Source organism: Hevea brasiliensis, chromosome 8 (assembly GCF_030052815.1).
Source record: "Hevea brasiliensis isolate MT/VB/25A 57/8 chromosome 8, ASM3005281v1, whole genome shotgun sequence".
Lineage (NCBI taxonomy): Eukaryota > Viridiplantae > Streptophyta > Magnoliopsida > Malpighiales > Euphorbiaceae > Hevea > Hevea brasiliensis.
Window position 1 is genome coordinate 98,626,915 of NC_079500.1, and position 109,962 is coordinate 98,736,876.

General features: G+C 36.3%; 5 protein-coding genes across 5 annotated transcripts; 3 read left to right on the forward strand and 2 right to left on the reverse strand.

Moving 5' to 3' along the window:
• Positions 1-1,887: 1,887 nt before the first annotated feature.
• Positions 1,888-9,473, reverse strand: LOC110664314 (LIM domain-containing protein WLIM2b). Its single transcript, XM_021823936.2, has 6 exons — positions 9,165-9,473; positions 8,546-8,743; positions 7,899-7,998; positions 7,766-7,800; positions 7,554-7,643; positions 1,888-2,348 (listed from the first exon to the last, which is right to left on the reverse strand). The coding sequence occupies exons 2-6, from the start codon at positions 8,678-8,680 to the stop codon at positions 2,139-2,141; spliced, it is 570 nt and encodes a 189-aa protein (XP_021679628.1). The 5' UTR covers positions 8,681-8,743; positions 9,165-9,473; the 3' UTR covers positions 1,888-2,138.
• A 2,516-nt stretch (positions 9,474-11,989) lies between these two features.
• On the reverse strand, positions 11,990-14,811 carry LOC110664315 (trihelix transcription factor GTL1). The gene is made up of 2 exons (XM_021823938.2): positions 13,958-14,811; positions 11,990-12,968 (listed from the first exon to the last, which is right to left on the reverse strand). Exons 1-2 carry the CDS (start codon positions 14,428-14,430, stop codon positions 12,206-12,208), a joined length of 1,236 nt encoding a protein of 411 aa, XP_021679630.2. The 5' UTR covers positions 14,431-14,811; the 3' UTR covers positions 11,990-12,205.
• A 22,756-nt stretch (positions 14,812-37,567) lies between these two features.
• Positions 37,568-43,152, forward strand: LOC110664299 (LRR receptor-like serine/threonine-protein kinase EFR). The gene is made up of 4 exons (XM_058150842.1): positions 37,568-37,590; positions 37,648-38,028; positions 38,466-38,782; positions 42,503-43,152. The coding sequence occupies exons 1-4, from the start codon at positions 37,568-37,570 to the stop codon at positions 43,150-43,152; spliced, it is 1,371 nt and encodes a 456-aa protein (XP_058006825.1).
• A 1,927-nt stretch (positions 43,153-45,079) lies between these two features.
• LOC110664300 (glucan endo-1,3-beta-glucosidase 2) lies at positions 45,080-46,570 on the forward strand. Its single transcript, XM_021823921.2, has one exon. The coding sequence runs from the start codon at positions 45,101-45,103 to the stop codon at positions 46,229-46,231; it is 1,131 nt and encodes a 376-aa protein (XP_021679613.1). The 5' UTR covers positions 45,080-45,100; the 3' UTR covers positions 46,232-46,570.
• A 3,218-nt stretch (positions 46,571-49,788) lies between these two features.
• LOC110664316 (L10-interacting MYB domain-containing protein) lies at positions 49,789-51,797 on the forward strand. The gene is made up of 4 exons (XM_021823939.2): positions 49,789-50,371; positions 50,494-50,737; positions 50,826-51,070; positions 51,161-51,797. The coding sequence occupies exons 1-4, from the start codon at positions 50,048-50,050 to the stop codon at positions 51,617-51,619; spliced, it is 1,272 nt and encodes a 423-aa protein (XP_021679631.2). The 5' UTR covers positions 49,789-50,047; the 3' UTR covers positions 51,620-51,797.
• Positions 51,798-109,962: the final 58,165 nt, after the last annotated feature.

Here is a 109,962-nt window from a genome sequence, read left to right on the forward strand (position 1 = left end):
TACTTTTTAAGTTTTCATTGGTTAATGATGTGCATGATAATAGATATTCCTAAAACCTGCTCACTAACAACTTGTTATACAGTGTTTATGATATATAAGGATGTTGATAATTAGTTCATCATTTTAATATGCCCTAACTAAAATCCACTTCTCTTAGGAATTCTCAATTTTTCAATGGGAGAACCCGCATGTATAATACTTAAAACAAAAATGACTAAAATAATTCCACCTCAACTGCAATTTTGAATGTGTTTGGTAGGAGATAAAAAAATCAAGGATTAAATGTTACCCTTGTAAAATTTAACTTTTAGAGAGTGTTTGATACGAAATTAACAAAGAATAATTATTACCCTTATAACTTTTAACCTCTCATTAATGTTGTTGATACTTAAAATAATCTTTGATTATGATAACAATTACCTCTTGTTAACCTCGTACCAAATATTCCCTTAGTATTAGTATTGTTAAAGAATAATTTGGATAACCAAAAAATATAAATTATCACAATTTTTTTTTATTTAGCTTGAATTAGGACATGAATTTGAGATATCACAATCTTGAAAATGACTCTACTATCACTAAAGCTGAATGATATATTTTCACAAATTTGGCATGAAAATGTTGTTTAGTGATCATAGTGCAAAAATACATGAAATTCAAGGCCAAGCTAATGTAATATAAATGTCTTTGGAACTCAAATCAACTGAGAAACTCTTTCATTACATAAATATAAAATGAATTATATATTTCAAAGAAAAAAAATGTATTATATATGAAATGTATGTATTTTACATTCAAAAGATGTGAAATGAGTTCTATATAAATGAATATAAATGCATCATGCGTCAAATGTATTTGTTTTGAGCTGAAATTTACAAACAAATAAAAAAAGAAAGTCTTTAAATCCAACTAAAGTTTGATGTTTTATTTCCAAATTCTTTATCTTTTGCAAACTTTCTTCATTTTTATCCCTATTTCCTTACTATCCTATCATGAGATATTGGAGTCTATTAAAACAATATCTTAAATCTCTACATACTATTGCCCAAGGCCATTTATTTCCCTACTATTGTGACTCTGTCTTCTGGCCAAGTAACAACTTCTCTGATACCATGTGGAGCGGAGGAATTAGTTAAAGGATGTGTCTGGAGCAGGAATGGAGCAATTAGTGAAAGGATGTGTATGGAGTACAAGCAAACGCTACATGTAAATTGGAATTCTTAAGTGATATGAAGTGGGGGAATTAGTGAAATGATGCATATGGAGCATAAGGTAAACAATGCATAGCAGGTAAAAAGTGATTCTCTTTCTATTTTTCTAAAATTTCTATGTTTTTGTCTCTCAAATTCTCTTGTTACTTCAATTCTTCTGTAAGTATCAAGAATAAACTCAGAAGAATACCAATTAACGTAAAGAAAATCACAAGTTCTCATCAATGAATTATGAATTTACAATGAATTTGATTGTAACTTAATAGAAAAGGACTAATGAGTTCTTGCATTCTCAGATGAGATTTAATTTTATACACGAGTTGATGTTGTTTGGCTTGGTTTTTTTATTTGTCTAATTTGTTTCTCGTCCCTTTCCTCTTGTTAGGACTAGCTTCTGAATTTGTTTAATTTTAGTTACGATATACCTACTTAAAATTGTTTCTAGTTCAGGCATGAATTTTGGCCATCTCATGTATGAAGGATCAACCTCTTACTACTAACACCCAGGCATGTTTGTGGATTACTAGGACTAGAACAGATGATTTCGGTTTCGGTTCATTAGTTAAGGAGACTGAAATCAAATAGCATAAGTCATTAATTTCGATTTAATTCAATTTGGATTAAATACAATAATTGAACACTTCACCATTCAAGCTTGTTGTAACAATCCAGAAACTGAAAATGAAGCAGCATTGGTAACTTCCACATTTGCAGAAAGTCCTCCACAGGTCATTTTACAATTGTGGGAATGTGTGTCCCATCCATCAATCAAACACAACAATATGCCCAATAAATTGAACTAAATGCCAAAAAGGAGGCAGAACAAAGTTTTGCCAATTCCTCATAATGCAAGTCGGATCCGAAGGAAAGCACACCGAAAAATAGTAAAGCCACACACGCATAGATATTAGATTGTTGACAAGGTATTCAGGCTTCAGGAACAGAAGCTGCTGCACGTTTCATTGATGCACACTTGATAAGATGATTGTAGCTTCCCTTCTCCTTGAAAAGTTGGGAGAAATGATGTTTGCAATACAAAACACCCTCAAGGGCTGCATAATTTGACGGGGATAAGGAACACCCACCATGAGAGCATTTGAAACATGACTTGTGATAGGCCTGGCTCTCCACTGTTACCTGTAGTTTTAGGTGGAACCAACCTTCATTATAATTACAAACTACATTTTTTTTTGGATGGCCTACAACCAGAAATCACTAAGAAAGACGAAGAAATAAATTTAAAACAAAAATATATGCCTTTCCATTTCATAAAAAGTTTACACCAGTTCACCAAAATAAGCATGTCCAATTCCATAAATATCTAACATTTGATTTTGATGCTTAGAGCACCATTCATGCCAGAAACATTTTTCCTCACAAAGAAGATTTAATTAACAAATAACATTTCTTCAAAAAAATAATTTTCTCTACCTATTTCAGGGAAACTTCAATTTTCAAAAATAAATGTCATTTTCTGAAATGCTCAAATTCATAGAGAGAGGACTTATAAGATTCTCAAAGAAATAATCCAACACTCCATCAATCACCACTACAAAATGCTATTGGCTGACATTAATTATTTTTGATAGCTTGTGCTAGCTGGAATTCACCATTTCTTGTGTAGTTTCTCTCTAATTCAAATAGATTAAAACCAAAAATAGAGTCCTTCTAAATCCAAAATTCTCATAGTACTCCTCGTTGAAGAAAGAAATTTTTAATTTTTGGAAACAGAAAGAATATTCGTTCTAGTCTAATTCAAATGCCAGAAATTAATTTACAGTTGGTTTTCATTATTACAAACAAATAATAGAAAATTATTCAGTTCTTTATAAATTTTATCCAAAGAAAATATTTTCTAGGACATTATTTCTCCTAAACCACCAACATTTAAAAAAAACAAATATGTATATATTATGTAGTTGCAGCCCAAATCTCAATTTACTTGATAGAAACAAAAACCCGGATAGGTACCTTCTTTATGTCCTTCAGAAAGTTAGTGGAAGCCCTCTAACCGAAGATCTAATAACAGAGTTATCTCTAATCCATTTCGCACAAGCCTCTTATAGATGGTAGTATGGTACAGCATAAAAAAAGATAAAGAGGGGACACTTTTATGAGATATTAATATATAAATCCATCTTGATAGCAGATTAATGCTTGTTTTATAGGAAACTATTTGGGAATCTGACAGATGAACCTGTTAATACTTGGCAAATGCCTATACAAAAGCTCATTGGTGAACTTTTTCCAAAAGCTTAGAGTTGGGACTGGGGAAGTAGATGAATGCTAGTAATAGAGGCAGCTGAAAATTTAACCCACAAGAAACCAAATGTCAAGCAACTTGAGAATTGAGGCAATCAAAGTCAAAGAAAAGTGCTCCTTAAAGGCTTCATGCAGGTGACTGCTGAATGCCTTCCAATAACATAAACTGAAAAAAAAAAAAAGAATTCCGAGATTCTTGCATGCACAATCATACTCAAATCAACTATGCTTTTATCTCAAAAATTTGGGGTCGCCTATATGGATTCGTTTTCTCCACTCTAAACGATTTTGAGTTAAATCCTCAGTAATGTGTAATGCTTCCAGGTCAAGTTGTACTATTCTCCTCCAAATCAATTTAGGTCTACCCCTTTTTTTCTTTCTATCCTCTAACCTAATGTGCTCTACTTGCTAACTGGAGCTTCCGTATGTCTACGCTTCACATGATCAAACCACCTCAATCTCTCTTCTCTCAACTTATCTTCAATTGGCACCACTCCTACCTTTTCTCTAATACTCTAATTATGGACTTTATCTAGTCTACTATGATCACTCATCCACCTTAACATTCTCATCTCTGCAACTCTTATCTTAGTCGCATACAACTTTTTCAGTGCCCAACACTCACTACCATATAACATAGCCTGTCGTATGACTGTACGGTAAAGTTTTCCTTTCAACTTATTGGGAATCTTACGATCACATAAAACTACCGTGGTACATCTCCACTTTAACCATCCGGCTTTAATCCTATGACTAACATCCTCCTCACATCCCACATCTGCTTGAATGACTGAGCCTAGATATTTAAAGTGATTACTTTGGGACAATACCACTCCATTCAAACTAACTACTTTCCTATCACCAGTTTGACCTTCACTGAACTTGCAATGCATGTATTCTGTTTTCGTTCTACTTAACTTAAAACCCTTTAACTCTAGAGTACTTCTCTAAAACTCCAGCTTTCTATTGACTCATTCTCGTGTTTCATCTATCAGAACAATATCATCCGCAAACATCATGCACCAAGGAATACTCTCTTGTATATGTTTCGTCAATTCATCTAAAACTAATGTAAAAAGGTAAGAGCTTATGGTTAATCCTTAGTGTAATCCAATTGAGATCGGAAAATCTTTTGTGTCTCCTCCCACTGTGCGCACAATAGTAGTTACTCTTTCATACATATCTTTCAACACTTGTATGTACCTAATAGATACCCTCTTTTGTTCTAACACATTCCATAAAACATCTCTTGGAACACTATCATAAGCCTTCTCCAAATCAATAAAAACCATGTGTAGATCTTTCTTCACATCTCTATATTTCTCCATCAAGTTTCTAATGAGAAAAATCGCTTCCATAGTTGAACGACCGTGCATGAAACCAAATTGATTGAGAGAGATAGAAGTATCATGACGTAGTCGATGCTCCACAGCTCTCTTCCACAACTTCATAGTATGGCTCATGAGTTTAATTCCCCTATAGTTTGAGCAACTCTGTATGTCTCCCTTATTTTTAAAAATAGGTACTAAGATACTCCTCTTCCATTCATCAGGCATTTTCTTTGAGTTTAGAATCTTATTAAATAATTTAGTTAACCATGACACTCCCATATCTCCCAAACACTTCCATATTTCAATTGGTATTTCATCGGGTCCACAGGCTTTGCCCACTTTCATTCTCTTAAGTACTTCATTGACTTCTAAAGATCTAATCCTTCTAGTATAATTTACATTCTTTTCTATTGTTCTATAATCTATATTCACGCTATTACCATTTTGACTATTATTAAAGAGATCATTAAAATAATTTCTCCATCTTTCTTTAATATTCTCATCTTTCACCAACACTTTTCCTTCTTTATCCTTAATGCACCTACCTTGATTGAGATCTTGACATTTCCTTTCTCTCCTCCTTGCTAATCTATAAATATCTTTCTCCCCTTCTTTAATTTCAAGTTTCTCATATAACTTTTCAAAGGCTTGTGCTCTTGCTTGACTAACTGCCTTTTTTGCCTCTTTCTTTGCTATCTTGTACTGTTCATATGCCTCATTACTATCACATTTAGGTAATTTCTTATACCATTCCCCTTTTCTCTTCACTGCCTTTTGTACTTCCTCATTCCACCACCATCTCTCTTTTGAGGGTGGTCCATATCCTTTAGACTCTCCAAGTACTTTTCTAGCTACTTCTCTAATCTTTGATGCCATCTGCATCCACATATCATTGGCCTCCATATCCAGCTTCCATACTTCGGACTCGAGAAGCTCATTTTTGAACTTCACTTGCTTTACTCCTTTGAACTTCCACCACTTTGTTCGAGCTACACTATTTCTTCTGACCTTACTTGAATTGTTCCTAAACTTGACATCCAAGACCACCAACCGATATTGACTTGTTAAAGCCTCTCCTGGAATGATCTTGCAATCCTTGTATAAAGTTCTATTTGTCTTCCTAATTAAGAGGAAGTCGATTTGGCTTCTATGTTGCCCACTTTTGAAAGTCACTAAATGTGACTCTCTTTTTATAAAATAAGTATTTGCTAGTATTAAGTCGTATGCCATAATAAAATCCAGGATGTTTTTCCCTCCTCATTTCGACTTCCAAAATCAAAACCTCCATGAACATTCTCATAACCTTGTCTATCAATTCCTACATGCCCATTCAAATCTCCACCAATGAAAACATTCTCTTCATTCGGTATGCTTTGTATTAAATCATCTATATCTTTCCAAAACCTTTGTTTACTCTCACTGTCTAGTCCTATTTGTGGGGCATAAGCACTAACTATATTTATTGTTTCTCCTTCTAGTACTAACTTTACTAGTATAATTTTATCTCCTACTCTTTTCACAACTATTACTACGTCTTTCAATGTCTTGTCTATGATTATGCCCTCTCCGTTCTTGTTTCTCTCCTTTCCGATAAACCACAGTTTGTACCCTGAATTACCCTATTCCTTACTTTACTCTCCTACCCATTTAGTCTCCTGAATGCAAGCAATATTCACCCTTCTCCTTTCCAAGGTATCCACAAGCTCCATTAATTTTCCTGTAAGTGATCCAACATTCCAAGTACTAACCCTGCATGCACAATCATAAAAAAAAAAAAGACTAATAGCATTCTTTTAGAATACCACACTGCAATTTTTTCTTTTGTGAATATATCATTCTGAAAAAGGGATCCCCAATGAACAAAGCTCCTTGCTTTGCAAGGGTTAGGGCAGGGTTGTCTTCTCCTCTAATTTTGTGCAAAAAGGCTGTTTCCACAACTCCAACATGTGACCAGAGGAGCAACCTGACTATTGTACTAAAATTCAATGCCCATTTTAGCAGAACTATAAGAAACTTTAAGGGATGCAGTTTATTTCATTTATGACTACATCTTTTAAAAAAGAATAACTGCACTATAGGAATCTCCCAGGAAAAAAGGACTGTAATATTAACACCCCACTATTAAAGGCAAAGCACAAAAGGAACATATGCTGAGAGGAGTGATCTATCAATAGTCAAGCAACTTAAACAGTCAGTTAAGGTCAAATTGGAATGGCCTTTTAATACATGGGAGATGCATATTTCCAGATCTTTTAAGCAAGTAAACATAACTTATGTTATTATTTGTAATTTGATTAGCCCTTAATCAATGGGTTTACATCATAAAGGATAGGCATATTTTTATTGTCATAAAGAGATGTATTATTCAATGCTGCTGTCATCTGAATCTGCTAAATCCATTTCTCCTCTCACCAAGTTAACAATATCATTATATATGATCAAATTCCCCTCATGCCAGAATTATGCATTAAGCTCTATGATCTTCATGCCTAGCTATGTATGTGTGTGTTGCCCCAATATTGTGACTTCTCAAATAAGACCTAATATTGTTGTCTCAAAATATTTATTCTTAGTTAGACCTCATTCATATTGACTTCATAAGCTAGAAATTCCAGGAAGGCCTCAATCAACCAAAGAAAACCTTAATGAGTCCAGCACTCAAGATCTCAAACTAGAGAAAAATTTCAGGCAACCATACACGCATGATATCACAGAAAATGACATTTTTTTAATCTTCATCAAATCATACCTTCTCAAGTGGATAAGCAGTTTTACCACAAGTAGCACACTTTTCTTGTGTCCCAGAAAACATGCTAGCAGCTTTACTAGGTGACCTTGTCTGAAATTAGAAAAAGCTATGGAGAATCAGAGATCAAGCAACATATCACAACCCCATATGCGGAAATGCACCAATCATAAACAAATATATAAATACATGTAGCGTTTGGGAGAAATGTTTACCAGTTCAGGAGTTAACTTCTCAGCCGACTTTGCAGCTGTTGAAAATGAAATTAATTGCAATTAAACATATTAAACCAAAATGATTTCAGCAATTGAATAAAAAATTTTAGCTTAGCAAGGATAAGAGACTTACGTGATTGAAAATTCTTGTTGAAGTTACCCGTCTCCTTGAACAGCTGCTCGAAGTGAGGCTTACAGTATAGTACACCTTCCATCGAGGAATAATTGCTCAGCTGAAAATATGAATCACATAATCTAATAAGCTCAAACACAGATATAGTATATATAAATCATTGGGCAAAATCTGGGTATATAATATGGACAGGTCCCTCTAATAAATTATGGATTCCAAAACTTGGGAAAATGCTATTAACTAAATGCTGGTAATGGGATTTGTCAATTGTAAACAATTCTTTCTGAAGCTAATCTCTAATAAAAATGGTTGATTTAGAAAGGCAAGAGAAAAGGAAATAAGAAGATCTAATCAGGAATCACCAGCATACTGTAAGGCATAAGCTAAGATCTTCAACAAACAAGGAAAAAGGGACATTAGATAATACCACCTGCTTTCACATAATCAGTGTTAATAGGTTGCTTGGTCAACTAGGTTCTAGTAGTATGTTAAACAACCAACCATACCACCATTGTAAATGACTGGGGGAAAGAAAAAAGGAAAAAGAAGAAGAAAAGAAAAATGACGAAGGTGATATGAACTATATTCACCATTGCATTAACAAAAGAGCAGAAAATAAGCTAAGACAAAGATTAAGATGTTAGTACCTTTAAAGTGCCTTTGCAGTGAAAGCACTTAAAGCAAGACTTATGATAAGGAACACCGTCCGCAGATAGAAGTTCCATGGGATATACAGTCTTCTCACAAGCCTTGCATTTCTGCTGGGTACCAGTAAAGGACATTGTAGCTGCTAAAGAATGTGTATATGTCTTAGATCTGACTGTTTTTTACGTCTCCAAGATTACCTATTAATGAAGAAAAAAAAATCCAGATCAGTTTTGCTAAAACATTTCTCTCTCAAACAATCTTCACTTTGCTAATAAATCAAATATAACAAGACCAAAAAACAATATTAGAAAGCTTTTGGATTTCGACTTGAAATTGACATCATACGAGACTCAGAGAAGGTAAAATATTCAATCTTTACTTTCTGGGTGTTATTAACAATGAAATATAAACCTCAAGACACAATTTTTACTACCGATCTGAGAACCCAAAAGAAGAATAAAGAAAAAGAAAATGCAAGAACTTAAATGAAAACAGCTCAGCTAAATCCCAAATAACTAATCTAATAAGAGGTAAAAACACACAAGCGAAAATGTGTTAAGATCTGGAACTAGAAAAAACAAGAAAATGGGATAAAAATCTCAATTGAAAAGAGCATACCTAAATGGAAGAAGAAGAAAACTTGGGCTGAAACAGTCGATCTGAGAGTCAAAGAAAGAGAAAGAGACCCGCAAAAGGAAGAAGAAATGGAATGAAAGTGAGAGAGTCAAAGAGGCATTAAGCTGTCTTTAAAGAAGGGAAAGAAAAAAAAAAAAAGAAAAAACGGAAGTACAAAGAAAGAGAGAGAGGGGAGCGGAGATTGAGCACTTTTTGCAGCCAAGGGATAGAGAGAAGTGGATGATGACACAGAGAAATATCAATTCTTCGGTGGAAGCAGTTGGGCTCCACATTTCATAACACAACCTCAACCAAAACTTCTATTTCCATGTGTTTGTCTGGTTCAACGAACTCGACTGATGGCATGGCGCGGCTTCTATTCTCCCTTGTTTCTGATAATTTTTACACCCTCATATTCACTTTTTTCAGATAATATTTTAGCTAATATGTAATTACAGCCTAACCTGCTAATATTAATCGCTTCCATAGCTATTAGTTATTTTATAAATAATTAATTATTAAATATTAATTATTAATAATTAATTATTTATATAATAATTTAAAATAAAAATATTTAATAAAAATAATTATTAAATTAATAATTAAATATAAAAATAGTGATATAATTTTATTAATTTTAAGTAAAATATTTTTTAAATTTTTAAATATTAGAAACAGTAAATGCTATAGCAAAGCTATTAGGGAATATGCCCTGCATTAAACGTTACAATTTAAGATCATATAATTGAATATTTAAGATAGGAAGCAATTATAATTAAAATTTTAAAATCAATTTAAAAAATTTTAAATTTTATCTATTTGTAGCTGTGAATTATAATTAAGAAAAAGTAGAAAAAAATTATAATTAATGTAATTTATTGAAGAGCAAAATTTTTTAAAGAATGTATCCTCACTTTTTAACCACTAAATTAATGAATATGTCAGATTTTGGCACCTTATTCTTTTTACTACCTCATTTAATCTTTAAAATGCATTTATACATTTTTATTAGAGTAATTCAAATATTATTAAGTTAAAACTAATCTAAAAAATTAAAATTCATGTGAAAATTTCATATATAATGAAAAATTAAAAAGAAAGTAATGCATAAAAAAAATAAAATCATTCAAATTAAAAGAGAAGTAAATTGTTTTATTTGTACACAATTGGTAAATTATAAAAATTAATTTTTAAAAAAAAATTATAAAAAGTAAATTTTCATCATTAGCCCCATATCAAAATGATAATTAGATTATTTTTTTATAAAAGTAATCCTTTATGGTTTCATTCTATAATTTTCTAACTAAAGAGAGAAAAAAATGAGATTAAATAAAAAAGATTTTAAAGTTTAAAAATTAAATTTGATATATTTTTTTTGTTTATATACAGTAAAAAAATTGAGAAAGTACGACTCAAATCTAAATATGTCAAGTGAGTTATATATCTTTAATTACTGAATTATACCAAATTAGACAAATATGATTTTAGAAAACTAATAACATTGTAAATTTGTATTAAAATATGAATATGATCATCTATAAATTGCATATATTGATGGTGCAAATCAATCCAAATAACAATATCAATTTTTTTTTTAAATATCATTAAAATAAGATGCAATTGCAAATTGAGAATATGTAATGTGGCAATTGCATGAGATTTTTCTTTATGAGAGATGAATAATACCAATAATAAAGTGAAGAATAAAGATTGAAAAGAACGGGCCAATGGAGGATCACTGAGTCTTCACCAATGCTTAAATTGCAAGCAAACAGAGCATCCATCCTCTTGAAGCCTATGATGGGGAAGAAAAGATGGAGCTCTTTATTACCTCAAACTAGAGGTCACCACCGTTAGGTTTGGAATCCAAATTCGTCTGATTTTAGGTCGAATCAAAATCAATTAAAATTAAATTAATTAAAATTAAATTAAAATTAATAAATTTAATTTCAGATTAAAATCTAACTAAATCGAAATTAAAATTATAACTAAAACTGGAACTAAAAATAAAATTGAATTGAAAAAGACCCTTAAATCCGATTTCAGTTATCATAATTATAAAATCAAATTTGTCAATCTGATTATGATTTTGACTCGAAACCGAGCCACATCCGGCATACCTCAAAGCTGGTAGAGATTTCAGCTAAGGCATCTACATCTAAGCTAAGTAGAAGAAATTTTCTATCTTTATCATGGCTGCTGGTGACATTGAAAGTGATTTTTTGGGCGTGGAGGATGGAGCTCCGTCTTTATTTGCTACATACCACCAAGTTAAGGTTCAAGTGATACATGGATGCCAGAATATATTGTTGCTTCATTGTGATTGCATCCTTAGGCAAAATTTATATATAGTAGTTTGATTAAACATTACTTGAGGAAATTAATAGAAACTGTAGATGACAGTATGCTCTCCAACAGAACTTTAATTCATGATATCATCTGAGTTAGGGGCGGCAAAAGGAAAAGATGAACAATTAGATAATGCTCAGAGGGCTATAAGTCCTGGATTATAGACTCTCAATGAGGCACCTATTCAAACCAGAATTCGTGGGGTGCAAAAAGTAACATACAATTGAGCAATTAAGCCTCAATTTCGAATCACTTACTCCAATCAATCCTTGATTAACTGCAATCAAACAATTCCTGATTTAAAGAATGCACAGAATTAGGATATAAAGAAATTGGGATGTGCTTATGTTACAGTGTATTAGGTTACAAGTTAAAATCCTAACACTCTCCACCCTTTAAAAAAGGATTTCCTACATACTCAAAATAAAAAAATAAAAAATAAAAAAAAAGGGGGAGGCAGCAGCAGAGATAAGGAACAATTTGTCAAAGAGAACCTTTCTATCCATCTTGTTAGGCTGACAAACAATTGGCATAGAACTCTTCCCATGCATAATCAAAATGCAAATACCAATGAATCAAGGAATTTCCATCCAAACATGATACAGATACCTTAATTGACTAAGAAGCACATCAAGGTAAAATCCAATCTTATAGATTTCGGGTGCTTAAACCAGTCCTGTAAGGTTTTTTAGCCCTTACCCCTGACTACTATTGGTCTCATTTTCAATGTTTGCATTTCCTGGATTAACAAATCCGCTTTTGTACAAAAGGTGCAATTCATGAAAATATGGGCAAGTCTTACTGTTTTCGTGCCGCTTCTTTCCCCCACTTTCCATTGATTTTCTGAAGTACTTGTTGATGTTTTCCCATTTCTCTTTACACTTCTTTGCAGTTCGGTTATAGCCCATATTGCACATTCCAACAGATATCTCATCCCAAATATTAGAGCATTTGGTGCCCATAGCTCGGAACTTCTGTTCCAAAGCAGTTCGTAGCATTATAAGGGCTTGTACTTCAGCCTCTGGCCATCTTCTATTACTTGGATCACACTTGAAATCATTTTGAATGGAAATACTGCTTGCATCTTTTTCTCCATGTTTCTCTGCATGTGAGGTGATTGCTGTTAAAGGTTGAGGGATTTCAATTTTATCGCCCATCACATTCTGAATAAGGGAAATGAGGGCTATGTTACGAGCATTCTCTTGGGCCCTTAGCTCTTCGTCCCTTCTCATCCTCTCTCTCTCCTGCTGTTTCCAAGCTTCTTCTCTTATCATTCTTTCCCTCTCTATCCTCTCCATCGTCTCTATCAACTGCTTATGCATCTGCTCTTGCTTCTCCATGACCTTTGATACCAAGTTTTCCAAAAAATCCTTAAGTTTTTCCCTAGTTCTTCTTTTTCTCTTCCGACTAACACATCCCTTAATGATGCCTGCTGATGAATCATCATCTGAAAATGAACTGAAACACAAAAGACTCCATTAATAAAGTTGGTTTGTTTGTGGTCTATAATTCACAAAATGAATTTCTTATAATGATGCCCTAATGTTTGGATTAAAGTAATGCTTTGATTCGTGCCATCACACAAATTACCAAACATTCTGTACTCTGCACCTATTAACTTCTTTGATTTTTCAACTAAATGACCCATAATTTAGCCCTTCATCAACTTTTCCTATCAAGTCCTTAAGCCATAGTCGTTTTCTATTTAAGCCCTTGAATTTTTTTCAATTCCATCTTATCAAGTCCTTATTTAAATGGTGTTAAATCAAAAATCTAATAGGATGAAGAAAAATTAAAAAAAATAAATCTAGGGTTCAATAGAAAATGATTTGGGTTTAAGGGCTCAATAGCAAAAGCCTTCAAAGTTCAGGGCTTAACTTATGGTTTTTTCCTACAACTTATTCTCAGAAAGGTTCCAACACACACACTGTACAGAAGTTACCATGAAATGCATGTAGAAACCATAGCAAACCATGAAATGCAGTGAGAATTCGATAAGGTGACCTAAAACATCCCATTAAAAATGGAGCAAACCATAACAGACAAACGTAAGTGTAATTATAATTGCAATCAAAATGGTTTATGAAAAATCCAAAATCAACACTGCCAAACAATCATTTTCAAGAGCTCCTTCTAAAATTGTTGTATTTGCACCATCAGAAAGCACTACAATAATTATCTTCTAACATTATGCTATCCTACAATTAATTGAAAATCTAGTGATTACATATTCATATTTTCCAGTCTTTGAAATTGATACATTAAATTATAATTTTCCATCTCCAAGCAGGAAATATCAACCCAACTAAATAAACATAGAAAGCAATAAAGCAGGCTAACGAATTCTAAACAAATAAAAACAAAAACACATATTCAAACTAATTAATTAATTTTCTTTATTCAAAGTGAATCATATCTTGGATATTCCCTAGAAAAGGAAAATTCACCTGGATTCAACCTCCAATAAACCTCTAACACCATTCGGGTGCTGATTCTCTCCACCCGCATCCGACCCAATTCCCGCCGAACTTTCCGCTACCAAACACGGAGCACCAGTAACCCCAAAGCCATTCAGCACCATCTCACTGGCCTCTGCTTTCACTGGCGGCTTGAAATACTCGCTATCCTCTCCACTAATCCCACACACCTGATCTGCCAAAAGCCCTAAATTCTCCAGTGTCCCGTCCAGCCCATCCACCAGCGGCAGATCGTTTGCCTGAGAACTCGACGGAGACCTACCGTTTGCCCTGATAGGACGGAGTTTCTGCGGCGGCAAGTTTTGACCGTCGATATCTGAAGAGTGAATCACGGCCATTGGATTGGAGATGAGAAGGTTTCCGGTTGCCTGGAAAGGAAATATGCGTTGGGCGAAGTCAGTAGTAGAGTTCGGAACTCGCCGGTCGCCGGTTAGCAGTTCCATTTCCTGGTATTATTTATTTTTTATTATTATTGTTTAAAAAAACAAAAAAAGGGAAGGAGATAAAGGTAACAGCTGCCTTGAGGGTTTTTTTTCAGATACAGGTGAAATGGCAGCTAGTAAATGGGGGAGTAAAATGGGTAAATGGGGCTCTATGAAATTACGATATTACCCTCTTGTTTCTCCATATTTATGAAATTATCCTTTGGATCATGATGTATAAGATATTGGGATCTAATTGGGCTGAAGTCGGGCCATTGAGTGGTTAAATCTGGACCTCTTATTGGGTCCGAATTGAATGGATCCGAAGATTTTAAAATATTTTTTAAAATGAAATTAATTTAAAAAAGAAATGTTAAATTGAGCTAATAAAAGAATTAAAATATAAACTCCAAATTTATTTTTTTTAATTTGACTTTTATTAAAATTAAAATTTTATAATTATCGAAATTACTAAATTAAAATTTTTGTAAGTTTGATCAAGTAGTATATGATTGTAGGAATTTACTTTTACAGGAGCTAGTTAGATTTTGGCTTTAATTCAGTGACACGCTAATTTAACAGCTCATTCTTTAGGTCACCTATTTTACATGATAATCTCACCTTTTTGTTTGAGCGTCTGAACTCTTTATATAATATTTTACTTTTATTTCAGATTTTTTCATTTAATATTTACAATGTTAATTTTAAGTCGAGTGTATTGGAAAAATCTGTGATTGGGCTTACTCTAATTTAAATTTCAACATGCATTTAAAAATCTTGGCCAGTAGGAATACTTTTGGATTGCTTAATGATTTATTATTGTGTGACACTCCCTTACTCAGTCTATAATGAAACCAAGAGGAGATGTTACATTCGGTACACAAAAGTTCCTATTTTTATGATATTATTTTTTTTTATTTTTTTACCAATTTATTTACATCATAATTTATCTGCTTTTGTTAAATGGAGAAACTATATGAATTTCTCCTAAATTTTAATAATTCACCTATTAAAATAATGTTTATAACCTATTAAATCCTCAGTTTTTATATCATTTCCATCACATAAAAATCATCAAATTTCATCAATATCCATGCTGCACCCAAGTTGCATATACATAAGAAATATATTTAATTTACAGTTTTATTACCCATCTCACGGGCTAAATTAAACTTACATCCTTATGGTTACAATCTCCAAAATAAAGTTACATAATATTTGTTACAACATAAGGTACACACACGTATGAGTAAAAATATATAATGAGGATGATGATGATACACCTACCAAAAAGTCTGAGATATGATGACTCTGAACCTTTCTGTAGATCCAATTTACCTCTTGTCAGCCTCTATCTACACTTTATCGATTATATCTGCGCAAGGAAACAAATCTTCGCGCTAAGCTAAATAGCTTAGTGGTGCACTATTAATTTAAAATAAAATAATTTTTTCTTATGCACGTTAACACATAATATACTCATAATATTCATACAAGAGTTTTTAAAAGTTTTAAAACAAATATATAATATCATGACATGAATATAGGTCAAGAAATCTATATTGGTTAATCATACCAATTTAAGAGGTTAAATGCACTTTATCATATCTTATTTGAAATCATTGTTTTTATGATCATGATTGGAAGCTTTACTCCAGTACCCATAGTAACCTATGACAGACGGTATATAGACTTGATAATGGGACTCGTGACACTGACCACTCGGTGATTATGATCAGTTTAGCATAGGCTTACATTCTCGATACTGACTATTCGGTGGCTCTGACCGGTATAACACTGACTTTCGTTTTCGGTATTGACCACTCGGTGGCTCTGACCGGTAGCATACCCATCTATCCAATCCTATACTCATTGTCTAGGCTTACTTGGCTTAACTTTCAAAATTACTATTAATTTAACATTTTTTTTTGTTCACATAATTTTCAAGATATGTGTGTCAACTTCCTCATGTCATTTCCATATTTGTATAGTCTTTGCCTTCAAGCATACTAAATACATATGCAATTTGCATTAATGAATAATATAGCAAAATCTTACTAATTCCTAAATGCATATGCAGTTTCCATCAGAAATTAGATTGAGTAAATGCAAGAATTAACTTATACTTTCTTCAAAAAAATTTTAGATTTATGTCTTAACTTTCATTTGGTTTTTGAATCACTTAATTCTGATTAATAGATCACAAGTTATGACTAAATAAGCAGGATCTGGTCATATTTGCCTTTTTCTTTTAGAATACATGGTAGTTTCTGGACAGGTCTTAGAACTCAATTTTAGTTAAGTTTTAATCATAATTTGTTAAATTGGTCTTCATAAAAGTTGTTCCTCTATGTCTTAACTTTCCAACAAGATAAGATTCGCCTTATTTGGAATTTTATACAAAGAGTTATGTCTAAATAAATAGGACATATTCAGATGCACTACTTTACTGATCATAGGACAGGTTGTAATTAGAATTTGTCATTTTGTTCTTCATGAAAGTTGTTTCTTTATGTCTTAGCATTTCAACAAATTAAGAATCACCTTATTTGGATTTTCTTAGGGTAAGTTATACCTAATTTACTCTAGACTGTTCAGAGTACACTACTCTAAGTTCTAAACTTTATAACTCAATTTCTAGCAATTATTCAAGGTATTTACACACAGAATTAGAGCAACTTATCTTTATGAAAGTTTTAGCATTATATCTTAACTTTAATTTGCCACAAGTTTCAAGTCATTTGGAATTATAACACTCAAGAAATGAACTTAAAAGTCTAGTCTGGTCAAATTCAGCCCGATTGCTTAACATATCTATTCACAAAGCATACTTCAACACAAACCAAGCAACATGATTCCAAAAAGACACTACATCATTTACACACACTAAACATCATTTTTCTATCTATAAATTAAATATTTACATTCAATTTAGCCAAAACCCCTAAATGGCATGAAAATCCTAAGCAACAAATTTTAAGAATAAATTAAGAGTGCACATACCAAAATTTAGCTTCTAATCTTTGCTTAGTTCTTCAATTTCACCTCTAATCAACTTTATTATTCTTCCCTTGTTCCTTATTAGCTTGGACCAAATTTCCTCCTTAAAGAAATTCAAGAAATTCTCATCACAAATCACATATATGCCATGATTATGACATGATAATATAAATTCATGCTTGCTAAGCTCTATTTTTCCTTACCTTAAACTTTTTTCCAATTTGATTACTTAGTAACCTTCCTCGATCCTTGAACTTTTTACTTTAACCCATTACTTAAGTGAATTTATATACCATATTCAATAGTTGATATGCTTGCAAAAATATAATGAATATAATCTATAAATTTGGGGCATTACATATTATTAGTGTAACATCCTCACTGTAGCAATTCCGTACATTCTACTGTTCTGGTTACCGGTGTTTGTCCGAACAGCTAGAATATCTGAAAAAATATTTAAACTAAAGTGAGGAACCATAATTAACTAAAATATTAATAAGAAAATTTAAGGAAAAATTTTAGAAATAAAATACAACTAAGTTAAATGAGCCGGTGCCCTAGCGATGGGTAACCTAGAGGGAAGTTGTGGTCTTTGCAACTAGAAGCCCTAAACTCAGGAGAAAATTCATAAAATAATTTTTGGGACTCCAGAGAAGAGTCATTGAGGGTTTTGTGGCATTAGAATGCCAAGAAAATGCTTAAAATTTTTTTTCAATCGGTACAGACAATTTTAGTTTGTTAAGCCAAATGGAAGGCATTTTGGTCATTTCGTCTTCAGAGATGATTTTTGGCCGACTTGTCCAGTTAAGTAAATAATTATTATGACAAAAAATATAAATAAATATTGCTAGAAATTAAATTGAAAATGAGTAGAGAAGAAAAGAAAAGAAAATGAAAAAAATGTCACATTGTGACATCACCATGAGGTCATTAAAAGTGCTCTTACCAATCACAATTGAACAAGCTATTAAAAATCAATTAAAAGGAGGTAAAATGAGGTAAAAAATGAACAAACACAATCTGCTTTCTTCCCCAAACCAAACTAGCCGAAAACCCCCTCTTCCATCCCAACCTCCATGGAAGCTTCATGTAAGCTTGAAACCACCCACCAAATCACCATGAAACCACTACTTTGCTTCACAAAAAAGTGATCTTGCATCTTGAACATCCTCTAGCTAGCAAAAAGAAGAAGGAAGAAAGAAGTTTTGGAGACTTGGAATAGTTAGCAAAAGAGGTTAGTATCCAAACTCTTACTACTTTTACTTGATTCATGCTTAATGCCATGAAATAAGTAGAAAATGTAAGAAAAACAAAGTAAAATTTATGTGTGTCCATCCCTATAATTTCAGCAGCCTAGGGGTGGTTAGGGTTTGATGAAATTACTTGAAACAAAGTGGTTATGAGCTGCCCTTGGCATGAAATGAGTGATTGAACATGTAAGAGTAAGTGAAATGCAAGTGTGATGCATGAATGGACCTTGAAAATGTGGACACTTGAACAACATTAGGGTTTGCTCTTGTAATAGTATGTTAACCTTGTAATGGTCAATTAGTGACCATTTGAATATGTGTAAGAAGGAATTGAAGTGAGTAAGGATGTTGGAGTTGAACTTAGGCATGCTGCCCTTGGTAACCTGCAGGACTGGTTATGAGTCCAGTAGGTTTGGACAGTCATAAATGGAGTTGTATAGGTCCAATTGGTGCAAGGCCAATTAGACATGAAATTAGACACATAATGACACAACTTTGGTGAAGAAACCCTACCCAGAAAATCAAACCAAATTGACCTAAAAATTGCCCTAATCCAGGTGACTTACATTCTGTCTGGGCAAAATGACCAAATGAATAGTGTTCATTCATTTGGTCATAACTCAGTGTAGAAAGGTCCAATTGACCTAAAATTTTACCAATAGATAGCTGAGATATAGACCTACAACTTTGATGAAGAAAACAAACCCAAATTTTAACCATAACATATTCAAAAACTGACTTGCAGTCAGTGTACAAAAATTGTAAAATGGGTTCTGCCCAGAAAATCTAGAAAATTTACAATCCGGCCAGTTATGGTGTTTAGGCCATAATTTGAGCTACAAAACTCCAAATGGAGTGATTCAAAAAAATAAATGTGACTAGACACAATAAGGAACAACTTTCATGAAGACAATTTTACCAAATTCCTAATGTATAAATGACCAATGGAATAGCAAACTTAATGCTTAAAATCTGAAAATTGTGAATAACTAACACTAAGCTTTGAAATGGTATTGGCAACCAATTCCAATAACTTTAGAATGCAAAATGTGGTATGTTGAGGATATTAGAACCAATATACCTATTGTCTATGAAAAAGTCAACATTTTAGTTGACTAATGAAATGAATAGTAACAATGAAACTTCAATTTCAAGAATTGTGTAATTTAAAAGTGTAACATGACCTAGTACACCTAGTAAGATTGGTTTTGATAGGTTGGCATGCCAATAGGGTTCAGTTAGCATTACTGCACATGGCATTATGCCATTCTGTAATTTTATGGCTTTTAGCCATTCTGAAATTATGGTGATACTTGGCCTTGTGCCTAATATTTATTACAGCTTATTAGTTGTTTTGTTGCACACTGGGAGATACATATGTGACCGATGGTGTGACGGCCCGAGGTACTTAATACCCAGTGCGGTTACTGCTTATCCAAATTACTATCCAAAGATAGGTTACTTGGGCAACCAAAAATGAAAATTGATAAATTTAATGAAATAATGAATATAATAAGTACCAAATAAATAAGACTACAAATAATTATCGAAAATTTATCTGCATGAGATATCAATACATTCACTGCATATTTATTTCCTTTTAGTTCTTTTTATTTTATTATTGGTACCACTAAGCATTATTGCTTAGCGCGTTGCTTTTTGCCACGCGTGGGTTCTGGAGAGACTGACAGAGAGCCTAGTAGACTACAGACTAGGTGAGACTGTCCACAGTTCTGCATAGTATCCGTGTCACCTCACAAACTTCAGTGCATTGATAAGGCACTAGGTCTCATTTTGGTATTTTGTAATTAAGCTTTTATTTTCTCATGTATAATTGAGACTTATGTAATATATTTTGGTATTAATGTAAATAGTTAAAATTTGTGTTTATAAATAAAAAATTAAGTATTTATTTATGATTTGTAAATGATAATCATGTGAAATGAATGAATGAGAAATAGAAGTATTGTTGAGAAATATTGAGACTTTGTTGATATAATGGAGTTTGGGAATGATTGAAAATGTATTGGAAGTGTTTTTCACAGGTTCCGAAGAGCTGTTTTCTCCATTTTTAGTCGGTACTCTGCCGGATTTTCTATAAAATTTGGGGAACCTCAAATAAATTTATAATTTCAATAAATGACTTAAATGAATTATATTTCATAAATTGCACTTTATAACCATTAGAAATAAATTAAGTAAAAATAAAAATGATTGAAATAAAATATGGTGTTCCGGTACACTGTGTGACATATCTTACTCGGCTATACTGTAGATGGGTAAGGGGTGTCACAATTAGTGTCATGTCTTTGTTCGGATATCCTCCTAGTTAGAATATGCAAATGATAACTATCATAGTTTCTTGCTAAAACAAGCTACAACATAAACTTATTAGCCTCTATAACAAACTTGGAGCTGAATATTCCAGAGAAATTGAGAATGGGGTATAAAAAGAAGGCTACATATTGTATTTATGTGTTTTCATATTCATTATTTATTATGCTTTCAGGCAATTAAGCAAATAAACGTTTATTGATTATATGCTTATGAAAGAATTGTATTTATAAAATTCTAGTCATACAAGATCAGCGCTCCTGCATTTTATTTTTAAAACCTCTTGATTGCTAGATCAAGTTTCCCTCTTTTCATGGCCGCCCATAGAGTTATACATGATTTTGGCTATTTTGAATTAAATTTAAGAATCGAATTAGAATTGAAAAGATCCAACATTGTAAAAATCGAACTTATATTTGATTTTAGTTCTTTATTAAAATCTAAATTAAATTAACTGAGAATTAAATTAGACCTAAATCAAATCAATCCAAATCGATAATTTTAAAAACTGAACCACATAAAAAATTTAACTATGCTTAGTTTAATTCTAGTTCTTTAAGAAAACCAAACCATACACCCCTAGCTGCCAGCAATAATTGTCTTGAATAAACCAAAAATCATTTCTTCCCATAATAGAAACTGGCTATATTTTTTAATCATGCAAGATTTTAGCATTGTTAATGATTTTCCATCCTGTTTAATCTCATAAAGTCATATTGTCACGACCCAAAATTTTGTGTCCTGACCGGCGCATAATTTAAGTATTCTTAAATCATGCAAGCTTTATCAAAGTATCTTGAATAAATATATTATCACTTACTAACCCCAAAAAATAGATAAAATTCAAATAAACAAAAACACTGAATAAACAACATAAATATAGCATAAGTAAACTATGAAGTCTCTACAGATTTCAAATAAAAACTTAAACTGTTCAATAAACTAAATTAATTATTTGCCTAAGAAAACATGAATTCGGGCATACCATGAGAACAAATCAAAGATTGTCCCTCTCTAGAAAATGGACTGAATATTTGGATCAACTATAGAATTATACTGATCTGAAATAGATAACAGACAGAGTGTCACACCTTACCCTTCTGTAAGGCATAACATGATCCCGTAGAATACCTAATGAACTACCGAACTTCACCTACCGATAACTCATTAAGTACCCTACAAGGGATTTTAAAACAATTTTCTTGTTTTTGATAAGTGGTGAGCATTTTCTAGTAAGTATTTAAAACATTTAATTAAAATTAAAACTAGTTAAAACTTTTGGCCTATTTTATTTTTTCGCAAATTTTATAAAAATTTTGACAGAGTTCCCTCTGTATTTTGAGAAAACAGTTCTTCAAATACCTATAAAAAAGCACTTCTAAAAATTTTTCTCAACAACTGCTTCAATTTCATACTCAATCTCAATCAATTTCTCAACATATTTATCAACTTTTAAATTTCAAATCCACTATCCAATGATCATCAAAATACTAGCAATCCATTTCATTCAAATTAAATAAAATAGCTCCATTCATATTTCATTAGAAACAAAACCATTTAGATACATCATTACAAAATTTACATTAAGAGAATTTCAAACTACAATATATATTACAACTTTATACAAATTTTATACAAACTGCTCAAGACCCATTTTTATATGTCCATACATTTATATGCAATATATACATCAAAAGAAATATTTAGAGTTAGGGTATAAATTATACCCGAAGACTTTAAGCTGATAGCTCCTCACACCTCAGTAGCTCAGTCTGCTGCTCCTCTAGTCTCTGTATCTGCGACAGCAATAGAAGCTATCGCTGAGTACTAGGACTCAGTGGTGCACAACATACTAAAATAATCTTTATGCAAAACTTAAATCACATTTATTCAAAAAAATTTGACTAAACATGTGCATTAAACACAAAACATGAATTATGAGATTTTAATGCAAACCAAGTTTATTTCAAAGTATCAAAACACATTTCATAAAACCCACAGTTAGATCATGCCATTCGAAACAAATAGAATCTCAATAGGCAGAGGCTAAAGAGAAATCACATCACAAGGCTAGCTAGCTCAAATATATGGATATCCATTCATATCCTCTTCTACTGGCACACCTCAACACTTCTCCAGAGAAGGAACCAAAATTCGAAACTAATTACCCCCACTAGTCATGCTAGTGAGGTGTTCAAATATATGGTCATGACACTGTGGTTTCAAAACTTATCTTAACAATTTGCTAAACATTGTCATTTCAATATACATAATAACTTTCAACAATTTAAATCAAAACATCATAAGAATGCCATAATTCAATATTTCACATTATTCAAAATAGTATGCAAAAGATGATTATAAAAAGTATACGTTGTGCACAAACCTCAAACGAGTCGCCTTTTGGCCTTGACTCGACTCCTCGGGTTCTGTCCCGGTATTTTTTTCCACTGAAATACATAATTTCACAGTGTTTCAGTACCATAACTTAGCATAAATCCAATAATAAATTTAACTTTACTTTTACCTAGCTCTAACGTGCTAAATTCGACGTTCTTGAAATTTTATATTTCGGATTACTATTCACTGCACTATTCAAGTCAAATTATTGACTTTCTAAGGCTTAATAGGTATGGAAATTCCAACTTTACCCACATACCACATTTTGGTCACCAAACTTGTTGGTTTTGGTCATTTTCTCAAAACTTAGGTTTTTTAGGCAAAATTGCCAAATTTTCAGTTTTGGTGTCCCTAATTATACTGTTTCATTGGTCAGTTTATTGTTAGAATTTAGCAAAACTTTCTTCACAGAAAATGTTCCCTATTGTCTTAAGTTTATTCTCCTTTTTGAATCACTCCAATTGGAGTTTTGTAGCTCAAGTTATACTCAAATTACTATTACTGTTCATACTGCAGAACTTGGTTCTGCAGATTTATTGATCCAATTTCGTTCAATAATTTGATCAAGTTAAGTCCATAATTTGGTCTAACTTTCTTCATATGAAATGTTATACTATGCCTTAGGTTTCCATCGGTTCAAGAATCACCTAAATCGGAGTTTTCGAGAGAGAGTTATAGCCATTGAAAATTTACTATTCAAATGGCAAATCTGCAGTCTGCAGATTCAGTGACCCAACTTTGCTCAGTAATTTGATTTGGTTAATGGCATAATTTGGGTTGGTGTTCTTCATGAAAGTTTTAGGTATATATCTCATCTAACCACTGGTAAAATTTCAGATGATTTTGACCTGCCTAGCTTGAGTTATGACTAAATGAACAAACACTATTCATTTAGTCAGTTTGTGCAGAGCAGCCTGCGATTTCTCAACTTCGGTCACTTTGTTCACTAGGTTTTAGTCACTTTTTGGGCAGGCTTCCTAAATGAAAATTGTGTCATTTAGTGCCTATTTTCATTCCCAATTGGTCCCATATCCATTGGACTTGTAAAATTTCATTTTTGGTCCCTCAAAGGAAATTTTGGTCATGCTGCCAGCACATAACCTTATCCAATCCGAATTGGCTTTTAATTCCAACACTTCTAACACACCTCATTTGGTCACAAATGACCATTTTCACTTCACATTAGGTCAAATATATCATTTACCAATTTCTCCAAAATTTTTTGCCTTAAAACCCTAGGTTTCAAACCCTAACCATACTAATTCATTGTAATTAACTAATTCAAAGCATATAAACACAATCTTTCAACTCATTCAAGCATTTTAACATGTTTAACTCAATCAAACTCATGCAAATCACTCTCCCCTCCCTGCTGGACAAATTTCAGTTTAGTCCCTCACACATTTTTTTTTTATTTTAAGTTTATTTTTATGCTCTTGATGCTAATTAAACTAAAAACTTGAAGTTTGCATTATTTACCTTGTTAGGTGTCTTTGAACTTTCACTTCCTCTCAATTTTCTTCAATTCTTTGATGACCAATCTTCCTCTCAAGTGATTAAATCAAGTTTTTGTGAAGCAAGAATGGGAGGATTTTGGGTTTAATGGTGGTTTCAAAGCTTGAAGCAAGCTTTAATGGAGGTTTACAATGGTGAGGGAGAAAGAAACCTAAATGGTGAGGAAGATGAGGCTTTTTACTTTTTTTTTTTTCTGTTCTTTTCTTTTGTCTTTTATCTCTTTAGGAAGACCAAAAATCTAAATAAATAAATTAATTAATTATATTCTTTATGGCATCATGCATGATGTCATGCATGATGGCATCACCTTTTAACTTTTCCATTCCCTTTTTTTTTTCTATTAGTTCTTTAATTTAATTCTCGATTCCGAAATTTTTTTTTTCCAATTTTATTTGACAGTTAGGTCAGGAGTCAGCTTTCGGGGTCAATTGACCAAATTGCCCCTCGCCAGTTCATCTCGGTTTGCAAATAATTTAACATTTCTTCCGGCTCCCTGACCTAATTATTTGACTGGCTTAACAGTTCTTTTTCGTGATTTTCTCTTTTCCACTGTGTTCATAAGGGTCCTAAGGACCGCAATGTCACATTTTACGGTTCGAAATTTGAGTTTAAAATGACTTTGCAGTCGTTCCCGAGAAGGTCACCCATCATTGTGACTCTCGGCTCGTTTAACTTCTTATGTTCTATTTTTCTTGTTTATACTTAACTAATTGGACATTACTAATTATTTGTGTTCATAGCTTCTCTAGTTGTCTTAAGTGTGGTTCTAATCTTCTTAATTATCTGAACCGACACCGGTCACCAGAACAGTAAAATATACCAGGCTATGCAAACGGGGGTGTTACAATTCTCCCCCCCTTAAATAAATTTTGTCTCGAAATTTTACCTGGTATCAATCTTTGAACAGCTGTGGGTGCTGTCTCCTCATGTCCTCCTCTCGTTCCCAAGTAGCCTCCTGGCCCGAATGATGGTTCCACAGTACTTTTACCAATGGTATCTGCTTGTTTCGTAGCTGCTTCACCTCATAAGCCAGAATCTCAATGGGTTGTTCTTCATAGGTGAGGTCTGGATTCACTTCAATTTCTTCTACTGGTAGTACATGAGATGGGTCTGATCGATACCTCCTCAACATAGACACATGGAAGACATTATGTATCTTCTCCAACTCTGGAGGTAGTGCCAAACGATAAGCCAAAGGACCCACTCTTTCCAGAACCTCATATGGCCCAATGAAATGAGGACTCAGTTTCCCCTTTCTGCCGAATCTCATAATTCTCTTCCAAGGAGAAACTTTGAGGAAAACTTTCTCACCCACTGCATACTCAATATCCCTTCTTTTCAAATCAATGTAGGACTTCTGATGGTCTGATGCGGTCTTAAGTCGATCTCGGATCACCCTGATTTTCTCTTCAGTTTGCTGAACAATTTCGGGTCCAATCATTTTTCTTTCACCCACGTCATCCCAACACAACGGGGTTCTACATTTTCTGCCATACAAAGCTTCATATGGAGGCATCCTAATGCTTGATTGGTAGCTGTTATTGTAAGAAAACTCAATCAAAGGCAAGTGTGTATCCAAACTGCCCTCAAACTCAATCACACAGGCCCGTAGCATGTCCTCCAAGATCTGAATTACCCTCTCAGACTGGCCATCTGTCTGTGAGTGGAATGCAATACCGAAGTTCAATATAGTTCCTAGGGCTCTCTGAAGACTACCCCAGAATCTAGAAGTGAACCTAGGATATCTGTCTGATATGATGGATACTGGCACTCCATGCAGTCTCACAATCTCATCAATGTACAACTTGGCCAATCTTTCTAAACTGTAGTCTATCCGACTGGCAGAAAATGAGCAGACTTGGTTAGTCTGTCAACAATGACCCATACTGCATCATGACTCTTCTGTGTCCTTGGAAGTCCCATCACAAAATCCATCGTTATTCTCTCCCATTTCCATTCTGGTACTGGTAGTGGATGTAACAACCCAGCGGGTACTTAATGCTCTGCCTTCACTTGCTGACAAGTTAGGCATTTGGATACAAACTCTGCCACATCTCTTTTCATACCAGTAATGCTCCTTTAGCCCCCTATACATTTTTGTGCCACCAGGGTGCATGGCAAAAGGAGACTCATGTGCTTCCTTCAAAATGATCTGCCTCAAATTAACATCATTAGGAACACATATTCTGCCCTGGTGTAGCAATAGACCATCATCTCTGATTGAGAATTCTGGTTTTTTGCCCTTTCGGACTTCTTCCAATAGCTTCTGATACTTCTGATCATTCTGAGCAGCCATTTTGATCTGATCAATCAACACTGACTGTACATGCCATGCAACTGCTGTCTGCCCATCATCATTAATCTCTAAGCTGGCATGCAATGATCTTAACTCATGTACCAAAGACAAAGGAGTAACCCGTAGACTTGCCATAGTCTTGCGACTTAAGGCATCAGCTACAACATTAGCTTTACCTGGCTGATAGTTTATCAGACAATCATAGTCTTTTATCAACTCTAACCATCTCCTCTGTCTTAAATTCAACTCTTTCTGAGTGCTCAAATACTTCAAACTCTTATGATCTGTGTAGATGTAACACTTTTCCCCATACAAATAATGTCTCCAGATCTTAAGAGCGAACACAATGGCTGCAAGCTCCAAGTCATGTGTTGGATAATTCCTCTCATACAGTTTTAGCTGGCGAGATGCATAGGCAATGACATTTCGATCTTGCATCAATACACAGCCTAACCCATTATGAGAAGCATCACTATAAACTGTATATTCTTTACCCAGAGTAGGTAAAGTCAGGACTGGAGCTTCAGTCAAACATTTCTTCAATTCATCAAAACTCTGTTGGCATTTATCCGTCCACTGAAATTTCACATCTTTTCTAAGCAGCTTGGTCATTGGAGATGCCAACATGGAGAATCCCTTCACAAATCTACGGTAGTTGTTAGTAGTATGCACTAGAGCATATCATTTAGTATGTATCTTGTACATATTTTTATTAATAAAAGGCATTTCCACTTTTCCGTTTACATAATATATTTATGTGCAATAGAAAAGGTCCATTGATATTTTGTTAGAAATATTATTCTTAAGTTGTTAAGAATATGAGTGACAATATTTCTAGCACAAAGTATCATAAATAGGTTCACAATCAAGGATACTTCATAATAAGGACATGACTTATCCAGAAAGATTGTATTCATGTTTATTCCCAAGTTATTTATATGAGATATAAATAAGATGGAATGGTGAGTCTCATGCCATATAACAAACATGATAGGCACTTATACATGATAAGTAGGCCGAACCAGTGACACTTATGACAAGCACATGGAGTTTACTCTTGTCAATGTTTTGTCATAAATCATATCAGTGCATATAATCTTTAGACACGAGATAGCACAGCTTATCTTGTATATAGGTAGTTTGAGTTTGATCTCGCTTTCATACTTGTACTAAATATGGGTATATGGGCATGTGTTAGCTCCTACTAGTTACATATGGAGGTAGGTGTTGATCAAGATGGAATCTGTTTCTCTAAGTAAATAGGGATAAAATCCTATGTTCATTTAATTGTTCTTGACGTTTTAAGTTCTGGCCAGACAGATAGATTTATTCGTAAAAGAGTTTCTGATGAGAAAATCTTTTTAATCAAGAACTGGAATTAAAAGATAACATAATATTCATAGCAAATGGAGTTTGACATAAACCATGACTCCAGCTTGAGTTGGGATTTTATAACAGAGAGATTCTAGTGCATGGTAACATATGATTATAAGTTCATTTAAGGTAAACCTTATTACTAATTGGGTGGCCATGGCATGCTATGCTAGGTGTTAACCATGGTCTATGAGGTTCATAAAATGATTTAGAGAAATCATTTATGGTAAGAAAGAGTTCTGATGATATTAAGAGTTGATATCATATCTCATTGCCAATTAGTGATGAGCCTAGTAAGTCACACACATACACAAGTTATCACTTAATTAAATATGATTTAATTAATTAATTAAAGAGTTTAATTGATTAATTAAATAGGTTTGATTTGCAATTAAATTGCAAAGTCCCTAGCATGACTTGAAACCAAATCTAGATTATTGGATGTATAATATAAGTTAAATTTATATTTAAAGTGTTTAAATATGAATTTAATTAATGAGAAATTAATTAATAGAGATTAATTAATTAATTTATATTTGATATAAATTAATTAGAAGAAGAAAAATAATTATTTTGGGTTAAGAACTCAAAATTAAGACACAGGGGCATTTTGGTCATTTTGCAGTGTGACACGTGGCACCATGAGATGGTGACACATGGCATAACACATAAGCTTGCCAAATGTTTTTTAATCATGTAAGATGATTAAAATCAAGATTAAATATAGGTTTGACACTTGGCACAATGTGATTGGGTCACTTAAACCTAGAGCTAATCAAAGGGTGACATGTGGCAAGGGTTTAATGTGTTAACCTAGCTATTTAAGTGTTGTTATGAGAAAATAAAATACAACCAGCAGCCACACTCCTTTGTCACGCCACTTTGAGGGTTTTTATCTCTTCTTCTTCATCTCTTATCAATTCAAAGAGATTAGCCATCAATCTCTTGAATTAAGAACACTAGGAATTGTTTCTAGTGTCCTGTTTACATCTTTAATCTCTTAAAAGGCAGAACTTGATTTTCTAATTAATAAAAAAAGCTTTAGAAGCTATTCAAGGGGTGCCATAGGTGTTCTTGGTGTGGACAAGCTAGAGGGAAAACATCTGGTGTCCTGAAGACGAATCTCAAAGGCGCAGACACGCTGCAGTGCATCAAGAGGTTAGTGTAATCGTTCTTGATTTAATCTAGGGTTCTAAAATTAATCTGATTAATTTTAAAATCTTAAATGGCAAATACAGATCCAAAAACATATTAAAAGAGTTTTAATATGTTGTTTATCATTGAAATCAAATAGATAAAAAATAAATCTTGCATGATGCATGTGACCCTAGGTGAAAATTTTTGAATTCAATGGTATAAACTTGTGTTTTTCACGCTTCCGTTCCTTCAGTAGTATCCAGCTAAACCCAAAAAACTACGAATTTCTGTGACATTTCTGGGTGGCCTCCAATTAAGGACAGCTTCAATATTACTTGGATCTACCTTAATGCCCTCTTCTGATACTACATGCCCCAAGAAAGATATCTCCTCTAGCCAAAATTCACACTTCAACAATTTGGCATATAGTTGTTTCTCCCTGAAAGTCTGCAGTGCAATCCGCAGATGTCTATCATGCTCTTCTGCATTCCTCGAATAGACCAATATATCATCAATGAATACCACAACAAACTGATCGAGGTATGGTCTGAAGATAGTGTTCATCAGATCCATAAAAGTAGCCGGAGCATTAGTTAACCCGAATGGCATAACCAAAAACTCATAATGGCCATAGCGGGTTCTGAAGGCAGTTTTAGGAATACTTTGCTCTTGTACTTTCAGCTGATAATAACCTGATCTCAGGTTAATTTTGGAGAACACAGCTACACCCCTCAACTGATCAAACAAGTCATCAATGCGAGGCAATGGATATCTATTCTTTATTGTCACCTTATTCAACTACCGATAATCAATACACAAGCAGAGAGTGCCATCTTTCTTCTTTACAAACAATACTGGCGCTCCCTAAGGTGACACACTAGGGCGGGTAAAGCCCTTGTCAAGCAATTCTTGCAACTGCACTTTCAACTCTTTTAATTCTGCTGGTGCCATTCTATATGGTGTTATGGAGATTGGGTCCACACCAGGCATAACATCAATTTCAAACTGCACCTCTCTTTCTAGAGGTAATCCTGGCAATTCATCAGGAAATACATCCGAAAAGTCACATACAGTAGGGATGTCCCTTAGTGCTGGACTCCCCACTTGGGTGTCTATCACATGTGCCAAGTATGCTTCACACCCCTTTCTGATCATCCTTCTAGCTAGTGCAGCCGAAATGATGTTTGATTGCAGTAAATGCCTCTCCCCATGTATTACCACATCACTGTACAAAGGAAGACCAAAAGTGACTATCTTTAGTCTACAGTCAATCATGGCGTAATGCCTGGCTAACCAATCCATGCCCAAGATGATATCATACTCTCTGAAGGGCATTTCAATCAAATCTGACAAAAAAACATGTCCTTGGATCACCAAAGGACAGTCCCTATAAATTCTGTTGACTCGGACCTCTTGTCCTAACGGACTAGTTACTAGCACTTCAAAACCCATTTGCACACATGGAACAGCAAGTGAACTGACTATGCTAGCACTAACATATGAATGGGTTGAACCCGGATCAAACAATACAAATACTTCTTGATCAGAGATAGAGAATGTACTAGCTATCACATCAGAAGTCTCAGCCTCTTCTCGCTGTCTCATTGTGTAGATTCTAGTTGAAGCACTTCCTTGTCCCGACCGACCAATTGTGCCCTGACTGCCTGAATCAGTGCCTCTACCTTTGCCTCTTCCTCTGCTAATTAATTGTGAACATCTAGGAGTAGGACTCTGAATAGATGCCTCAGCAGTAGTAGGAGCTGGACCATATCTCGAAGACGGAGCACTAGTGTAGTCTCTTGCTAAATGACCCTTGCCCCTCTGTAAGGCATAAAACATGTCACATCTTACCCCTCTATAAGGCATAACATGATCCCGTAGAATACCTAATGAACTACCGAACTTCACCTATCGATAACTCATTAAGTACCCTACAAGGGATTTTAAAATAATTTTCTTATTTTTGATAAATGGTGAGCATTTTCTAGTAAGTATTTAAAATATTTAATTAAAATTAAAACTAGTTAAAACTTTTGGCTTATTTTATTTTTCCGCAAATTTTATAAAATTTTTGACAAAGTTCCCTCTGTATTTTGAGAAAACAGTTCTTCAAATACCTGTAAAAAAGCACTTCTAAAAATTTTTCTCAACAACTGCTTCAATTTCATACTCAATCTCAATCAATTTCTCAACATATTTATCAACTTTCAAATTTCAAATCCACTATCCAATGATCATCAAAATACTAGCAATCCATTTTATTCAAATTAAATAAAATAGTTCCATTCATATTTCATTAGAAACAAAATAATTTAGATACATCATTACAAAATTTACATTAAGAGAATTTCAAACTACAATATATATTACAACTTTATACAAATTTTATACAAACTACTCAAGACCCATTTTTATATGTCCATATATTTATGTGCAATATATACGTCAAAAAAAATATTTATAGTTAGGGTATAAATTATACCCGAAGACTTTAAGCTGATAGCTCCTCACACCTCAAGAAATATCACGCTTCCTCTAGTCTCTGTATCTGCGATAGCAATAGAAGCTATCGCTGAGTACTAGGACTCAGTGGTGCACAACATACTAAAATAATCTTTATGCAAAACTTAAATTACATTTATTCAAAAAAATTTGACTAAACATGTGCATTAAACACAAAACATGAATTATGAGATTTTAATGCAAACCAAGTTTATTTCAAAGTATCAAAACACATTTCATAAAACCCACAGTTAGATCATGCCATTCGAAACAAATAGAATCTCAATAGGCAGAGGCTAAAGAGAAATCACATCACAAGGCTAGCTAACTCAAATATATGGATATCCATTCACATCCTCTTCTACTGGCACACCTCAACACTTCTCCAGAGAAGGAATCAAAATTCGAAACTAATTACCCCCACTAGTCATGCTAGTGAGGTGTTTAAATATATGGTCATGACACTATGGTTTCAAAACTTATCTTAACAATTTGCTAAACATTGTCATTTCAATATACATAATAACTTTCAACAATTTAAATCAAAACATCATAAGAATGCCATAATTCAATATTTCACATTATTCAAAATAGTATGCAAAAGATGATTATAAAAAGTATACGTTGTGCACAAACCTCAAACGAGTCGCCTGTTGGCCTTGACTCGACTCCTCGGGTTCTGTCCCGATATTTTTTTCCACTGAAACACACAATTTCACAGTGTTTCAGTACCATAACTTAGCATAAATCCAATAATAAATTTAACTTCACTTTTACCTAGCTCTAACGTGCTAAATTCGACGTTCTTGAAATTTTGTGTTTCGGGTTACTATTCACTGCACTATTCAAGTCAAATTATTGACTTTCTAAGGCTTAATAGGTATGGGAATTCCAACTTTACCCACATACCACATTTTGGTCACCAAACTTGTTGGTTTTGGTCATTTTCTCAAAACTTAGGTTTTTTAGGCAAAATTGCCAAATTTTCAGTTTTGGTGTCCCTAATTATACTATTTCATTGGTCAGTTTACTGTTAGAATTTGGCAAAATTTTCTTCATAGAAAATGTTCCCTATTGTCTTAAATTTATTCTCCTTTTTGAATCACTCCAATTGGAGTTTTGTAGCTCAAGTTATACTCAAATTACTATTACTGTTCATGCTGCAGAATTTGGTTCTGCAGATTTATTGATCCAATTTCGTTCAGCAATTTGATCAAGTTAAGTCCATAATTTGGTCTAACTTTCTTCATATGAAATGTTCTAATATGCCTTAGGTTTCCATAGGTTCAAGAATCACCTAAATTGGAGTTTTCTAGAGAGAGTTATAACCATTGAAACTTTACTGTTCAAATAGCAAATCTGCAGTCTGCAGATTCAGTGACCCAACTTTGCTCAGTAATTTGATTTGGTTAATGGCATAATTTGGGTTGGTGTTCTTCATGAAAGTTTTAGGTCTATATCTCATCTAACCACTGGTAAAATTTCAGGTCATTTTGACCTGCCTAGCTCGAGTTATGACCAAATGAACAAACACTGTTCATTTGGTCAGTTTGTGCAGGGCAGCCTGCGATTTCTCAACTTCGGTCACTTTGTTCACTAGGTTTTAGTCACTTTTTGGGCAGGCTTCCTAAATGAAAATTGTGTCATTTAGTGCCTATTTTCATCTCCAATTGGTCCCATATCCATTGGACTTGTAAAATTTCATTTTTGGTCCCTCAAAGGAAATTTTGGTCATGCTGCCAGCACATGACCTTATCCAATCCGAATTGGCTTTTAATTCCAACACTTCTAACACACCTCATTTGGTCACAAATGACCATTTTTCACTTCACATTAGGTCAAATATATCATTTACCAATTTCTCCAAAATTTTTTGCCTCAAAACCCTAGGTTTCAAACCCTAACCACACTAATTCATTGTAATTAACTAATTCAAAGCATATAAACACAATCTTTCAACTCATTCAAGTATTTTAACATGTTTAACTCAATCAAACTCATGCAAATCACTCTCCCCTCCCTGCTGGACGAATTTCAGTTTAGTCCCTCACACATTTTTTTTTTATTTTTAAGTTTATTTCTATGCTCTTGATGCTATACATACACTAATTAAACTAAAAACTTGAAGTTTGCATTACTTACCTTATTAGGTGTCTTTGAACTTTTACTTCCTCTCAATTTTCTTCAATTCTTTGATGACCAATCTTCCTCTCAAGTGATTAAATCAAGTTTTTGTGAAGCAAGAATGGAAGGATTTGGGGTTTAATGGTAGTTTCAAAGCTTGAAGCAAGCTTTAATGGAGGTTTACAATGGTGAGGGAGAGAGAAACGTAAATGGTGAGGAAGATGAGGCTTTTTACCTTTTTTCTTTCCTTTTCTTTTCTTTTGTCTTTTATCTCTTTAGGAAGACCAAAAATCTAAATAAATAAATTAATTAATTATATTCTTTATGGCATCATGCATGAGGTCATGCATGATGTCATCACCTTTTAACTTTTCCATTCTCTTCTTCTTTTTTTTTTTTCTATTAGTTCTTTAATTTAATTCTCGATTCCGAATTTTCTTTTCTCCGATTTTATTTGACAGTTAGGTTAGGAGTCAGCTTTCGGGGTCAATTGACCAAATTGCCCCTCGCCGGTTCATCCCGGTTTGCAAATAATTTAATATTTTTTCCGACTCCCTGACCTAATTATTTGACTGACTTAATAGTTCTTTTTCGTGATTTTCTCGTTTCCATTGTGTTCATAAGGGTCCTAAGGACCGCAACGTCACATTTTATGGTTCGAAATTTGAGTTTAAAATGACTTCGCAGTCGTTCACGAGAAGGTCACCCATCGTTGTGACTCTCGGCTCGTTTAACTTCTTATGTTCTATTTTTCTTGTTTATACTTAACTAATTGGATATTACTAATTATTTGTGTTTATAGCTTCTCTAGTTGTCTTAAGTGTGGTTCTAATCCTCTTAATTATCCGGACCGACACCGGTCAGCGAAACAGTAAAATATACCAGGCTATGCAAACGGGGGTGTTACACAGAGAAAATGTGGTTTGAGCTAACGCTCAGTGAATGATAATTACAGCACACAACGGAACGGAAACAGGCAGACGCTTGATTAATTTCACTATAAATTTTCTATTCAATAAAATCATGCTCATGCTATTAAAATCATTAATAAAATAATATCATAAAACATATATATAAAAGGAATTCATTCAATAAAATTTTATGGCACAGTACACCAAGGTGATGATACCCCTTATCCTTAAAGGCCAGATAGTAAGCGTGCTACCAGATATTAGATACCTTCCTCCTCCTTTACAGGTATCAATGCATATGCATATGATACTAATGCAAAACATAAATTGCAATGATGCATGACTCAACAATGCAACCTAATACCATGATAGTCCACATGGTGGGGCTAGATAACAAATACAGATACTGGGTACAAGTACCAATTTAAAACAGAAAATCAATTTGTACAAATCAATTAAAATCAATAAAAAAATTTCAGATAGCAAATAATAACTAATAGTATAATTCCAACAATTTATTTCAATAATTTCAGAGAGTTAATAAGATCAAATCAGTCTCAAATCAATTCAGTGTAACACATTGATAAATTTTATAGTCAGATATCAATCAATATAAAGACATTAAAGGCCTGTTTCCAGAATCTTAATGGCTTTAATGTAAAGATAATTGACAAAATCAAATTTTTAATCAAAATTAGAATAAAATTTAATAATAAAATAAAACTCTAGAAAATCACATGTAAAATAATTGTTAAAATATTGATTTAAAATTTCATTTAATAATAAATTTAATGTTAAAAAATTTTAAAAGGGACTAAAACGGTGCCACGTACTATAATTACCACTCACCTGAAACCTCTAAAACAATAGCTAGATTCAATAAAAGAGAGACAATTTCAGCTGACAGATTGAATATTTGAATCTCTTACATATCCAAAATATAGTAAAAATTCGATAAACTAAACTAATATGACAGACCCATTGAATATATTATATAAAAAAATTTTAATATAACAATAATATATAGATATATATTCTCGGTGAACGTGGATAACAGAAACAGACAAGGTGGATAAGGACACACACACACACACACACACACATATATTTATATATGTAAAAGAGAGGGAGAGGGCAGTTCATCTATATATATATATATATATATATATATATATATATATATATATATATATATATTTTTTTTTTTTTTTTTTTTTTTCCAGTCAGATGAAATAAGGAAACATACTAATCTGGTTATATGTATATATGTCCCATAATAATCATGATCAACCCAATTAAATATCAATGGTCAAAGAAAAAAAATGAATTTCTAGAGTAGTTGTAACAATTCAAGGAAAGAAAATAAAAATAAAATTTACCCATTATTGAAACAAAGAAAGGGAGTTTTTACCTTGAAAACAGAATCCAATGTGGTGAATAGAGAAGTAAGAATTTATGAGTTCTCTGCGCACATCATTTTATAAATTATATATATATATATATATATATATATATATATATATATATATATTCACACACACACATATACATATATAACAATAAATGAAAAATTATGAAATACCAGTTGAGAGTATTTGATAGAAAAAGAAGGTAATAAACGGGTTTTAAGAGCAAAATTTAGCAGAAAGAGATGATTAGGGTATATATATCTCAAGAGTTCTATTAGGTATAAAATGGGATAAGAGTTATTATTGAACTAAGTTGTTCAGATTACAGATATATATTTAATTTCGAAAATAATATATATATATATATATATATATATATATATATATATATATATATATATATATATATTATTTTCTATTGTGGGTGGAAATTTCTAGGTTGTTTTCATCCATCCACGCAATTATTTTCCTCATCTTATTATTTGGTTCATCAAAGGGCCCCAATTTCCTCTGTTTAGCAATTTTCTATTGTGGGTGGAAATGAAATAGATCAGCTAGCTTTGCTCAATTTCAAAGCCAAAATAACTGATGACCCTCTTGGGGTTATGCAGTCATGGAATGCTAGCACTCATTTTTGTTAGTGGCATGGTGTGAACTGTGACCTACAACAGTAATGAGTTGTCAGCTTGAACCTGAGTTCCTCAAAGCTTACAAGTTCCATATCACCTCACATTGGAAATTTGAGTTTTCTCATGGCATTGCACTTTCAAAACAATAGCCTCAGTCAAGAAATTCCTTCAAAAATCGATCGTTTACATATATTACAAAAATTGTTACTGTATAATAACTCCATTCGTGGCAGAATACCTGCCACTATCTGTTTGCTCTAACCTTACTTTTATTAATATGGCATGGAATCAGTTAGAAGGGTAAATTCCTCAAGAGCTTGGCTCTTTGTTTAAGCTCGCAGCCTTTGGCGCAAATAGTAACAATCTAACAGGAAGTATCCCTTCTTCTTTTGGTAACTTGTCATCTCTTGCCAAGCTTTATCTACATACTAATTCCTTGCTTGGAAGCATCCCTAATGGCCTCGGTAGATTGACAAATCTCATAGACATTTGGGTGGGTACTAATAGCTTATTTGGGGACATCCCTCTCTTATTCTTTGATCTCTCTTCTTTAATAAACTTTAATGTGGCAGTTAACCAAATTCATAGGGTTCTTCCATCTGACATAGGCATCACTCTTCCTAATATGCAACATTTTGCTATTTCTGCTAACCATTTTACTGGGACCATTCCAGTTTCAATATCTAATGCCTCCAAACTAGAAGAATTCCTAGTTTCGGATAATAAACTTACAGGGAGGTGCCTTATTTACAAAACCAGCATAGGCTTCAAGTATTAAGCATTGCTAATAATAATCTTGGAGGCGACTTGAACTTTCTGTGCTCCTTGACAAATGCCACCACCAATTTGTTTAATCTTGGGTATATATGTCAATAACTTTGTAGGGATTTTATGTGAATGCATAGGCAACTTCTCCACTCTTATAGTTTTAGCAGCCGATAACAATATGATATTTGGGTACATTCTAGCTAAGATTGGCAATCTTATTAACCTATAGCGACTCAAGTTGTGGAATAATTAACTCTCAGATAGTATCAACCCTGCTATTGGAAAGCTCCAATAGTTAGAGTACATGCAGTTAGATCTAAACAAATTATCAAGTGAAATCCTCGCTACTTTAGGTAACTTGAAGCTGTTAAACTTCCTATCTTAAAGTGCAATAATCTTCATGGTAGCGTTCCTTCAACTTTGCGTAATTGTCAAAACTTACAAATACTCAATCTCTCCACTAACAATCTCACTAGTGCCATACCCCCACAAGTTGTTGGCCTTGCAACCTTTATCTTTCTTGACTTATCTGATAATCATTTGATTGGTAATCTTCCTAGTAATATTGGGATTTTAAAAAACCTTGGCAAGTTTCATGTTCATGGGAATATGTTAAGTGGGGAAATTCCAAGCAGTTTTGGTAGTTGTGTAAGCCTGGAAATATTAGATGTGGGAAATAATTCCTTCCAAGGGTCTATTCCTTCATCATTGAGTTCATTGAGAGGTCTTCAAGCGATAGATTTTTCTCGCAACAATTTATTAGGCTAGATTCTAGAATTCTTGACTGTCACACCCTACCCCTCCGTAAGGCATAACATGATCCCGTAGTATACCTAATGAATTACCAACTTCGTCTACTGATAATCCATTAAATACACTATAAGGGATTTTAAAACTTTTCTTACTTCTTTTTATAGTGGTGAGTACTATTGATAGGTGTTAAAAATTTTCTTTTATTGAAGTGAAACTAAATAACACATTTGAAGTATTAATAATTTCTGTAAAAATTTTGACAGAGTGCCATCTATATTTTGAATAAAATAGTTCTTTAAAAACTTGTAAAAAACACTTAAAATATATAATTCCTCAATCCCAAACTTCAATAAATTTGTTCAACACAATAAATTTCTCAACATTATCAATTCAGTTCAACAATCAATTTTCTAGTGTTTCCAAAAGCTGAGATAAGATAAATATTCCACAATATTTTTATAAGCCAAAATAATTTATAATTTTAGTTTACAACTACTCAAGACCAAGTACAATATATACATATAGTGCACATACATTACAACAAAAACTATATAATATTGTATACTCGATATACCCGGCGAAATCTCAAAATATGGTACAAGCAGCCTACTCTGTTGCTCTGTCCGTCTGTCTACCTGCGACAGTAATGAAAAAGCTATCGCTGAGTAAAATTTACTTAGTGTTGCACAATAACAATTTAAAATGCGGTATGTAAAACTTTTATTGACAATTTACAATCCAAACAATTCACAATTTTTCAAAGCTCATATAATACAAATTTGATCAAATAATTGAATAACACAATTTTACCAATCAATAACACAATTTAGGTCATGACACAAAATTTTCCGAACATGCCGTGTGTACATCACGACAAGGCACACTCACCTCACTAATCGAAATCAATGAGGGAGGTAGCTAGATAATGAGTACTCATCCACACTCACCTCAGACTGGCCAGTCAAAGAGGGAGGAATATAATTACACTCATCCCATAAATAGAGGAGGAACATAGTAATATTGTCATGCCAAGTGTGAATTAAAACAATTCCAAATTAAAATATTTAAATATTTTATACAAACCGCAAATCATATTTTATCTCAAAATTTCCATTTGCAAAGTAGGCAACACAATAATTTCCAAATAAGATTTCTAAAGCCAAAACAATAAAAAATTATTCATAACTTATTTCTCCGAATAAATTTTATAGTAAAAGCAGTGAATATAAAAAGTATTGTGCACAGACCTCTGATATATGCCTCTTGGCTCTAACTCAGTGTTCCTTATACTTCTCAATATCCTTTTCAACTGAAACACATAATTTAAAATGTTTCAGTACTCAATGAATTTGTTTCTAATAATAAAATCCAATATTTAAATTTTCTTGGTACTATTCCCTTCAATTCATTTCATTAGTCAACCTATAATGTTGACCCTTGATGCACTCTAAATGAGTCAATTCTAATATTACCAATATGTCACATTTTATAGCCCTTTAGTGTTGGTAGATATTACCAATTTCATTTTCAAGTGTATTGCATTTTATTGCAATTTACCAAATTTCGGTGTACTATTTTGACCTAGTCGGACGACATAGTTTCCTCGATTTTCGGTCCAAACTACAAACTTGTAGGTCTATGTCTTATTGCACGCGGGGCAAAATTTCAAGTCATTCTGAGTTGTGTAGACCAAGATATGGTCAATTTACCAATGCTGGACATAATGCACTAAAATTGTAGGTTTAAGTCATTTTTAGGTCACTTTTGGTTCTGCCAGTTTTCGTACCTGAACTTGTGTAAGCTATTTGGCTTGGTTCTGGCTATTTCTGAGGTTTAGTGTTTTCATAAGAATTGTAGATCTATGTCTAAACTATTCATGATAAAAATTTCAGGTCAATTGGACTTGTTTTGAGTAAGTTATGGTCAAAAAACTAACTGCTGCCCAAATGGTCAATTTTCAGGCTTTCAAGTCACTAATCCAGACTTGGTCATTTTTCAAGTCACCATCTAGGCAGAATTTAGGTAGGCTTTCTTCATGAAAGTTGGCACATTTTGTGCCTACTTTCACCTCCAATTGGCCTCATACCAATTGGAGTCATACACTTAGGGTTATAGATCCATTTGCACATTGCCTTCTACACGCTTTCCAAACACCAAACCAATACACATTCACTAGCTACCTCCTCACTTCTCCATACCATTCTGCATTTGGCACTAACCAAAACCATTCAATTCTCTACATTATAGGTCAACTTGGACAGAATATAACCACTTCCAAAATACACCAAATGCAGTCACAATTCATAAGTTCAATCCCAACAATATATACACATAAATACGTCTAATTATCACACAAACTTCCATTATCAAATTACATACCTATCACTACTATTCCACACACATATATGCTGTCATTTTTTTGTATAATATTTCAACAACATTTCATGAATTTGAAGCTTATCAATTTCTATTTTGAGGCTGCCCAAAAATTACACATACACATCAACTTCCATTTTTACTTTTCAAGCTTACAAATCAAACTTTATACATGAAAACCAACTCCAATACATTTAAACACTTAATTTAACATCTCAACAACCATTTACATGCAAATACAAGCTGTACATGATGAAGTTCCATGGCAGCCAAAATGCCCCATCACCAACAATTCATCAAACCTCAAAAATTCTTCCATAATTCAACTACCCACAACCTTAGTTACACTTTTAATGAAACAAGAATTGAAAATAACCACTTATCTCTTTTGGACTTCTTCAAAACTCCACTAAAACTTATCTTTCTTGCTCCCTTATTGCTGCCCAAGGTGTGTAGGCAAAGATTAATGAAGGAAGTTCAAGAATTTAGCTTGAAATGAAGGTGATCTCAAGCTTGCATGGGTGGTTTCCATGGAGGAAAGTTGGGACACCATTTTCAGCCATGGGAGAGCTTGGTGAGGATGATGAAGTGAGTGGAAGATTCTGCCCTCATTTTAAGTATTAATGTATCCACTTAGTGCTCCACTAAACCTAGATTAATGATATTATAATCTAAGGTTTCAAAAATTGCAATTTTAACCTTAATTTCTCTTAATTTACATTTTATCTTTAATTCCCTTTTTCATTTGATTTTCCCAAATGTAATACCATTTATTTTTCATTGACATTTAGGTCAAAAGCCAACTCTAGGTGTCCAATGACCACAATGCCCCTATTCGGATTGTATTCTCAATTTTTCGGTAACACCGAGTTTTGTCATTTTCTCGATTTCTCGTTTTTCTTTATACTAATTAATTAATTAATTTTTCTTTGATATTTCTAATGACATTTATACTTCAATAAGTCTTTAATTATGTCTCAAAACTAAATTCCGAGGGTTTCCTGTAGTCCTGGGGTCGGCTATTGTCTGCGCCGTAACTTCCTCGTGCGGTCATCCATCGCTGTGGTGCTAGCTCGTTTAACTTAGTTTCATTTCATTGCCATTATTTTTCCTTTGTTTTTCTTGTATTTTCCTTTCTTGTATTTCATTATTTTATCTCTCCTCATTAACATTTAAATGTAATTCTAGGTATTCTAGCTATCCGGACAGACACTGGTCACCGGAACAGTAGAACGCACTACCGAACATAGGGGTGTTACATTAACAATCTTTGATTCACTTCTTCATTTGAACTTATCTTTCAATGATTTTGAAGGAATTGTGCCCACTGATGGAGTGTTCAAGAATTTGAGTGTTGTTCCAATCATGAGAAACACCAAGCGTTATGGGGGCATATCTAAGTTCCATTTACCTGCATGCAATTTCAAAAGGTCTACAAGTACGAGATCAGCTATTAAACTCAAAGCAATTATTGCTAGTTTTATGGAAGGGTTTCTTGGGGTAATTTTGGTTCTGACACTTCTATTTCTTTTGAGGTTGAGAAAGAAAAACCGTGCATTTGCTTCATTGACTCCCCAAAATACACTTTTCAATCTCTCTTATTGCGATCTCCATGAAGCAACCAATGGTTTCTCCTCTGCAAATTTAGTTGGTATTGGTAGCTTTGGGTCTGTATATAAGGGAATTTTTGGAGAAGATAGAGCACTTATCGTTGTTAAGGTGCTTAATCTCCAACATCATAAAGCCACTAAGAGCATCATAGCTGAATGTGAAGCCTTTAGAAATGTTAGACATCAAAATCTTGTAAAGGTGCTAATTGCATGCTCAAGCATCGATTATCAAGGCAATGATTTCAAGGCCCTAGTTTTTGAGTTCATGGTTAATGGGAGCTTAGAAGAACGGTTACATTCACCTGTTATAGAAGATGGCAATGAAGAGGCATCAAAGAGTTTAAATCTTCTTTAAAGGCTAAATATTGCCATTGATATTGCTTCTGCAATTGAGTATCTCCATCATGATTGTGAAACTCCAATAGCTCATTGTGATCTGAAACTAAGCAATATTCTTCTCAATGACGAATTACTTGGCCACATAAGTGATTTTGGGCTAGCAAAATTCCTATTACAAGACTTTCATGATGCTTCTACTGATCATCTGTCAAGTTCTAGTGGACTAAAAGGAACTATTACTTATGCTCCTCCAGGTTAGTATGTTTCTAATCTTCCCAAGTAGTTCATCCTAGTAGAATTCGACCTTTGCAAGTATCAAAATGATTGATACTATGTAACCAGAGTTTGCTAAGACTATACTTCATATGAAAACTATATATTACAGAGTATGGGCTAGGAAATGAGGTGTAAACAAATGGTGATGTGTATAGCTATGGCATTCTCTTGTAGGAGATGTTCACAGAAAAGAGACCTACAAATGACATATTTAAAGAGGGTTGGAGCCTTCACCAATTTTTTAACTCAGCTTTGCCAAGTGGAGTTGGTGATATTTCAGATCCAATCCTCTTTGAAGAAGGAAGAGTTGAACCTGGTACAAGTACAAATGAAACTCGTGATAGCAGTCCAATGAGCATAGAACCTAACAGAGTTATGGAATGCCTGATTTCAATACTCAGAATCAGAGTTACTTGTTCTTTTGAAGTTCCAAGCGAGCGGATGAACATTGGAAATGTTACTATAAAGCTATATTTTGTTAGAAATTAGCTTCTAGGTATGCATCAAAGACATTAATTCAAGAGATGCTAATCTTGCATATGTTCCAATGCCTTCACAAATAATCAGGATTATGCTCTAAGAAACACTTGAGCAGTAAGGTTTGAACAGTAAGGTTACATTTGGTAGAACGTAATGTAGTACAATATAATTAATTGTGTAATATAATCATAATTGTAATTTAATGTAGTGTAATGAAATTATTATTCCTCTGTTTGGTTACAAAATAAAAATATAAGTAGTGTAATATAATGATAATTTTTATTTTAATATTTAATTTATTTATAATATTAATAATAAGTGGTAATGATTGCATGATTGGTTGTCGAATGGTAGTAGTGGTTAAGTGGTGGTGGTGGTTTTGGTGGTGATAATGGTGGCAAGGTGAGATAGCAGCTAGATGATAGTAGAGGTGACAACAGTTAAGTAGTGACAACGGTAGGTCAAGTGATGATGATAGTGACGGTGGTGGTGATAGTTATGACACAATAGGAGTACTGATTGTAGTGTTAATGGTGGCCAATTAGTGATAATGTGATAGCATTAACAATAAATAAAAAAAAATCAAACAAATAATCATAATTGTATTTATTTTTATATATAATGACAATTACATTATTTTAAGTATAATTAATTAAATTACATAATTATGTTAAATTTTTTTATATTATAAAATAACATAATCAAATGTGTAATGTAATTACGATTATATTATAACTTTAATTATACCATGTCAAATATAGCCTATTGCTTTATATGCATTGTTGGTTTGACTTTTGTAAAAAATAAAGAGAAATTATAATTTTTTCGTTATTGTTAAACTAAAACCCTATATTTTAAAATTTTTATAATTAAACATTAATTTATCTTAATTTAATAAATAAATGTTATACAATCTCAAATTATTAATTAATTAAAGATAATAATTTTATTATCTCACAGTTACAATACAACTGTTTCGCAACTCTAGCCTTACTAATAACGCCTTCGGCCCAAACTAACGGTAAGCCTTATGCGCAGCACCACCTCCGGCCTACGCTAACGCCGTCCATCTCAAATCCTGCTGACGTGGCCATCCTTCGAATTCTCCCGCCAACCCAACCTCAGAGAGGACCCACCTAAAACCTCCTCCCTCAAATGACAAAACCACACCTCCACTTCTCTCTCTCTCTCTTGCTCGAGAAGAAACTATGAGAACTCTCGTTTTCTTCCTCCTTCTATGCCTCCTATCCTTCTCTTTCGTTCCCGTAATTGCATTGCCTTCCTCTTCCTCCACCGCAATAGGCGTCACCTACATCTCTCCCTTCTCTCCCGCCACGCCATCTCCGACGCCCGATCGCATCGCAGCCGCTGTCTCCGCGCTCCACTTCCGCTACGTCCGCCTCCCAAACCCCGACGCCAATCTAATCCGTTCCTTCTCTTTTACTAACACCTCTCTTTTTCTATCCATCCCAAACACTTTCATCATTCCTCTTGCCTCCAACCGCTCCCTCGCGCTCCGCTGGCTGTACGGACACGTTCTTCCTTTCTTCCCTCGTTCGAAGATCTCTCTTATCTCTGTCGGCGACGACGCTGTTTCGTCGGACCTTGCGCCGTTCCTCATGCCGGCAATCAGGAACATATACCAGGCACTCCACGACCTTGGGATTAATAAAATCTCTGTTTCCACTACATTCTCTTTCATCAACGCCATCGCGACGTCGTTTCCACCGTCCTCTGCGATGTTCCAAGAACCGCTCGGTGACCTAGTTATAAAGCCTTTGCTTCAGTTCTTGGAGGATAGCAATTCGTCTTTCTTGGTGAAAATTTATCCGTACAATATGTACAGGATAAACTCTGAGATTCCTATAGGGTTTACATTGTTTCAAGAGCATCCTTTCAATTTCAGGGATGATCTGATGACAGGAGTCAGATACCGGAATCTCTTTGACATGATGGTGGATGCGGTGATTACGTCCATGGCGGTGGCTGGCCACCAGAATATTCCGGTCGTTGTTGCTGAGACTGGGTGGCCGAGCTCTGGTGGGGAATATGGCGAGATTGACGCGACTCCGGCTTATGCGGAGACGTATATCAAGGGTTTGGTTGCGCACTTGAGGTCTGGTTTGGGTACTCCTTTGAGGAAAGAAGGTGTAGCAGAGACTTACATTTTTGAGTTGGCTGATAAGGAAGTGAAGCAGGGGACTCGAAATTGGGGTATTCTCTATGCAAACATGACCAAGAAGTACAATATTGAGTTCTCTGGCAATGGCAGGACTGGTGTTGCAGTAGTGTTTTTAGTAGCCATTAGCTTCTGGGTGGTTGGTTTCTTACAGTATTAGCACATCTGGGTGCTGGATAAATGATAATTGGCATTTAACCCTTCTCTGATGGATTCGGATTTGAGTGAAATTTTGGTTAGTGACTGCTGGCAGTTTTGATATTGTAATTTCTGAATTCTTTGGTGATGATAGTGCTATGTGAAGAATTGGAATTGGATTACCACATGTAAGATGCACATTGTGTTTTAGGAGAAGAAATTATGACTTTTTGTAAACAGATATTGTATCAGTTGTGTTACCTATAGGTTCTCTTCTTTACTGTAATGTACATCTCCAATTTGAGGTGAATGAAGTTGACCTCTCTCAAGGTACATTTTTTGTTAGTGTTCTCTCTTTCTGTTATTTACCTTCAATTATCCATTTGATGCCCAATACATGGTGCTATTATGCTTGTGGTTACATGTATGCCTTTAAGCCTGACATACTTTGATTTTAGTCGTGGAGCTTTAATTTGGTTAGAAAAGATGGAAATTTGGGTAAGCAGTTCATCTTAGAAATTAGACGGTAATTTGCAGTTGTAACTTTTCGGAGATGGCTAACGGGTCGAATATTTTTCATTATTCATCCGATTCAAATTAAAAATATATTAAATAAATTGAAATAATTTAATTAAATTTTAAAAATTTTAAAAAGTGAAAAAAAAAACTATAATTTTTATTCCAATTCTTTAAACCTTGAATTAGAATTGTTAGAAATGTTGATTTCGATCCAGTCCTTTAGTTACCCTTAAATTCAAGTAGTATATGATTAAGTTTAAACTTTCAAAAGCTTTTCTGCCTCCGTTTTTGGGTATTTAACCCTTTTTCTTGCTTGCACCGTGGCTCCCCCTGCCCCATGGGTAGGGGAGCTCCTTCTCTTGCTCATCTAGAAGTGTTTTTGTCTCTCTCTTCTTTTGGGTGGGTTTTATATTGATTTTGGTTATTTTAATTTAGAGTAAATGGAGATAGGTAAAGAGATGGCACTTTTAAAATTTGCTTCTTTGTGGTCGTATTTTAGATATGTTCGTTTTCAGCTTCCTTGTTCTGTATTGAGTATCTTTTGCATGCAATATTTGTCCAGCGAATCAGGGCTGTTGGATCCGCTTCACGGTGTGTAAATTTGAGTGGGGAGTTTGGAGAAGGAATCACCTCATGGTTTTTATCGACATCCATTGGTGCTCGCTGACCTGTATGAGAGCTCTGGTTTTAAACACTGAAGTAGATGCTTGTGGCTATTATGGTCCTTGAAAAGCGCTTATTTGGTTTTCAGTTTACCAACAGTTGTCTTGGTTTTCCTTGGGTTGCTATCAGTTGATGAACCTCCTTTTAGGCTCCTTTAACCGTGTATGGTCCCTCAGAGTGCTTCAGTAAGTCTTCTACCTTCCCACCGGTGTATTGCAGTTTTGCCAAGTTTCCTCAGCTGGATTGCAAGCAGTGTGGTGTTTCTCTTGCACCGAATTATAAATGCCGAGTTTAGGATCTCTCTTTATCAGGGTTTTCAGTGTAATGGGCTAAGCATTTTTGATAGAGATTTAATCTTTATTATTATTATTATTATTATTATTATTATTATTATTATTATTATTATTATTATTATCTTGGGCTGCTTATGTACTTAGGCCTTTAGCCTTGTTTATATCAACGAAATCTAACTCTATTATATATATATATATATATATATATGAAAATGTTTGGACTTGATAAATACTATATGCGTTGGATTTTTTATGTTGAATTTTTTTAGTAGATTTTATATGTTAAATATATGTTATTCGAATATATTTATATAAATAATTAATTAAATATAAAATATTATGTTTTAAATAAATAGAATATAAAATTAATAAATTTTTAAAATATAAATTATTAATATTATAAATTAAAATATATAGTATTAAATGATTAAAATAATGTTTAGATAATAATAATCGAATTTCAAAATATAATAAGATTATTTTCGAATAAATTATTTTAAAATTAAATTTAATTAAATTTCAAAATTTTCCATATTAAAATTATTAATTAAATTTAATTTTAGATATGATAATTTTCACCTATTTCTAATAAGTTAAATGGTAACAAAGAATGTATTTAATTTAACTTATGAGTTAATTAAATTTATCTATAAATAAAAAATTATTAGTGTTTAATTTAACTTGTAAATTAAATATCTACTTAAAATAAATAGATAAATTATAAGTAAAATATCTATTTAATTAAAATTTTTTTGATAAAATAAAAGATTATATACCTTAATAATTTTTAAAAATATTATTATCATTATTTTGACGTTTATAATACTTAATTATATATTATTTTTAATAATTTTAATTAATTAAATTATTTTTAAATATCTCTTAATTAAATATTTAAATTATTTAAAAATAAATTTTAAATAATTTATTAAATAATTAATTATTTATTTTTAATTTAATTCATAAATAAAAAATATATTTTAATTCTAAAGTTCTAACCAAACGGTCAAAGGGGTCTTTTGCGTCCACGATGGAGCCAATGGGGTACTTAAAAATCCTCTTAACAATAATTAGATGTCCTTAGGACATGATTGAAACCGAGCACACAAACACACACTAAAATGAATATCAGGTCATCTGTTTGATCATTGCGTTGAATTTGGGCCTTCGATTCGGGCCTCCAATTTTTACAGAGCCATGCCCAATTGAGTTACATACTTGCATGTTGTGGTGGGATAAGGCACGCCATCTTCAAGCTTCGGCTTCAAAAATCACACCCAAAATCGTCGTAGCAAAGTTGGTTCCAACCCTCCTCAAATGCAGCTCTAACGACATGCAGGTATTGACCTATATCTGTGTTTAATTCTCTGTTCTCATCTAGCGTTATATAGCTTTGTTATTTAGATATTTTGTTCAGAGGGCTTCGGCTATCCTCTGTTTTTGTCTTTGATTCAAAGCATGCAACTTTGCAATTCAGCTTTAAGTTTCTATAAGCTCTTTCGCCTTCTATTTGACAAAATGCTAGCATTTTCTGTATTTGGATGCCATTTTAAGCTTCCACATGATTTTGATTCAAGTGGGTTGGTTTGATGATCATTGTTTGTTTCACTTCAACTCAATTGCAACTTTTAATATGGATTTTGTGAAACTGATCCGCAAGTCAAGTGAGATTGCTCACTTGCTATTATCCCATTTGTAGTTTCTAGGTATTCGTTTGCTATATCTGTTTTGTCCCGTGCTTTTGAACCGTTTCATGAGTGTGGACGAAATTCTCACTTGATTCTTTTAACTAGCAATTTGGTATCTTACAAAATGGAGCAGATTAAGCACCTCTTGCTTTATTTCTCTTCTCAAGCCAGCCTGATACTTGCACTTTTCTTTTCTAAACTCTTGGATTTAGTGTTTTTTTATTTTATTTTAATATGTTCAGGGTGTATTAATTGGAAAATGTGTTGGATGGTTCTTTGCTAATGTCATCATTACTTTGGAAGGAGTAAATAATTCTAATTTTTTTCATTTTGCCATGTCCCCGTTCCCCTCCTGTTCTTTCTTTCTCCTCTTCAAATTTCAGCACTGAAATTCAAGTGAAGATTTCTAGGTCAATTTCCTTCTCCTTGTTCTCCTTATATCCTTGGTTTTATAATGTCTATGTAACAGCAGCACAATTCTAGCAGACAGTCTTTTCTTTTTACTGTATTTTTCCACATTATACGTCTTGACACATCATAATGGATATTATGTTTCTAGTTTTGCTTCAACTGATCTCTCCCCACCCTTCTTTTTGACCTCAAAGACTCAAAGTCCATTCACGGTTTGATTTTATAGCTGCGTAAATGAACAGAACAGTTGCAGCTGAATGAAGAATGTCTCGGTCATCAGCGCCAAAAGCAAAAGCCACCTGGACACCTTCAATCCGCAAAATTTTTGTTGATTCATGTCTAGAACAAACCTTAAAGGGGAATAGACCAGGTACTCATTTTACAAAGGAAGGCTGGAAGAACATTGGAGAATCATTGTACAAGAAGGCTGGCTTGAGATATGACAAGAAACAAATAAAGAATCATTGGGATGCCACTAAGGAACAATGGAAAATCTGGTGCGAGCTCATCAGCACTAGTGACATGAAATGGGATCCAGAAACCAATACATTTGGTGCAAGTGAGGAAGATTGGACTGAATATATCCATGTATGTTATGTGACACTGTATCTAATGTGACAGTTGAAAAAATAGAAGATTTTTAATAAATTCCAGACCTCTTTTTTTTTTTCTTTTTTTCCTTTATGATGAATTCCATGTTTATCTCTCAGGCACATCCTGAAGCTGCCCAATTTCGTTTTAAAGAACTTCAACACCTTGACAAACTGGAAATCATCTATGATTTTACAAGCAGTGTACACATGGAAACCTCTCATCAGCGTGAGAGGCAGAATGATAGCTCAACCACCTCTCTTTTGCATACAAAAGACCCAGGCACAGCAGATCTGTATGACAAGAACAAGAGCCTAGAAAGTACTGCTACAGTTCAGTCTAAATATGGCAGAAAAATTACAGGTCAGCACAGCTTGTGCAGCACATCACTAAAAAGGCTAAAAGCCATTTGGACACCTCAGTTACACAATATTTGTTGATCTATGTGTAGAAGAGGTGTCAAAGGGAAACCGACCTGGGACTCATTTTACAAAAGAGGGATGGAGGAATATTGTTCATTCATTCCATGTCAAAACTGGACTTAGGTTTGATAGGATGCAACTTAAGAACCATTGGGATGTCACAAAGGAACAATGGAAAGTGTGGTGTAAGCTAGTGGGTACTGTTAGTATGAAGTGGGATCCAAATACTAATGATTTTGATGTGAGTGAAGAAGACTGGATGAAATATGTTGAGGTATGTTAAATGTTTTAGCAAAAGTTAGTGCTCTTTAAACTGAAAAGTGGTAAAGAAGGTTCTTCTGAAATGCAGTGGTTTTTGTTACAGGCTAACCCAGAAGCTGCTCAATTTCGTTTCGAGGAATTCCAGTTAGCTGACAAATTGGGAATCATGTTCGATGGGATAACAAATACTGGAGAGACAGAACCTCCTGTCCAGCTTAAAATGCTTAATGATGGCTCAACTGATTCACTTTTGCATAAGGAAGAACCAATCATAGCAAAGCCTATGCAAATGATAAAACCTCTTTCTGATGTCATTGAATCAAGCAGTGCTTTGACTGTTCAATCTACACGAGGCAAACTGCAATATAGCATTGGAGAATGTATTGAATGTCTTGATGGGATGGAGGAAATCGAACAAGGAAGCGACTTGTACTTGTTTGCATTAGATATATTCCTAAAGAAGGAATACAGAGAAATTTTCCTTCAGCTACAGGCGCCCCGTGTAAGGATTGCATGGTTGCAGCGGCTGCAAAACGCTGCTCTTCCTTTGCATATAGTGTGAGGGATCCCGTTCTACCTTGTCTTAGGATTGAATTTTTTTCTTGTGTCAGGAATGGTGCTTGAACTTGTGTTCGTCAATTGTCCTGATTTTATTATTTTTTTGAGAAAACTTTGTTCATTTCGCTACTTGGATCGCACTTCATATTTTCAATGCTCACACTGCTGCATCTTGGGGCAAAGGGAAGCGTTCTTCTCGCCTGAAATAGAGGCATCAGGCATGCAAGTCTGTGGAATGTCACACATTATTCCTCTGTAAGGCATAACATAATTCCGTAGTACACACTACCGATAACCCATTAGATACACTACAAGGGATTTTAAAATAATTTTCTTACTTTTTGAAAGTAGTGAGTATTTTTAGCAGGTATTAAAAATATTTAATTGAAATTTAAAAGCTATGTACAGTTTTTGACAAATTTTATTTTTTCGTAAATTTTATAAAAATTTGGGTAGAGTGTCGGCTGTATTTGAGAAAATAAAAAATTTTTACCTGTAAAAAACACTTTCAATTTATGCACTTTACTAAAATCAATCATCATCATAGCTCAATCTATCACAATTTTTCCCAACTCCACAATTTAAGTCAATTTTCAACTCAAATATATTAAAAAATAATGCTAAATAATTTCATTTACATTCCATTAAAAAAAATTAATTTACATTCATTAGTATAAATTTACAGCAGAAAATTCAAAAATAATATTATTACAATTTCTGTACAAACTGCTCAAGATCAATTTACAATATAAATACAGTTATTTACATCAAAATAAAAATATACAATAAGGATATAATGTAATACCCGACAAAAGATCCAAAGGTAGTACTATGATCCTCGTGACTCACTCATTGCTTTACTAGTCTCTCTATAAAAGTCATCGCTGAGTACAATGACTCAGTGGTGTACAACATACTAAAAATACTCCTTTATGCATAATTAAATGACAAATATTCAATTATAATGATGAAGTCAGTAAATAGACGCAAAACACAATTTTAAATTTTAATCAAAGCATTTTCATTTCAGAAGTCACAAAATAAACTTTATAAAAACATACAGTCATATCATGCCATCAATATAATGTTCATCTCAATAGTCAGAGTCTTATGAGGCATACCAAGGCTAGCTAGCTCAAACTATGGGTATCCATTCAAATTTCTTGCTCTACTGTCACACACCTCAACACTTCAGCCAGAGAGGGAATTCAAAACTATTTCCTTTCACTAGTCATGCTAGTGAGGCATCCAGATATATGGTCATGACACTGTGGTTTCAAAACTATCTTAATAATTTTATTAACATTTATTTGCAATTCATCACATGCCACTAAATTTTCCAACAATTTAGGTTAAAAGCATATTGTTCTATTAAATCACAATTTCCAATACAAATAATTTACAATTTATTCATTCAAACAATTTGCTAAAGAAAATTTACAGAAAAATTCTATATTGTGCAGAAACCTCGTGCGAGTCGCCTCTAGGCCTTGACTCGATGTTTCCTTTCATTTTTTCGTATTCTTCTCAACTAAAACACACAATTTACAGTGTTTCAGTATCACAACTTATAATAAATCCAATAAATAAATTCATGTATACTTAATTCTAATCTTAATATGCTTAAAATCATATTCTTAAGAATTTGAATTTCGGGGTTATTATTTATGATACTATTCAAGTCAAAATGCTGACTTTTTCATGTTTAATAGGTATGTGAATTTCAATTACACTCACATACCATATTTTGGTTACCTAATTTGTTGGTTTTGGTTGCCCCTTCAATTTCTAAGTCTTCTAAGAATAATTTCAATTTTTTAGTTTTTGTGCCCTATTTTGCATTGTTCCATTAGTCAAGTTTCTGTGGGAATTTGGCTAAATGTTCTTTATCAAAATTGTTCTTTATTGTCTTATCTTTAATTTCCTTTTTGAATCACTCTATTTGGAGTTTTGTAGCCTAAGATATGGCCATTTGAATCAGGCTGTCGGATTGGTGTTACCCAGAATTTTTGGACACCTAATTGATCCTAGCAGTTTTGGACCACTAATTTTGGGTGACAATTTCACTTAGTTATGGGCAGAATTTGGGTTGGTGTTCTTCATGAAAGTTGTAGTGCTATGTCATACCTTTCCAATGCCACAAAAATCAGGTCATTTGGATATGTTTAGCCCAAGTTATGGCCAAATGAACAGAACAGTGACAATGCACATTATCCAGATTTAACCTAATTGTTCACTATGTTAATGTCATTTTCTGGGCATGATTTCCACATGAAAAATGTGTCATTATGTGTCTATTTTATTCTCAATTGGTCTCATATCAATTGGGTTGGTAAAATTTTAGTTTGGGTCCCTAAAAGAGACCTAGGTCAAGCTGCCAGAATAGGAACCCTAACCAATCCGAATTGTAATTTGTTTCTACCAATTCAAACACATCACAAATGGTCCCAATTGACCATTTTTAACCTCAATTAGGGTCAATTGCATCAATTGACCATTTCTTTCAATTTTTCTCCCAATTTCTAAAGCTCAAGAACCCTAATTTCTTGAATTTGTCCAATTAATGCAATTAAAGTCATTATTCAACATCTACACACTTATTTTAACTCAATTATGCTTTTTAATTCATCAAAATCATGCAATTTCTACTCCATTAAGGGCTGACAGAAATTCACAATTGGTCCTCCATAATTCTAGGTAAATTAAACTATAAATATAGGAATTTAACTAAAAATTTCAATTTAATCACTAACCTCAATTCTTTGGACTTCAATCACCCAATTTCTTCACTTTTTCTTCTTTCTTTCTCCTTCAATCTTCTTTCCAAGGCTTAAAATCAAGTTTTGATTAGGAAATTTAGGGAATTCATGGTGGGATTTGGGGTTTCCAAAGCTCAAAATTGAGCTTTAATGGAGGAAAAGAAAAATTTGAGAGAGAGAACAAGAGGAGGTGATGGCAAGCTTTAGAAGAAGACCCAATTTTAATTTTTTTTTTCTTTTTAATTATCTTAATAATCCAAAATTGACTTAGTCAAATTTCACTTAATTAAATTTCATTTTTTTTTGATGTCATAGGTGATGTAATGAGTATGATGTCATAAACCAAATTCTCATTCTTTTTCTTTTTCCTTTATTTCCTTTGTTTCTTTAAGTTAATTTTATATTCCGAAATTTTTATTTCTCTGATTTTATTAGATAGTTAGGTCAGGAGTCACCTCTAGGGGTGAATTGACCAATTTGCCCTTTGCAGGTTTGATTCGATTTATAAATAATCCGGTATTTCTTCCGGAGTCCTGATCTAATTATTTGACCTACTTATCAACTCTTTTCTGTGATTTTCTCTTTTCCACTAGGTTTGTAATAGTCCTTAAGACCGTGGCGTCACATTTTTCCTGTTCAAAAGTAGGGTTAGGACTGACATCACAGTCATTTCCCGGGAAGGTTACCCATCGCTGTGACCCTCAGCTCATTTAATCTTTTATGCTCTGTTTTTCTTATTTATACTTAACTATCTGATAATCACTATTTATTTTAATTCAGGTTTTTTTCTAAGTATCTTAAATGTGGTTCTAATCCCCTTAATTGTCTGAACCGATACCGGTCACCGAAATAGTAAAATATACTAGGCTATGCATATAGAGATGTTACAATTCTCTCTCCCTTAAAATAAATTTCATCTCAAAATTTTACCTGGTATCAGTCTCTGAACAGCTGTGAGTGCTGTCTCCTCATGTCCTCATCTCATTCCCAAGTAGCTTCTTGGCCCTAATGATGGTTCCACAACACTTTAACTAACGGTATCTACTTGTTCCATAGCTGCTTCACCTCATATGTCAAAATTTCTATGGGTTCTTCCTCATATGTGAGGTCTGGATTCACCTCAATTTCTTTAACTGATAGTACATGAGATGGGTCTGATCTATACCTCCTCAACATAGACACATGGAAGACGTTATGTATCTTCTCCAAATCTGAAGGTAGTGCCAATCGGTATGCCAAAGGACCTACTCTTTCCAGAACCTTATATGGTCAAATGAAACGAGGACTCAGTTTTCTCTTTCTGTCAAATCTCATAATTTTCTTCCAAGGGGAAACCTTGAGGAATACTTTCTCACCTATCGCATACTTAATGTCTCGCCTCTTCAAATCAATATAGGACTTTTGACGATCTGATGTAGCCTTGAGTTGATCTCTGATCAATATGATTTTCTCCTTTGTTTATTGAATAATTTCTGGCCCAATCATCTTTCTTTCGCCCACTTCATCCTAACACAAAAGGAGTTTTGCACTTTCTACCATACAAAGCTTCATATGGAGGCATCCCAATACTTGATTGGTAGCTATTGTTGTAAGTAAACTCAATCAAAGGCAAGTGTATATCCCAACTACCCTCAAACTCAATCACACAAGCCCGTAGCATGTCCTCCAAGATCTGAATTACCCTCTTAGACTGGCCATCTGTTTGTGGATGGAATATCATGCTGAAGTTCAATCTAGTTCCTAGGGCTCTCTGAAGACTACCCCAGAATCTAGAAGTGAACCTAGAATCTCTGTCAGATACAATCGATACTGACACTCCATGTAGTCTTATAATCTCATTTATGTATAATTTGGCCAGTCTCTTTAAACTATAGTCTATCCAGACTGGCAGAAAATGAGTAGACTTAGTCAATCTGTCCACTATGACCCATACTACATCATGACTCTTCTGTGTCCTCGGAAGTCCAATCACAAAATCCACAGTTATCCGCTCCCATTTCTATTCAGGTATTGGTAGTGGATGTAGTAAGTCAGCTGGTACTTGATGTTTTGCCTTCATTTGCTGACAAGTTAGGCATTTGGAGACAAAATCAGCTACATCCCTTTTCATACCCATCTACCAGTAATGCTCCTTTAGCCCTCTGTACAGTTTAGTGCTACCAGGGTGCATAGCAAAAAGAGACTCATGTGCTTCCCTCATAATGATCTGTCTCAAGTTAACATCATTAGAAACACACATTCTGCCCTGGTGTAACAGTAGACCATCATTTCTCACAGAGAATTCAATTTTCTTGCCCTTTCAGACTTCTTTCAGTAGTTTCTGATATCTTTCATCATTCTGAGCAGCCATTTTGATATGATCACTCAACACTGGCTGTACATGCCATGCAACTACTATTTGCCCCTCGTCATTAATTTCTAAGCTGGCATGTAATGCTCTCAACTCATGTACCATAGACAAAGGAGAAACCTATAGACTTGCCATAATCTTGTGACTTAAGGTGTCAGCCACCACATTAGCTTTCCCTGGCTGATAGTCTATTAGACAATCAAGCGGAGATGCCACCTTTTTTCTTAACAAACAACACTAGCGCTCCCTAAGGTGACACACTAGGGCGAATAAAGCCCTTGTCAAGCAATTCTTACAACTGCACTTTCAATTCTTTTAGTTCAGCAGGTGCCATTCTGTAAGGTGTAATAGAGATTGAGTCCACACCAGGAATAACATCAATCTCAAACTGCACCTCTCTTTCCGGAGGTAATCCTGGCAACTCATTAGGAAACACATCCGAAAAGTCACATGTTGTAGGGATGTCCTTCAATGCTGGACTCCTCACATGGGTGTCTACCACATGGGCCAAGTATGCTTCACACCCATTTCTGATCATTTTTTTAGCTAGTGCAGCCGAAATAATGTTTAATGGCAATAACTGTCTCTCCTTATATATTATCACATCACTGTACTAAGGAAGACCAAAAGTGACTATCTTCAGTTTACAGTCAATCATGGCGTGATGCCTGGCTAACCAATCCATTCCCAAGATGATATCATAATCTCTGAAGGGCATTTTTATCAGATCGGACAGAAAAGTATGTCCTTGGATCACCAAAGGACAATCCCTATACAGTCTGTTGACCATGACCTCTTGTCCTAGCGAACTAGTTATTAGCATTTCAAAATCGATTTGTACATACGGAATAGCAAGACAATCAACGATGCTAGCACTAACATAGGAGTGGGTAGAACTCGGATCAAATAGTACAAATACATCTTGATCAGAGATAGAGAATGTACCAGCCACAATGTCAGAAGTCTCAGCCTCTTCTCGCTGTCTCATTGTGTAGACTCTAGCGGGAGTACTACCTTGTTCTGATTGATTTATTGTACCTTGACTACCTGAGGTGTTACCCCTACCTCTGCCTCTGCCTCTGCTAGTTGGTTGTGAACCTCTAGTGGTAGAACTCTGTACAGACCCTTCTACAGTAGTAGGAGATGGCCCAACTCTACGGGCACTGGTACAGTCTTTAGCGAAATGCCTGGTACCCCCGCAAATAAAACAAGCTCCCGAAGCCTAGTAACATATCCCACCATGGGTTTTGCCACATGTCTCACAAGGGCGGGGAGGGTGAAAACTTCATGTTGTTTGCTGACCAGATCGAGGGGGTCTCTGTCCTGAGAATCTTTTCCTTCCAGACTTTTTACCATTGCTTTGTCCCCCAAAGTTCTTTCTCTTTCCAGTATGGTTACTGGAACTCTGATCCACTGACTTTCCACCTTTTTCTTTTTCAGTCTTCTCTATTTTCTCTTTCACTGGTGCACCTTCTGCTTAATTCTTTCTAACTCAAGTGCTTGGGAGATGAGTTTAGAGAAATTATCATGTCAGAATCCGACCACTTGCATCCTCAAATTAGGACTCAAGCCAGTCTCAAACTTTTTACATCTCTCTCTGCTCGTAGCATGTAAGTTCCTGGCATAATGACTCAGGCGGGAGAACTCCCTTTTATATTCCGCCACTGTTTTACTGCCCCATTTTAGACTTAGGAACTCTTGTAGCTTCATATCCACATAAGCATCTGGGATGTATTTTTGCCTGAACTCTCTGGGGAAGTCGTCCCATGTCAATACTGGAGGTTCCACCAAACTATGGGGGATGATTTTCCACCAATCATACACATCCCCTTGTAGAAGTGACACTGAACACTCAAATTTTAACTCGTCTGTGCAGTGCAGCTTCTTGAAAACTCTTTCCATCCTCTCTAACCACTGCTCTACCTCTAATGGATCCACTGTCCCCCTGAACTCAGTAACACCATACTTGATCAGTTTATCATATTGCCTGGCTAGAGGCTGTGGTTACACTACAGGTGCCTAAAGTGGAGCTTGGGTAGGCATGCTTCCAGCCATTTGTTGAAATATTACAGCCATCTGCTGGGCAAACTGAGAAGGAAACTTTGGCATTGGAGGAGCTGGAGTGGCTGACCCACTCACATTCTGAAGAGCCGGGGTTTCCCCTTGTGCCTCAGCCTCTACTGATTGTTCTACAGAACGATCCCCTTCTTCCATAGTCTATCAAAGGGTATTCTATCTCCTGAACAAATAACATAGGGAGATTTCCCTCCTTTAGTTCATATTTATAATGTAATGCACTGTATATATCAAGTAATGATATTGAGCAGTTGTACTTAACACGAAGAAAATATAAATTCACAGGTCAAAACATACTTTAAAAACTTGTTATGATACCACTAAAACATGTCACATCTTACCCCTCCATAAGGCATAACATGATCCTGTAGTATACTTAATGAATCACCAAACTTCGCCTACCGATAACCCATTAAATACACTACAAAGGATTTTAAAAATAATTTTATCTTTTTTGAAGGTGGTGAACACTTTTAACAGGTATTAAAAACTTTTATTTGCAGTTAAAATATTAGGTAAAAATTTTATTAAATTTTATTTTTTAGCAAATTTGTAAAAATTTCGGCTGAGTGCCGTCTGTAATTGAAAAAAAAAACCAAAATTTTTAACACCTGTAAAAAAGCACTTCCAATAATTCAATTCACAACCCCAACTTCCAATATCTCAACACAACTCAATTACACAATCTCAGTTCCAAATTCAATTCATAAAAACAAATCTTAAAATGAAGGACATAATTGAGCATTTCATAAATTAAAACACAAGGTTTATATTGCAACCATTTTACAAAATCAAATAATTTACAACATTACTGTACAACTGCTCAAGACCAAATATAATGCATACATACATTCATATACATTAAAATAAAAATTTACATAAGGGTATAATTCAAATACCCGAAAAAAATTCAAGTGTGTAGTTTCTTCTAGTCACTAGCAGCCTATTCTGCTACTTTACCAGTCTCTCTACCTGTGACAGCAACGTAAAGTCATCGCTGAGTAAAAATACCCAGTGGTACACAACATAAAGAAAAATACTAGTTTGTGCCATATTAAATCACAATTATTCCAAATACAGTACTTAAATTATTAAATAAATACAAAACATAATTTAAAATTTAAGTCAAGAAAATTCTCACTTCATAATTCAAGAATAGCTTTTTATAAAATCGCACAGTCATATCATGACATCAATATACTTTTCATCGCAATAGCCAAAGGCTTATGAGGAATACCAAGGCTAGCTAGCTCAAATCTATGGGTACCAATTCAATTTCCTCCTCTACTGGCACACACCTCAACACTTCAGCCAGAGAGGGAATACAAAACTATTTCTTCCCACTAGGCAGGCTAGTGAGAAATTCAAACATCTGGTCATGACACTGTGGTTTCAAACTATTTTAACAATTTTCTAAACATTTAAAATGGCCATCAATTCACATATAGCTTAACTTCCCAAAAACATGGGTCAATAGCACATATTTCTTTTCAATTAAATATTCAATTCAATAGAAGTCATAAATAAATGCTTACAATTCATTCAACACAATTTCAAAAGAAATTTCAAAGAGAAATTATATGTTGTGCACAAACCTCTTATGAGTCGCCTCTTGGCCTTGACTCAGTGTTTCTTTTTCCTTTCCAGTGTCTTTCCCAACTGAAACACATAATTTTCAGTGTTTTAGTATCAAGTCACATAATTAATCCAACAATAATTTCATGCCTACTTAATTGCTGCCCTAAAATTGCTTAAAATAGAATTTTTTAGAATTTGCATTCTGGGTACCAATTCTGTTCTGGTAGTTTTGGTGTGCCAAATGCAGCTCACTTTTTGGATAGGTTATGGTTAGAATTTGGGTTTGTGTTCTTCATAAAAGTTATAGTTCTATGTCTCAGCTTTCCATCTGTATAAAATTCAGGTCATTTGGATCTTCCTACACCAAGTTATGGTCAAATGAACAAACACTGTTTATTTGGTCATTTCTGTACAGTGGCAGTGTGCCAATTTCGAGTTTGACCTAATTGTTCACTAACTTAAAGTCATTTTCTGGGTAGGGTTTTGCATGAAAATTGTGACATTATGTGTCTACTTTCATCTCCAATTGGCCTCACACCAATTAGAGTGACAGAATTACAGTTTCGGTCCTGGAAATGGACTTAGGTCTGGCTGTCTAGAATTGACTCTCACCAATCCAAATTTGATTTCAATTCTCATCACTCTAACACACTCCATTTGACCCCAATTGACCATTTCAAGTTTCAATTAGGTCCCCTTACATCAATTACCAATTTTCTCTAAATTTTCCCCCAAATTCATTGGTTGAAGAACCCTAATTTTGCAACTTATTCAATTGATGCAATTAAAGTTTATAATCATCTTCTACACAATTAATTACACTTAATTACACCTTTAATTGCATCAAACTCACTCAAACCCTAATCCTTCTAGTGTTGGCTGAAATTCCTATAAGTGTAGATGTGCATGATTTGTTTCATTTTTTCATAATTTCTAAGTTCATTAAAGCATATGTGCATGAATTTTAAAGAAAGATCAAGTGTTTAATGACTAACCTCTTTCTTGAAATTTGAAATCTTCAATTCTTCAATTTCTCCTTTTCCTTCTTGTCTAAAGCTTCTTACCAAGGTATAATTACAAGGTTTAGTGAAGGAAGTTGGTGAAATTAAGGTTGAACTTGGGTGTTTAATCAAGCTCCAAGTGAGCTTTAATGGAGATTTTTTAGAGAAGGAAGAGAGGAGAGAGAGTGGCCGGCCTCATGATGTATAAGAAGACTAATTTGCATTTTAATTTTGTTGTTTTTATTCCCATATTTGAATTAGTAAAAAATTAAATTAATTAGAATTTATGTATGAGGTCATTGCTTATGTCACACACATGATGTCATAAATCTTATTTTTCTTTTCCTTTCTTTTTCCTTTCTTTTTCCATACATCTTTAATTCAATTCTATATTTCAAAATTTTAATTTCACAGATTTTATTGGATAGTTAGGTCATGAGTCACCTTTAGGGGTGAATTGACCAATTTGCCCCTCGCTGGTCTAATCCGGTTTATCTATAATTCAGTATTTCTTCCAAAACCCTGATCTAATTATTTGATCTACTTATTAACTCTTTTCTGTGATTTTTTCTTTTTTACTAGCTTTGCAATACTTCTTAGGACTGCGGTGTCACAATGTCCCACTCAAAATTAGGGTTGGAACTGACCTCGCAGTCATTTCTCAGTAAGGTTACCCATCGCTGTGACCCCCGACTTATTTAACCTTTTGGTAATTACTATTAATTTTCATTCAGAGCTTTTCTAGGTGATTTAAATACGATTCTAATCCTCTTAATTGTCCAGTCCAACACGGGTCATCGGAATAGTAAAATACACAAACCTATGCATATAGGGGTGTTACATTAGCATACAGCTTCTTCTCTCTCAGGGTTTACAGAACAATCCTCAAATGCTTATCATGTTCTTCTCTGTTTTTAGAATACACCAGAATGTCATCAATGAAGACCACTACAAACCGATCTAAGTATGGATGGAAGATATGGTTCATAAGGTCCATGAAAGCTGCTGGTGCATTAGTCAACCCAAACGGCATCACCAGAAATTCATAGTGCCCATACTGGGTCCTGAATGCAGTCTTTGGTACATCTGAATCCTTTACCGTCAGTTGATGATATCCTGATTGAGATCAATTTTAGAAAATACACCGGCTCCCTTTAACTGATCAAACAGATCATCAATTCTAGGCAATGGGTACTTGTTTTTCACGGTTACTTTGTTTAGCTACCGGTAGTCAATACATAGCCTCAAAGTCCCATCCTTCTTTTTTATAAATAGTACCGGAGCTCCTCACAGTGACACACTGGGGCGTATGAACCCCTTATCCAGTAATTCCTACAACCGATTTTTAACTCCTTCAATTCAGTGGGTGCCATCCTGCAAGGAGCAATAGAGATTGGTGCTGTGACCGGCAGTACCTCAATGGCAAATTCAACTTCCCTTTCTAGTGGCAAACCAGACAATTCTTCAGAAAATATATCAGGGAAGTCACTTATAGTGGGTATGTCAAACAGGTCAGGCTTAGCCTACCTGGTATCAACCATGTGTGCCAAATAGGATTCACAACCCTTCCTTATCAGTCTCCTTATAGTAGTAGCTGAGATGACATTAGACAGAAAATCTGTCCTTCCCCCACAACTGTTATCTCTTTATTCTTAGAAGTTTTCAGTATAATCCTCTTCAATTTATAATCTACTATTGCCTGATGATGTGATAACTAGTCTATTCCTAAAATCACGTCAAACTCGTGGAAAGGCAATTCAATTAGGTCTACTGAGAACTCATTTCCCTGAATCCTCAATGGGTAACCTTTATACACTTTATTCACTACCACGCTGTGGCTTAGTGGGTTAGTGATCAGAATATCTTGGTCACTTTCCTCTACTTATATTCCCCTTTCTACTAGTAGCTTGATGCATATATATGAGTGGGTGGATCCTGGATCCACCAATACATGCACAGATATGTTGTAGAGTGAGAACATATCCCTGATGACATCTGGAGCACCCTGCTCCTCCTGAGCTCTCATGGCATATACTCTTGCTAGTGCCCTGGTTTCTAGCCTCTCAGCTAACTCTAATGTTGGCCTCTGTGATGTACCAGCTACCTTAAATTTATCGGGTCTTCTACCCTTTTGAGTTGTAGGGGCAGGCCTGTCTGCTTGTGCTGGAGCAGCTGTAACAGTCCTCCATGGACAATCTCTGATCTGATGTTCTGTAGACCCACACCGAAAGTAACCCCCAGTCACTCGCTAATATTCCCCCTTGTGCCACCTTTGGCAGTGTGGACAGGCCGAAAAGAATGCTGGGGCTAGTCCCCTGAACACTATCCCTAGAGAGCTACCCACTGAAGGTGTGGACTGGCCTCTCCTCGGTGTGATATGAGATCTGGGCCTTTGGGATAGGCCTTGACCTTGTGACTGACCAGAACTTTGAGTAGGAGGACCTCTGAACTTCTTACTGGGAGTAGAGGGTAAACAGGTCTGACTTGCACCTCTCTTCTATTGTCTGTCCCTTCTGCTCTACTCATTAATTCTGACTTTTTCAACCTTCAGTGCAGCTTCAACTAACTTTATAAAGTCAGTAATCCTGAGAGTGGTTATCATAATCTTGATGTTATCATTAAGGCCTTCTTCAAATCTCCTACACCTCTCAGTCTCATTGGGGAATATTTCTCTTCCATAGCGGCTCAATCGAACAAACTCCATTTCATACTCTGCCACTGACAGCTGCCTCTGCCTTAAACTGATGAATTCTCTTCTTCTTTCTTTTAAATACTGTAATACCCCTATTTGCATAGCCTGGTATATTTCACTATTCCGGTGACCGGTATCGATTCGAAAAATTAAGAGGATTAGAACCACACTTAAGACAACTAGATAAGCCCTGAACACAAATAATTAGTAATTGCCAATTAGTTAAGTATAAATAAGAAAAATAGAACATAAGAAGTTAAACGAGCCGAGAGTCACAGCGATGGGTGACCTTCTCGGAAAGGGTTGCGAAGTCAATTTAAACTGAAATTTCGAACTGTAAAATGTGATGTTGCTGTCCTTAGGACCATTACGAACACAGTGAAAAAGATAAAATCATGAAAAAGAATTATTAAGTCAGTCAAATAATTAGGTCAGGGAGTCGGACGAAATATTGAATTATTTGCAAACCGGGTCGAACCGACGAGGGGCAATTTAGTCAATTAACCCCGAAAGTTGACTCCTGACCTAACTGTCAAATAAAATTGAAGAAAAGAAAAATTAGGAATTGGGAATTAAATTAAAGAATTAATGGAAAAATAAATAAATAAAAAAAAGAAAATAAAAAGTGAAAAGATATGACATCATGTATGATGCCATAAATATTATAATTAAAAATTTATTTAATTTAATTTGTGGTCTTCCTAATACACATAAAAGAAAAGAAAAGAAAAATTATTCTTCTTCTTCAAAGTTAAAAAACGTCCATCTCTCCCTACCTCTCTCTTTCTCCATTGTTCCACCATTAACATGCTTTTAAAGCCTGAAAAACTTAGTTTTGCCCCATAAGTTTAACCCTACACCTTAAGAAAACTTGCTATCTCAACTAGAAAAGAAGCTTGAAGAAGAAAGAAAAAAGAAAGGCAGAGATTTGAAGGGAGAGAAAATTCTGCATAAGGTTAGTAATTCAAACTTCAATTTTTTTTTGTTTAATTATTGTGTTTATAGTTGCATTAACTTAGAAATATGATTAAAATGAAATGAAAATAAGTATTGGAGGCGTAGGTAGAGATTTCAGTCAGCTAGGGTTTGCCATAGTAATGTATGAATTTGATGGAATTAAAAGTGTTAGGAAGCTTAATTGAGTTGATGAATGATGTTGGTATGCTTTGAATCAAGTAAATATAACAAAAATATGAATTAGGGTTTAGACCTAGGGTTATGGAAGCCAAAAATTGGAAAATTGGTCAAATGGTGTGTTTGACCTTGTTTGAGGTGAGAAATGGTCATTTGTAACCAATTGAGATGTGTTGGAAGTGAGAGTGAATTCGGATTGAAAATGGCCATGCTGTAGGCAGCAGGACCAAGGTCCCTTTGAGGGACCAAAACTGAAAATTTACAAGTCCAATTGGTATGAGACCAATTGGGAATGAAAATAGACACAAAATGACACAATTTTCATTTTGGATTCATGCTCAAAAAGTGATCAAAACCTAGTGAACAAATTGACCCAATCTGGATTTTTGCAGTCTGACCTGTACAAAAATGACCAAATGAATCTGTTCATTTGGCCATAACTTGGGCTAGACAGGTCTAAATGACCTGAAATTTTACCAATGGATAGCTGAGATATAAACCTAAAACTTTCATGAAAAACATAAACCCAAATTATACCCTTAATCAAGTCATTTGGCCACCCAAATTTGGTGACCTAAAACTGCCAGAACTAGTTTGGTGCCCAGAAATCTGGGTTAAGTCTAATCCAGCAGCTATGATTCAAATGGCTATAACTTGAGCTACAAAACTCCAATTGGAGTGATTCAAAAATTAGAATAAAGTTAAGACAATAGGGAACATTTTCTATGAAGAAAATTTTGCCAAATTCTAACAGCAAAATGAGTAATAGAACAGTGCAACCTAAGATACCAAAACTGAAAATTTGCAATTTTGCCTAAAAGACCTAAGTTTTGAGAAAATAACTAAAACCAACAAATTTAATGACCAAAATGTGGTATGTGGGTGAAGTTAGAATTCCCATACCTATTAAGCCTTAGAAAGTCAATAAATTGACTTAAATAGTGTAGTGAATAGTAACTCCGAAACACAAATTTTAAAAAACGTTAAGTTTAACATATATAAGCTAGATAAAAGTGAATTTGAATTTATTTTTGGATTTATGCTAAGTTATGGTACTGAAACACTGTGAAACTATGTGTTTCAGCTGAAAAAGGCTCGGAAAGTCTAAGAGACTGAGTCAAGGCCTAGAGATGACTCACGTCAGGTTTGTGCACAATAAACCCTATTTAAGCATTTTATCATTGAAAAATGGATTTAGTATGCATTATGAGTTTAAGAACTTTTGTGTTGCCACTTTGTGAATGAAAATGTAACTTTGGAAATTGATTTGATTTTTGTATGCAATATTTGAATAAATTATTTTAATTTGATTTCGGATTCACACTTAGCATGATAGTACCATATTATTCCCCTATTTATGGGGTTGAGATCGATTATTTTCCTCCCTCCCTGGTTTACCAGTTGAGGTTGTAGATTGGATGAGTATTCATTAGCTAGCTAGCCACCTCCCTCATTAATTTCGATTAATGAGGTTGTAGATTGCTTTGTCGTGGTGTACAATGCGGCATTGATCGAAAATTTTGTGTCATGGCTTAAGTTGTGTATGAATTGGCAACACTGTGTTTATTAAATTATTTGACCCAAAATTTTCCTATAATGAGCTTTGATAATTTGTGAAATGTAATTGTGCAGCATTTAAATTGTGTTTTGTCAATGAATGATTTATGTAATGTATTTCAAATTCTTTATTGTGCACCACTGAGTATTTTTATACTCAGCGATAGCTTATTTTGCTATCGTAGATAAGAGCAAGGAGAAAGCAGCAGAGTGAGCTGCTACTGATATTGAGGACTTCACTGATCCTTTTTGTACGGGTATTTATTTACACCCTTGTAATTAATTGATGTAAATATTATAATATTTTATGTATTAATGTAAAGTTGAGCAGTTGTATAATAAATTATAATAATATTATTTTTTGTATTTAATATTTATAAATTAAACTTGTGAATGTAAATTAGCTTTATTGAAGTGAAATTGACTTGAGTTATGTTGAATTGAGATTATTTGGAGGTTGGGAGTTGTGGAAAAAATTATTGAAAGTGTTTTTATAGGTTTTTGAAGAACTGTTTTCTCCAAATACAGACGGCACTCTGCCGAAATTTTTATAAAATTTGCGGAAGAATAAATTGGACAAAAATTTTTACTAATTTTGAGACTTCAATTAAATGTTTTTAATTCCTACCAAAACGCTCACCACTTCCCAAAATGTAAGAAAATGGTTTTAAAATCTCTTGTAGTGTACTTAATGAATTATCGGTAGGTGAAGTTCGGTAGTTCATTAGGTATTCTATGGGATCATGTTATGCCTTAAAGAGGGATAAGGTGTGACATGTTTTAGTGGTATTAGAGTATGGTTTTCCAATAAATTTTGACTATGTGTATGAATATTTCTTTGATAAGTACAATTGCTCAAGAGTCTTTAATTGATACATATGACATATTTACATCATGAATCTGCACTAACGGAGGTCAACCTCCTTGTGTTTGATCTCAGGAAGTAGAAATTTTGGGAAAACGGAATGGAAGAAGGAGATCATTCCATGGAATAATATGTTGAGGCTGAGGTTTAAGGGGAAGCCCCAGCACTCCAGAACGTGAGTGGATCAGCCACTCCAGCTCCTACTCCAGGATCGCAATTTCTTGCTCAGTTTGCACAGCAGATGGCTGCGTTTTTCCAACAAATGGCGGGAAATGTGCCACCCCAAGCTCAGATGTAAGCACCTATAGCACAACCACAGTCCTCGGCTCAACAATATGAAAAATTGATAAAATTTGGGGCTACCGAGTTTAAGGACACTGTGGATCCACTGGAGACAGAACAGTGGTTAGAGCGAATGAAACGAGTTTTCAGGAAGCTGCAGTGTGTAGAAGAGCTGAAGTTCGAGTATTCTGTTTCTTTGTTGCAAGGGGATGCGTATGAATGGTGGAAGACCATCCCCCACAGCTTGGTAGAACCTCCAGTCCTTACTTGGTTAGACTTTTTGAGGGAGTTTCGACAGAAGTGGGTCTCCGATGCATATATGGATATGAAGTTACAAGAATTCCTGAGTTTAAAACAAGGGGACAGAACCATAGCAGAATATGAGAGAGACTTCTCTCGACTGAGCCACTATGCTGAAAGCTTAGTCTCCACCCCCAGAGATAGATGTAAGAGGTTTGAGGCAGGGTTAAGGCCGAATCTGAGAATGCAAGTTGTGGGTTTTCGATATCAGAATTTCTCTGAGTTAATCTCACAGGCCCTGGAACTGGAAAGGATAGAATCAGAAGGGGCAGTGAAGAAGGGTAAACAAGAGAAAGAGAAGACTGAAAAGACTACTGGTTAAGCACCTGAAAGTGATTCAGGGAATAGGAAACAGTCTGGGGGATCTAGCTCTCGCAGATTTGGTAGGGGCAGATTCTCTGGCCAAAGACCACCCTGGTCTGGTCAGCCAACCCAACAAGCTTCTCGAGGATCTTTATCAGTCCGGCAGTGTGAAACCTGTGGTAGAACACACGGTGGGGTGTGTTTCAAGGCCATAGGTGCATGCTATAACTGTGGAGGGAGCGGACATTTCGCTAAGGATTGTACTAGTCCACGCTGGTCTGGACCTTCTGCTACATCTGAGGGATCAGCCCAAGTCTCTGCACCTAGAGGGTCACAGTTAGCTGCTAGAGGTAGAGGCAGAGATAGGGGTCCTGGTAACACCCTTGGAAGTCAAAGCACTATTAACCAGCTAGTACCTAGTGGCACACCAGTCAGAGTGTATACCATGCGTCAGAGGGAGGAGGCTGAAACATCAGACGTAGTAGCTGGTATTTTCTCCATCCTTGACCAAGATGTATATTTATTATTTGATCCTAGCTCCACACATTCATATATTAGTGCTAGTGTGATGTGTTCTACTACTATTCAGTGTGTACCAATGGACTATGATGTGCTAGTAACTAGTCCATTAGGGCAGGAGGTCAGAGTAAATAGACTATATAGGGATTGTCCTTTGGTAATCCAAGGACACACTTTTCTGTCTAATTTGATTGAAATGCCCTTCAGAGATTATGACATTATCTTAGGCATAGATTGGTTAGCCAGGCATCATGCAACAATTGACTGTAGACTGAAGATAGTCACTTTTGGTCTTTCTCAGTATGGTGATATAGTAATACATGGGGAAAGACAGTTATTGCCTTCAAACATCATTTCAGCTACACTGGCCAGAAAAATGATTAGGAAGGGGTGTGAGGCATACTTGGCACACGTGATAGACACCCAAGTGGGTAGTCCAGCATTAAGGGACATCCCTACGGTATGTGATAAATTGCTAGGATTACCTCTAGAAAGAGAAGTGCAGTTTGAGATTGATGTTATGCCTGGTGTGGACCCAATCTCAAAGTGCAGTTGCAAGAGTTGCTTGACAAGGGCTTTATCCACCCTAGTGTGTCACCTTGGGAAGCACCAGTGTTGTTTGTAAAGAAGAAAGATGGCACTCTCTAGTTATGCATTGACTATCGTCAGTTGAATAAGGTGACAATAAAGAACAGATACCCATTGCCCCGCATTGATGACTTATTTGATCAGTTGAGGGGTGCAGCTGTGTTCTCCAAAATTGACCTGAGATCAGGTTATTATCAGCTGAAAGTACAAGAGCAGAGTATTTCTAAAACTGTCTTTAGAACCCGCTATGGCCATTATGAGTTCTTGGTCATGCCATTTGGGTTAACTAATGCTCCGGTTGCTTTTATGGATCTGATGAACACTATCTTCAGACCATACCTCGACCAGTTTGTGGTTGTGTTTATAGATGATATATTGGTTTACTCGAGGAGTGCAGAAGAGCATGATAGACATCTGCGGATTGTACTACAAACTTTGAGGGAGAAACAGCTATACGCCAAATTATCGAAGTGTAAATTTTGGCTGAAAGAAATATCTTTCTTGGGGCATGTAGTATCTGTAGAGGGTATTAAGGTGGATCCTAGCAAGATAGAAGTTGTCCTTAATTGGAAGCCACCCAGAAATATCACAGAGATTCACAGTTTTATGGGTTTAGCTGGATACTACCGTCGATTTGTGAAAGGATTCTCCATGTTGGCATCTCCATTAACCAAACTGCTTAGAAAAGATGTGAAATTTCAGTGGACGGATAAATGCCAGCAGAGTTTTGGTGAATTGAAGAGGTGTTTGACTAAGGCTCCAGTCCTGACTTTACCTACACCGGGTAAAGAATATACAGTTTACAGCGATGCTTCTCACAATGGGCTAGGTTGTGTGTTGATGCAAGATTGGAATGTCATTGCCTATGCATCACGCCCGCTAAAACCGCATGAGAGGAATTATTCGACACATGACTTGGAGCTTGCAGCCATTGTGTTCGCTCTTAAGGTCTGGAGACATTATTTGTATGGGGAGAAGTGCTACATCTACACAGATCATAAGAGTTTGAAATATTTAGGCACCTAGAAAGAGTTGAATTTGAGACAGAGGAGATGGTTAGAGTTGATACAAGACTATGATTGTCTGATAGACAATCAGTCAGGGAAAGCTAATGTGGTGGCTGACTCCTTAAGTCGCAAGACTATGGCAAGTCTACGGGTTACTCCTTTATCTATGGTACATGAGTTGAGATCATTACATGCCAGCTTAGAGATTAATGATGAGGGGCAGACAGTAGTTGCATGGCATGTACAGCCAGTGTTGATTGATCAGATCAGAATGGCTGCTCAGAATGATCAGAAGTATCAAAGGCTGTTGGAAGAAGTCCAGCAGGGCAAGAAACCAGAATTCTCAATAAGAGATGATGGTCTATTGCTATACTAGGGCAGAATGTGTGTTCCTAATGATGTTGATTTGAGGCAGATCATTTTAAAGGAAGCACATGAGTTTCTTTTTGCCATGCACCCTGGTGGTACAAAAATGTATAGAGGGCTAAAGAAGCATTACTGGTGGATGGGTATGAAAAGAGATGTGGTAGAATTTGTTTCCAAATGCCTAACTTGTTAGTAAGTAAAAGCAGAGCATCAAGTACCAACTAGGTTATTACATCCACTACCAGTGCCAGAATGGAAATGGGAGAGAATAACTATAGATTTTCTGATGAAACTTTCGAGGACACAGAAGAGTCATGATGCAGTATGGGTCATTGTTGACAGACTGACTAAGTCTGCTCATTTTCTGCCAGTTCGGATGGATTATAGTTTAGAAAGATTGGCCAAGTTGTATATAGATGAGATTGTGAGACTGCATGGAGTGCCAGTATCCATCATATCAGACAGAGATCCTAGGTTCACTTCTAGATTCTGGGGTAGTCTGCAGAGAGCCCTAGGAACTAGATTGAACTTCAGTACTGCATTTCACCCACAAACAGATGGCCAATCTGAGAGGGTAATTTAGATCTTGGAGGACATGCTACGGGCTTATGTGATTGAGTTTGAGGGCAGTTGGGACACACACTTGCCTTTGATTGAGTTTGCTTACAACAATAGCTACCAATCAAGCATTGGGATGCCTCCATATGAAGCTTTGTATGATAGAAAATGTAGAACCCCGTTATGTTGGGATGACGTGGGTGAAAGGAAAATGATTGGGCTTGAAATTATTCAGCAGACTGAGGAGAAAATCAGGGTGATCAGAGATCGACTTAAGACTGCATCAGACCGTTAGAATTCCTATGTTGATCTGAAGAGAAGGGATATTGAATATGCAGTGGGTGACAAAGTATTCCTCAAGGTTTCCCCTTGGAAGAGGATTATGAGATTCGACAGAAAGGGGAAATTGAGTCCTCATTTCATTAAGCCATATGAGGTTCTGGAAAGAGTGGGTCCATTGGCATATCAATTGGCACTACCTCCAGAGTTAGAGAAGATACATAATGTCTTTCATGTGTCCATGTTGAGGAGATATCGATCAAACTCATCTCATGTACTACCAGTGGAAGAAATCGAAGCAAATCCAGACCTCACGTGTGAAAAAGAACCCATAGAGATTCTGGCTTATGAGGTGAAGCAGCTACGGAACAAGCAGATACCGTTGGCAAAAGTGCTGTGGAACCATCATTTGAGCCAAGAAGCTACTTGGGAACGAGAGGAGGACATGAGGAGACAGCACCCACAGCTGTTCAGAGATTGATACCAGGTAAAATTTCGAGATGAAATTTATTTTAAGTTTGGGGAGAATTGTAACACCCCTATTTGCATAGCCTGGTATGTTTCACTATTCCCGTGACCAGTGTTGATTCGGATAATTAAAAGGATTAGAACCACACTTAAGACAACTAGATAAGCCTTGAACACAAATAATTAGTGTAACACCCCCGTTTGCATAGCCTTATAGATTTCACTGTTCCGGTGACCGGTGTCGGTCCGGACAATTAAGGGGATTAGAACCACACTTAAGACAACTAGATAAACCATAAACATAAATAATTAGTAATGTTCAATTAGTTGAGTATAAATAAGAAAAACAGAACAGAAGAAGTTAAACGAGCCGAGAGTCACAGCGATGGGTGACCTTCTCGGGAACGATTGCGAAGTCATTTTAAACTCAAATTTCGAACCGTAAAAAGTGACGCTATGGTCCTTAGGACCCTTATTAACACATTGGAAAAGAGAAAATCACGAAAAAGAACTGTTAAGCCAGTCAAATAATTAGGTCAGGGAGCCGGAAGAAATATGGAATTATTTGCAAACAGGGATGAACCGGCGAGGGGCAATTTGGTCAATTGACCCGAGAGTCGACTCTGACCTAATCACAAATAAAATCGGAGAAAAGAAAATTTCGGAATCGAGAATTAAATAAAAAAACTAATAGAAAAATAAATAGAAAAAAAAAAAAGAAAATGAAAAAGTAAAAAGGTAGTGACATCATCATGTGTGACATCAAGGATGATGTCATAATAAAAAAATTCTTTTCCTACCAAATTTGACTAAGTTAAATATCTTTTAAATAAGATAAAAACAACATAAAAAAAAAAGAAATTATTCTCATCTTCTTCCCCAAAACCAACATCCACTTTCCCTCTCCCAAAGCTCACTCTCAAACCTCCATTAGAGCTCTTAGCTCAAGCTTTATACACTCTAAATTAACCATAAGTTCCCCTAAAATTCTTCACTAAACCTCATCCTTGCATCTTGAAGAGTATAGAGGAGCAAGAAAAAGAAAGAAAATCGGAGAAAAAGGGAGTTAGAAGTTACTACACAAAGGTGAGTGATTTAAGTTGCAAGATTAGTTTACTTGTTGTGTTTTTAGCTTGAATTAGCTTGTAATATGCTTAAAATGGAAAAAAATATGTATGAGGGACTAAATTGAAATTCGTCCAGCAGGGAGGGGAGAGTGATTTGCATGAGTTTGAGTGAGTAAAACATGTTAAAATGCTTGAATGAGTTGAAAGATTGTGTTTATATGCTTTGAATTAGTTAATTACAATGAATTAGTGTGGTTAGGGTTTGAAACCTAGGGTTTTGAGGCAAAATTTGGAAAAATGAGTAAATGGCATGTTTGACCTATTGTGAAGTGAAATAATGGTCAATAATGACCAAAGGAGATGTGTGGGAATTGTTAGAATGGAAGTCAAATTCGTAAGGTAAATGGTCATGCTACTGGCAGCATGACCAAGCCAACTTTGAAGGACCAAAATGGAAATTTTACAAGTCCAATTGATATGCCACTAATTGGGGATGAAAATAGACATAAAATGACACAATTTTCATTCAGGAACCATGCCCAAAAACTGACCAAAACCTAGTGAACCAATTGACCAAAGTTGGTTAAGAGCAGTCTGCCACTGCACAAACTGACCAAATGAACAGTATTTGTTCATTTGGTCATAACTCGAGTTAGGCAGGTCAAAATGACCTGAAATTTTACCAGTAATTAGATAAGATATAGATATAAAACTTTCATGAAGAACACTAACCCAAATTATGTCATTAACCTAATCAAATTATTGAGAAAAGTTGAGTTACTGAACCTGCAAAACTGCAGATTTCCATTTGAACAGTAAAGTTCCAATTGCTATAACTCTCTCTAGAAAACTCCGATTTAGGCGATTCTTGAACCGATGGAAACCTAAGACATAGTAGAACATTTCGTATGAGGAAATTAGACCAAATTATGGACTTAACTTGATCAAATTACTGAACGAAATTGGATCAAAAATCTGCCAGAACCAAAATAGCAGTATGAACAGTGCACGTGAACAGTAACTGTATTTTGGCTATAACTTGAGTTACAAAACTCCAATTGGGGTGATCCAAAAATGAGAATACACTTAAGACAATAAGGAACATTTTCTATGAAGGAAGGTTTGCAAAATTCTAACAGTAGATTAACCAATGGAATAGTGCAATTAGGAGCACCAAAACTAAAATTTGACAATTTTGCAAAAAGGACTTAAGCTTTGAGAAAATGACCAAAACCAACAAGTTTGGTGACCAAAATGTGGTATGTGGGTGAAGTTGGAGTTCCCATACCTATTAAGCCTTAGAAAGTCAACTATTTAACTTGAATAGTGTAGTGAATAGTAACCCAAAACACAAAAATTTCGAGAATGTCGAATTTAACACGTTAGAACTAGGTAAATGTGAAGCTAAATTTATTTTGGATTTATGTTAAGTTCTAGTATTGAAACATTTTAAATTGTGGGTTTCAGTTGAAAAGAATACCGAAAAAAAACCCGAGGAACCGAGTCAAGGCCAAGAGGCGACTCGCTTGAGGTTTGTGCACAACATCACTATGCTTTAAAATTCATTGATAAAGTGATTGAAATATGTATTTTACTTTTGATTTGAATTGTTGAAAGTTTATTTGTGACATTATTTATGATGTTTTGATTTAAACTGTGAAAGTTATTGTATATATTTGAAATAGCAATGTTTAGCAAATTGTTAAGATAAGTTTTGAAATCACAGTGTCATGACCATATATTTGAATACCTCACTAGCATGACTAGTGGGGGTAATTAGTTTCGAATTTTGATTCCTTCTCTGGAGAAGTGTTGAGGTGTGCCAGTAGAAGAGGATGTGAATGGATATCCATATATTTGAGCTAGCTAGCCTTGTGATGTGATTTCTCTTTAGCCTCTGGCTATTGAGATTCTATTTGTTTCAAATGGCATGATCTAACTGTGGGTTTTATGAAATGTGTTTTGATACTTTGAAATGAACTTGGTTTGCATTAAAATTTCATAATTCATGTTTTCTGTTTAATGATTATGTTTAGTCAAATTTTTGCATAAATGTGATTATATTCTGCATAAAAATTATTTTAGTATGTTGTGCACCACTGAGTCCTAGTACTCAGCGATGGCTTCTATTGCTGTCGCAGATACAGAGACTAAAGGAGCAGCAGACTGAGCTGCTGAGGTGTGAAGAGTTATCAGCTTAAAGTCATCGGGTATAATTTATACCCTAATTGTAAATATTTCTTTTCATGTATGTATTGCATATAAATGTATGGACGTGCAAATGGGTCTTGAGCAGCTTGTACAAAAATTTGTATGAAGTTTGTAATAAAGTTTAGTTTGTATTTCTTTTGATGTAAATTTTGTAAGAATGTACATAAATTGTGTTGTTTCTAATGAAATATGAGTATAACTATTTTATTTAATTTAAATAAAATGTATTGCTAGTATGCTGAGGATTATTGAATTTTGAACTTGAGAAATTTATTGAAATGATTGTGAAATTGATTGAGTTTGATTGTGAAATCGAAGTAGTGGTTGAGAAAAACTTTTAGAAGTGCTTTTTACAGGTATTTGAAGAACTGGTTTCTCAAAATACGACAGAACTCACAAAATTTTTATAAAATTTGCGGAAAACTAACATGGAACAAAAATATTAATTAGATTTACTTTTAATCATATGTTTTAAATACCTATTAGAAAATGCTCACCACTTGTCAAAAGTAAGAAAATTGTTTAAAATCTCTTGTGGGGTACTTAATGAGTTATCGGTAGGTGAAGGTCGGCAGTTCATTAGGTATTCTACGGGATCATGTTATGCCTTACAAAGGGGTAAGGTGTGACATGTTTTAGTGGTATCAGAGCAAATTTTTGAAGTATGTTTTAACATATAAATTTGTGTCTTTCTTGTTAAGTACAACTACTCAATGTCCATAATTGTTACATACAGTGCATTACATCATGAATATGGACTAACGGAGGGAAATCTCTATGTGTTACTTGTTCAGGAGATCCCCTAATTTCAAACTGAAATGGAAGAAGGGGATCGCTCAGTTGAGCAGTCTGTTGAAGCTGAGGCACAAGAGGAAGCCCCAGCTTTACCGAATGTCAGTGGGTCAGCAGCACTAGCCCCACAAATGCCGCAGTTCCCTGCACAATTCGCACAGCAGATGGCTGTGATGTTTCACAGAAATGGTCAGGTATGCCTACTCAAGCTCCACCCCGGACACTGTGACACAACCACCGCCTCGGCGAAAAGTATGATAAATTATCAAGTATGAGGCTGCAGAATTCAAAGGGCTGATGGACCCTTTAGAGGCGAGCAATGGCTTGAAAGAATGGACAGAGTGTTTAAGAAACCGCACTACCGGATGAGTGAAGTTTGAATATTCTCGTCGCCATCGCAGGGGATGCGTATGATTGGTGAAAGACCATCCCCACGGCCTTTGAACCACGATCTTGACACAGGATGACTTCATCGAGAGTTCGCATGTAAATACATCCCAGATGCATACGTTGATCAGAAGTTACAAGAGTTTCTGAGTCTAAAATAAGGCAATAGATCAGTGGCAGAGTATGAGAGGGAGTTCTCCCGCTTAAGTCATTATGCTGGGAGTCTCCTTACTACCAGCAAGGCAAGGTGTAAGAGATTTGAGACGGGTTTGAAGCCCAGCATAAGGATGCAAGTTGTGGGATTTCGACACAGCAACTTCTCAGAGCTTATGTCTCAAGCACTTGAACTGGAGAGAATTGAATTAGAAACAACCCCAGTGAAAGAAAAATCAGTGAAAGTGAGAAATCGAGAAAAGATAAAGGGAAAAGTCGGAGAGCCGAGTTCTGGTGGTACTTCTGGGAAGAAGAAGAAGTTTAGTGGACCCAGCAGGGGTCGAGGTGGAAGATTTGGTAGAGGCAGATTTTCTCGACGAAACCCCTAGGTCAGTCGCAATCGGCGAGGGTTCATATTCTCGCCGCCCTATGAGACTTGTGGCAAAGTTCATGGGGAATGTTATTGGGCCACTGGAGCCTGCTTTAACTGCGGAGGCAAGGGTCATTTAGCAAGAGACTGCACTAGTGCTCCATCTTCAAGATATGGTCTAGCTCCTACTACTGCCGAGGGATCTATTCAAAGTCCCACTCCCAGAGGTTCACAGTCATTTGGCAGAGGAAGAGGCAGAGGTAGAGGCACTGCTTGACGATCAGTGCGATTGGTCGATCGGCACAAGGGAGTGCTTCAGTCAAGGTTTATTCAATGAGACAGCGAGAAGAGGCTGAGACTTCCGATGTGGTAGCTGGTACATTCTCTATCTCTGATCAAGATGTATTTGTGTTGTTTGATCCGGGTTTAACTCATTCATATGTTAGTGCTAGCATAGTCAGTTCACTTACTGTTCCATGTGTGCAAATGGATTTTGAAGTGCTAGTAACTAGTCCGTTAGGACAAGAGGTCTGGGTCAACAAAATCTATAGAGACTATCCTTTGGTGATCCAAGGACATGTTTTCCTGTCAGACTTGATTGAAATGCCCTTCAGAGAGTATGATATTATTTTGGGCATGGATTGGTTAGCCAGGCATCACGCCATGATTGACTGTAGACTGAAGATAGTCACTTTTGGTCTCCCTCTGTACGGTGATGTGGTAATACACGGGGAGAGGCATTTACTGCCATCAAACATCATTTCGGCTGCATTAGCCAGAAGGATGATTAGAAAGGGGTGTGAAGCATACTTGGCACATGTGATAGACACCCAAGTGGGGAGTCCAGCACTGAAAGACATCCTTACTGTTTGTGATTTTTCGGATGTATTTCCCGATGAATTACCAGGGTTACCTCCAGAAAGAGAGGTGCAGTTTGAGATTAATGTTATGCCTGGTGTGGACCCAATCTCCATAACGCCATATAGAATGCACCTGCATAATTGAAAGAGTTGAAAGTGCAGTTGCAAGAATTACTTGACAAGGGCTTTATCCGCCCTAGTGTGTCACCTTGGGGAGCGCCAGTATTGTTTGTTAAGAAGAAGGATGACACTCTCCGGTTATGCATTGACTATCGGCAGTTGAATAAGGTGACAATAAAGAACAGATATCCATTGCCCCGCATTGATGACTTGTTTGATCAGTTGAGGGGTGCAGCTGTGTTCTCCAAAATTGACCTGAGATCAGGTTATTATCAGCTGAAAGTACAAGAGCAGAGTATTCCTAAAACTGCCTTCAGAACCCGCTATGGCCATTATGAGTTCCTAGTTATGCCATTCGGGTTAACTAATGCTCCGGCTGCTTTTATGGATCTGATGAACACTATCTTCAGACCATACCTCGACCAGTTTGTTGTGGTATTCATAGATGATATATTGGTCTATTCTAGGAATGCAGAAGAGCATGATAGACATCTGCGGATTGTACTGCAGACTTTGAGAGAGAAACAGCTATATGCCAAATTATCGAAGTGTGAATTTTGGTTGAAAGAAATATCTTTCTTGGGGCATGTAGTATCAGAAGAGGGCATCAAGGTAGATCCAAGTAAGATTGAAGCTGTCCTTAATTGGAGGCCACCCAAAAATGTCACAGAAATTCCTAGTTTTCTAGGTTTAGCTGGATACTACCGTAGATTTGTGAAGGGATTCTCCATGTTGGCATCTCCATTGACCAAGCTGCTTAGAAAAGATGTAAAATTTCAGTGGACGGACAAATGCCAGCAGAGTTTTGATGAATTGAAGAGATGTTTGACTGAAGCTCCAGTCCTGACTTTACCTACTCCGGGTAAAGAATATACAGTTTATAGTGATGCTTCTCACAATGGGTTAGGCTGTGTATTGATGCAAGATCGAAATGTCATTGCCTATGCATCACGCCAGCTGAAACCGCATGAGAGGAACTATCCAACACATGATTTGGAGCTTGCAGCTATTGTGTTTGCTCTTAAGATCTGGAGACACTATTTGTATGGGGAAAAGTGTTACATCTATACAGATCATAAGAGTTTGAAGTATTTGGGCATCCAGAAAGAGTTGAATTTGAGACAAAGGAGATGGTTAGAGTTGATAAAAGACTACGATTGTCTGATAGACTATCAGCCAGGGAAAGCTAATGTTGTGGCTGACGCCTTAAGTCGCAAGACTATGGCAAGTCTACGGGTTACTCCTTTGTCTTTGGTACATGAGTTGAGATTATTACATGCCAACTTAGAGATTAATGATGATGGGCAGACAGCAGTTGCATGGCATGTACAGCCAGTGTTGATCGATCAGATCAGAATGGCTGCTCAGAATGATCAGAAATATCAGAAGCTGATGGAAGAAGTCCGACAGGGCAAGAAACCAGTATTCTCAATCAGAGATGATGGTCTATTGCTACACCATGGCAGAATGTGTGTTCCTGATGATGTTGATTTGAGGCAGATCATTTTGAAGGAAGCACATGAGTCTCCTTTTGCCATGCACCCTGGTGGCAGAAAAATGTATAGAGGGCTAAAGGAGCATTACTGGTGGATGGGTATGAAAAGGAATGTGGCAGAATTTGTATCCAAATGCCTAACTTGTCAGCAAGTAAAGGCAGAGCATCAAGTACCATTGGGTTGTTACATCCACTACGCATGCAGTGGAAATGGGAGAGAATAACGATGGATTTTGTGATGGGACTTCCGAGGACACAGAAGAGTCATGATGCAGTTTGGGTCATTGTTGACAGATTGACTAAATCTGCTCATTTTCTGCCAGTTCGGATGGACTACAGTTTAGAAAGATTGGCCAAGTTATACAATGATGAGATTGTGAGACTGCATGGAGTGCCAGTATCCATCGTATCAGACAAAGATCCTAGGTTCACTTCTAGATTCTGGGGTAGTCTTCAGAGAGCCCTAGGAACTAGATTAAACTTTAGTACGGCATTCCACCCACAAACAGATGACCAGTCTGAGAGGGTAATTCAGATCTTGGAGGATATGCTACGGGCTTGTGTGACTGAATTTGAAGGCAATTGGGATACACACTCGCCTTTGATTAAGTTTGCTTATAACAACAGCTACCAATCAAGCATTGGGATGCCTCCATATGAAGCTTTGTATGGCAGAAAATGTAGAACCCCGTTGTGTTGGGATGACGTGGGTGAAAGAAAGATGATTGGACCCGAAATTGTTCAGCAGACTGAGGAGAAGATCAGGGTGATAAGAGATCGACTTAAGACTGCATCAGACCGTCAGAAGTCCTACATTGATTTGAAGAGAAGAGATATTGAGTATGCAGTGGGTGACTGAGTGTTCCTTAAGGTTTCTCCTTGGAAGAGAATTATGAGATTCGGCAGGAAGGGGAAACTGAGTCCTCATTTTATAGGGCCATATGAGGTTCTGGAAAGAGTGGGTCCTTTGGCATATCGTTTGGCACTACCTCCAGAGTTGGAGAAGATACATAATGTCTTCCATGTGTCTATATTGAGGAGGTATCGATCAGACCCATCTCATGTACTACCAGTAGAGGAAATTGAAGTAAATCCAGACCTCACATATGAAGAAGAACCCATAGAGATTCTGGCTTATGAGGTGAAGCAGCTACGAAACAAGCAGATACCGTTGGTAAAAGTGCTGTGGAACCATCATTCGAGCCAGGAGGCTACTTGGGAACGATAAGAGGACATGAGGAGACAACACCCACAGCTGTTCAGAGATTGATACTAGGTAAAATTTTGAGACGAAATTTATTTAAGGGGGGGAGAATTGTAACACCCCCGTTTGCATAGCCTGGTAGATTTCACTGTTCCGGTGATCGGTCTTGGTCTGGACAATTAAGGAGATTAGAACCACACTTAAGACAACTAGATAAACCATAAACACAAATAATTAGTAATGTTCAATTAGTTGAGTATAAATAAGAAAAACAGAACAGAAGAAGTTAAACGAGCCGAGAGTCACAGCGATGGATGACCTTCTCGGGAACGACTGCGAAGTCGTTTTAAACTCAAATTTCGAACCGTAAAAAGTGACGTTGCGGTCCTTAGGACCCTTATGAACACATTGGAAAAGAGAAAATCATGAAAAAGAACTATTAAGCCAGTCAAATAATTAGGTCGTGAGGAAGAAATATGGAATTATTTGCAAACCGGGATGAACTGGCCGAGGCAATTTGGTCAATTGACCCGAGAGTGACTCTGACCTAATCACAAATAAAATCGGAGAAAAGAAAATTTTGGAATCGAGAATTAAATTAAAGAACTAATAGAAAAATAAATAGAAAAAAAAGGAAAATGAAAAAGTAAAAAGGTAGTGACATCATCATGTGTAACATCAAGGATGATGTCATAATAAAAAAATTCTTTTCCTATCAAATTTGACTAAGTTAAATATCTTTTAAATAAGATAAAAACAACATAAAAAAAAAAAAGAAATTATTCTCATCTTCCCCAAAACCAACATCCACTTTCCCTCTCCCAAATCTCACTCTCAAACCTCCATTAGAGCTCTTAGCTCAAGCTTTATACACTCTAAATTAACCATAAGTTCCCCTAAAATTCTTCACTAAACCTCATCCTTGCATCTTGAAGAGTATAGAGGAGCAAGAAAAAGAAAGAAAATCGGAGAAAAAGGGAGTTAGAAGTTACTACACAAAGGTGAGTGATTTAAGTTGCAAGATTAGTTTACTTGTTGTGTTTTTAGCTTGAATTAGCTTGTAATATGCTTAAAATGGAAAAAAATATGTATGAGGGACTAAATTGAAATTCGTCCAGCAGGGAGGGGAGAGTGATTTGCATGAGTTTGAGTGAGTAAAACATGTTAAAATGCTTGAATGAGTTGAAAGATTGTGTTTATATGCTTTGAATTAGTTAATTACAATGAATTAGTGTGGTTAGGGTTTGAAACCTAGGGTTTTGAGGCAAAATTTGGAAAAATGAGTAAATGGCATGTTTGACCTATTGTGAAGTGAAATAATGGTCAATAATGACCAAAGGAGATGTGTGGGAATTGTTAGAATGGAAGTCAAATTCGTAGGGTAAATGGTCATGCTGCTGGCAGCATGACCAAGCCAACTTTGAAGGACCAAAATGGAAATTTTACAAGTCCAATTGATATGCCACCAATTGGGGATGAAAATCGACATAAAATGACACAATTTTCATTGAGGAACCATGCCCAAAAACTGACCAAAACCTAGTGAACCAATTGACCAAAGTTGGTTAAGAGCGATCACATGCACAACCGACCAAATGAACAGTATTTGTTCATTTGGTCATAACTCAAGTTAGGCAATCAAAATGACCTAAAATTTTACCAGTAATTAGATAAGATATAGATATAAAACTTTCATGAAGAACACTAATCTAAATTATGCCATTAACCTAATCAAATTATTGAGCAAAGTTGAGTTACTGAACCTGCAAAACTGTAGATTTTCATTTGAACAGTAAAGTTCCAATGGCTATAACTCTCTCTAGAAAACTCCGATTTAGGCGATTCTTGAACCGATGGAAACATAAGACATAGTAAAACATTTCGTATGAAAGAAATTAGACCAAATTATGGACTTAACTTGATCAAATTACTGAACGAAGTTGGATCAAAAATCTGCCATAACCAAAATAGCAGTATGAACAGTGCACGTGAATAGTAACTGTATTTTGGCTATAACTTGAGCTACAAAACTCCAATTGGAGTGATCCAAAAATGAGAATACACTTAAGACAATAAGGAACATTTTCTATGAAGGAAGGTTTGCCAAATTCTAACAGTAGATTGACCAATGGAATAGTGCAACTAGGAGCACCAAAACTAAAATTTGACAATTTTGCAAAAAGGACTTAAGCTTTGAGAAAATGACCAAAACCAACAAGTTTGGTGACCAAAATGTGGTATGTGGGTGAAGTTGGAGTTCCCATACCTATTAAGCCTTAGAAAGTCAACTATTTAACTTGAATAGTGTAGTGAATAGTAACCCGAAACACAAAAATTTCGAGAACGTCGAATTTAACACGTTAGAACTAGGTAAATGTGAAGCTAAAATTATTTTGGATTTATGTTAAGTTCTAGTATTGAAACATTGTAAAATTGTGTGTTTCAGTTGAAAAGAATACCGGGAAAAAACCCGAGGAACCGAGTCAAGGCCAAGAGGCGACTCGCTTGAGGTTTGTGCACAACATCACTATGCTTTAAAATTCATTGATAAAGTGATTGAAATATGTATTTTACTTTTGCTTTGAATTGTTGAAAGTTTATTTGTGACATTATTTATGATGTTTTGATTTAAACTGTGAAAGTTATTGTATATATTTGAAATAGCAATGTTTAGCAAATTGTTAAGATAAGTTTTGAAATCACAGTATCATGACCATATATTTGAATACCTCACTAGCATGACTAGTGGGGGTAATTAGTTTCGAATTTTGATTCCTTCTCTGGAGAAGTGTTGAGGTGTGCCAGTAGAAGAGGATGTGAATGGATATCCATATATTTGAGCTAGCTAGCCTTGTGATGTGATTTCTCTTTAGCCTCTGGCTATTGAGATTCTATTTGTTTCAAATGGCATGATCTAACTGTGGGTTTTATGAAATGTGTTTTGATACTTTGAAATGAACTTGGTTTGCATTAAAATTTCATAATTCATGTTTTCTGTTTAATGATTATGTTTAGTCAAATTTTTGCATAAATGTGATTATATTCTGCATAAAAATTATTTTAGTATGTTGTGCACCACTGAGTCCTAGTACTCGTGATGGCTTATTGTCATGTGAATCTGAGAGACTAAAGGAGCGTGAAATTTCTTGAGGTGTGAAGAGTTATCAGCTTAAAGTCATCGGGTATAATTTATACCCTAATTGTAAATATTTCTTTTCATGTATGTATTGCATATAAATGTATGGACGTGCAAATGGGTCTTGAGCAGCTTGTACAAAAATTTGTATGAAGTTTGTAATAAAGTTTAGTTTGTATTTCTTTTGATGTAAATTTTGTAAGAATGTACATAAATTGTGTTGTTTCTAATGAAATATGAGTATAACTATTTTATTTAATTTAAATAAAATGTATTGCTAGTATGCTGAGGATTATTGAATTTTGAACTTGAGAAATTTATTGAAATGATTGTGAAATTGATTGAGTTTGATTGTGAAATCGAAGTAGTGGTTGAGAAAAACTTTTAGAAGTGCTTTTTACAGGTATTTGAAGAACTGGTTTCTCAAAATACAGACAGAACTCTGTCAAAATTTTTATAAAATTTGCGGAAAACTAACATGGAACAAAAATATTAATTAGATTTACTTTTAATCATATGTTTTAAATACCTATTAGAAAATGCTCACCACTTGTCAAAAGTAAGAAAATTGTTTAAAATCTCTTGTGGGGTACTTAATGAGTTATCGGTAGGTGAAGGTCGGCAGTTCATTAGGTATTCTACGGGATCATGTTATGCCTTACAAAGGGGTAAGGTGTGACATGTTTTAGTGGTATCAGAGCAAATTTTTGAAGTATGTTTTAACATATAAATTTGTGTCTTTCTTGTTAAGTACAACTACTCAATGTCCATAATTGTTACATACAGTGCATTACATCATGAATATGGACTAACGGAGGGAAATCTCTATGTGTTACTTGTTCAGGAGATCCCCTAATTTCAAACTGAAATGGAAGAAGGGGATCGCTCAGTTGAGCAGTCTGTTGAAGCTGAGGCACAAGAGGAAGCCCCAGCTTTACCGAATGTCGATGGGTCGTGACACTAGCCCCACAAATGCCGCATGATTCCTGCACAGCCAGATGGCTGCGATGTTTGACAAATGGTGGGGTATGCCTACTCAAGCTCCACCCGGACACACTGTGACACAACCACCGCCTCGGCCCAGACGGTATGATAAATTCTCAAGTATGAGGCTGCGAATTCAAAGTGCAGTGGACCCTTTAGAGGCGAAGCAATGGCTTGAAAGAATGGGCCAGTGTTTAAGAAAGCGCACTACGGATGAGCTGAAGTTTGAATATTACGTGTCGCTCTGCAAGGATGCGTATGATTGGTGAAAGACCATCCCCACGGCTTGGTGAACCACGATCTTGACACAGGATGACTTCATCGAGAGTTGAGGCAAATACATCCCAGATGCATACGTTGATCAGAAGTTACAAGAGTTTCTGAGTCTAAAATAAGGCAATAGATCAGTGGCAGAGTATGAGAGGGAGTTCTCCCGCTTAAGTCATTATGCTGGGAGTCTCCTTACTACCAGCAAGGCAAGGTGTAAGAGATTTGAGACGGGTTTGAAGCCCAGCATAAGGATGCAAGTTGTGGGATTTCGACACAGCAACTTCTCAGAGCTTATGTCTCAAGCACTTGAACTGGAGAGAATTGAATTAGAAACAACCCCAGTGAAAGAAAAATCAGAGAAAGCTGAGAAATCAGAAAAAGATAAAGGGGAAAAGTCAGTAGAGCCGAGTTCTGGTGGTACTTCTGGGAAGAAGAAGAAGTTTAGTGGACCCAGCAGGGGTCGAGGTGGAAGATTTGGTAGAGGCAGATTTTCTGGACAGAAACCCCCTAGGTCTGGTCAGCAGTCGAGCAGGGGTTCATATTCTGCCCGCCCCTATGAGACTTGTGGCAAAGTTCATGGGGGGGAATGTTATTGGGCCACTGGAGCCTGCTTTAACTGCGGAGGCAAGGGTCATTTAGCAAGAGACTGCACTAGTGCTCCATCTTCAAGATATGGTCTAGCTCCTACTACTGCCGAGGGATCTATTCAAAGTCCCACTCCCAGAGGTTCACAGTCATTTGGCAGAGGAAGAGCGGTAGAGGCACCGCTTGAGCGATCGAGTACTGATTGGTCAGTCGGCACAAGGGAGTGCTTCAGTCAAGGTTTATTCAATGAGACAGCGAGAAGAGGCTGAGACTTCCGATGTGGTAGCTGGTACATTCTCTATCTCTGATCAAGATGTATTTGTGTTGTTTGATCCGGGTTTAACTCATTCATATGTTAGTGCTAGCATAGTCAGTTCACTTACTGTTCCATGTGTGCAAATGGATTTTGAAGTGCTAGTAACTAGTCCGTTAGGACAAGAGGTCTGGGTCAACAAAATCTATAGAGACTATCCTTTGGTGATCCAAGGACATGTTTTCCTGTCAGACTTGATTGAAATGCCCTTCAGAGAGTATGATATTATTTTGGGCATGGATTGGTTAGCCAGGCATCACGCCATGATTATTTGTAGATCAAGATAGTCACTTTTGGTCTCCCTGCATGCGGTGATGTGGTAATACACGGGAGAGGCATTTATCGCCATCAAACATCATTTGTTTGCATTAGCGGAAGGATGATTAGAAAGGGGTGTGAAGCATACTTGGCACATGTGATAGACACCCAAGTGGGGAGTCCAGCACTGAAAGACATCCTTACTGTTTGTGATTTTTCGGATGTATTTCCCGATGAATTACCAGGGTTACCTCCAGAAAGAGAGGTGCAGTTTGAGATTAATGTTATGCCTGGTGTGGACCCAATCTCCATAACGCCATATAGAATGCACCTGCATAATTGAAAGAGTTGAAAGTGCAGTTGCAAGAATTACTTGACAAGGGCTTTATCAGCCCTAGTGTGACACCTTGGGGAGCGACAGTATTGTGTGTTAAGAAGAAGTATGTCACTCTACGGTTATGCATTGACTATAGGAATTTGAATAAGGTGACAATAAAGAACAGATATCCATTGCCCGCATTGATGACTTGTTTGATCGGTTGAAGTGCGGTATGTTCTCCAAAATTGACACGAGATCGAGTTATTATCAGCTGAAAGTACAAGAGCAGAGTATTCCTAAAACTGCCTTCAGAACCCGCTATGGCCATTATGAGTTCCTAGTTATGCCATTCGGGTTAACTAATGCTCCGGCTGCTTTTATGGATCTGATGAACACTATCTTCAGACCATACCTCGACCAGTTTGTTGTGGTATTCATAGATGATATATTGGTCTATTCGAGGAATGCAGAAGAGCATGATAGACATCTGCGGATTGTACTGCAGACTTTGAGAGAGAAACAGCTATATGCCAAATTATCGAAGTGTGAATTTTGGTTGAAAGAAATATCTTTCTTGGGGCATGTAGTATCAGAAGAGGGCATCAAGGTAGATCCAAGTAAGATTGAAGCTGTCCTTAATTGGAGGCCACCCAGAAATGTCACAGAAATTCGTAGTTTTCTGGGTTTAGCTGGATACTACCGTAGATTTGTGAAGGGATTCTCCATGTTGGCATCTCCATTGACCAAGCTGCTTAGAAAAGATGTAAAATTTCAGTGGACGGACAAATGCCAGCAGAGTTTTGATGAATTGAAGAGATGTTTGGTGAAGCTCAGTCGACTTTACCTACTCCGGGTAAAGAATATACAGTTTATAGTGATGCTTCTCACAATGGGTTAGGCTGTGTATTGATGCAAGATCGAAATGTCATTGCCTATGCATCACGCCAGCTGAAACCGCATGAGAGGAACTATCCAACACATGATTTGGAGCTTGCAGCTATTGTGTTTGCTCTTAAGATCTGGAGACACTATTTGTATGGGGAAAAGTGTTACATCTATACAGATCATAAGAGTTTGAAGTATTTGGGCATCCAGAAAGAGTTGAATTTGAGACAAAGGAGATGGTTAGAGTTGATAAAAGACTACGATTGTCTGATAGACTATCAGCCAGGGAAAGCTAATGTTGTGGCTGACGCCTTAAGTCGCAAGACTATGGCAAGTCTACGGGTTACTCCTTTGTCTTTGGTACATGAGTTGAGATTATTACATGCCAACTTAGAGATTAATGATGATGGGCAGACAGCAGTTGCATGGCATGTACAGCCAGTGTTGATCGATCGGTCGTAATGGTCGCTCGGAATGATCGAAATATCGGTCGATGGAAGAAGTCCGGCGAGGCAAGAAACCGATATTCTCAATCGGAGATGATGGTCTATTGCTACACCATGGCGAATGTGTGTTCTGATGATGTTGATTTGAGGCGATCATTTTGAAGGAAGCACATGAGTCTCCTTTTGCCATGCACCCTGGTGGCAGAAAAATGTATAGAGGGCTAAAGGAGCATTACTGGTGGATGGGTATGAAAAGGAATGTGGCAGAATTTGTATCCAAATGCCTAACTTGTCAGCAAGTAAAGGCAGAGCATCAAGTACCCGCTGGGTTGTTACATCCACTACGATGCAGTGGAAATGGGAGAGAATAACGATGGATTTTGTGATGGGACTTAGAGGACACGAAGAGTCATGATGCAGTTTGGGTCATTGTTGACAGATTGACTAAATCTGCTCATTTTCTGCCAGTTCGGATGGACTACAGTTTAGAAAGATTGGCCAAGTTATACAATGATGAGATTGTGAGACTGCATGGAGTGCCAGTATCCATCGTATCAGACAAAGATCCTAGGTTCACTTCTAGATTCTGGGGTAGTCTTCAGAGAGCCCTAGGAACTAGATTAAACTTTAGTACGGCATTCCACCCACAAACAGATGACCAGTCTGAGAGGGTAATTCAGATCTTGGAGGATATGCTACGGGCTTGTGTGACTGAATTTGAAGGCAATTGGGATACACACTCGCCTTTGATTAAGTTTGCTTATAACAACGACTACCAATCAAGCATTGGGATGCCTCCATATGAAGCTTTGTATGGCGAGAAAATGTAGAACCCGTTGTGTTGGGATGACGTGGGTGAAAGAAAGATGATTGGACCCGAATTTGTTCAGCAGACTGAGGAGAATATCAGGTTGATAAGAGATCGACTTAAGTCTGCTTCAGACCGTCAGTATTCCTACATTGATTTGAAGAGAAGAGATATTGAGTATGCAATGGGTGGTGAGTGTTCCTTAAGGTTTCTCCTTGGAAGAGAATTATGAGATTCGGCAGAAGGGAAAGCGAGTCCTCATTTTATAGGGCCATATGAGGTTCTGGAAAAAGTGGGTCCTTTAGCATATTGTTTGGCTCTACCTCCAGAGTTGGAGAAGATACATAATGTCTTCCATGTGTCTATGTTGAGGAGGTATCGATCAGACCCATCTCATGTACTACCAGTAGAGGAAATTGAAGTAAATCCAGACCTCACATATGAAGAAGAACCCATAGAGATTACGGCTTATGAGGTGAAGCGACTCTGAAACAAGCAGATACCGTTGGTAAAAGTGCTGTGGAACCATCATTCGAGCCAGGAGGCTACTTGGGAACGATAAGAGGACATGAGGAGACAACACCCACAGCTGTTCAGAGATTGATACTAGGTAAAATTTTGAGACGAAATTTATTTAAGGGGGGGAGAATTGTAACACCCCCGTTTGCATAGCCTGGTAGATTTCACTGTTCCGGTGATCGGTCTTGGTCTGGACAATTAAGGGGATTAGAACCACACTTAAGACAACTAGATAAACCATAAACACAAATAATTAGTAATGTTCAATTAGTTGAGTATAAATAAGAAAAATGTAGGAAGAAGTTAAACGAGCCGAGAGTCACAGCGATGGATGACCTTCTCGGGAACGACTGCGAAGTCGTTTTAAACTCAAATTTCGAACCGTAAAAAGTGACGTTGCGGTCCTTAGGACCCTTATGAACACATTGGAAAAGAGAAAATCATGAAAAAGAACTATTAAGCCAGTCAAATAATTAGGTCAGGGAGCCGGAAGAAATATGGAATTATTTGCAAACCGGGATGAACCGGCCAGGGGCAATTTGGTCAATTGACCCCGAGAGCTGACTCCTGACCTAACTGTCAAATAAAATCGGAGAAAAGAAAATTTTGGAATCGAGAATTAAATTAAAGAACTAATAGAAAAATAAATAGAAAAAAAAGGAAAATGAAAAAGTAAAAAGGTAGTGACATCATCATGTGTAACATCAAGGATGATGTCATAATAAAAAAATTCTTTTCCTATCAAATTTGACTAAGTTAAATATCTTTTAAATAAGATAAAAACAACATAAAAAAAAAAAGAAATTATTCTCATCTTCCCCAAAACCAACATCCACTTTCCCTCTCCCAAATCTCACTCTCAAACCTCCATTAGAGCTCTTAGCTCAAGCTTTATACACTCTAAATTAACCATAAGTTCCCCTAAAATTCTTCACTAAACCTCATCCTTGCATCTTGAAGAGTATAGAGGAGCAAGAAAAAGAAAGAAAATCGGAGAAAAAGGGAGTTAGAAGTTACTACACAAAGGTGAGTGATTTAAGTTGCAAGATTAGTTTACTTGTTGTGTTTTTAGCTTGAATTAGCTTGTAATATGCTTAAAATGGAAAAAAATATGTATGAGGGACTAAATTGAAATTCGTCCAGCAGGGAGGGGAGAGTGATTTGCATGAGTTTGAGTGAGTAAAACATGTTAAAATGCTTGAATGAGTTGAAAGATTGTGTTTATATGCTTTGAATTAGTTAATTACAATGAATTAGTGTGGTTAGGGTTTGAAACCTAGGGTTTTGAGGCAAAATTTGGAAAAATGAGTAAATGGCATGTTTGACCTATTGTGAAGTGAAATAATGGTCAATAATGACCAAAGGAGATGTGTGGGAATTGTTAGAATGGAAGTCAAATTCGTAGGGTAAATGGTCATCTCACTGGCAAAGATGACCAAGCCAACTTTGAAGGACCAAAATGGAAATTTTACAAGTCCAATTGATATGCCACCAATTGGGGATGAAAATCGACATAAAATGACACAATTTTCATTGAGGAACCATGCCCAAAAACTGACCAAAACCTAGTGAACCAATTGACCAAAGTTGGTTAAGAGCAGTCTGCCACTGCACAAACTGACCAAATGAACAGTATTTGTTCATTTGGTCATAACTCAAGTTAGGCAATCAAAATGACCTAAAATTTTACCAGTAATTAGATAAGATATAGATATAAAACTTTCATGAAGAACACTAATCTAAATTATGCCATTAACCTAATCAAATTATTGAGCAAAGTTGAGTTACTGAACTCGCAAATCAGAGATTTTCATTTGAACAGTAAAGTTCCAATGGCTATAACTCTCTCTAGAAAACTCCGATTTAGGCGATTCTTGAACCGATGGAAACATAAGACATAGTAAAACATTTCGTATGAAAGAAATTAGACCAAATTATGGACTTAACTTGATCAAATTACTGAACGAAGTTGGATCAAAAATCTGCCATAACCAAAATAGCAGTATGAACAGTGCACGTGAATAGTAACTGTATTTTGGCTATAACTTGATCTACAAAACTCCAATTGGAGTGATCCAAAAATGAGAATACACTTAAGACAATAAGGAACATTTTCTATGAAGGAAGGTTTGCCAAATTCTAACAGTAGATTGACCAATGGAATAGTGCAACTAGGAGCACCAAAACTAAAATTTGACAATTTTGCAAAAAGGACTTAAGCTTTGAGAAAATGACCAAAACCAACAAGTTTGGTGACCAAAATGTGGTATGTGGGTGAAGTTGGAGTTCCCATACCTATTAAGCCTTAGAAAGTCAACTATTTAACTTGAATAGTGTAGTGAATAGTAACCCGAAACACAAAAATTTCGAGAACGTCGAATTTAACACGTTAGAACTAGGTAAATGTGAAGCTAAAATTATTTTGGATTTATGTTAAGTTCTAGTATTGAAACATTGTAAAATTGTGTGTTTCAGTTGAAAAGAATACCGGGAAAAAACCCGAGGAACCGAGTCAAGGCCAAGAGGCGACTCGCTTGAGGTTTGTGCACAACATCACTATGCTTTAAAATTCATTGATAAAGTGATTGAAATATGTATTTTACTTTTGCTTTGAATTGTTGAAAGTTTATTTGTGACATTATTTATGATGTTTTGATTTAAACTGTGAAAGTTATTGTATATATTTGAAATAGCAATGTTTAGCAAATTGTTAAGATAAGTTTTGAAATCACAGTGTCATGACCATATATTTGAATACCTCACTAGCATGACTAGTGGGGGTAATTAGTTTCGAATTTTGATTCCTTCTCTGGAGAAGTGTTGAGGTGTGCCAGTAGAAGAGGATGTGAATGGATATCCATATATTTTAGCTAGCTAGCCTTGTGATGTGATTTCTCTTTAGCCTCTGGCTATTGAGATTCTATTTGTTTCGAATGGCATGATCTAACTGTGGGTTTTATGAAATGTGTTTTGATACTTTGAAATGAACTTGGTTTGCATTAAAATTTCATAATTCATGTTTTGTGTTTAATGATTATGTTTAGTCAAATTTTTGAATAAATGTGATTATATTCTGCATAAAAATTATTTTAGTATGTTGTGCACCACTGAGTCCTAGTACTCAGCGATGGCTTTATCATTGCAGATACAGAGACTAGAGGAGCAGCAGACTGAGCTGCTGAGGTGTGAAGAGTTATCAGCTTAAAGTCATCGGGTATAATTTATACCCTAATTGTAAATATTTCTTTTCATGTATGTATTGCATATAAATGTATGGACGTGCAAATGGGTCTTGAGCAGCTTGTACAAAAATTTGTATGAAGTTTGTAATAAAGTTTAGTTTGTATTTCTTTTGATGTAAATTTTGTAAGAATGTACATAAATTGTGTTGTTTCTAATGAAATATGAGTATAACTATTTTATTTAATTTAAATGAAATGTATTGCTAGTATGCTGAGGATTATTGAATTTTGAACTTGAGAAATTTATTGAAATGATTGTGAAATTGATTGAGTTTGATTGTGAAATCGAAGTAGTGGTTGAGAAAAACTTTTAGAAGTACTTTTTACAGGTATTTGAAGAACTGGTTTCTCAAAATACGCATGAACTCACAAAGTTTTTATAAAATTTGCGGAAAACTAACATGGACCAAAAATATTAATTAGATTTACTTTTAATCATATGTTTTAAATACCTATTAGAAAATGCTCACCACTTGTCAAATGTAAGAAAATTGTTTAAAATCCCTTGTGGGGTACTTAATGAGTTATCGGTAGGTGAAGTTCGGTAGTTCATTAGGTATTCTACGGGATCATGTTATGCTTTACAGAGGGGTAAGGTGTGACAATTAGTAATTGCCAATTAGTTAAGTATATAAGAAAAACAGAACATAAGAAGTTAAACAAGCCGAGAGTCACAGCGATGGGTGACCTTCTCGGGAAGGGTTGCGAAGTCAATTTAAACTCAAATTTCAAACTGTGAAATGTGACGCTGCGGTCCATAGGACCATTACGAACACAGTGGAAAAGAGAAAATTACGAAAAAGAATTGTTAAGTCAGTCAAATAATTAGGTTAGGGAGCCGGAAGAAATATTAAATTATTTATAAACCGGGTCGAACCAGCGAGGGGCAATTTGATCAATTGACCTCGAGAGCTGACTCTGACCTAATTGTCAAATAAAATCGGAGAAAAGAAAAATTAGGAATTGGAAATTAAATTAAAGAATTAATGGAAAAATAAATAAATAAAAAAAATGAAAAAGTGAAAAGATATGACATCATGCATGACATCATGTATGATGCCATAAATATTATAATTAAAAATTTATTTAATTTAATTTGTGGTCTTCCTAATACACATAAAAGAAAAGAAAAAAAAAATTCATTCTTCTTCTTCAAAGTTAAAAAACGTCCATCTCTCCCTACCTCTCTCTTTCTCTATTGTTCTACCATTAACATGCTTTTAAAGCTTGAAAAACTTAGTTTTGCCCCATTAGTTTAACCCTAAACCTTAAGAAAACCTGCTATCTCAACTAGAAAAGAAGCTTGAAGAAGAAAGAAAAAAGAAAGGAAGAGATTTGAAGGGAGAGAAAATTCTGCATAAGGTTAGTAATTCAAACTTTAATTTTTTTTTTGTTTAATTATTGTGTTTATAGTTGCATTAACTTAGAAATATGATTAAAATGAAATGAAAACAAGTATTGGAGGCCTAGGTAGAGATTTCAGTCAGCTAGGGTTTGCCATGTTAATGTATGAATTTGATGGAATTAAAAGTGTTAGGAAGCTTAATTGAGTTGATGAATGATGTTGGTATGCTTTGAATCAAGTAAATGTAACAAAAATGTGAATTAGGGTTTGGACCTAGGGTTTTGAAAGCCAAAAATTGGAAAAATGGTCAAATGGTGTGTTTAACCTTGTTTGAGGTGAGAAATGGTCATTTGTGACCAATTGAGATGTGTTGGAAGTGTTGGAAGTGAGAGTGAATTCAGATTGAAAATGGCCATGCTGCAGGCAGTAGGACCAAGATACCTTTGAGGGACCAAAACTGAAAATTTACAAGTCCAATTGGTATGAGACTAATTGGGAATGAAAATAGACACAAAATGACACAATTTTTATTTAGGAATCATGCCCAAAAAGTGACCAAAACCTAGTGAAAAAATTGACCAAATCCGAATTTTTGCAGTCTGACCTGTACAAAAATGACCAAATGAACATAACTTGGGCTAAACATGTCTAAATGACCTAAAATTTTACCAATGGATAGCTGAGATATAAACCTAAAACTTTCATGAAGAACACAAAACCAAATTATGCCCTTAACTAAGTCATTTGGCCACCCAAAATTGGTGACCTAAAACTGCCAAAACCAGTTTGGTAGCCAGAAATCTGGGTTAAGTCCAATATGGCAACCATGATTTAAATAGCTATAACTTGAGCTACAAAAATCCAATTGGAGTGATTCAAAAAGGAGAATAAAGTTAAGACAATAGGGAACATTTTCTATGAAGAAAATTTTACCAAATTCTAATAGCAAAATGACCAATGGAACAGTGCAACCTAAGACACCAAAACTGAAAATTTGCAATTTTGCCTAAAAGACCTAAGTTTGGAGAAAACAACCAAAATCGACAAATTTAGTGACCAAAATGTGGTATGTGGGTGAAGTTAGAATTCCCATACCTATTAAGCCTTAGAAAGTCAACAAATTGACTTGAATAGTGTAGTGAATAGTAACCCCAAAACATAAATTTTAAAGAACGTTAAGTTTAACATATATAAGCTAGATAAAAGTGAATTTGAATTTATTTTTAGATTTATGCTAAGTTATGGTACTGAAACACTGTGAAACTGTGTATTTCAACTGAAAAGGGCTCGAAAAGTCTAAGAGACTGAGTCAAGGCCTAGAGGCGACTCACGTCAGGTTTGTGCACAATAAACCCTATTTAAGTATTTTATCATTGAAAAATAGATTTAGTTTGCATTATAAGTTTAAGAACTTTTGTGTTGCCACTTTGTAAATAAAAATGTAACTTTGGAAATTGATTTGATTTTTGTATGCAATATTTGAATAAATTGTTTTAATTTGATTTCGGATTCACACTTGGCATGACAGTACCATATTATTCCCCTATTTATGGGGTTGAGATTGATTATTTTCCTCTCTCCCTGGTTTACCAGTTGAGGTTGTAGATCGAATGAGTACTTATTAGCTAGCTAGCCACCTCCCTCATTGATTTCGATTAGTGAGATTGTAGATTGCTTTGTCATAGTGTACAACGTGGCATTTATCGAAAATTTTGTGTCATGGCTTAAGTTGTGTATGAATTGACAACACTGTGTTTATTAAATTATTTGACCCAAAATTTTTCTATAATGAGCTTTGATAATTTATGAAATGTAATTGTGCAGCATTTAAATTGTGTTTTGTCAATAAATGATTTATGTAATTTATTTCAAATTCTTTATTGTACACCACTGAGTATTTTTTGTTTTAAGGAAAATCCGGGGCATTCAAGTGAGAAGGCCGATCATAATGTTAGCAAATTGAAGTTTTGCAATATTTGTACAGAGAGATCTGGGAGCATTGTCGCAAGGTGTTTTGCGGTCGCCTGAACGAACCCTCACCGAAGTGGGAAAGAGTGAGGAGTCACCACTTTAATTTTGAGGGAAATTAAAGAAAACCATTTGTGAAAATAAATTAAAATGAAACCACTTCAAAACAGAGATTCTAGGTTCGGGGTCCGTAAACGGGTGGGGAAGGTGTTAGGCACCCCACCTCGTCCCTCAATAAGGGTAAGTAGATTTAACTTCGCGTTCTTTATAAATTAGTTAGGAGGGCTCGAATGGAAATGTTTATCCTTTTGACAAAAGGAATATTCGATTTTTCACTAATTCGGATTACCTAGATACATAAGTAAAAGAGACAACCTTAGTGAGTTACTGTTATATGTTAGTTTTGTTTGAAGGGCTATTTTATTAGAATTTAATTTTGGGAATTGGATAAGAACTCTCCTCTAATCTCTTTTAATATTTATTAAAATTTTTAAGCTTGAGGATCGGATAAGAACTCTCCTCCGACCTCTTTAAAATTTTTAAGTTTGAGGATCGGATAAGAACTCTCCTCCGACCTCTTTAAAATTTTTAAGTTTGAGGATCGGATAAGAACTCTCTTCCGATCTCTTTTAAACGTTTTTTAAATTTTAGATTGAGAATTGGATAAGAACTCTCCTCCGGTCTCTTTTGAATATTTGTTAAAATTTTAGATTGAGAACCGGATAAGAACTCTCCTCCGGTCTCTTTTATTTTAATGGGAGTCGGATAAGGATTTTTCCGATCTCTTCGAAGTTTAATTTCAATTACACCTCGTAAGAGCCTAAGACTAAGGGTTTTGGGCATTTGAAAATAATGGGGATCAGAATAGGGCTTCTTTTAACTCATTAGTACCTTGTGACTAGATAGGGAATAATGGACTGAACTTTACCGACCTCCTGAGCGGTCGCCTAACCAATACTTTTTCGATACCCGATCTGTTCTATTCATTTAGCTAAGATTTAGTTTTATTTCGCTTTGTGGCGTTTTCCCGATCGTTTTCTATGTTAGCCCAATACTTTAATATTTTGCTGACTTATTATCCAAACTTTCTATTATTTTAAAGGAAAGCTTAAAACACAGTTACCTACATTTTGTCTAACTATTACTACGCTATTTCGGGACCGGAACTCCTGTATTAAGAAGTAATAAATATTAACACAAGGATGAACTGATTAACAAAGAAATAAACCCAAGAATGACCTTCTTCGTGTTTTTTAACTTGGTGAAAATTACAAGCACAGAGATAAAGGAAATAAAACGAGCACTTGATAAAGCAGCGATATAAACACTTACCTGTGGGGAGCTGAATCTATTGAACCAACTGCAAAATCACAAGATGTAATAGGACTACGAGCTGATGACCTGATGACTAAGGTTCACAGTGAAATGAAGGATACTTTGCTAAAAAAATCAGTCAGGTTAAGGTAGTAACCGAGTTTGGATGAAATAGAGCTCGAACAACGGGGATGAAAATAAAGATAACAAAGCTAGAAAGCGAGAGTGTCCCAGGATGATGAACGGCCTGAAAATGAAGTTTCAGTATTCACAAATCCTCTTGCAAGAAAAATACTTTAGAAAACTAGTTTCAAAAGTCTTTCTTATGAAAGCTCTAATTAGCAGAGTAACGAACTGAATTAAATTTCAGAGTTCTTCCACTATAGTTTCCACCTCTTTGATATCTTTTTTTCCGTCCCTTGAACAGTTTTTCATGCAGGTATTTATAGGAACCGGGTGCTTCCCCTGAAGGGTCAGGATCTATTTTGAGGGAGATGGAGGGTCAGGATTTCAAATGACATGATCTGAGGCTCATGAATTAAAGAGAATCAGAACATACGGCCGAGATCCCCTTCAGAATATTTGTCCTTTTCCTCTTCTAATCTGACGGTTCCAAATTCTCTTGTCCGGGGAGATCCGAGGGCTAGGAGTGAAAGGCGCTGGTCTTGTCGTCTTCTTCTTTGATCCAAGGGCCCCGGGGCTCGTCCTTACAAGTTGGATCAACGGTGGAGATTGGAAGGTACAGCGCTGTCATGATATATTCTGACACCTGTCAGTAATGCGGGCGATTCTGGGGCGTGCGGTTGAGATTTCACCTGCAACGCTTTAACTACCTCGGCTCTGATTATGACGACAGCGGTAAGCGTCTTATTCTCTTTGTTTTTCGCTCTCTCCTCCTTTCCGGTCTTTTCATCATGCTGCTTTTCCGATCTCTCATACCGGACCCTTCTTTTCCGATCCCTCCTACTCCAGTCCTTTCATCCGATTCAGTTGAGTCAAAGCATTAATTTCCCTCAATTCCCGAAGCGACCGCTTCATTTTCTGCTTAGCAATAAATGCTCGAATTTTCCTCTATATATACACCTGACAGGAAAAACCTTCCTCATTCGATTTTCCTCTTTTTTCCTTACATTTCCTGTTCTAGCCGTTCCGGCAGCAGTTTCGGCCATGATTGTGGCTTTTGATCCTTTTCCGATGGACTTCTTTATTCCCCGACTGAAATTTTACGATCCCGGTGATCGGAGAATTATGATAACCCCATTCGATGACAGTGGGAGAACCGGACTAACTTACCGACCTCGATCGAGGACCTCGATCTCATTGATCTCGAATCATTCGACCGATACAAATGGCGAACTAATTTCGAGCGAGAAGATTGCTAATATTCCCCTTAACACCGGTGACTGCTCTTTGGCGTTTATCTGGTTCCTCACCACACTGGGTTTTCCGACAGCGGCTCGGTTTCGAGCGGTAACTTTGATGACGACCTCTCTCATTCTCATGAGAGTCATAATCCCCCTATCTAAGCTGTACATCTATCCGATGTCAACAGCCGGTCTCCTGGTTAAACACATCTTTTGACTCAGCCACGAGACTAGGCTTTGACATAGGCCTTTTAGATAGGACGTTCCACCGGTCTCTAGAGATCGCCCAAATGATGTAATCTTTCAATGTAATCCAATCTCTAGAGATCGCCCAAATGATGTAGTTAGACCTTTAATGTAATCCGATCCCTAGAGATCGCCCAAATGATGTAATCCGATCTTTTGGAAATAAAAATTTTACTTTGTCAATTATCATCTTATTGATTATTTTCCGATCTCTGATGTGTTTATCTGATTTGGTTCCTAACTGAACAACCCTTAACTGATCTGTCTTTCCAAACATTCGCCTTAATTAGCCGATCTCTAACTAGCCGATCTCTCCTTATGGAATTCTAGAATATTCGTGAGACGTGTCAGAACAGCTGGCGAGTCCTGCTAACCGATGCATTGCCTGGAACATCGTGAGCATTAAATGCTCGAATGAGTAGAAATAGGGGTGGGGTTAGCCAGTTGCTCTCTCATGCCACTTCAGTCTCTCGCGAACAACTTCAAAATTCTCTCGTTTTCTTAAGTTCTTTCGACTCCGATCAAGCTCCGGTAAGGGTTTTGATCCTTCTTTTAGTTTAAATTCTTTATTTCCTTTGAAAATGAGCGATGCCGAAGGTCAGAGAGCGGCGAGCCCTCCTTCCATTCAGTTCTCTTGGTCGTCTGATGAAGTAGAGGTGGTCGGGCCAAGCGCGCGACCTGAACCTCCTAGGGTCTCCGTTCCAGCTCGGGGGCAAGCGGCATCATCAAGGCATGCGCCTTCTTCAGGGAGAGAGAGTCTTCCCATGGACGAGCTGCCATCGGTCCTTCAAGAAACCGATCTGTAGTCGTTCAGCCAGGAGTACAACATTGAGCCTGATTCATATGAACTTATCCGGTGTCACGGCGATCACCGGGCCGATCATATCTTCGAAGAGAACGACATGATTATAGTATACGAAGAACAGTTGAAAGCCGGGCTGCGGTTCCCTCTTGACGACTTCTTTAAGGAAGTCTTAAAATTTTACCAAGTGTGCATAGCCCAAGTTCACCCGAACTCGTGGTGGATCTTAGTAGCCTTCTGAGGCCTCTGCCGAGCTAAGGGATTCCGTCCTACGCCTAAGGTATTCGCCGAACTGCATAGATTAACTCATCGAAAGGACGACGAGTACTGATTTTTCCAGGCCAAACCACATTGCGGGCTCTTCACCGATCTGCCCTCCTCCCTGAAAATTTGGAAGAACCGCTTCTTCATTCTAAGGAGCAAAATTCTGAACGGCTTTGAGGGCTTCCCTCGTAGCTGGCTACACCAAGGCCCCTTAATTCCGAAGCGTCTCGTGTTGAATAGGGAGGAAGGCCTGATGGTGATGGAGCTGAAAGAACAGGCGAGCAGAGAGAGGTTCTCTTGCTTGGATGCAGTGACTGCCGAACTTCATCACTGGACAATGGAGTTAATCACTGGCAAAGATCGCGGGCTTCAGCTCTCTTACCTCGGCATCGGTATTTTCTACATCTCAGATCTCAGGACCTCAGCGATCTCACTGACCTCTTCTTTGTGCAGGTATGGCAAGCGGCGAAGCCTCCAAGGAGAGCCGGAAGCGAAAGAGGGAGATCTCCCAGAAGGTACGGGAGATGAAGCGAGCTGAGGAAATGTAGACACCCAGGCATGAGCCCGGGGAAATTCAAGGAGGCTCATCTCAACCTTCTGGACCTCCGGTCATAGAAGTGGTCCGATCTCCCCCTCGCCAAGAAGAGCCGCCTCCACCTCCTCCAGTCGCTCCGAGTGTGGAAGGAGGTCCTTCTCAACCTCCGGTAAGGCCCTTTTCTCGGGGTGCTCAGGTTCTGATCAACTCACTGGAGAAGAACCGAACTGTTCGGGAAAACCCGGGTTTCGCTAAAGTCCTGGGGTCTTCCATCTGCCTTCGGGAAGATCGGGATAGGCTGTCTCCAGATAGTCTTGATGACGTCTTGACCAGATCGATGAGCCTAAACGTGGAATGCTTAGTGAACCAGCACATAGTCCGGGAGAAAGCTCATCGCCTGGGTAAGAAAGTCGAGAAGATGGGTCACGAGGTGTCTTCTCTCCGATCCCAACTCTCATCCGCTCAGGATTACATATCTCAGATTGAGGGGCGGATGAAGTTCTATGAGGACAAGCTGGCCGAACAGTCTCGTGTTCTGGTCGAGCGAACCCGTGTTCTGGAAGAAGTTCAAGCACTTCAGACTGATGAAGTTGCTCACATCGCTCACCTTACTAAGGAGCTCAAGGCAAAAGAAGAAGAGATGGTGATAGGAGTGGCCGGTGCTTATGTGAATGCTCACAGGGATCTCTTGGCCGAACTCAAGAAGCGTTACCCCGAGGAGGACTTCTCCTGGATGGCAGACCTGGCTCCCGAGGGTGAGGGTGAGGATAGTGAGGAGGAGGCCGAGGGTGAGAGAGAAGGCGAGCAAAATGAAGATCAGGCTGGGGGTGATCCTCCAGCCGAATGACTTGTACAAACTTTAATATGAAATGAAGCCTTCTTTTTGTCTAGTGAATGAATGTGATCGGAAAATCTCTAAATTATTTAAATACTTGATTGTCTGAGTATATTGAAATAACTAAAAGTGATTATTAATCTAAGTGTAAGAGGTCGGAAAACACAATAAGCATGAGATCGGCAGGGAACCAACGCTAAATGGGACTTGATTAAAATTGAAAATTTGGCTTGAACATTTAAGATCAGGATCATCATTAAACCGGATTGGAACCTTAACTTGATTATTCCTAAACTTCTAAAAGGGAGGTCGGCAATAAAACTGGTGACATAAAGATCTAGTGTTGGTTCAATTTTGTTTGACAGGAGAGATCGGGAATGTAGTTGACTGGTCAGGAAATTTGACAATTGGCTTGAGAGATCGGTGAGTGATTTGAGAGACCGGTAAGACTTTAGCTGATTATGAGGACTTAGCATTGATTCAATTCTCTGTGAAGAGAGATCAGAAATGTGGTTAAATGGCAAGGAGAGATCGGAAATGTAATTGGCTGGCAAAGGGAGACTTAGTGCTGGGGATTGGTTTCGAAGTTTATTGATTCTGGGGATCGGCCGAAATATGGTGTCGACAGCTGCCCCTCTTTACATAATTTCTATTAAAGGAAAAAATTTTCCGTGTAGGAATTATGTAAAGATTCAGACCCATATTTTGGGCGATTAGAGCCTACTTAAGTCAGTGACCTAGAGATGCTAGAAAATTAAAATCAACTTAGATCGAGGAACTAGAGGTTGATAACAGGAAATTTAAATTGCAGGAAATTAAAATCAACTTAGATCAAGGAACCAAAGGTTGATAACAGGAAATTTAAATTGCAGGAAATTAAAATCAACTTAGATCAAGGAACCAGAGGTTGATAACAGGAAATTTAAATTGGGGGAAATTAAAATCAACTTAGATCAAGGAACCAGAGGTTGATAACAGGAAATTTAAATTGCGGGAAATTAAAATTAACTTAGATCAAGGAACCAGAGGTTGATAACAGGAAATTTAAATTGCAGGAAGTTAAAATCAACTTAGATCAAGGAACCAGAGGTTGATAACAGGAAATTTAAATTGCGGGAAATTAAAATCAACTTAGATCAAGGAACCAGAGGTTGATAACAGGAAATTTAAATTGCGGGAAGTTAAAATCAACTTAGATCAAGGAACCAGAGGTTGATAACAGGAAATTTAAATTGCGGAAAGTTAAAATCAACTTAGATCAAGAAACCAGAGGTTGATAACAGGAAATTTAAATTGTGGGAAATTAAAATCAACTTAGATCAAGGAACCAGAGGTTGATAACAGGAAATTTAAATTGCGGGAAGTTAAAATCAACTTAGATCAAGGAACCAGAGGTTGATAACAGGAAATTTAAATGCACTTACAAAGCAAGCCTAATCCAGACACAAGAAGTTCTTTCCCGATGAAGTGTACTTAACAGTAACCCGAAGGCCGATGGTTAATGGAAGGCGAGTTGCAAGACTGAACCTACGAGTTTCTTTTCTTCGGATGCCCTCTTTTCTGTTCTTGACTTTCTCCTTATTTTTGCGAAAAGTGCCCTTGCGGGTTTTCACTTTCATTTGACTAGAGGCGCCTTTCCAGGTTTTCACCTCTAGTTTATTTTTTTATTTTTTTTTTAATTTTTTTTTAGGCCATTCCCTGCAAATCTCATAGTAAAGTACGTGAGGTTATCAATTTTCAAATTCTAATCTTATGGCAAAAATTTTGATTGATTAATAGCGCATTAGATAAAGAGATTAAAGAAGGATAGTAGTAAAGAGTGAGTAGACGAGAAAGATAAAAGCAAAATGAATAAAGTATGGCTTTATTATGGTTTTAAGAAACAAAGACAGAGTTTCAAAGAAAAAAAGTATAAGGATAGATCTCACATATTCCTTGTGGTTAGCTTTGAAGTCCCTTAACTGCCATTGTTTCCAGTACTCTGAAGCCTCATGATGGTTTATTCCCCTTCCTTATTTCTCCCTTTTGGTTCTTGGGATGCCCTTTCGGGTTTTCACCCCTAGATTTTTTCTTTTTTTTTTTTAGGCCATTCTTTCAGGACGCCCTTTCAGGTTTTCATCCTTCACTCATTTTACAGAAAGCGCCCCTTCGGGGTTTTTGCCTTCTTTCACACATTTTGCTAGGGGCGCCCTTTCGGGTTTTCACCCCTACTCCTTTTTTTTTTTTTTTTTTTTAAGGCATAGTATCTCTTGACGGTGTCAGCATTCACAGGTCTTGGAAATTCTTCACCATCCATGTGGGTCGGGATCAAGGCTCCTTCGGAAAATGCCTTTTTAACCACATAGGGTCCTTCGTAGGTTGGTGACCATTTGCCCCGAGGATCGTTTTGATTTGGCAGCACTTTTTTCAGAACTAGGTCCTCGGGTTGAAATTCGCGTGGGCGAACGCTTTTGTCAAATGCCCTAGCCATTCTCTTCTGGTATAACTGCCCATGACATGCTGCTGCTAACCTTTTCTCATCCAGCAAGTTTAATTGATCCAACCTCGACTGGATCCATTCTGACTCATCAATCCCCGATTCCTTCAGAATTCTTAGGGAAGGAATTTCAACTTCAATAGGTAATACCGCCTCCATCCCATAAACCAGCGAATAAGGAGATGCACTAGTTGAGGTTCTTATAGAAGTCCGGTATGGGTGAAGAGCGTAGGGAAGCATATCATGCCAATCCCTATATGTGACCGTCATTTTCCGGATTATCCTCTTGAGATTTTTGTTTGCGGCTTCCACCGCTCCATTCATCTGGGGACGGTATGGGGAGGAATTGAGATGTCAAATTTTGTACTGATCACATAATTTCTGAATCTTCGGACCATTCAAATTTTTGGCGTTATCAGTGACGATTTCATCGGGGAGGCCATGCCGGCAGATGATATTATTTCTGAGGAATTTGAGAAATGTGTTCTGCGTGATGTGAGCATAGGATGTCGCTTCGACCCATTTGGAGAAATAGTCGATAGCTACTAAGATAAATCTGTGCCCATTAAACGCCTTAGGGTTGATGAGACCAATCACATCGATGCCCCACATTGCGAAAGGCCATGGTGAGACGAGGTTGAACAATTTGTGAGGCGGAACATTTATCAGATCTGCGTAGATCTGACACTTATGGCACTTTCGAAAGTATTCAATGCAATCCTTTTCCATGGTAGTCCAGAAATATCCTCTTCTCATGATTTGCTTAGCCATCATATGCCCATTGGCATGGGTTGCACAGTTTCCCTCATGAGTCTCGAAAAGGATTTTCTTTGCCTCCTTTGCATTCACACATCTCAACAATTCACTGTTGGAGCTCCTCTTGTATAGGACTTCTCCACTGGGGAAGTATCCCAATGCTAACCTCCGAATCATCCTTCTTTCGTTTCTACTTGCCCCTGAAGGGAATTCTCCGGTTCTGATGTAGACCAGGATGTCATGGTACCAAGGTTTACCGTCGGGTTCTTCCTCAATCATGAAGCAGTATGCTGGCTCGCTTCTTGCTTTAATCTTTAATACCTGAGTCGTCTGCCCTTCCTCCATTTGAGCCATAACAGCCAGGGTGGCCAAGGTGTCTGCAAATTGATTCTTGTCTCAACTAAGGTGAGTGAAAGAGATTTCATCGAACTTCTTAATCAGCTCCAGTAAGTACTTCTGATATGGGATTAGCTTCGGATCCTTAGTTTGCCATTCTCCCTTGACTTGATAAATGATCAGGGCTGAGTCCCCATATACATCCAATTTTCTGATTTTCATTTCGATAGCAGCTTGTAGACCCATTACACAAGCTTCATATTCTGCGACGTTGTTGGTACAGTCAAATCTCAATTTGATAGCTATCGGAAAGTGTTTTCCATCCGGGGATGCCAATACAGCTCCGATTCCATTACCGGACAAATTAACAGCTCCGTCGAAATACATTTTCCAAACATCAGTTGGCTCTTCTTCCTTGCAGTCTACTTCATTAATATGCTCATCAGGGAACTCAAAATCCCTAGCTTTATAATCCGGGATAGGGTTTTCTGCTAAGAGATCGGCGATCACACTACCTTTCACTGCTTTCCGGGTCATATAGACAATGTCATACTGGGATAGTATGACTTGCCACTTGGCTATCCTTTCTGGCACGAATGGGCTTTCGAATACATATTTGATAGGATCCATTCTGGAAATGAGCCATGTCTTGTGATTTAACATGTAGTGCTTGAGGCGATTTGTTGTCCAAGCTAGTGCGCAGCAAGTTTTTTCTAGGAACGAGTACTTTGACTCACAATCGTTGAATTTCTTGCTCAGGTAATAGATAGCCCTCTCTTTTCACCCGGTATCATCGTGTTGCCCCAAAACACATCCCATTGAGCTTTGTTGGACTGCCATGTACAGAATCAGCGGCCTTCCTGCCACCGGCGGAACCAATACTGGTGGGTTAGATAGGTACTGCTTAATTTTATCAAACGCCTCTTGGCAAACTGAGTCCCATTGGGTGGAATTGTTCTTCCGGAGTAGTCTGAAAATAGGCTCGGCCTTGGCAGTGAGGTTAGAAATAAATCTCAATATGTAGTTCAACTTTCCCAGAAAACTGTGCACCTCCCTTTCTGTTTTTGGGGATGGCATTTCTTGAATAGCTCAAACTTTGTCTGGATCAACTTCTATTCCCCTCTCGCTCACTATGAATCCCAACAACTTTCCAGATCTGGCTCCGAATATGCATTTGGCAGGGTTTAGTTTCAGATGATATTTCCTGAGTCTCTCGAATACTTTCCTCAGCACCCGCACATGGCTTTCTTCTCCCCGGGATTTGATGATCATATCATCCCCATACACCTCCACTTCTTTATGCATCATGTCGTGGAATAATGTGACCATTGCACGCTAGTAGGTAGCACCAGCATTCTTTAACTCGAAAGGCATGACCCGATAGCAAAATACTCCCAATTGAGTGATGAAAGCAGTTTTATCCTTGTCTTCCTCGTCCATTGGGATCTGATTGTACCCTGATGCCCCATCAATACACGAACACCTGCCCAATCCCGCAGCATTGTCAACTAACACATCAATGTGAGGGAGAGGGAAATCATCTTTCAAGCTCGCTTTATTAAGATCCCTGTAGTCAACGCATACCCTGACTCTCCCGTCCTTCTTCATCACCGGGACAATGTTAGCTACCCATTGGGGATATTTGACTACTTCCAGGAACCCAGCGTCATACTGTTTCTTGACCTCATCCCTAACTTTGAGCAGTGTGTCAGGATTCATTCTTCTTAATTTCTGCTTTACCGGGATGGTCCCCGGAATTAGGGGAATCTTGTGCATTACTATGTGGGGGTCCAATCCAATCATGTCATCATAGCTCCAAGAAAATACGTCTAGGAACTCCCTGAGCAAACTGATCATATTTTCTAATTCTTCACTCTCCACAACCTTAAGTTCCCTTTTCTCTTCTTCCGTGCCTAAGTTTATGGTACACGTTTTGTCTCCACAAGGCACTAGGGAAGGCTCATCTCTTTCATCCCTTTCTTCTGTGAGCTCCACCTCAGAAACACTTGAAGTAATGGCAGTTATGGGGATTTCAAAATTAACCAGAGGAATTTCTGAGACTATTGGATTATTAGGTGTTAATTGATGAATGGTCCTGAATGAACGAAAATAGAATATATTATAAAGCTGGATTTCAAAAGGAAAAGAGAGAATTGGATATATAATGCGCTATTAATTCATTAAGATTTACGTCATAAGAAAAGGGTCCATTTACAATGTTACACTTGCCACCATGGACAAAATGATCAAGTGTAGATAACCAGAGGTACTTTACTCGAATTTAAGTACAGGGATGTCCTCTGCTGTCCAGTTGTCCAGTTCTTGCCCCTCAGCTATTGGCGAGATCAGAGCCTCATACAAGGAATCCAGGCGAATGACATCGATGGATGGTTCATCGGGTGATTCTTCAACCTCTGCCGGATTTTCAATGACCGGTTTAGTGAATACATCTGTGATTCTCGGGACTACTTGCATTCTCCTGATTTTCTGATCGAATCTCTGATCCCGAAGTCTGTTCCTCATCCAGAATTGCCCATCCGTGAGGGCATCTCCCTCATAACCCAAACCGCAGCGGCCTATCTTCTGGATAGCCGGTATAGGTTCAACAATCCCTTGTAATGCAGTGCCTAGGCCTTTGCCCTGTTCATACCCATTCTTTGACATTATCTTGGCTACCATAGCCATAGCTCCATCATTTCTGGTTTCTTGTAATTCGAGGGCCTGGAAAGAGCTTTCCAACGACTCCTCGGCAGCTTCCACATAAGGAAGTGATTGTGGCTTGGTAACCAAAATGGTTTCTTCCCCTCTAACAGTGATGATTTTACCGTCCATGATATACTTTATTTTCTGGTGCAAAGTCGAGGGAACGGCATTCGCAGAATGGATCCAAGGCCTCCTCAGCAACATAGTGTAGGCCGGTTCAATGTTCATCACCTGAAATGTGACGTTGAAGGTGCATGCGCCAATTTGGAGGGGCAAATCAATGTCTCCCAGGACTTCTCTTCTTGTACCGTCAAAGGCCCTTACCACCATAGCACTCTGACGTATATTGGATCGGTCAACCGGCAATCTAGCCAAGGTAGCACTGGGCAGTACATTGAGTGCTGATCCATTATCAATAAGGACCTTAGCCACTATACAACCTTTACATTTTACTGTCACATGTAGGGCCTTAGTATGTGCTAAGCCTGCAGGATCTATCTCGTCTTTCGAGAAAGTAACAAAACTGGATGCCTAGATTTGTCCCACTATCTTCTCAAACTGCCCCGGTGTGATGTCGGGGTTTACAAAGGCCTGATCCAGGATTCTCTGCAAGGCTTGTCTGTGCACCTCTGAGCTCAGGATCAGCGATAACAGTGAAATTCGGGCAGGTGTCTTTCTCAACTGCTCCACCACATCGTACTCACTCTGTTTCATTATTTGGAGCAACAGTTCCTCCTCTTCTTTAGGCCCGGCAGGTTCTACTTCCTCCGTCTTCTCAACCTCCTCTTCTGTACTCTTCAGTGACTCTCCCATTTTTACTTTCCCTTTCTTCTTTTCTTTCTCTTCATTCCCGCAATATCTCCCACTTCGAGTTATGAACTCGACTTCTTGCTCAAGCGAGGAGGACTTTGTGGCAGCGACGGGTTGAAGATTAACTTGGGGAGTAGTACTGGTGATAGGTCCGACATAAGTCATTTTAAAGTGCTCATGTGGAGTGAAACATGGTTTCGGTGGCGCCGGAGGTGAAGCAAGGTTAGGAGCTGATGTACTGCTTGACGTTCCTTGAGTGAAAACTTGGAAGTTATAATTCCAAGGTATGGCATGGGTGTTTGTGACAGGGAGCTGAGGTGGGGTTCGGATAATCGTCACTGGCGGTGAGGCTACTGGGGGTGAGAAAGTGATTCTGGGTTTGGAGGTAGAAGGATTTCGGCTGAATCTAGCTGTGTTCACTCCCCCTTCCATCTTTGACCTTTTCTGGCATCTCAGAACTTTGAGGGATAATAAGTTCTGAACCTCTTGCTTAAACTCTTCACAATCTCGCAGCTCATGATTAGCTGCCCCTCCATGGTAATGACATCCCATATCCTTTACTGATCCTGATACCTGGGGGCAAAGGTAATCTTCCCTCATCGCCATGGCAAAAATTTCCTCAAAGTGAGGAATCAGCTCGTCTATCTCTGGTGTCGACCTCTCCCCGTCTGATCCTATCATGTTTACACCATTGCCAGCATTATGATTAGGCAATGGATTTGAGGTAACATTAGGGAGGGAACCGTTTCCCTCAATCTTTAACCACCTGTTTCTGATTAAGGCATGCACTCTCCCTCTGAGTGCTCCGCAATTATCAGTTGAATGCCCTTGTGCCCCCCCATGATATTCACAACGGGCGATGGCATCATACTACCTGGGGTATGGTGGCTGGATCGGGTCTAGGGGAATTGGTACTATCTGGTTTATACCAATGAGGTATCGGTATATTTCACTGAGTGGGAGGGGAAGAGGTGGATCAGGGTTCCTTGGTGGTCTGGGTTTGTTTTGAGGTGGCCTAGTTTGGGTAGGTGGAGGAGGAAGTCTAGGTTGGTAATTTGTAGGTGGTGGGTATTGTGAGCGCGAGTGTGGATAATTTGGGAAAGGAGGTGGAATGTTTGTGATTGTTTGGCCATGAAGGGGAGGATATGGCCGGTAGTTATTTTGAGGTAGTGGGGAGTAGTTATTCTGCCGTGTGAGGGAATACACATCACCCTCTTTCCTTTTACCAAAATTGGCAGTTTTCTTCGCAGGATTCTCAGTCAACTCCTGCAGCCGTCCCAACCTTAAATTAGCCTCTATTCTCTCACCAGCTTGGATAATATCCGAGAAGCTGTTGGAAGTGTTTTCGATCATCAAATTGAAGTAAGGAGCCTTCAATGTCTTGATGAACAGGGAGCATAATTCATTATCGGTAACCGGAGGATACACTTCTGCAGCCTTCTCTCTCCATCTTTGGGCATATTCCTTGAAGCTTTCTCTGTCCCTCT

What these genes read in the sequence shown, in the direction of transcription:
- LOC110664315 (XM_021823938.2), bottom strand. Translation starts at nt 14,430, where the DNA reads ATGGAACTGCTAACCGGCGACCGGCGAGTTCCGAACTCTACTACTGAC. An exon ending in TTATTGGAGGTTGAATCCAG is followed by an intron (nt 12,969 to 13,957) that starts GTGAATTTTCCT and finishes TTTGTGTTTCAG; the next exon opens with TTCATTTTCAGATGATGATT.
- LOC110664300 (XM_021823921.2), top strand. Translation starts at nt 45,101, where the DNA reads ATGAGAACTCTCGTTTTCTTCCTCCTTCTATGCCTCCTATCCTTCTCT.
- LOC110664316 (XM_021823939.2), top strand. Translation starts at nt 50,048, where the DNA reads ATGTCTCGGTCATCAGCGCCAAAAGCAAAAGCCACCTGGACACCTTCA. An exon ending in ATTGGACTGAATATATCCAT is followed by an intron (nt 50,372 to 50,493) that starts GTATGTTATGTG and finishes TTTATCTCTCAG; the next exon opens with GCACATCCTGAAGCTGCCCA. An exon ending in ATATGGCAGAAAAATTACAG is followed by an intron (nt 50,738 to 50,825) that starts GTCAGCACAGCT and finishes ATCTATGTGTAG; the next exon opens with AAGAGGTGTCAAAGGGAAAC.
- LOC110664299 (XM_058150842.1), top strand. Translation starts at nt 37,568, where the DNA reads ATGGCATGGAATCAGTTAGAAGG. An exon ending in GATAATAAACTTACAGGGAG is followed by an intron (nt 38,029 to 38,465) that starts GTGCCTTATTTA and finishes TCTTCATGGTAG; the next exon opens with CGTTCCTTCAACTTTGCGTA. An exon ending in ATCATTGAGTTCATTGAGAG is followed by an intron (nt 38,783 to 42,502) that starts GTCTTCAAGCGA and finishes ATGATTTTGAAG; the next exon opens with GAATTGTGCCCACTGATGGA.
- LOC110664314 (XM_021823936.2), bottom strand. Translation starts at nt 8,680, where the DNA reads ATGTCCTTTACTGGTACCCAGCAGAAATGCAAGGCTTGTGAGAAGACT. An exon ending in CAACAAGAATTTTCAATCAC is followed by an intron (nt 7,801 to 7,898) that starts GTAAGTCTCTTA and finishes CATTTTCAACAG; the next exon opens with CTGCAAAGTCGGCTGAGAAG. An exon ending in AGAAGTTAACTCCTGAACTG is followed by an intron (nt 7,644 to 7,765) that starts GTAAACATTTCT and finishes TTCTAATTTCAG; the next exon opens with ACAAGGTCACCTAGTAAAGC.